The sequence below is a fragment of the Atractosteus spatula genome, chromosome 3 (genome assembly GCF_055471065.1).
Source record: "Atractosteus spatula isolate fAtrSpa1 chromosome 3, fAtrSpa1.hap1, whole genome shotgun sequence".
Lineage (NCBI taxonomy): Eukaryota > Metazoa > Chordata > Actinopteri > Semionotiformes > Lepisosteidae > Atractosteus > Atractosteus spatula.
This window is the reverse complement of record NC_142708.1, coordinates 75,398,362-75,538,030: the sequence shown is the minus strand read 5'-3', so window position 1 is coordinate 75,538,030 and position 139,669 is coordinate 75,398,362. Positions and strand designations below refer to the sequence as shown.

General features: G+C 48.7%; 5 protein-coding genes and 1 long non-coding RNA gene across 12 annotated transcripts; 4 read left to right on the top strand and 2 right to left on the bottom strand.

The window, feature by feature from the left end:
- Positions 1 to 941: 941 nt before the first annotated feature.
- On the bottom strand, positions 942 to 17,696 carry ppp1r14ab (protein phosphatase 1, regulatory (inhibitor) subunit 14Ab). Its single transcript, XM_088912040.1, has 4 exons — positions 17,438 to 17,696; positions 6,287 to 6,367; positions 5,457 to 5,489; positions 942 to 3,116 (listed from the first exon to the last, which is right to left on the bottom strand). The coding sequence occupies exons 1-4, from the start codon at positions 17,630 to 17,632 to the stop codon at positions 3,030 to 3,032; spliced, it is 396 nt and encodes a 131-aa protein (XP_088768166.1). The 5' UTR covers positions 17,633 to 17,696; the 3' UTR covers positions 942 to 3,029.
- A 4,981-nt stretch (positions 17,697 to 22,677) lies between these two features.
- Positions 22,678 to 40,011, top strand: spint2 (serine peptidase inhibitor, Kunitz type, 2). Its single transcript, XM_088912039.1, has 9 exons — positions 22,678 to 23,398; positions 28,488 to 28,658; positions 33,242 to 33,304; positions 33,683 to 33,733; positions 34,691 to 34,852; positions 35,275 to 35,331; positions 35,883 to 36,053; positions 36,653 to 36,688; positions 37,376 to 40,011. Exons 1-9 carry the CDS (start codon positions 23,014 to 23,016, stop codon positions 37,528 to 37,530), a joined length of 1,251 nt encoding a protein of 416 aa, XP_088768165.1. The 5' UTR covers positions 22,678 to 23,013; the 3' UTR covers positions 37,531 to 40,011.
- Positions 40,012 to 59,936: 19,925 nt separating this feature from the next.
- On the top strand, positions 59,937 to 105,408 carry plekhg2 (pleckstrin homology domain containing, family G (with RhoGef domain) member 2). Its single transcript, XM_088912038.1, has 15 exons — positions 59,937 to 60,015; positions 73,018 to 73,095; positions 83,598 to 84,016; positions 88,608 to 88,708; positions 96,287 to 96,353; positions 97,506 to 97,552; positions 97,857 to 98,007; positions 98,496 to 98,627; positions 99,596 to 99,778; positions 100,216 to 100,308; positions 101,341 to 101,427; positions 103,238 to 103,271; positions 104,034 to 104,135; positions 104,448 to 104,546; positions 105,265 to 105,408. Exons 2-15 carry the CDS (start codon positions 73,047 to 73,049, stop codon positions 105,345 to 105,347), a joined length of 1,647 nt encoding a protein of 548 aa, XP_088768164.1. The 5' UTR covers positions 59,937 to 60,015; positions 73,018 to 73,046; the 3' UTR covers positions 105,348 to 105,408.
- A 197-nt stretch (positions 105,409 to 105,605) lies between these two features.
- On the top strand, positions 105,606 to 114,965 carry LOC148838762 (uncharacterized). Of its 2 annotated transcripts, none has more exons than XM_088912030.1 (5): positions 105,606 to 105,674; positions 106,034 to 106,261; positions 107,142 to 108,759; positions 109,927 to 111,313; positions 111,693 to 114,965. In XM_088912030.1, the coding sequence occupies exons 2-5, from the start codon at positions 106,073 to 106,075 to the stop codon at positions 113,488 to 113,490; spliced, it is 4,992 nt and encodes a 1,663-aa protein (XP_088768156.1). In that variant the 5' UTR covers positions 105,606 to 105,674; positions 106,034 to 106,072; the 3' UTR covers positions 113,491 to 114,965. The 2 variants fall into 2 exon arrangements, with proteins under 2 accessions (XP_088768156.1, XP_088768155.1); XM_088912029.1 differs by having other exon boundaries at positions 105,622 to 105,674; positions 106,031 to 106,261.
- Positions 114,966 to 115,262: 297 nt separating this feature from the next.
- Positions 115,263 to 130,041, bottom strand: LOC148838761 (uncharacterized). Of its 6 annotated transcripts, none has more exons than XM_088912036.1 (24): positions 129,919 to 130,041; positions 128,675 to 128,847; positions 127,957 to 127,998; positions 127,292 to 127,367; positions 125,729 to 125,820; positions 125,544 to 125,597; positions 124,943 to 124,996; positions 124,303 to 124,368; positions 123,838 to 123,876; positions 123,091 to 123,141; positions 122,818 to 122,874; positions 122,539 to 122,601; positions 122,266 to 122,322; positions 121,987 to 122,049; positions 121,088 to 121,138; positions 120,809 to 120,871; positions 120,477 to 120,530; positions 120,140 to 120,197; positions 119,517 to 119,668; positions 118,424 to 118,468; positions 118,288 to 118,332; positions 117,937 to 118,005; positions 116,757 to 116,777; positions 115,263 to 116,112 (listed from the first exon to the last, which is right to left on the bottom strand). In XM_088912036.1, the coding sequence occupies exons 1-24, from the start codon at positions 129,938 to 129,940 to the stop codon at positions 115,576 to 115,578; spliced, it is 2,004 nt and encodes a 667-aa protein (XP_088768162.1). In that variant the 5' UTR covers positions 129,941 to 130,041; the 3' UTR covers positions 115,263 to 115,575. The 6 variants fall into 6 exon arrangements, with proteins under 6 accessions (XP_088768162.1, XP_088768160.1, XP_088768159.1 ...); XM_088912034.1 differs by having other exon boundaries at positions 116,757 to 116,774; positions 129,919 to 130,024; XM_088912033.1 differs by having other exon boundaries at positions 118,288 to 118,329; positions 129,919 to 130,024.
- A 2,052-nt stretch (positions 130,042 to 132,093) lies between these two features.
- LOC148838760 (uncharacterized) lies at positions 132,094 to 137,811 on the top strand. Its single transcript, XR_016090869.1, has 4 exons — positions 132,094 to 132,392; positions 133,562 to 133,732; positions 134,075 to 134,119; positions 134,727 to 137,811. It is a non-coding gene; the product is annotated as an uncharacterized LOC148838760 (long non-coding RNA).
- Positions 137,812 to 139,669: the final 1,858 nt, after the last annotated feature.

The following is a 139,669-nucleotide window of genomic DNA, read 5'->3' as shown; positions in this document are numbered from 1 at the left end:
ATGCATTTTCCTTAATAACACCGTGGGTGTCTCTGTATGAAATGCTCACGCGGCTGGTGTGCTTGTTCATTGCAGAACCTCGGCAGAAGCGATACAGCTTAGTCGCTGAAGCCCTCTTATCAAAGAGAATATCCTTCTCCTCTTTCATCCAGCTGAGGGCCCTGGCTAGCTCTGCTGGCAGAGCGTGAGACTCATAATCTCAGGGTAGTGGGTTCGTGTCCCACATCGGGCGCCAGGTCCTCCATGCTGGAGGTTGGGCACAAAGCTAACAGCCCTGTCCCGCAAAAAACTAATGTTATGGTAACAGCAACAGGATGTTGCTGCCCCTACATCCTGGAAGGCATAACGGGCAAACATCCGTCCATCATCGAGCTGAACCCACCCTTCAATCAACCCTTGAATACTTTCCACGGGGCGATTCCACACTCTAGTTCTCTGGTCCCTGAAGAGGGAAGAAACTGGGAATACAAACGAGAAGCTGCCTGGTCAAACCCTGCGCATTATCGCATCGCAAGCGCTCCTCGGGCGCCGGGCGGGGCCGCAGGTCACCTGACCTGCGTGCCGCTGTGTGGCAGCGCTCCGCTTGGGCAGGTCATGCAGGATGCTGTCAGGCATTAATCCACACTCACTGCACATATAACACAACAATAAACATAATACACAACACACAATCACGCAATGTAAAAGAATGTGCAAAACAAAGCTACTGTAAAACTTCTGTGCAATTATCTGGTGGGGATCGGGGGATGCCCTGTCCCCTAAAGAGCCAGATACTTGATGAGCTACTGTATTGACATGTGACTTTCTGCAGGAGCAGAGGGGTTAAGCTGCTGGTCTTGCCACATCCAGAAATAGTTCAAGAACACCTGGTCCATACAGGCTAATAAAAACACAGCAGCTGTGAAATCCTTTCTAACCGAACCAAGGATATGGATACATGGTGCAATAGTAACTCTCCTTTATTTCAAAGAATATACAAAAAACAAGCATTCAAATAAATCCATTTACAAATCATATCAAAACTGTTATTAGGAAAAAAACACACAGTATAAAACAATTCTGAAACGAACCAATGGGTTACATCAGGAACCAAAATGTACGCGGGACAGGCGCGGAGGTGAGAGACGGGTCAAACACAGCGTGCGATGGTTACGGGGTTAAAACGGGGAGTTGGGGAAAAGGATCTTATAACTTCCATACTCCACCGCGACACACAGAGATCACAACGCCTTGTGTAGTTACAGATGTATGTTCATAACACATTCATGATGCGTGTTTATAATGCGTGCTCCTGATGCACGATCATGACGCATGTTCCTGGTGCATGTGATGTGTATTCGTTATGCGTGTTCATGTTGCGTGTTCATGTTGCGTGTTCATGACGCATGCTGGCGATGCAGGAACAGCTGAGAGCTGTGGTGACTGAAGGGTGAGCCCGCACTGAAGGCAACTTTCGAAGACGTCCACCGCGGCGCAAACCATCGCTTCTGACACCTGGCGACACCAGGTTAGACATGAACACCCCCCCACCGCACACCTGCAACACAGGCCAGGATGTAGAAAACCCTGTGCTCCCCGGAAACTGATCTTCTTCCCGTCACTGCTGCCAGGACCGGACCACCACGTACATCGACTGTGCTTCTCTGTCAGGGGGAGTCGCCGCATCATCGCAGGCTGAGACTTTCTGGGATATTTTTGGAACACCTGGAGAGGACGGTGAAGTCTGTGCATGCAGGAATGGCGGCTGTCACCCCTCACTTCCCCCAGTTATCTCGTGTCAAGCTTGCTCCCTGCCCTCATTCCCCAGAGTGGGAGTCTGGAACATGCTGCCCAGCCATGCTGATAAACTGGACACCCTGGCTTCTATCAGGAGTCTGTGGCAGGAGATCTTTGGATCAATTAAGTACTAACTACCGAACAGGCCATGCGGGCTGAATGGTTCCTCTCGTATGATGTACCCTTCCTTATGTTCTCGTTTCCCCTGCTATCTCACGTCAAGCTCCGAGCCCAAGCCCCAGGAAAGGAGGCACATCGTTGCCGACGAAATCTGACTGTGATACTTCAAGAAGTGACTCAGTGAGGTTCACAGATCAAAGTTATACTGGCGAGGCCAAGGAAAAAAGTAGTGTCACTTCCTGTTGGATTGCTAAACTTCATATTCGTTACGTTTGTCGTCTTTCTCTGCGATTCCTTCCTGCTGCCTAGTCTAGGCTGATTGGTGCTGTGACCTGTTTTTCCTGCTAATGCGGGTTTTGAGGAAGTTCTGCTGAAACTTATTCTGGGAAATCATCTGGTGGGGAAGAAAATAATCGTGCCGAATCCACACACACCCAATTTGGAGATGCCAACCCAATTGTTTCTGGACTCTGGAAGAGGATCTGGAAGGCTGTCTGGAGCAGCACAGTGCCCAGCAGGAGAGACATCACTGCAAACCTGCAGGTCCAGGCAAATTAGTGTCACTGATGAGGTCCAAGAAGATACTGGCTGACTAATCCCAGCCCTAACCCAGTGCTGCTTATCTATTTGCGGGAATCCTGGTCACTCGGGGCCTTCCTAATACCATAGGCCTCTCAGAACTTCTAGGGATCCGGGGATCTGAAAGAGCCACGGGGCTGCCGCACACAGCTCACATCCGGATCAGAATCTTTGGCAAAACCTGCACATTCTGTTCAAACACCAGGGCGCCCCTGTGAAAGAGCAGTCCTGGGACTGAAACAAGCTTAACCCGGCATAACGAGGGAACAGCAGGTGAAACTGACCACCCCTTTAACCCTTCCAACGTTATGTAAAAACAGTGTGAGGCTGAGAAGGCAGTGGCACTGCGGCAGCACCAGGGAATACTGACTACGTGTCATGTGGCTGAAAGCGTGCGGTGTGGATTATATACAGACAAGAGGGTTACGAGTGGATCAGTTTTGCTTCCTGTTAGTAGAGTCTCTCCTGGGTGTGGCTATTCCTCCTGTCACCGCTGGCCGCTGGGGGCGCTGGGAGAGGCGGCGTAGCTCTCCCCCTGCCCCGGGCGGTGAGCCTCAGTGCGGGTGCTCGATGCCATCGTTCTGTAGCTCCTCCTGCTTCTGCAGCCCCTGCAGCCTCTCCATCAGCTCTTTCACGAAGACCTGGGGAAGGGGGAAAGGAAAGAGACCTCACTCAGCGGAACGAGACGGCTCTCCGTTACCTCCTTCCCAGCGCTCTCCGCAGAGCGTCCGTTTCCCATTCCGAGTTTCCCCCCACGGCAGCAGGACAAAGGCGTCCGCTGACAGTCTGGACCTGATCTCCTCTCTGTTGCTTTCACGCAGGGCTCATCGCAGTGTCGAGGACAGAGTTTGTCATTCGCCTGGGCCGCAAGACATCCTAGGGCTAGAAATCTAGCTGGTGTGATTTTAAAAAGGGAAACTAAGATTCCCGTCTCTTAACGGACGACATGTTTGTTTGCACTAGACAGGCTTGACCAAAAACGGCGTTCTTCCCTTCTAATGCCTGAAAACCAAAACATGTTAATCATGCTGTGGCCATGACGGCCTGAGCCGGGATTAAAAGCAGGGAGCACTTGCTCTGGCTCAGTGTCCAGGAATCCACTCTGGTCTCTGGTCGCTGCCAGCAGTGCGCAGGGCCCAGCCCCGCAGACGTCAGCGAGGCCCGTGACTGTAAGCCAGCCAGCAGCTCCTGCGCTCTGATCCTGCGCAGCTTCAGCAGGACAAAGGAGCCTGGTGGCCCCTGGTGGCCCCTGGTGGGCCCCGGTGGTCCAGATTGTTTTGATTGTTTTCTCACTGCAGATGAAATGGAGGGGATGAAAGGAGGGCAGTGTGTGTGTGCGCACGGACAAGGGACAACAGAGAGGCTTTGTGCAGCTGGCGTGATCGCGGCAGGAAGTGTCAGCTGCTGCCGCGGGTTGCGGGAGCGTTGGCGTGCACCTGCCTGAAGAAGAACAGCTCGTGCACCTCCTTGCACAACACGTGGGGGGTCCCTTTCTTTCTGTCTCTAATCTGCATGCTCATTTCGCACGTCAACAGAAGAAAAACCTCATCAACACATCACAGTTAGCCTCATTTTTACAGGATGCCTGTAAGTGATCTTGTTTTTGGTAAACTCCTTGAAGAAATCATAGAATGGAAACATCCTGTATAATTACAGCATTTAGAAGTGCACGGGATTTAAGTCCAATTCCCCTGGTTCAGCCCCTTAGCTTGTCTGAGCTTAAAAAGGGACCACAAACCTGCTAGAAGTAGCAGGTAAACGGTCAGGAGTACAGGGAACAAAGCACGGCGAAACAGATGCCACCACAATCTGGGAATATGAAGTGTGATACAAACACATGATGCCTTAAAGAGGGAAAGTCTTCGAAACAACTCCTACTGTGAGCAAGGTCTGGGGTGGGAGACCGCCAAGGAAAACCAGGCTGCTGCTGTCAGTGGTGTTGGTGGACCAGTAGGTGGCGCTCTTTCTTCCTGGCCACTATTTCCAAATCAATGCCCCCGTATGGTGATAGGGAACACTCAGATATCGGAGGTTCCATCCTTCAGATGCCTAATTAAACTGAGTCTTGATTACTTTAACTGGTGAATCAATTTCTTAATTCTTCACCCGGGAGGGCTGCTGGTGCCGAATAGCTGCTTTGTGTCACCCAGGTGAGTCCTGCACTTCAGTGGGGGGGGGAAACGCTATACAAATGCAATTCATTTTAATTGTTGGCAACTTCCAGATGGGAAACCTCGTGCTATTGCTTGACAGATCCTGGCTAATTTAGCTTCTCCTCACCGATCAGCTTTTTAAGAGTCTTGCTTTGATTCTGTGATTAAAGGGGCAAGGAATACAATTCCTACAAGAACTGTCTATTTGTGCCACTATGTATCGATACGCAGTAGGAAATATAATATGTAACGAGTCTTTAATGGCTGTTATTAAGTGGCTTCCTGGTGTGGAGTTGCCCTACCACACTGTTAATAAGTAAACCAAGTGGAGAGCTCCCTAGCAGAGTGTGACAGAAGTGATGTGTCACTGTGTGTAGAGGCCCCTACTCATAGAGAGGCTATATTTTTACCTCCTCATTCTGATTTGTGACCTGATGATGAACTGAGCGAGATTTAATACAGGTCTTTTACTGTCTGTATCTTGCTTCATATGTGTTTCCTGTGAAAATGAGCACTACTTCTCATTACGCGAAACGTCTTTTCAATTTTCTGCTCTGTCGATTTAACTCTATCTGCCTCCTAAAAAAGAGTGATTACAGAGGACGATTAACCAGTCTGTAACATCCGGGGTCCTGGAATGGTTTTATTAAACACAGGGTGCAGATCTGCTCTGACTAGATTCTAGCACACAGAGCCTGTTTAAGAGAAGTAAGCCTTTTGGCAAACACATTCACTTCTACACATAGCTAAAGGGATCATTTAAAAAGGCTCTAAACTTTCATCTTTATAATTCCTAAATGTAAGCATAAAGAGTATAAATATACTTACATCTGTGTTGTTCCGACAAGAGTGCAGAATATCCTGAAAGGATAAAGAAAAATATTTTAAACCTCAGAAGTTTAAGACACTCAATCATACAGTCAGCAGCTGTGAAGCTATAAACGTTTTACATTCAGTCTTCTTCAAATGTCTTCATTCTTTTCAAGCAAGAAAAGCAAAGACAGTACTAAGACACAAAGACGCGAGGCCAAGGTTATGCAGCAAGTGACAGAAAAGAACATCTGCTTAGGTTCTTTATCAGATCGTTCTCCCCAGAGTGGGTTTCTTCAGGATTAATACATATTTGTATTGTAACGCAACGGGGGCTCCGGCGGGCGCCCTTGCCGCATCTGGTCGGCCCCATCCCGACTGAGGCTCGAACCCGGGACTTCCGCGTCTCTCTGCAGCGACCCAGCCCCGTGAGCTAAAGAGAGATCTCTCAGCAGCCCAGTAGCTGTAGTCCTGCTATCACAGGGAAGGGCGGTGACGTCACCTGCTCTGGTACGCCGGCTCTTACACAGTGCCTGTCGGCCGTAAGCGTTACAGTATATTATTTTAATTACAGACCTTATTAAAAGTGTCTTCAGCATGTTCCTACACTTGCAGTACACATATGCAGTAATATACTCCCAATATAACTGTCTGTGAACTGCCATTCCTTTCCACAGCAAGTCTTCCTTACCCCAGTCAGTCCATTATTACACAGCAAATCCTAAGCAGCATGTAAATTAAGTTGTTTAAGAGTTAATTTAGCAATCAAGAGTCAATTAGATCATTGCCGCGTGGCTGTCCTAAGGCAGAGGACAGCAGAAGCGTTTCTGTCCGGATTCTGACAGTACCTGGAGCTTGCTCACTCGCTGCTCGTCACTGGCCAGGTCCAACAAGTCGTCTATGTTCACCTCCTCCGGCATCTCCGCCTCCTGCAAGAGCCGGACAGTCGGGATTAAACTGGGAAACATCAGCAGGAGCACAAATTCCCAGCCCTCCCACTGAGGTCTTACTGAGGCGTGGAGAGACACAGCAACTCAGAACTAAATTTATTTAAGCCAAAACTCCAGAAAGACTCTCTAAAGATGAGCAGCACACCTCTTGTAAGTTACTGTACTGTATGTAAATTACATTGACACAATGACTGTCACGGGAATTATAGATTGTTATAACACAGCCTTGAGAAAAGTTGGCGAATCAGGAGAGAAACCATGTTCAGCTGTCCTTTCTGTAGAACTATAGTCTGTTATCAGGAGCCCTGGCTACTGTAGCTGATGTCAACGGGCCTGAAATGAAATTCCTCTCCAAAGAAATGAAATCAATAAAGACACTAAAGAAAAACAAAACCCCAACTCCCTTTATCGATATTCCAAAAAAAATTACTCAGCCATCAAAGTAAGTTAGAAAGTTGTTGAATTTTTCTAGTTAGAAAGTTGTTCATTTTTCTTTGATGTCTCTGACTGAGGAGTGTGTCAGGGTGACCTGCACTGAGCAGTGAAAGACAGTGGCGTCTCTCTGTCCCTTTCCCCGTGGGAGAGAGTCTCCCAAAATAAAGCAGAAGTATAAATTACGTTTTAGTGGTGTTTGTTGGTCTTTATTAATCTATAGATCTTTTTGGCAAGATAATGAGCTGATTATTTTTAAGATAGGAAATTTATCTGTGCTACATTATATAGCTGGTCTTCAGCTATAAAAAGTCACTGATGTTGCACAACACTTTTCGTTCCGCATGATCAAGTGCTTTTTCATTGAGGTGGCCTGCTTCATCCACCACCGCTGTGCCCGCCTGGCTGATACACGACTGCCGTTCACCCCAGGAGCCTCAATGCCAGCAGATCAGGAGGAGCAGTGAGAAATTTAAACAAATTTAAGGAGGTCAATCTGTATGAGCTTAGACTAGAACTTAGCCAGTACCCAAAAGCTAACACCCTTTTTATTATGAACAATGCTGATCTTTAATGCCAAATAGTCCAAACTTTAGTATAACACCTCCTGCCACACATTGTCCCTGGACACCATACTGGGGCAGGGCTTTTGAAATTCTGGAGTAAGAAGAGCACCACCTACTGGTCCATCAGCACCACCAATAGCAGCAACATGAATTTCCATATAGGTCTCCCACCCCAGAACTGACCAGGCCCAGCCTTGCTCAGCGGCTGAAGTCAGCCTACAAGGTGATAAGGCTTTTGTCAAATCTTTAGAGTCTTTAGTGCTTTTAGTCAAATCTTTAGTCCATGCTTAACCTTCCGTCTTTCCTAGGCTTTCCTAGGCAATCATAGAGTGGTGACTGCTAGGGAGATCAAGTTTATTGACCCCTTGTATGCCCGCTCCACTCTGCCAGTCCCCTGGGCCGTCACAATGTGAGTCATCACAGGGCTCAGCTCTTCATCTGAGGTTAATGGCCCAGCTGCTGCCCTGTGCAGTACATCTGTCGTTCAGAACAAACAGCCCAAATCCGTCTCCTGCTGCAGGGATGGGGCCAGTACCTCTGTCTCAGACAGGAAAGCCCCACATCTATTTAACGACACGGCTCTTTCATCTCCTGTTTCATTAAACCTTTTAGTGGTGCACGACTCCCAGAGGAACTGGCTACAAGATCCACACAGGCAGCGGTTTCCAGATCCTTTTGCACGTGTGGAATATAGATGTTTGACAGATTCCTCTTCTGGAGGAGGGCTGGGTTTTGTAAAATAAAGTGATGTCAGGTTCTTCTGTCATGACAGTGTTTATGAGGGTGTCGCAGTGCCTGGAGAGGCAGGAGCAGGCCATGCCGTGGTTTTGGAGCAGTAGCATCAATTTTAAGATGATGAAACTCAGACCTAGAAAGCCAGCGTACCACTTTGTTGTGGGTTTGGGGAAGTCTCAGAGGAAATGCACCAGCGTGTTTGAAAGTGGTTCAGATTGTCTGGCTCGTGCTTTGTAACGCAAATTCGGATGAAAAGCATCCATTCTTATTTTGTGGTTGTAGGCAAGGGATTGCAATATGAAGAAAGATCAAATTGAAGAGTAACAGTAAACCACAACCCTAAAACTGGCCCTGTTGCAATATCATATCAGCTTCTTAGTGTGTCTGGTGCCTGTATGGAGTGGCAATTGATGCTTAATCAATAGGAATCGATTAAATGCTCTTTGCTTCTCCTTTGTATTTCCTCCTTGTATTTCCTGTCTGACAAAGGATTTAAGGAACGTTTCTTAATGCACATATGGGAAAATTGTTTATCTTGTCTTTTCTTTCTGAGCTTGATGGCTTCAGCTCCTTTTTTAATTCTTTGTCTCAATGTGGAAACTCCGGGATTATAAGCAAGGAGCTGCTGAATACGTGTTAACAGATTAAGACCTCCTGAAAGACGTTTCCTCATCCTCTGCTGCACGAGCAGAGTTTGCCTCTCAAAACCACTTTTGGAAATACTTCCATGGCTGATCAAATGCTGCTCCCAGTGATTATATCAGTGTGTTTGCATTCCAGACCAAAACTCACAAGTGCTTTTCTTTCTTGTAGAAAGCAATGATGCTAGACGTGCTGACTGATCCGTTTTGTAATTCCTACATGGAGCATAAGAAAACCGTTGGGGTGAGCGTATTACTGTTTTATAAGGGGAGGTAATTGAGCAAGACCGGTCATTTTCTAAGCAGCCAGCTGCAAAAGAAATTCACTTTTTATGAACGAACTAGTGGTTGGTGGGGCAGTTTGGTGGTGCAGTGGTCAGCATTGCTGCCTTGCAGTCCTGGAGCCCTGGGTTCAATTCTACACCTGGGGTGCTGTCTGTGTAGAGCTTGTATTTTTTTGCTGTGTGGGTTTTCCTCCAGGTGCTACGGTTTCTTCCCAAAGACATACTGGCAGGTTAATTGGCTTCTGGGAATTCAGGCCCTAGGTGCAATTGGGTTCTTGTCTGTATCTGTGTGTGCTCTGTGATGGACTGGTGGCCATTGCTTGCTGGGATCAGCTCCGGCTCCCCATGGCCCTGAATTAGAAGATGCAGTTACAAGATGGATGACACATGTATGGCTTGCTGTATTGTTCCTTGTTCAGTTTGCCAGCTGCAGTTGGCAGCGAGTGGGCATCAACGGTAGACAAAACATCACATTTGGTCTGATGGTCTTATTACTTGAAGAGGAAAGAACACAGCACCATTAGTGCTGAAAAGTCAGGCCTGTCAAGTCTACAGCCGGTCACCACAAAGTGCCCTGTGTTACTCAGCGGTCTGAGTGCAGGACCTTGACTGAGAGTTAGTACTGGAGCAGCGAAAGATCTGAGCCCAGCACTTCACGTACTGAGCAGTCTAGCTGTTTCTGTGTGTAGAGTGAGGTGTGGGTCTAGTACTGCTGTGGAATAGCAGGAGCTACAAGCCTCTTCTAAGTATTATTAGCTTTATTTTCTATACCACCCTTAAAAGCAATCATATCAAGTGTTACAGCTGTGGTAGGCAAGCTCGCCAGTTTAATTCACCAGTGTGAGTCGTGTGGAGCTTTAAAAAGACACATTCCTTTTCAGATTCCTGCTGCAGTCTGATGTCACTGTGTAAACTCTGGAAAAGGGTGTTGCTCCTAGTGTGTGTTTGTATATATATATATTCTGGTGCTAGAGACCTTGCCCGGAGTCAATTTCTGTGATGGCGTTTGATGATTGCCGTATGAATTTTTTACGATTTCCAGCTCCCAGAGGAGAGGCCGAGGGCTGTGAAGGGAGGTGTTGGGGGGGGCTCTGAAAGGTCAGTTGAAGCGGCAGTCTGACTCTCAGGCCTTTCACACCTGCATTAAATATTTCATCCAGCTGGCCTTCACTGACCTTTCTTTCAACACAAAGGCCAGAGAGAGAGGCACACGCACAGCCCTAAACATAAACACACACATACTGCATATAAACATCCATGTGTCCTTCACATGCAGGTGGAGCTGCAGCAGAGTCACCTTCACTTTGAAGACTGTATTAATAGCACATTTGTGAGGAGGGAGTGGTGTCACATCCTAATCAGAAGCACCCCCTCCAGTTTCACTGAGCAGATCTGTTTTATAAACACCTTGCACAGTCAATCCGCTCTGAGCCTATTAAACTAAAACAAGGGAACAGCCCATCACTTGCTTCAGTCCCCAGAAACAGCATCCTGTGACTCATCCAGCCCACACAGATCAGCTTCCTTATGTGTGTCAAAACATCCAGGACTGTCATGGCCAGACACACCCACCTCACCCTGACGCAGCAGGGACACCGAGGTCATGCCTGGCCAACACTTCCTTCCCCAGACACTCAGACAAGCGCGCCCAGAGAACGATAGGTACTCTGGCCTCTACTGTATACTGCACATAGACTTGACATACTGTATGATAAATAAGTTGCCTAGAACACAAAAAGGAGTCATGATCAAAGTCAAGCCACTGAAATGGGTAATGGATGCAGCAGGCAGCTTGAAGAACCGGTCATTATTGTTCAGCTGAAATACTGAACTGGATCCCAAATGACCACAAATGATCAGGAAGAAGACCTCTTGTAAGATGGCAAGATAGAGGCAGTCAGTTTGCAGTGTCTTGATGGATAAGAAGAGCTGAAGACTCAAACAGACAGAGAAACTGGACAGGCTTTCATCCAGCAGTTCGTGGAAAAAGTTGAAGATGATCATGATATACATAATAATTTGAGAGTGTGATCATCCTGCTATTCAGCATGTTGTACAAAAAACTAACTATTTACACCAGAGGCCCCAGAGGGCACACAAGGCCAAGCTGACAGATGTTGCTTGGTTTTTTAGTACAGCCTCATTAACTCCATGCCAGGGCTTCTCCTTTTAATGTGGCAGAGCTTGGTGAGTCTCAATGTCTCGTTTCCATCTTACTGTCACACTCCTCTGTGTATGCCAGCTCGGTTCTGTCCAGTCAGGAGTTGGGAGTGCATCTTAGCCTGCAGTAAAGTTTTCTTTAATCATCTCTAATTTACTTCATGTTTGTTCCAAGCCAGTGAGCTGGCAGTAATGTGGTTAGATCTGCCTACGTTCTCTGGTGGCAGTGTGTTCTGCTCCCTACTTTTTGCTTTCAGGAACTGCTGCCCTCCAATAATGCTCGTGCACAAGGTTGCTTTCTGTGAGATGCAGAGATCCAATGATCTCTTATCATTCCACATGAGCTTCGCCCTCATCTCCACTGCTGACGCCCACTGGCACGCCTGTGACACAATCAAGGGGCAAACCAGGAGCAAGCACATGATCTCAGACAGCTGGCGCTGTCAAGAGTGGAGTCAAGCTCACGATGATCCTCTTTCAGATATGCTGCTCAGCCACCTCAAGGTACGTCTGTAAGAAAGACGGGGAGGATAATATTTAAACAACTCAACTCAATCCGAATCAGTAACGCCCGCCGAGATGATAACTGCAGCTCTGATTTGCTCTGTGAGTTGGACTTGTCTGAGCTCAGCAGGGGAGCGTGGCTGGAGGACTCAGATGGGGGCTGGGAAGAGGGTATGGATCTCTCTGTTATCCAGTGACATATGGGCCTGGAAGAGAGGAATGTTCTTTCACTGTTTCTTTGATCTGGTCCCCCAACACCCCTCCTCCCAAGGGTCTTTCAGGGAGATAACTTCCCATCAATCAATGAGCAGTCCATTAGCCAGTGACACTTCCGGCCACAGCCAGGACTACGTGGACAGCCCGGCTGCAGAGAGGAGCCTGTACACAGACAGAGTGTGGGAAACCTCCCGATACATAAAGCAGGTCCATATCAGCTCAAATGGAGCTTCTTTCCTCCAGTGACTGATCTTTGCCAGCTCTTTACCACTTTGTTGGAAGGGATTGGCACACCCAGCTGTCTGTAACTCCACACAGCAGCCCTGTTTTGCCCGCTTAAGCCGGGTTTAGTGGATTTAGCGTGTCTTGGAGTTTGTGTTAATTATGCTCCCCCTTCACTGTATTTGGAGCCAGTGAGATCAATCTTTCCCAGATTGTGATCTAAACAGGGGCTCTAATGCGATGGACATGCTCTGTCTCCAGGACTGGCCAACACGTACTGTTCTGTCCTGGGTTTTAGTGACCGAGCAAGTATTCCCTGGCTTAATTATTGACCGGGATTTAAAGGGGAACTGCATTAACTTATTAAATCTCGGTAACAACATAAATTAATTGATGGTATCGCAAAATTGGACAAATTCTGAATTAAGCAAAGAAATGTTGAACTTTGTAAAAGTACTGTATGGTTGTCATGTTTTCACAAACCCCTGGTCTCGCCATTGGAGAGAGTGAAAGTTTGCTTGAATTGTGGCCCTTCCTGCTCACTAGTCACCATATTGGCTAATGTAATACGTTGTATGAGTGAATAAGTACAGGTTGTGCAGCAGACATTTCACTGTGGAAATGTGCTCTGCATGCAGAGTTAACAAGTAAGTAGTATTTGTCGGCAAAACAAATCTCGAAGTCGAGAGCAATATTTCTATTGGATTAAAAGAGATGTATTCACAAGCCTGCTTTTTTACAATGTAATAGGGCTGCTATGCCTCACAGAAAGTTTTGTTGCCTCGTTCTGAATTACAGAAAATGAGGGCAATATGGCGCTGTGCATACCTGGACATTGCGTCTGTTTTGTGATGTAAATTGGAGGTTTTACACCTTGCTGTGCACATTTTACTGTCATTGTGGTTTGAAGAGCACTCATCAGTGCCGATTTCTCCTGTCCCTGTTGCAGTTCCCCTTTAAACAGAGACTCTTCTGTTGAATGAGACTGATAGCAACTTTAACGATAGCATCTCGCCCGGCAAGATTCACTGGGGGACGAATCCTCTGGCTTGGAAACAAACAACACTCAATTCTGTCCCTACATGGTAAAAAATGTACAGTATATTAAAGTGACATTTGATCTTAAAATGTTTTGCACACACATAACCCCAATAGAAAGCCACAATTAGATGTGCATGTTTTAGCCACAACACTCTCACTGTCTTCTTGGGCACTGGAACAGTCTGCCCAATGCTGCAGAACTATCACATACCCCAGAGTTTCACCCTGAGTCATGTCAAGGAAACAGGAAATGGGAGATGCAGCCTACATCACAGAAAAACAACTCCGTCAACCTGATTATTGGTATCAAGATTGCCACACTGCTTTTTCCACGTTGACTCATGGTGCACATGAATTCCAGCCACTGTGAGTCCTAGAAAGTGACACTCCTGAGCTGCAGTCAGTGTTAAAACAAAGAAGGAGAAGGAGCCCATACTTTGGTAAAATTCATGGGGATCTATCCGGAGTTCGGAGTTTAGTGATCTTTGGGGACAGAAGGACTGAAGAGTCGGTTACTTGTTCGTTTTCCTGCTGCAAGGCTATGTAACAGCAAGAACTGACCCAACCTGAGCAAGGGCAGACTCTGGCTGAACTGACACACAGACCGCTGATGAATCAACAACCTCTGGACTTTTCCTTCTGCTAAAACATCACCTCTTACATGGGTTATGGCTCATTGTCTCAGAGACGCAGGTCTTCATATTTCTAGATGTGAACAGTTCTATATAGAAGCCTTTCCGGCTCTTTGAAAGGCTAATGGAGAGCTCCTAAGATACACACAAGGAGGTCCAGTGTGTACCTAACAGACATCTTCTCCTGGTTGGAAACCCTTAGAGACAAACTGTTTTCCTCTGACAAGGTCCTCTGACTACTTTCCCTTGGACATGTTCTGTTCATACTGCCCTGTTAAAAGACAGTCTGCAATTCCCAGAGCTATGTCTCCAGTGCTCTGTCATGTACTTAAAGGTTCCAAGGTGTGTACTGAGCATTCGTGTCAAATTACGTCTATTTTTGGTGGCAAAAATGTGCCTCAAGGCAAAGCTGAGTTTTGGCACTACCCTTGATCTGGCGAACACAACAGAAGCTGAGGAAGGAAACGGAGCTGCTGACGCACAAGGTGAGACACCTGTCAGATATGCTTCTGTGACGTCTTGGGAAGATGGGTTTACCACAGTACTGCGTATTTCAGCGACAGAGGTGGCACATCAGTCACAAATACATAAGCTGGTAGTTTATATCTTCTTCCAGATGTCTGATGTCTCATCCCATCCTGACTGACCCCCCCCCCCCCTTTTCCCCTTTAAATCTGCTCTTTGCAATTCCAACAAACGTTTCCAGATTGAACTGGGACAGTGCTTTGGGGAACGTTGTGCAAACTGGGAAACTCAAATCAGAGTTGGGGAGCTCCATTGGTGCTCCACATTCCCATTGATGTGCCCATTGAAGAAACCAGGAATTTTTGATGGAATGGTTCAGTAGAGGGGTGAAGGATGTCTCCACAAAGCCTAGCACACAGGGACCTAGTCAGTACCAAACCCCACAACGCACAACCTGACAAAACCATTGTGCTCCTGGCAGGGAGAGTCATGCAGGTCTCTTCTTGCAACTCCTACTTTGGGGTATACAGTACATGCTTGCTTTTCTGTCCCAGCAGGCTTCACAGTTTGGGTCACATTCACCACCCAGTCAGAAATAACTCCCTATCCAGCTCAGCACCAAATCTAAGCGCGGGAAGGGGTCAGGGGCATGCGCTTCAAGCTGAAAATGTTTTCTCTTTTCAGTGTGTTGATCTAAAAACTTGTTGTTTTTTTTACGTGTTGCTCAGTCCGAGCCAATTATCAGTGGTGCCCATTTAAGGCAGCATCTCTCGGAGAGTCTCTGTGGAGCAGGGAAGCAGAGTGCAGACTCAGGCCCCGCTCTCTCCCGCTCTCCACCCTGGGAACTCGGAGCCATTTCCCTTATATAGAGACGGCCCACCACTCCCCACGTGCTCTCCCAGTTCAGGGCTGCTGGAGATTTTCCCCAGATGTTTGTGCAAAAGTGTCGGAACAGCGTGCCAGCAGTGCCGGGCTGGAGAAAACATTTCCCAGAGCTGGGGCTGTCGGACTGACGGAGCAGAGGCGCACTGAACTCCCAGCCATTACTCTCCGTCTCAGAAAGCAGTCATTCCCTAATAAAGTGGGCAGCTGTGTCAGCAGGCGTAGGCTGCAAAGGAACAAGTTAAGGTTTATTCCTGCTGAAAAGAGAAGCTCGGGTGTGAAGAACCTCCACAGCCGAAACGTTGTGTTTTTTTTCTTCTCTTTCCAGCGTGGAATAAACCTTTGCCTGCCCCTAATAAAGCCTGTGGAAGGCTCTGCTCACGCCTTCCTGTCCTTGCAATTTCTGCATATAATCAGAGTATTTTCTTTTAAGAAAAAAGCTATATTGAGCTAAAAATCTCCAGTATTCTACAGTGTTTCTGCACCAGGAATTATATCTGATGCACTTAGTGGAGCAATTCAAAGCTTGCTTTGAATACAGCCCTCAAAACCTACAAAACAGTTCTCATTCCATTATTTTGATCCACAAATTAAAAGAATTCTAAAACAGGTGCCTTTAGAGATAAAAAAAAATGTTTACTGTAAAAAGCTCTTCATTGTACTTCCAGTGTAGCTGTTATTGTCCCTGATTCTTCCTAATGGGATAGACACACCCCAGATGGAATAAATCAATCATTTTATTTTATATGGCACTCTGAGGTGTCTTGACATGAAAGGCTCTATACAAAATAAGAAATATGTGTTCATTTATTTTAAGATAATTTACTGGGTATTCAATTTAATAACATTAACAGGGGATGAAACAAAGCAACAGCACATACTCAGACTATCACAGAGCATGAAACCTTATCAACTCAGTCATAGTGTCTGCTGTCACATGGTGAATATGAATAAATAAATAGAAAACAGTCTGAACAAAATAAAATGATTATGTCAGACAATGGCGATATGGCAATTAAAATGTTCTTTATTGAAATTGGAAGGCATTTTCTGAAGAAATGCTATTCAGGGCACGTATTGTTCCTGCTATGCAAAAACGTGACGATGCAGAAGAGAAGGAAGGTATTCTAACAGAATATCGGCTCAATCAGGGTTTTATATATTTTTAAAACGACTGTGAAATAAGTTTCGCAGACGCGCTAATGTGCGCCAGTGTCACCGTAGCCATTTCAAAGTACACCTGTCGATATAAGGCGTGAAAGAAAGAATCTGGAAACGTCTCCTGTCTGTTTTCATGTTCCTTATTCTTACTCCCAGGGCTGGAATCTTCCACTGAGCTGTGTTTCGGACAGGCGCAGTGTCTCACTGTGTCTCACTGTGCCGTGAGCGACTTCTGTCTCCCTGATGTCGATCTGCGCACCGCGTCTGCCGTTCAGAGATCTACCGATTGTGAAGAGCTGTCGCTCGGTATTCTGCGCAGTATTATTCCATCGCTAGAGTGTCTGGTTACAGCACGTTCCTAGTCGTGAGGTACAGTATGGAGATGAAATATTCCAGTCTGCTTTTTCAATGTTAACTAGCAGCATCCGCGTTTCTGGAAATTCTGATATTCGCCTCATTTTAAGAAAAATACAAGCCTGTCACCTGCACATTGTACTGTACCTCAAGAGTGCATAAGTGGCTGGTGCTTTCCTTCAGAACGCGCCGCTGTGTTAAGGGCAGAGACTTTAATGTTAATGACGTGCCTGCGCTCTCCTCCTGACACATTCTCACTGGCCGCAACGAGATCATTTAAATTATACGAAGGCAAGAGAGTCCTTGATACAATTTTGTGAATCAGCGAACGCAGACAGCCCGCCTCCTGTGTCTGCGAGTGTGTCTGCCTGCCTGCCCGAAGAAGATGCTGCGGTGTACCCCGGTGTACCCCCAGACTGAAAGAGCTCCTCTCCACTGCAGTGACACGCCGCTGTTTTGTCAATACGCCTGCTGTTAGACCGCTTTTTACACGACCTTGTTAAGAGCTTCTTTCCAGCAAAACCTCCGAGCCTTAGTAATCCTGAAAATCTGACATATCTCGGTTGCAAAGATGTATTTCTACAGTACCATTTAGGTCATAATGAAAGGATCGGATAAACGGGGCACCGGCGGGGAATATTTCTGATCCTCACCTGCGGCGGATGTGACTAGCAACATGAAGGAAAGATTAACGCCCTGTCCATCGAGCAGGTGAAGGACCTGGACACGGGTCACTTTCAGTCGGAGAACTCACCCTTCCCAGGTACAGCTCCGCTAGCCTGTCATCGATCCACTTCTCCACGTCCAGGCGCTTCTGGAGCTCCTTTCTGTTGTACTTCACCGTCACCCGAGCCTGCCTCTTCTGTAGATGGAGCCCAGGTTCCCTCGGCCCCCGGTTCGGCGAGTGGACCTTGTGGTTGTATCGCCTCCCGACCCGGTTGGCTGCCATGGCTTGTCCGGTACAGACGGGCTCGCGCGGCGGTAGGCACTGTCGAGGATGCGAGAGGCACGCGAGTCAGTATCTCTCCAGCTGCAGGGCGAGACGGGAGGGCGGCCGTGCTCTGGGTCCTAGTGCGCCGCGCCAGCCGGACAGTGCACGTCACGCCCTGCGCAGCCAGATCAGCTGCGGGAAAAATCTCTATCAGCGAGATCCTCTTTACTAAACAGGCGCTGAAACTGAAGCCTGGCATTATCACGGACAGCGCTACAATAAACTGTAAAATAAACAGAAATCCCGCTTCCACTGCCCCTATAAAGCGCTGTCAGAGCAATCCGGTGTGCGAGAGTTTTCGATTACATGCTACTGCATTGCAGGGGAAAAAGTCGCTTTCTTTCTGGAGACCCTTCACACCTCTTTACATGGAACACCTGAAAAACTCTGGTGTGGCTCTGTTGTGTCCACACTGGGACCACTGGACTCTGTGTTTCTTCCAGAAAATGTTTTCTCAAGATTTGCAACGTCTGTTTTTTTAGGTTACAGCACGTTCCCATCGTGCTGTTAGGACACTCACCTTCCAGTCTGTTGTTGTGTTACATAATAATAATTGCTTACATTTATAAAGCGCTTTTCTGGACACTCCACTCAAAGCGCTTTACAGGTAATGGGGATCCCCTCCACCACCACCAATGTGCAGCCCCACCTGGATGATGCGATGGCAGACATAGCGCACCAGTACACTCCCCAAACACACCAGCTCTCAGTGGGGAGGAGAGTACAGTGATGAAGCCAGTTCAGAGATGGGGAGTATTAGGAGGCCATGATTGGTAAGGGCCAATGGGAAATTTGGCCAGGACACCAGGGTTACACCCCTACTCTTTTTGAGAAACGCCCTGGGATTTTTAATGACCACAGACAGTCAGGACCTCGGTTTTACGTCTTATCCGAAGGACAGCACCTGTTTACAGTATAGTGTCCCCGTCACTATACTGGGGCATTAGGACCAGCACCCCCTGCTGGCCCCCCTAACACCTCTTGCAGTTGTTCCCAGGAGGTCTCCCATCCAGGTACTGACCAGGCCCACACCTGCTGAGCTTCAGTGGGTTAGCAGTTGTGAGTTGCAGAGTGGCTGCTGGCCATATCATCATGCTAACAAAGCAGCAGCAACATGTGTTGTGTTTTGCTCAAAAAAGCAATGCAAATATGGCAAATATTGAATGGCACATTCAGTGGCACACACAAAAACATATGCAGGACAGGAGTAAAAAGAATGAAAAACAAATCACAGCACGTTGATCCAATAAAACCCAAACTGAATTACACACTAAAAGCTATAGTGAAGTGATAGGTTATTCAGTGAGGCTCAAAAATGTTGAGTGTCACTGAGTCTCTAATGGATTTGAAGTCTGGAATCAGCAGAGTAAGACCTGAGTCAGCAAATCTCAGATTAAGAGTTGGGGTTGACTCATGCAATAAGCCCTTAAAATAACCAGGAGCTGGGACATTATACATGAACAGGAAATCCATTGTGTCTGTTTTAAATCTCACTGGGAGCCAGTGCAGTTTTCAAAGAACAGGAGTTATGATGTCCTGCTGATACAGGGTGGTGACTCCTGGAAACACTCAAGCCTATGTAGTATCTTAGTAGCTCTGCTAGTAAGTAAGGTGACACAGTAAACTCATCTTGTTATGCTCAAAACATGAGCTGCAATTGACAACACAGGATGAAAAGGTACACAAAGTCCTCTCTTATTTCCATCTAGAGTTTGAGCACCATCAACAACACACTGATGTCACCCACCTTGCAGGGTTGATGTTTGGAGCCTACGAATGTAATCTCCTTCTTGGTGGAGTTCAGTGTAAGGAAGTTCTGTCACATCCATATCAAAGACATGAGACACCTGTAATGTGCAGAGACTGCAGCAGTGGTGTCTGATTTGGTCTGAAAGTCCAGCGGTATAATCAGTGTAGCAGTGAGGTCACGCTCCTGATGCCCAGTTCAGGAGGAGAAGACTATTAACTGACTCACTGTGAGAGGCCATCAGACATCACATCACTGGTCAGCAGAGGGAGGAAGAGACTGGTTCCAATACAATACCGATGGTGAGTGAATGGTGTGTAGAAGCATCATGAACAAGGCTGGAGTAGAGAGGAGATCTGCCCATCTATACTGTACCCCTATATGGCAGCTGACATCCTCCACAAGCCTGACGTCAGGCCTACATTCTTCCACAGGTGGCATCTTGTTGTCTTCGTACCGGCAAGAATAACGAGCAGAAGGAACCAGCTTGAGTCTTTCTAGGAGCCCAGCTCCTGAAGGCCTCACGTCAGGGCGGCAATAATAAAGAGCCCCTCAGCCACAGGACACACTGATCCCCTCCGCCCAGCGAGCTGAGTTCACCAGGCGGGGTCTGTGGAAGGTCAGAGCTCACTCGTCACCGGACGCGGGGGGTAGAGGGAGGCCCAGGCCCGCCGAGACAGCCTGTTGACAGAAACACTCAGTTCAAATGCTTGTAGGCTGGAAGCAAAACCACTACAAGAATTGGTTTAGTCCACTCTGCGGATTCACTTATGTACTGGAATCTTGACGTGCTGATTAAAGCCCAAATCATCCAAAGACCTACAACATCAGCAGCAGCTGAGCAGCTGGGAGAATCCATGTGTGTAATGAAATCACACTTACAAGAAGTAAGATGCATCCTCATGTAGTGGAGCTAGTTCGGACACGGTGACGTCATTGTCCTCCCTGTGCGGAGCAGGGCTGGGGGAGGTCTCCTTTAGCTCACTCGGCTCACTGGCTCCCTGCAGCGTTACGCCGGAGACCCGGGTTCACACCGCAGGTGTTGTGGGACGAACCGGCAGGGGCACGAGCCCGCGCGGAAACGAGACGGTCACACTTAGAAGGGACAAAGCAGTTAATACCCCTGAAAGCCACTAAGTAGGTTTGGTGGCCGGTGACCAGAACTATCTATAGTGTTATTTGAAACCCGCAGCCAGTAAGCGTGTGCAAGCAACTGATGTGAACGTGCTGTATCATGAGGAGCCCAGCGCAAACAGAAAACATGCCGCGCGGCTCCCGAAGGAATTGACCGAGTCCCATGTAGGCCGGGGTGTTGCTGCCACCTTGTGGTAGCAGCACCAACTGCACGGGAGAAATAGTTCCAGTTCCAAATGGGAGTCTGTGTGAGCAGAGCATCCTGAGGCGACGTTATCGAACCACACATGACGTCACGTGAAATTAAGATATGTAAATAAGGGCTTTGGGCAGCTCGCAGAACACCGTGTTATTTCGGTTCCTACTGCTGTATTGATGTTAAAAACAAACAGTTATTCAGAGGGACATGCACCCAGCACAGGTGTGGTGGGCTATTTCTTTCATCTGCATCACTTTATATTCCTGAATTTGCACTTTATTGTTTAGTAACTGATGTTTCACCTTACAGAGTTCCTGTGAAATTCACAACTTTGTGTAAAAATATACAGCTCTTTAAATTCTTTAAAAAAATAGAGCTCTTTAAATTCTTTAAAAAAATACAATGGAAAAGAACTCTGCAAACAAAACATTCTCATGGCAACCACCACCAAAACAAAAATGATAGTTACTAGCAGTGTTACAATCCTTACCATTACATCTCAGGTTAAGCAAAGCTGGCTTTGAGGGCAGAGCTCTCAGGAAAAACAGGCAGCTGCTGTCAATGGCACATGTGGACCAGTAGGTGGCGCCTTTCCCTGTGGAACAGAACTTTCAAACCAGTGCCGTGGTTTGGTGGCAGGGGACACAGTGAAATATGTGCCTTCTTATGTGTGAAGCGTTTTGTGATTCCTTGTGATGAAACACTAATTACAAATACCACGTTACTCTTATTTCAGATTGTAAATAGTCTCCACGTACATCCATACCAAGCCTGACACTGATGTGGCTGTCTCTGTTCTCTCTAATTGCATCTCTGACATAAAAACATGGATGACTCAAACTTTCCTTCATCTTAACTGTGACAAGACTGAGGTCATGCTTATTGGCACCCCTAATCAACTTTGTAAAGCCAGTCCTGTAACCCTGTCTGTGGATGGTACTGTACTTGAGCTTCAGTCTAAATTGAAAAACCTGGGATTTGATCCAGGCTGACATTTGGCCCACATGTGCAGCATATTGTCAAAACATCTTTCTTTCACCTCAGAAACATCGCCAGACTATGCCCTATGTCATCACTGACTGGCTGAAAAATGTACAAAATTCGGCAGCCAGAATCCTGACCAGGTCAGGTGAAAGTGATCACATTACTCCTATCCTGGAGTCCTTGCACTGGCTTCCTGTCAAGTTTCGTGTCGCCTTCAAGGTCCTCATGCTCACCTATAAGGCTCTGCATAGCTTGGCACCTCAGTACCTGTCTGAACTATTATCGCCCTACTCCCCACCTCACAACCTTCGCTCTTCTAATTCTGGTCTCCTAACAGTCCCCCAAGCCCGTCTACACTCTATGGGTGACAGGGCCTTCTCCTGCTGTGCCCCAAAACTCTGGAACTCTCTCCCCAAGGATACCAGAGTTACCTTCCCTAAACGCCTTCAGATCTAGAATCAAAACCTTCTTCTTAAGAAGAGCCTTTACTGAACTGGCTCTGTTCTTTACCTGCTCCTACTGTATTCACTACCCCCTCTACTGTCTCTTCTCATCGTACTTTTTATTGTGTATATCTTGTGCATTATTATTACTACTAGTACAACAACCGTTTACAGAGACGTATGGGACTATTCCATTTCAACATACACAACTGTACCGGTATCTGATTTGAACACGAAATGTGTTTTCGCCTATTTCAAAAAGTCAGAAGAAATGTAAGTAAGAAGAAACAGATACACTAACGTTGCAGTACTGCAGTTAACACAGCCCCTGAAATGAAGTCAGTGCTTGTGTTCGTCACAGACAGTAAGGTCGCCCTGTCCCTTTAAGAGGCTCTCACCTGTGCAGGTAGGTAATTTTAAAAAGTCAAAACGAGAAGTTACGCGTGGGAATCTGTCCATCGTGCAGGGGAAAAAAATGCACTTCTCTTTTTCGCAGAACAAGCGAAAAGTCTCACCAGGACGGTCACCTCCGACACACACAGAAGAAGCAGGACAAGAGCTGGCAGTGACGTCACACGAGGAAGTGAGGCCAGGGACCGGCTGGCTCGCTCTGGTTCCTGTTGTTTATAGCAGAGACGCACCTGTCCAGGTCAGGCATTGGGAACTGTAGCGCAGCGTAACTACAGGAAGTGCTGGGAGCTCCGCAGGACTGAAACTCAAGCTCCAGTCACAAGAGACTGTTAAGTTTTTTCTTTCGGTGGCATAAAAAGTCCCCACATACAAATATAGTTCAGGGCAACGCTTGGTCTTGGCGTTTGCTCCGGAAGCGACAATGGCACAGGTGTGGTACGCGTTCGCCGCCCTCTGTCTCTTTCTGTCCGGGACCGGACTGGCTCAAGACCTGGTGGAGAAGGACGGCTGCCCCGAGGCGTTCGTGACGCTCACCGGTCAGGGTCTGGACCAGCAGTCCTTCGACAAAGGGGCCAGCTACTCCGGTCACCTGCCCGAGGTGTCGGACGAAGCGTCCTGCCAGCAAGCCTGCTGCGGCCACAAGGACTGCACCCTGGCGCTGCTGGAGAGCACGGCCGGGGGCTCCGCCGAGTGCCACCTGGTCAGCTGCCTGAGCGCCGGTCGCGACGTCTGCGTCCTGACCGCCAAGGACGGCTTCACCGCCTTCCGGGTCGCCCTGGTCAACAGAGCCGGGAGCAACAGCACAGGTAACTCCGAGCTCAGGGAGGACGGGAGGGTTCCCCTGAACTTCGCGTCAAGATATGAGGCTCGAAGTCAGTTTTGTCCGCAGTATACCCGCCCTCTTTGTTTCAGAAAGTAAAAGCAGACTTATGCCGTGTGGGTTTAGATGTCGCAGTCGGTTGGCGTTTTCGTGACGGTTTTGGCCAGCAGTCCAGAGAGCAGAGAGTCTCGGGCAGTTGCAGTCTTTCGGCCGGGCGGTTGTAATCTGGGTGCGGACTGGAGATTTCATGTTTGCATGTAAATTTAAGGACTGGCACAGATGTGAGGTGTCGGTATACCTGTTGTGCACAGCGGCTCGGGAATCTTCCGCCATTGTTTGTCTTCCTGCTAGCCAGGACTAGTTCACGTAGAAGAATATTTTCCTGTATGTAAATACCGCACCAGGTATGTGCGGTGAAGGACTGGAGAGACACAGCACACGGGGTTCTCTATAGAACATGACTGAGAAGGTTGGCCAACGGCAAGTCCATAGACAAGAGAGCCCGGACTGCGCTGTTCTGTTGTGCACTCCACCCCCACCACGTTTACAGTGGAGAAAAGAGTGCAAAAAGAGCACCAATATCGAAACGTTTCCCAGCATTTCTGCGCGCACTGTGTACTGACTAACCAGGCCGAGCTGGGCCTCTCACAGGGGTGTTTAAATTCTTATTCTCTGACTTCGTTTTGCGTCCGGCTTGCACAATATCTTTTCTTCTTCTTCTTCTAAAACCAACAGTAAAACTGGTTTGTCAACAGAGGGCAAGAGGGGGATCGGGTTTCGTGTTTTGAAGGTGGATGTGGGAGAAGGGAGGAGGAGGTGTGTCTTAAGCCGAGGTGTTGCAGAGAAAGACAATGTCAACATTTCAATAGGCTCTTTTTCCTTCTTCAACAAACATCCAAACTTGAGCAACAGTGCCTGTAGGGGGGAAAAAAATCTTGATTTACCTTGAGGTAAACATCAAAACATGCTAAGTATCATTTCTCCTCCTACAAAAAATGATCAAATCAACCCCAACTTGTTCACTGGAATACATCTGATTTTGTGATTTAACCACCAGCATGTATCAACATGGAACATGATCCTTAGTTTCCTGTTACTGAGTTCTTTGTCCTTACTTTAGAAATGTAAAACATCATAGGAGAAAAATTCTTGTTTCTTTTGTGACACAAGAACCTCTTTCAAACAGCCTATGAAGATATTTAAATCTAAAATATTTAATTGTAAAACCTCATTATCATTGTAAGGACAGATGGAACAAGTGCTGACTGTAGCATGTTGGAAACGTCTAATCTGAGTTTAGATACTTCTAGTCTTCCAGCTTCTAAAAAAACGTTTTTGGTTTCTGCTGTTGCTCACTGTCTCGCTGTGTTCCACCCTGTCATCTGATAAGAACGTGTCTCAGTGGCCGAGACGCGCTGTTTGAAATTCTGATGCTTGGACGTGTTCCACACAGATGTGTGAAAGGTATTCATATTCGTGCTCAAAAGCCATGGAGGCGCACGACTAATTAAACATGTGCTGAATGTCTCCACAAGCTGCGGTTATTTCCCCATGGCCTTCCAGAGCAAAGCTGGCACCGGCCAGTCTGCCCAAAGCCAGCTCTTCTGCTCCTTGAATCGGTGCCACTATCTGAAACCCTTTCAGTTTTTCAATATTTCTTGCAGTGAGAAATAGTCTTGACAATTGTAAGAGTAGCAGTCAAGTTTCAGGGAAAACGGGGGTCAGTTGGAATAAAAGTGAGCAAGTTTGCTATAAATTAAAAGCTGAGAGGCTGTTGGCTGAGGTTTTTGTGTTTTAAAATAGAGGAAGTTTGGTTAGCTCTTAGGACGTCAGGGCTTTGGCAGTGAAGGGTCTAGACAGATGAGGGTGTGCTCCTAATCCACCCCTGTACATGAGGCGTGAGGGTGTGACAGCACTGTCTGTAGGGATTGGTAAGAAAAACTGTATTGGATTTCCAATAGATCTGTTCAGGTCTCGCTGGTCCTTTGCTTGAACCCTGCCTCAGTTTGGTGCCCGGGGTGGGAATTTCAGGTTTCTCCATGATGGTCTGCCTCTGACCCTGGGGCAGGGCTCACGCTGGCATTCGGTTGCACACATAGCGGCCCCAGGGCCCCTCGGGGGAAACTGGGGGTAATCCTCAGGATAAAATGGGCAGTTTATCCTCATCTGAGGTAAAGAAAACAGGGACCTTTGGAAACTACTGGTAAGTGTATTTTAAACTGAGTACAGGAAGGCACAAAGGGTTGTAGGTGTCTGGGACAAGCTGCCTTGCCATGTGGTTACAGCCGATGATACCCTCGCTACTTTCAATAAGGACTGGGTGGGACTCTGGGATTATTTAGCTGCTAAAACCCAAAAGAGGTAGATGGACCAACTGGCCTCCTCCCATTTGCAAATTTATCTAGGTTAAAGCTAACTGACCAGCCTCATCGTTTCGAAGCAGGATGTGGCTCCACTGTGGCAGTGGTACCAGTCGTTGTGGGTGACCCCGTTTTGCCTAATTTATATCCCCAAGAAACTGTATTGGAACCGAACCTTTCCTGGAGCTACCGTGTACAAATTAAGGGAGACATCTTATATAGCCATCAAAAAATATTTGTAAAACGCAAGATTCTGACAAAGCCCGGTTGAGATCGGGCATCGGCAGAGATGCCACTTTGGGTGTGGAGCAGTTAGCAGCCCTGAAGCACTGGCAGAAGGCAGAAAGACATCCCAGCCCCATCCCTCAGCTAAGCCATCTCTCCCTGGGGGAGAGTGAGAGGGCGGACCAGTTTGCCCAGTAGCAGCACTGCCTCTCTGGAGTGGATTAGACCTTACAGAGTTATACTCTTGGATATGAGACTGACCAGCGTTTTGTTTCTTAATTCAGTTTAATTTGTTTTCCCCCTCTGTGGTGGGTGGCTGTCTGGCTTGGATAATTATGCGTGGTTAAAATCCCCTTTACGTTGGTGTAAGAAAAAACATTTGTGCGCTCCAGAATGTAAAATGGTTTTATAATGCATTAACACATGAAACACATTTTATTCTACCTTTGGTGGTTTGTCATCTGTCTGTTTTCTGGGACTGTGTGTAAACTGTTTGTTTAATGAATGTGATTATCTGTAATGTGTATTATAGACTTAATGATGTCTAGTGTGTTTGTCTCTTTGGGTTATAAATGGAACCCCCACATTTAGCAGAAGCGAGATCTCTCGGGAGAGGGTGGGGGTAGTGGCTGTTTCGCAAGGGGGAGAATTTGCTTAGCTTTTAAAACCACAATACAGAACAAGAACTTGGGATGAGCAGGCTTGGAAAGTGCCGCAGTCAGCTTACAGTGGGACACACCAAGAGCAGCAGGCAGCCTCAATTCAGGATAATGGAATTAAAAAGATCTTGCAGCTAGCAGCTGTAAATGAAGCACGAAGTAATGTACAGTTTTCGAGTGTTATTCCAAACCTTGTAAAGAACGAGAGTAAGATTTACATTGTGCACTTAAAAGCCATGATCTTTAACCCTAGACTTTCAGGGCCATCAGCCAGGATGCGCGACTTGTTCCTGTGTAGTTTACCATTAATTACTTTTAATTAGTTTAACGGGTACCTCTAGCTTGTAGGTAATTATTTTTCAGACACGATGTCATCTCTGGGATACAATGTATCTCTCTCTCTCTCATTGAAGTGTTTTTCACCGACGTCAGCAGCAAGGGCTTGTCTCATTCTGAAAGGCTGTGTCTCCTGCTGGCTGATACTGCTGAAGATTAAGTGGATATGAAGGTCTCAGGCCAGCAGTATGTATCATCAGTCTCCAGCAGGAGACTCCAGCCCCTGCTCCTGCAGAGCCCCAGTCCAATTAGTTTATAGGTCACCTGTTCTTAAAGGTTGACAACACCTGTAAGCTTTTGATCAATCAAGTAAGTAACCTTTCCCATTAAGAGAACTCTGGTCCTAGGGGGCTGAAGAGTACTTTGATTTAAGACGTACAGTAAATGCTCTTTAATTGACTTAATGTATTAAGTAATTTATCTTTTAATTAAAAAGAACACCCTGTTTAATAGATCACAGTGGAATTGTTTCATATCTTTAGAAACTGGTGACCTGAAAAACCATCCAGACTGGGGCTTTGCAGATTCCTGGAGATTTGAGATTCCTGACTTCCAGGGACTGGAAATAAACTGCCAGTGACCAAACAGGCATGATAAGACCTGTTATAATAAAAATTAGCTTTATTTTATATAGCGCCTTTACAAGTGGCTTCTCAAAGTGCTTTACAAAAAATGCACCCAAGTAGAGGAGACAGCAGAATTGCACAACTACAATAAGTGTATGGAATGTGGTAGGAATGTGAAAGGGCAGACACTGAACCTGTTAAAGAAAAATGCTCTTCAAAAGAAGAAGGTTTTGAGTCTGGATGTGAAAGAGCTCAGGGAAGGTGACTTCCTGATATCCTAAGGGATAGAATTCCAGAGCTTTGGGGCACAGCAGGAGAAGGCCCTGTCACCCCCAGAGTGTAGATGGGCTTAGGGGACAGACAGAAGACCAGAATTAGACTATGGAGGCTGCGAGGTGTGGAGTAGGATGATAGTAAGTTAGGTGGGTACTGAGGTGCTGAGCCACGTAGAGCCTTATAGGTGAGCATGAGGATCTTGAAGTCGACACAAAACAAGCAAGTGTTCAAAATACTTGACTCGAGGGCACTGATGAAGTCACCCCCGCAGACTGAGCAGTCTATTCAGACTGAGCAGTGAAACGCCGACCAGAGGACACAGGTGGAAACTGTGTGGAAGTGTATTTAAATGCAGAAAGCAAATGGCATCTTGTCCGTTTGCTAGCGTGTCGATCCCAGGATCTCATCCGGTCTTTTCATGCAAGAAGCCAGGGGTGTTGTCAGCTTCCACTGCTGTCTGTGGTAGCTTGTTCCACTCTCCCACCACCCTTTGGGTAAAGAAGCGCCTGGCTAGATCAGAGATGGGTGGGCTGTTCCTTGGGTAACTGTGGGGTCTTGTTCAGCATCATCATGTCCCTCTCGATTCTGTGCGAGAGCCCTGTTGGTTACGGGGTGAGACTTGACGACTGTGGTGTCTCTCTGCCCTCTCTCAGATAACTGCCTCGCCCCGGCTGTGATGGGCCCCTGCCGCGCCTCCTTCCCACGCTTCTACTACTCGGTGGCCAACCAGACCTGCCTGCCGTTCACCTACGGCGGCTGCGAGGGCAACGCCAACAACTACGAGACCATGGAGCAGTGCGAGGCAGCCTGCAGCGGGGTCAAAGGTGAGTCGGCCGGCCCTGTCCGACACCTGTGGCGACTCCCGGCCGCGGGACCCCAGTGCTTGCTCTCCTTTGCTTTAAACGCCGCCGTCGTGAGCTACTGCGCGATGCCAGTCGCACAGCAGCTGTGACCCCCTGCTCCGTTTTAAACTGCGGGTACAAGTTTGTCACATTCTGGTCCTGGAGGTTTTCCATTCCTTCTACATTTCTAAACAGCCAAAATGGTCTCGTTATTGGCTAAACTGAAGCACTTGAGCAGGCGTTCATATGCTGGTGCTTAGAGAAAACACCAGCTGTCCAGGACTGGAGATCAGCTTGCCCGATCTAGAGCGGTGCTGTGTGGTTGTACTTTATATTGTTTGTGGCTTAAGGTTATAGCATCTGTGCTTCAGCAGTATTCTTGCAAGTGTGAGGTGAGCACAGGTGCAGTGCTGGGCGTCAGGCACTAGGGGGCTCTTTCAGCGTCTTGAGTTGCAGACGGATAATTTACTTATGAGATCAGTCGTGTTAAAATGACTGCAGATAAAATGCTGAAGCACAGAACAAGCTTGCTCATGTCTTGTGTGTCCTGCTCAGCGTGGGGAAGGGAGAAACTTATCCCATTAATGTTTAACTGGACCACTCATCTATTCTTCCTGGCTTCAGCTGTTGAGAAGTTAAAACATACAGAAAACCTGCTGCAGCAAATGTTCAAGCTCATAATGCAGCTGAGTTATGTGTATCATTTATTATAGCATTAATAATCGAATTATAAATCCACAGATTGAAACCAATAATACAGAATTAATTGCAGCATATTAAGGTTCAGTGAAGACGCATTAGCTCAAATTTTTTCAGGAGGGAGGGGAATTAACAGCAGTGACAAGCAAACAGGAAACAAAGAGCCCTACACCCCAGCTTCAGCCCTTACCTCACTAGGATTTGTTTTAAAGTGGTTTACAAATAATTACCTAATTAATTGAGTGGGTTGTCAGATTCAGTGGAAGCATTTGTCATTATTCCTGGTCTTCTGCAGTTCTTGATGAAGAGTTGTATAACACATATTATATGGTTTCCTTTTGATCCATTTGGCAAACAGAGGTAGAAAAGTGTCTGGAGATGGAGCTTGTTCTGGTGTGTCCGAGAGGTGAGCGCCAGGAACTGTAACTGAAACATGCTGTAACGCTGGGAAAATCCGAAGACGGAGAATATAAGTTTCTGTGTTGATGTGCTGTTGATGTGTGTGAGTGTTGGAATTGGAGGGGAGGGTTGGGCAGTGTTACTGACAAGAACTCCAGGGCTGGAGAGGGGAGTTGTTTTTGAACAGTGGTACAGATTCTTTAAGTTTTTTTGTGGCAAATATTTTCTCTGAAAGCAGGTCCAGATTATGTAATCCTGGTATCTGCCATGAACAAAATTGGAACAGCAAAGCAAATTGGAAGGTCAAAGCATCGCTCTTTCTAGGGCTGGAAGATCAGTGGAATGTCTTTCATCTAAGCAGGAAATTGGTTCGCATCACCCTGTTCATGTAAAATGCACATTTGTGGCGCAGAGTTAACTGAATGGTTTGCTGTGTGAGTGTTTTAATCTTATGGTTTTCAGCCCAATGGCTTGGAAACTTGGAAAGCTGTTAGTGCAGATGGAGCTGTGAGTGCCTGTTCCCACTTCAAAAGTAACCTGAAGGAAACCGTTGGACACGCAAATGGTTCCTGTCGAGCTCACTTTGCAACACAGACAGCCTGCCTGCCTGGGTTTCTAATTCACCCTGCATGTCTGGGCGTGTAGAGAGAGGTTATGACAGGTTGCCCAGGAAGTGTAACCAATCAGAACTGGAATGGATCATCACGATAGATCCAGAACTCAGAAAGTCTGCCTTTCTGGCGCAGAAAGCGTGAAACTGATCTCACCCAAGTGGCCTAACGTATCAGAACTGATTAAACACAGGCAGCGAATGCAGAAGTGAAGGCTGAGGCTGATCTTGGTAGTGCAGCTGATGTAATGAAATAAGTTTACAATAGAGAGAATTTCCTGTGAGACAGGTGGCTTTGTTGCTCTTTGTTCCTGTACCATTGAAAGCTCCTGTAACTGTGAGGATTCTGGTTTTGGGTGTGGGGGGTTTAAATTAGGTGTAGAGGAATTCTTTTTAAGTTGCCTCTCTGTTACTCTGTTGCAGGTTAAGGTTCCAAAATATACCCCAGCCAACGGTATCAACCCAGTTTTTCTCAGATGCTGGAGCCACCCTGTAATCTTAGCAGTTCTTAAATAAAAAGGCTTCTGTTTCTGACAGCAAACTGGCTCGGTGCTTCATTCTTTACTTAAAGCCTTTTTGCTTCAGTGTGTAGTTGTTAAAGGATGGGTTTTCAAACTGGTGACCTTGAGCACTAGCAGTGTAGCTGTAAAATGGCAACTTGTATGCAGCTTCTTACAGTTCAGCTTAAAAAGAACCGTACGTAAACTGCACAGATCTTAATTAAAAACTCGGTATAAAGGGGTGAGTGACTCTGGCTTCTAATTTCATTTAAATTTAAACAACAGGCCTTGAGCCCTTTTCAGCTTGTCTTCTGTGGCCCAAGGAAAGGGCTATTTATTGTCTTGGTTCATGAAATAGTTCAAACAGAAACAAGCAGCTGGCAGAGAGTTTTTCAAAGATACAAAATAAGGGAGCCCCTCTGTTCTTGCATGCAGTGATGTCTGAAAACCAGTGAAAACAATCAGATGGGCTCTGGTGTTGAAAGGCCATTCTGTCCCGGTGCGTTATGCATCACCATGGTGGGGGACACGGGAACAGCTGAGTGGAGCTGGGGGAGCGACGCGGAAATCCCTCTTAAGATCCCCATCCGCAATGGATTGCAGGGAAAAAAGAACTGGAGTCAGTTATCGGTACATTGGCCCCCCCTGGGAATCGACACAGGTGGGGATGGGCCTTTCACTAGGGCAGTAGTCCTCGGTTGTTTACCACCAGACGTGACGCTGTGATGTAATCCTTTCAGGGAGTGTACAAAGGAGTCTAAGTTGTGTGCTCAGACCAGGGGGCTCTGGGAGAGCTGACAAACCTGTCTGGCCGCCTCAGCCGATGCATCAGGAGTTTTTTTCCACGTGATGGTGACTCACCTGGCACACAGGCCCAGCCCAGCCCCTGTGCAAGCAGACAAACACGCTGAACTGGATGGGACCTGAAGTTCAACACTTAACCAGCTCCTGTTCCCACCGGCCTGGCATCACCTGAGCATCTGTGTGGATTTCACCCTGGTATATCGATGGGGTGCTTTGTTAAAAATATTCTTGAATGTCATTAAGACTGTGGAATCTTTCCACCATCATCTGAAAATCTGAATTTGATGTTTTTTTTCTGTGAAAGCTTTTTTAGCACTGTGATTTATTTTATTTTTTTACAAAATCTGTTGTGCAGGATATGCTGGAATGTTATGCTAGACTTAGAAGGTTTTCTTTTTCTTGAGCTTAGCTTTGTTGACGCTTTAAATATGAGCAGGTTTACCCAGGCATAGCAGAGGGAGGATTACGAAGCAGATTAGAGAGATTAATGCTAAATAAAGGATTGCCTGGCCTATCTCGACCACCTGGTTTTCAGGAACAGTCCCAGAATCCAATCAGGGCTCATATGTGCCCCATAAGTCAGCGTCCCCTAGCATGATTCTGCATATCTTTCTAGGACAGATGTTCCAGGCTCCATTCCTCAGGGGGACCAGAATCAGTGCATTTTCTATGTCTTTTGTCGTCAGAAGCTTAAGGCTGAATACTAGAGCTGAACTGATTTGCTTTAACCCTGAAAAGGATGGGTTTCAGCAACTGTGTTTTGTATAATAGAAAAGTGTGGAATAAATTTAATATAGAAATTTTGGGTAGCCCACTAAAATGGTTTCTTATTTTTTCACGTGCTCGAAATGATTTTGATTTGTAATTCTTCTTTTGAACTCGAGTAACATTTTGTGGCCAAGCTGGTATCACTAGTTACCCGATAACTTTTTGATGCTGCAGAGATCGTAAATGATGGCATTTCAAGATTCTGTAACGCTTTTATAGAAATGTAGCATGTGGGCGCTGCTGCTCTTTGTGTGCGCCTGTCAGGTCACGCATGCCCCAGCTGTGAGCTCTGGAGTGGATGGACTCTGTGTCACCTGTGCCGTTTCAGGGAAGGCGTTATCTGATTGCTTTAACACGCACATACCTGAAGAGCTTGAGGGAGTGGAAACTGGAGGAGGCGGGAAGGTGCAGCCATCTCCTGCTCTCGTGTGTCTGTCTGTCTCCATGCCCTTTCGTGTAACCCGAGCGTAGGAGTGGAGTGGAAGGAGTGTAGTTAATGTTGACGGTGTCACTGTATTTTCCGTTGCTGCTCAGTCACACAATGCGCACAGCTCGCCCTGCCCCTGCTGACGTTCGAACCCGGTGGTTTGCGGGCTCTGAGCATGGGTAGCACCATGCCCTAGGTAAGACCACTGCATCAGAAGACCGGGTCCTCTGCTTTGGCAGAGTGTCTCGCTGCCCAGCTTGCAGGGGGTGCTGTCACTTCTGTGCCTTCCGTCCCACGCGCAGTCACAGGGGCACGGAGGGGGCGCGTCATCACTCACTGCCCCCGTTTCTCTCCCCAGCTCCTGCCCCCGCTGATGACAAGCCCTCGTTCTCCAGGAGAATGGCTCCCGTCCAGCAGAATGGTAAGTGCCCACATGGCTTGGGGGGGGGGGGGAGCCCAGCAGGCAGTCTTGTCTTGGGCAAGAGGCTGCAGCAGTGCGCCAGGGCTTCGGGCCCGGGGGGCTGTGGGGCTCGGGAGACCGGTCCCTGAGCCCCGCTTGCTCTGGGGTCAGTTCTTCACTCCCAGTGGGATGAGCAGGATTGTTTGGGCGGGCGATTTTGTTTTTGCCCAAGAGAGCTCTGCAGTCTTTGGGGTTAAATCCTGTTCACGTCGGCATGCGCTTGGGGTGCTTGGGGTCATGGTGGCAAACCCCATCCCTCGACAGTCCTGACCCCACTAGTTCCAGGTCTGCGCTGCGCGTCTAGCCGGGAGTGACGCCATTTCTTCCGTGTCTTCCCAGCCGACCTGCCCGAGGGAGATGGCAAGACGATGCCCGTGGACGAGTATGCAGGTAAATTCCTTCCCCAGCGTGCGCTCCAGGTGGTCGATCTCCAGTCACCCCTTGGCTGCCGTGACTGAGAAGAGCCGCAGGTCTGAGTCTGGCTGGGTGTCCGCGAGCCTGAACGCGGCTCCTGCCGGGGGTAGGGTGGAGTGGAGTGGGGTGGGGTGAGGTAGAGTGGGATAGGGTCAAGCTGAGTGGGTAGGGTGGAGTGGGGTGGAGTGAGATGAACTTGAGTGGGTGGAGTGGAGTGGGGTGGTGTATGGTAGAGTGGGGTAGGATGGGAGTGAGATAGGAGTGGGGTGGGATGAACTTAAATGGGAAGAGTGGAGTGGAGTGGGGTGGTGTGGTATAAGGTAGAGTGTGGTGGGGTGGAGTGAGATAGGAGTGGGGTGGGATGAACTTGAGTGGGTCGGGTGGGGTGGAGTGAGATAGGAGTGGGGTGGGATGAACTTGAGTGGGTAGGGTAGGGTGGGGTGGAGAGAGATAGGAGTGGGGTGGGATGAACTTGAGTGGGTAGGGTAGGGTGGGGTGGAGAGAGATAGGAGTGGGGTGGGATGAACTTGAGTGGGTCGGGTGGGGTGGAGTGAGATAGGAGTGGGGTGGGATGAACTTGAGTGGGTCGGGTAGGGTGGGGTGGAGAGAGATAGGAGTGGGGTGGGATGAACTTGAGTGGGTCGGGTGGGGTGGAGTGAGATAGGAGTGGGGTGGGATGAACTTGAGTGGGTAGGGTAGGGTGGGGTGGAGAGAGATAGGAGTGGGGTGGGATGAATTTGAGTGGGTAGGGGAGGGTGGGGTGGAGAGAGATAGGAGTGGGGTGGGATGAACTTGAGTGGGTAGGGTGGGGTGGGCGCTGAGCTTTCCAGCTGCAGCCGCTCTGTCCATCTCGGTCCATCTCTCGGCCTCGTCCGGTCCACACGCGCTCCCACTGCCCCTCTCAGCCCTGGTCTCCGCCTGTCCCGTCCTCAGAGAAGTGCGAGGCCCCGCTCAAGGTGGGGTTGTGCCGGGCCTCCATTCCGCGCTACTTCTACAACAAGACTACCCACACCTGCCAGATGTTCATTTACGGGGGTTGCCACGGAAACCAGAACAACTACCTCTCGGAGGAGGAGTGCCTGGCCTCCTGTCGAGGTGAGTATCTCGCCGTGCAGTTATTCACTATAATAACCCTCTCCTGACAGGACCCAGCGCGTCGGCTTCACCATGGCTGGCAGCTTGTTCCACACTCCTGCCACCCCTTGTGTAAAGACGTGCACTTTCAGAGTCCGTGCCTTTGAGGGTTTAGAATAGTATCGGGGCTTTTTTATTTCTTATATTTAAGACAAAACAATATTCAAATCCTCTCCCTTAAGTCCAGGAATATAGCTCGTTGTTTTTGAAGGAGGAGGAGGTCGCTTGTACTGTTCTGTTTGAACTGCTTATTACAGAACAGATGAGAAATGTCCTTTAAGGAAGAGACAGTGTGGTTTAAGATGGGTCCCATGTGTCAACAGAGCAGAGAAAATTCAATCCAGTTTGGGCAATACTGTTAAAAGCTGCTTGTTCTTTCACAGTTTCAGTCATCCCTGTGCCCAAGAAAACGGCCACTGACTCTTCCAAAGAGTACCATGGTATGTGTGTTCTTTCTTTTTATCATTCCCTTACACGTAAAGACTGGACTAAAGGCTGTCTGTCACTCTCCGTTCGTCTGTCTCTCTGTCAGTCTGTTCATCTGTTTTAGTATTGAAGTAAAATAAGTTTAAAAAATAATTCAGTATTTAAGGTACGTTGACTTTATAATAAAATTCAGCACTTCACATACATAAGGCTCTTGGTTTTTGGTGTTTATTACTGTCATGACTCATGCACTGAAACACTCCCAATTCCAAAACCAAGGTGCTGTGCTTTTCGCTGCTTTCTCGTCCCAGAGCTCTTTGAACGGCCTGGACACGTATTCCTTTCCCCCCCAAGCACAGTGTCTCAACTCGTTAAAGTCCATAGCCCTGCAATCACCCTGAACTCCAGAGAGCGAGGAACACGGCCCACTAAACTGGAGTCTAGTCATGATACTCAAAACGAAGAGCCCTCTGTGTGCACTAGGTGGCGCTGTTCTGCCAGAGCACAGTAATGTACAGAGACAGGAGCTGCTGCTGCGCTAAGCTTCCTCTCTCTCCCTGAACAGACTCCTGCCTGGCCTCACCCAAGGTTGGACCCTGCCGCGGCGCCTTCCCCGCCTTCTACTTCAGCCCCAGCACCCAGGACTGCCTGCCCTTCACCTACGGGGGTTGCCAGGGCAACCAGAACCGCTACAACAGCGCGGAGGAGTGCCTGGCCCACTGCCTGGGGTCACAAGGTACCGACTGGAGCGGAGCGGTCCAGACAGATAGTGAGACAGGCTGTGAAATCCAGCTGGGAGTAGCTTACAGGTTCACTTGAAGTAGCACGACCGCGAAGCAAGCGCGTGAGTTTTCCCTCCAGATCCGTTTCTTTCATGAGAGGACGGCCCAGGGCCCAGGTGCTTGGGGGGGGGGCAGGAATGTCTCGTTGCCATGACGTGGGCACCGCTATCCTCGTGCAGCAATGGCGGACGTGAGTGGGCGCGCCGGGGCACCCCCAGCTGGGGATCGGATTTGCTGGCTGGCCTGCAGCTGTGATCATTCAGATACAAGCAGGCTGATCTTGCCTGGCGAATAAGTGAAGCCACCCACAGTGCAGGAATGTCTCGCCTAATGGCAGCTTCGACACAGTGTTCACTGTATATAAGCAATAGGAAGTTGACACTTGTTGTTGTTGCAATCATTGTAGCGTAGCGGGTTTTTGGCTTGGGTATTATCGCAGGGAAATAAAACCAGACATGAAGGGAGAACCTGAGGTCCAGTTTGAAGCTGGCCGTCGGGCTCAGACGTGGGCAGCGACTGGGCAGAATCTGGCTCATATGTTTATCTTTTGCAGGCTATCACAATGGACATGGACATCGTTTCAGCCCAGGTAAGACTTTAGTAACCACTAGCATGAGCAGTGCGAATGAGATCAGCTTGTTTTCCATCTCAGAGTTACTGGGATCACTTCATGACAGATCTAGTTGGACCAGCTCGTGCGTAAGGAACTTTGAGTAAGACAGCAGAAGGGCCAAATAGTTTAAGAAGATGAAGAATTAAGAAAAACACAAGGAGGAAGAAATGATTTATACAGTTGAAGAAATAGAGTGCAATGAACTCCAAATGCAGGTGAAAAGGTGACTAGAAAGCTGAGAGTGAGAGATGGAGGCTCAAATGAAAAACAAAAGGTTTTTTTCAGTTCTGGATTGATTACTATTAGCATAGAAGAGCTGAAGGAGTTAATGGGTGGTCAACACCACTCTTCCTGCAGTCACGTAAGACAGAAGTCTTCTCATGGGAGAATTGCTAATGCTGTGCCCATTCATAAGATTGACAAAACGAAGCCAATTAATTTTAGACCAACAGCTCTGACTTCTGTTGCTGTACGGTTGTGGCAATAATAGTGAGAACTAAACTGAGCATCACCTCTCTGACAATGTGATTCTAGAGGACAGTCGGCGTGCTTAAATTATTCCCGGAGTTAAATGTTGACTGGACAATTTCCTTACTTCCGAATCCCATGCAGGATATATTGATAAAACCACAGCTTGTCTCTCGTCTCTCTTCCCTCTGGAAGCCTTCATCATGGCGACCACTCTGGCCATCATGACGGGGCTGCTGGTCCTGGCCCTGATCCTGCTGTCGCTCAGAAAGGTGCGGCGCCGCCTGCACAGCCGCCGGGACGACAAGGAGGAGCTGCTGCCCCAAGAGGACTCTTCCCAGAAGGCCTGAGGGGTGACGTGCAGTCCCGCCTCGCTTCCCAGAATTCCCCACTGTCCGCACCCTTGCCCCCTCCTGCTCACTTCTGCAACACGGGGCCTGTCGCAACTCTCCCTCTCTCTTCGAACCCTCACTCCTCTTTTGTAGCACGATGCTCTGCTGCCTGTCAGTTTCTTGCCCTTTCCCTGTAGCAGCGAATACATGCCCTCCTCAGTGCGGTGCAGAAGGGGCTGTCCCATTTTCTCCACTGGCCTGTCTCCCAAACCCACGTCTCTACTCCACCGAACAGGATGCAGCAGTGCGCTCAGTGTCAGCCGACATGGTCCATTTCGGTTGCCCAAGCAAGCAGGTGTCGTCCTGCTGATCACGATCTGCAGCTTCCCTTCCCAGCTAAGAAAAATGTCCGTAGTCTCCTGGCAGCTGCGCTCCAACTTTTTTTTCCCCGCGATCAGCATTTTTTTTGCAGCTCCCCTTTTCTTGAGTAGGAGAAGGGCCCAGAAACTCGTTCAGGGGTGTTGTCCCTCTGTCCTGGTAAAAGAAAAGGCAGCCAGGAAGAAAAAGACTTCAGTTAGAAAAATGATTTCTAAATGGAAACAACTGCAGCTCTGCTGGACGGAACGTGAGGCACGAACAGGCGAGTAATGACAGCTCCAGCTGCGCAATTTACAACAACAAAAAAAAAAGCGTTAAGGAATTTGCTTTGTGCTGGACAGGGAAAGTTTTTTTTAGAATGTCTCAATGGCTGCAAACGGCAGGAATTGATAAAATAAATTAACCTTGTATTCTGCCTGGGAGCGACTGGTCTCGTCCACCATTATTCTTAACCCGTTGGTTTGTGAACCTGAAGGTCAGTGTGTCATCACTTCCTGTGGGCATGACCTTTGACCCCCAGATTGTGTGCCAGGTTGAAGTGTCCAGTCTGTAGAGGTGGGGTCACACGCAGAGATGTGTTGCCTTAGGCTGCGATGGGAGAGGTAATTGTGGGAACAGTCTCTTCTTCCTCTGGTTTTGTTTTGAAGTTCCTTATTTTACGGTTTGACACCCAGTAAAGCTGCCAGTGAAGTTCTGTCGCAGTCGCTGTGTTCCTCGCCCACTGCTTCCCATGACACCAGTTCCACAGGAAACACAGGGGTTGGCGTGACACTGGGAGGTTCATGGAAGGATTGGAACAACCCGAATAATGGCAATTAACACAGACACTGTTAACTAGGTCTTCTGTACAAAGGATAGACAATCATAATTACCTTCCTGTAACAGCTGCTTTAAAAATCAAAGCCCAGCAGCTGACCGGCATTATCCCTTATCAATAGTCCCTCGGTAGTTTCGTTTAGAGGACCTGTTGTTTATAATTAGGCAGTAGCTGATGTGTTGGTTCTGTAATAAGCCTTTCAATCACATGTGTTGGAGCAGCTTAATTGATATCATGATGGTTTAGACCTAAACACTGCTTTTTGAGGTCCTTCTCATCCCCATTGTGAAGCTGTTCTGAGCTCTAATGCATACAAATAAAAAGGTTTCACAAGTTTTTTTTCTGCTGTATCCTTAAGCAGCCTTAAGGTTTTCTTATTTTGTGTTGTATTAGGTTTCAGTGAGTCTATCAGCGCCATGTCAGCCTGCTGTGCTTATTCTGCACAACAGTGGTGCCACTTGACTTGTGCACTGAAGGCCCTGCAGGTGAAAAGCTATTATTTCCAGGAGCACCTGGCTCTTCCCTCTCTGCGCCGAGGCTATCGGTGGCCAGACAGACAGCATCCAGCTCAGCTCCTGGCTGTCAGTCCACCCTCATCCAACAGGGGAGTTAGGTGTCAGGCGAATCCACACCAACCCGTGTCTACAGGCCCCTGGACTGCACCAAGGACAGCAGTGCATCTGTTCTGTAAGCAGTGGACAGACCTAAAAACAGCCAAAGTGCGCAAATTAATAGATTGGCTAACAAGCAAGAAACAGCAGAGCCCGTGTTCTGCTAGATCCGGATTCTGCCACACCAGGGATAGAACACTTATCCAGTCATGTCTTTCTGGCGGTTTTCCACAATGCTTTTCCATCTTCGTTTTTAAAGATAAAACTTAAGAGAAGCGTCACTTTTACGATATTCAGGGTACATTTAGATTCTCTTTGTGGTGGCGGCTTTCAGCTTTTTTATTCTAAAATACATTTTTCCAGTAGAATTTTTGCTCTAGAAGGTGCACACTAACAAAGAGAGCAGCACTGAAGCCGTTTTAAAAAGGTTTCTTTTGAGTTCATTGTTTGGTATCAATGATTGTTTCATGAGCTGACGTTCTGTCTTGTTGGATATGTGAATGTTATTTGTACTGCTCATGATTTGTTTGATGAATTTTTTCCCTTTTTTCAGTCTTTTATCACATAAATTGAAGGCAAAGTTGTTCATTGTGAACTACATTCACAAGTCAGTTTAATATTGATTTTAAATAATTTTAAGTCTGTACTGATGTTTCGGTCTCTAATCCAAATAAAAAAGTAATCTAAAGAAAACTGTATCTGAGCCTTTCATTTAGAAATTTACTTACAACGATTCTTTTCAGCTACTGTAGATTTTGATATTCTGCTTTTAAGATTTTCCATTTTTACAATCTGAAGTAAGCACAAAATTATAAACTCCAGCTGAAGACTCAAGAGTACTGAGTACTGAGACTTTAATTTCTGTGAAAAAACATATATCAAATGATGTATTCACTGTGTAGCTTCCAAAAATATCATTTGCGAGCATTCAATTATCCTTTAAAATTCCAAACGTTCAGTAACCCCTTTAAATTCCCTCAGAATTTGTCAAATTTGTAGCAGCTGTTCAAAATAATCCATTTTAAGGTTTTTTGTAAACCGAAGTGGTGATGTTAACAGGCTACAGTTCACCCTTCTAACCACAAGAGGGCACTGCTTCGAGGCGGATGACAGGCAGTCGGTAGCAGGTCAGTTCAGTCTAGACAAATTATCAAGAATCATAGCAACAACATGTTTGTGATTAATCAAATGTCAACATTGTGGATACAATGCATTTTGTTCATTGTGCTCAAGATTAAATTATAATCTTATAATAATAAAAAACATAAGGATAATTGGATCTAATGACTGAATCTTAACAGAATTTGGGGTCTAGAACAGAAATTTTAATAAAAATATTTAGGAGTTAAAATATGAGGCAGCCCTTTATTCAAGAGGGATGGAGGCTGTCTGGAGTTAACTGTGTATCCAGCTGTTTGCCATTCCCGAGGCTACGAGGTTGGATATGAATTCTGGGATAATAAACTTTATTTTATATAGCGCCTTTAAAGGCGGTTTCTCAAAGCGCTTTACAGAATGACAACAGCAGCAACAGAAATTAAAAATAAACAATAAAAATACACAAGATAAACACGATGAGAATACACAGAGGAGACAGTAGATGGTCGTACTAAGTATAGTAGGAGCAGAGGGGTGAAGAACAGAACCAGTTCAGTAAAGGCTCTTCTGAAGAAGAAGGTTTTGAGTCCAGATTTGAAGGAGTTTAGAGAAGGTGACTCTCTGATATCCTGGGGGAGGGAGTTACAGAACTTAAGGGCATAACAGGAGAAGGCCCTGTCACCCATAGAGTGTAGACGGGTTTGAGGGACAGTTAGGACAGTTAGTTATTTTAAATAAAAATGCTTCTACAAGTTCTAAAATTGGCCCCCGCGATGCTGAAATTATCTCATTTCCAGCCGGTTAAAATTCCTCCCCGTCTGCAATCGTGCCGCCCGGACTGTGCTGGAGTCCCGGCGCTGCGCTCTCTCTCATCACCGGGGGCAGAGACGCAGCACTAGCGCGACCAGCCCGGCTGGCCCGGCGCCAGGCCGGGGGCGGAGGTGCGCAGGAAGACAGAGATCGGGGAATTTGAACAGGAAGGACTGGAGCTGTTTTAGCAAAGACAATAAAGGACAGAATCCCGAAATAGCTCCGTGGGCTGGGATTCTGGTTGTCGTGGCACGCAGCTCCCCCGATCTGGCGTGGGAGGTGGCGAGTCGGACCTGTGAGCGGAGCGCGGAGCTGACTAAGTGGTTCACTTAAGTCATTATGAGCTCGAAATGAAAGCCAGACCGCTCACCCCTGTGGTTCAACAGGACCAGGTCTGGAGATGGAGCGTATAAAAATATTGGGGGTTCTAATGGACTGGCCTCATCTTCGGGTTTCATGTAGTTATTCAGTGGCCTGCATAAAGCCTCTATATTCATTTACTGTGGTGATCATCTAGCGGGTGAACGTCCAAAAGGTTTGTTTTGCATTGGAAGCTTCCCTGTAAAGTATTGAAGGAGTAGAAGTTACCGATGACATATTCAGACAGACAGGACCAAAGGTCTTTATTTCTTGACAGTTCTGTGCGCCGCCGGGTGGCTGTGGTTTCTGCAGAGCTCTGCACTGCTCGGGTCCTGCCGTTCCTTCTACCTTTCAGCCTTTCCTCATTGTCTCTGCCCGGAAACAGAGCTCGGCGAGGACCGGGGGAGATTTTATCGTGTTTCTTGTATTTCACTGAATTGTGTTTTTAGAGAAATTACACAAATGAGAATATGTTCTCAAAAATCTTTCCCTGTTCTCTCTTCGGCGTATTCAAGTTTCATTGAACTAACAGTCCGCGGTGAGAAAGCTGCGGACGCACCACGACAGTTCTTCTAGTTTTACAACTGCAAGTGTCCGAGATCTGGCCAGTGAAGGATTTCCGTGCGGGACCTCTGAATCATCTTGCGTTAAGTTCTTACCGGCTGTGTAACAGCGCTCCGTTTCATCAGAATAAACCCAGCAGCTTGTCGGTGGTGCTGCTGTCCCACAGGCGCGCACTAACGAGTGAGCGTCGAAACGCACAAGGGCTTTACGAATTGGTCACGCCGCGTGTGTGCTCGTCATCGACTCGTCTTACTGCTGCAACAAACGCGGAGCCAGAGAAAACCCAGGGTCCGAGCTGACCCGGGTACGAGCTGGCCTTTGATCTGAAGCCGTGCTTGACCAGTCACATCGCAAATCAGAGCGCTGGAGTCCGGCCTGACTTTTTCAGCAACGCGAACTTAAGTTTTGCTTGTCGGCCTACAGTAGTATCGGGCCAACGTGAGACGTCGGTGACATTACCAGTACAGAATTTTATATATACAGTATGAGAGCATGGACACAAACCGTCTGTCCAAGGCTTCGTTTTTAACTGTATTTTTTTTTCTCTAAATCATCCTGTTTAATTCTTTCTCCTAGATGCTATTCTCAGCATGAGTAGGGATAAACAGAAACAGGGGACCGCCGCTGTCGCTGGAAACAGGCTGTTCCCAGAGCCCAAACCTAGTGAGTCTGGTCAGCAGTGAACCGTCGCGTCGTGCAGTGGCCAGGACCCGTCCAGACAGCTCGCCCGGCGCCACAGCCCCAGTGCTCGCTGGTTATCTGGGAGTTGACGGTTTTATTAGGGGTGATGGCTCACCGATTACATTATTTGGGACGTGCGATTTCAGCCAAGACCGATCCTAAACAGCACCCACTCAGCCCTGGCCCGCTGGAACAGGGCGGTTTCGCAGCTGTCCCTGCCCCCAGCCGAGCACACACAGCGCCCCCGCCTGGACGGAGGACAGCTCGTTCCTAGTGGAAGACCAGGTCTTCTGCCGCGGCAGAGTTTCACACTGTGTGGGCTTCAGAGGGGGATGACGTCGCGCTGAGCCCTGGTTCCTGGCTCCCAGAGTCGCAAGGACAGGGCGTGAGGAGGCTCCAGGGAGAGGAGGCTTAGCAGAGCCCAAGACTGCAGCCGGAGACTCCTTCAGTGGGGGGGCGCTGGGGGTGGAGGAGCCCTGATCTGTGAGTTCGTTCTTGTATGTCATTGTGCATGTCGGTCAGCTGTGGCTCATTATTTATAACCGGTTTGTAATGCGCTCTGCATGTTGCGTGATGGTGGTGTGTATTGTACAGGTCCTGAGAGAGCAGCGTGATCAAGAATCCCAGTGTCATGTCATGTCGTTTGCCAAACCGCTTTATACCACACGGTGTCGCGGGAAGCCGGAGCCTACCCTGCCAGCAGCGAGAGCAAGGCAGGGTACACCCTGGACAGGACGCCAGTCCATCGCAGGGCCAGTGCAAGCCATTCACACATGGGGACAATTTGGAGGCCATGGTAAAGGGCGAGGGGGGAAATTTGGCCCGGACACCAGGATAACTCCCTACTCTTAACGAAAAATGCCCGGGGATCTTTAATGACCACTGAGAGTCAGGCCCACTGTATAACGTCTCATCCAAAAGACGGCACCCACTACAGTATAGTGTCCCCGCCACTATACTGGGGCATTAGGACCCGCACAGACCACAGGGTGAGCGCCCCCTGCTGGTCCCACTAACAGCACTTCCAGCAGCAACCTCAGTTTTCCCAGGAGTCTCCCCTCCAGGTAGGGACCAGGGTCACACTGCTGGGCTTCAGTGGGCGGCCAGCTGGGAGCTGCAGGGTGATAGGGCTGCTGGCTTTATAGCAGACAAACTCCTCTCCCTCTGACGGGAGCTGCAGTCTCGCCCCGTGATGCAGGGGCAGAGCCGGGCTCCTTGAAGGCGAGTGAGGCGATGGGGCGGGTGAGCGTGAGGCGGAGCACCAGCGCCACAGCTTGCGCGGGATCGTGGGTACAGTGGCCAGGGGGGCAGCGGCCGCCCGGTGGGCCTGCTCGGGTCAGCCCCAAGCCAGAGCAGCTCGGGTCGCCGTGTGGCGTGCCGAGCTCCTCCCAGACGTGCTCGGCCAGGGCAGGCCAGGTAAACCCGTCTTGCAGCTGATCTGCGTGTCCTCAGTAGTTGCATCCCCTCTCCCCTCTCTCACCGAATAGACTTTAACAGCTCCCTCCCCCTGGCAGCCCCACCTGGGGACAGAGGGAAAGGAGCCTGTGAACACGGCTGGAATGCCGAGTGACCGCAGAGTTGGTTACAGCTTGATTTACAGAAAGCGGGAGCGAGATTTTCCTCGGAGTATGATGTCATGGCTTTGGCCCGAGCAGATGGAGGGGGAGGTGGTGGTAGCAGTGGTGGGGGGGTCTAGGATTTTAGCGGAAAGGGGGGGGGGGGGCTGTAATTTGAGTGACCTCGGCTAAAATTGAAAGCAGTTGGGAATTCTCCAGAGGGGCGAAGCTGAGCAGCCTGGACTCTGCTCACAGTTCCCACGACACCAGACGACCTCCACCTTTCTTTTTCTTCTGCCAGTATCATTTTTCTCCCCCTCTCCCTCCTTCCCTCTTCCTCTCTTCAGGCCCAGTCGGCCTGGATTCCTATAAATGGCAAGTCTGATGGCTGCTCCTCCACCACAGCACCGCCGGGCGCGCTGGAAAACGACAAAGCCGGCCCGGAGTCACACTTCCGCAAAAAGAGACCTTGAGAATCGGACGATGTTTAGGAAATGGAAAATAGTTGAACTGGATCATGTGAGGCACGAGCAGCTGACCGGAGCCCCCCAAGCCCTGTCCCCCAGCTCCCCTGCCCCCCTCGCTTGTGTCTGTCTGGGACTGTCTTGCCCTGCCGGTACTGTTTCTCCTGGGGGTGCGAAGCCGCCTCGTTTCCTGGCACTTTGCAGGCAGGTTTGAGAGAGACAGTAGAATACATGAAAATCGGCAGACCTGTTCCCACAAGCTGGGATTGCGGGATGTCATCCCCGAGATCGGACAGGGAATTTCCTGGAGGATTTAGCCGTATTCACCTCAGAAACAAGTAAAACTGGGGTAGTTGTCCACTACACTCTGCATGGGGTAGTTGTCCACTATACCCCACCAGGGGCAGTTGTGCACTATACCCCACAAGGGGCAGTTGTCTACTACACTCTGCCTGGGCCAGCTGGCTTGAGCCTGTGTGATCTGATACCCTGCATTAATTGGCTGAACGCAACGAGTCTTGGAGATTGGGAGTCTGTGGCTCGAACCCCAGGCAGGGGGGCCAGGCGGGGTCGCGGGCGGAGCGTGGGACTGGAGTCGGGGTGTGGAAACTGTGAAGCCTGTCCGGGTCTTTTCCTTTCAAGGATAGACACGCGTCACTTGGCAGCCCCTTATGTCAAAGTTATTGTTAGTACTAGATAACACTTTCGACAGACCGACGGTTTTAATACGACTGCTACTAAAATCGTGAAAAGTGATAGTTTCATGGCTGTCGGTAGGAGCTAATCAGCGCCTCCTCAGACGTGGATCGGACCTTTCCATCCGGGGAGCTAGATGGGGGCTGAGGAGGGCTGGGTGAGGGGTGACGCGCACACCCGCTGGATTCAGACCGGCACCTGCTCCCCTGTCCGTCCCCCGGCCCACTTCGCTCGGCTCGGCTTGGCCACCCAGGTGTCACCCAGGCGCGAGCCTGTCGGGCGTGGGAGAGCGATTAGCCACGCCCGGAGAGGAGCGGGCCGGCTCTGCAGCAGCGAGACCTTCTCGGGACGCCCAACAGCTAGAGGAAGAGAGGGGGAAAGGCGCTCCGCTGGATTGTTTTAAGATGCAATCAGGCATCAGGAATGTTTGACGCCGATTCAAAAATGTAATGAATCTTTGGAGGCAGCAGTGTGTTGTAACAGGGAAGTGCGGACAGAGAGGGGTTTTAAGAGCAGCCCCTTTGGGTCACACATTTTCACTGCGCTGGAATAATAAACCAGGTGAAGCGATGTGCCCTGTTGCCGCACACGCGTGTGCTTGATGCCCAGGAGTCACACGCTCGAGTCATGTTAGTGCCGGGGCTCCTGTTTCTCACATCTAACTGCTTATTCTCTCCTGCTGTGGGAGGGGGGGCGGGCAGCCCACCAGCCCTGCGCCCCCACAACTGCGTCTCCTATCCAAGGACGTGCAAAGGATAGGATGAACAAAAAAAACAACAACTTTCCGTAAACCCGATCTGCTCCCTGGATTGGCAAACGAAAGCATGCCATGAAAATTAGAAAGAAAATCATATAAAAACGCTGCTTAAAAATTCACAGTTCACCCCCTGGTCCAGGATGGGCCGAAGACCGGAACGGAGATCTGGGAGGCACGGGATCGCTCCTGCGTGTAGGTTCAGACAAAGATTGAATTCAGATTTTATTCCGCTGACCCTCGACATCGTGGACATGAGCGTGAGACCTTCGTAGAAGGGGTGTCCAGAAAGTGTCAAACATAGCCCAACAGAGGAAGTCTCAAGCTCCTCGAATTACATTTGATTGCGTAAATGTTTTGTTTAATAATTCTCTGAAACAGCATGTTCTTCTTTGCTCTGACTCTCAAGTTTCCAGGAAGGGCTGCTGGAGCTCTGGACGGACAAGATCGTGTCGCTGCAGTGCCAGGGTGGCGTCCTTTCAGAGTCCCTGAAGAGCTGAGGCAATGCGCGTTGTTCGTTTGTCCGAACGGGAGGAAGAGGCAGTGAAAAAACGAGTTTATTTTCATAAGGAGTCCCCTCAGGTCCAGATTCCTTGTTCAGAGGAATTCTCCCAGCTGAAGGAAGCCAGGGTCAAAAGATTGTTACAGACTCCCACCACTCTTTGTGTAAAGAAGTGCCTCCTGTTCTCCATCCTAAATCCATCACACACCTCCCCCCCCTGGTGAAAGGGCACAGACCCCAGAGAAGAATATTAAGACCACGTGCACCTCGCAGGAAGGAGCAGTACAGGGAGAGAAGGGTCAGGCCAAGAGATGAGGGTGTGCTGGGGTCTGTTCCTCTCTGGGCTAGTTAACTGCGTTGTGTACACGTGCATTGGAATTCTTCATCACGCTGATCTCTCGGGACACACACAGTACAACAGACAGCACCACACAGTGTAGACGACAGGAACCATAAATATGCTGTGGAAAAATAAATATGTAGTAGTGAGACCAAAAACAAAAAAAAATACATGGTAGACCATGCAAGACGTGTGCAGTGCAGATGTGTGTTTGGGCCCTGCCGTTAGCTGTTGAGGATGCGGACTGCGGTGGGATAGAAGCTGTTCTTGAGTCCGGTGGTTCTTGCCCTGGTGGTGCGGTAGTGTCAGAGGTGTCTCTGTGGTGGCAGGGGCGGTGTGCAGGGACTGTGGCTCTGTGGTCCAGCACACATTCCTGTTGTAATGAGCGGGAGGTGACCAAGGCCTGAGGAATGACAGGCGCCGGTACTTCTGTATTCAAGGCCCTCTAATGCTCTTTCATTCCTCTCTGTGAATTGCACAGCCTTCTGTGTTCAATTAGAGGACGTTTAGGGCTTCTGACTGTATTACGTCAAGCTCTTGTCTTTTGTCTCTCTTTTTTTCAATGTAATTTCTGGTTGGAGGATTTTGCAACACAGCAAAGTTTGTCTCACAGTTCCTCTCCATACAGTACCTTTTAACCTTTAAACTGCCTCTGAAGCAAACGTGGGTTTTGAAGGATGAACAGAACAAAAAGCTGTAGATTCTGGCTGCTGGTTGAAGTAAAAGTAAAATGAATTTAAATGTCTTGTTCCCAATGCGTTTCTTCCATGACTGTGTCCCCACCTCTGGTAGAGGAAGCATAAATATTTGTGTAGATTACACTTGGAAATGGTTACTATATTACAATGGTTAAGGCACAGTAAAGGGTAGAGAAGCCCGGGGAAGCCCCAGGAAAGCACGTGCTCACTGTGCTCAAACCACTGAGGATAAGCAGAATAAATAGGCTATAAGACCTGCACAGCACAGCACTATAACTGAGATGACCATCACAGTACAGACCCCTAGAACCCTAGACTGACCACTGAGCTGACCACTATAGCACTGACCATTACAGCACAGACTCCTATAACCCAAGACTTTAACAGTTCAGCCTGACCACTGAGCTGAACATTAGTGTGCTGAACCCTAGAACCCAAGACTTTAACAGCACTGCTTGACCACTGAGCTGACCATTATAGCACTGACCATTACAGCACAGACTCCTAGAACCCAAGACTTTAGCAGCACAGCCTGACCACTGAGCTGACCGTTACAGCACTGACCCGTGTAGCCCATTCCTTTAACCATGCAGCCCCATCACTGCACTGACCATTAGAGCACAACCTGCACAATTCAGTAGCGGACTGACCACGGCACTCCTGTCTTTCGGGCAGTGTTTCTGGAGATCTGCTCTCCACGCCGACGAGCTGTAGGTCTTCCTGCTGCCGCTCAGCGCTGTGACATGAAACAGCCTGATTACAAACGGCGCTGCTGACAGATTTACAAGTCCGCTTGACGTGAGAGGATGGCAGAAGCTGCAAAGTTAGATAAAAGAGACCATTTTCAAGAAGCGATGCATGGTCTTTGAACTGCCTGCCATTGTCTGGAGGGCTGCAGTGTGTTTAAACACTGAAAGGACCATAGAAGGATATACTAAGGAACTGCCAAGTGGAAACATAGCGCGCGCGCGCGTGTGTGTATGTGTGTGTGCTATTAGAGATAAGAGCTGCTCTCTCCCAGTGCGCTGTGACTCACCCCCCCCCCCACTGACTGTGGAGCACAGGAATTTGGAACCGTGGTGGAGTCACTGTATAGCAAGCGATTCCTCACTGTGTGGCTCCAAACATCTGTCTGCCGTCTTGATCTATTCTAGCTTGAGTTTACACTCATCTGATGATCTATCTAGACAGTCTTTTCTACCCATACTGTGTCTGTCTAGCTATGTGTCTATCTGTTTATCTGTTCTCTCAGTTTGTTCTTGCCTGATTTTTTATCCTGTATATGTCTGTCTTCATGCAGCTCTGTGGGTGTCTGTGTGTATCTCTCAGAGTAAGTGTGCCTATGTCTCTTTTATGAGCTGTGTGGTCCTCTGTCTGTCTTTCTCTCTCTGTGTGTGTCTCACTCTCTGTTGTCTCTGTGGCTGTGAACTTGTCTGTCTGTGTCTTATCTTGTAGAGTTGTTGTAGATACTACTACTAATAATAAAATGTATTTATAAAGCACCTTTCCAAACCCAAGGACACTGTACATAGTATAAAGGAAAAGACAAAAAATTGCAATAAAACTTGATCGTGGTAAAAAGGTGAATTTTGAGTTTGGGTCTGAGAATCAAAGAGAGTCAAAGAGTTCGTCTCTTGAGAAGTCTGAGGAAGGGCATTCCATAACCCTGGAGCAGGACAGGAAAAGCACGGTCAACCAATATTCCGAGATTCAGTCCTGGGTGGAGTGAGAGGAGCCTACAGGCGGGAGTGTGGACATGGAGGAGTTCAGGGATGTGTGATGGAGCCAGACTACTTACAGCCTGAATCAAATCAGTAACAGGATCTTACATTGAATATGTGACTTTATAGGCGAGCAGTGTAGAGTTCAATGTAGGAGTGATATGTTGCCAGTCTGGTGTCTGTGCATGTCTGCAGTTCGTGAAGAGAAGTGTCCCTCCACATTATTTTTGGGGAGCAAATAGATCTGTGGGTGCAGAATAAGAGGATGGATGGGACTCCCCTGTGCAGCCCGCCATACTTCAGCTTCAAACCCAGCGTTTGCGCCCTGGGAAACAGAGTGACACTGGTGTGCCCACAGGCTGCAGCCACACTGTTTGTCTTACTCATGGTCTGATGGGCCCCGAGCCTCGAGGAGCTGTGGTATCACTGTGGTCTCACTCACCCGGCCAGGTTTCCAGAAACCACAGATGACGTTAAGATTAATGATGATTGGTTCCCTTGTAAGTATGACTAAGATTCTGGTTTAGTTATCCTTGGTGAATTCCAAGGATCTGACTCGCCTGATTTTCTGTACCCCAACAGGCTGGTGAACTCAGCCCAATTAAACTGGTCTGCAAAGTGCTAAATTAATCAACACGCCGTACTGTAACCCTTCAATGACAAGGGACAGGTTCTGCACTAATAAATCACCGTGGCAACTTCTTCATAAGTAAAATAGCTGACTTATTGATTTTCCAATGCATTAATCGATTGATTAACGAGAAGAGCCCGTTCAGACCCTCAGCTTTATTTCTCTGTTTCTCTTTTTGTTTTTAATCCTGCTGTTGATTCTATAGAAATGTGTTGGATTTGCTTTCTCAAAGCCTTCAAGGGTTGTGAATTCTTGTAAGGGGTCGCTCTTATTCTTCTCTTGTCTCGTCTAAAACGTTCAGTTATGTTAGCCTGCCACTGCTGGACAGGGCTGTCCAGTCCTGGTGCTGGAGGGCTGGTGGCTCTGTAGGGTTTCTAGGTCTCTTCAAGGCAGCCACCTCTGAAGAGCTACAGGGAACCTGTTAATCTGCTCCAGTTAAACCAGTAACCTGCTGGTTTAGCTTAATAAGAGCTGAGTTGGAATGAAAATTCACGGACGCACCAGGCCTCCAGATGCAGGATAGGACACTCCTGGTGTAGGACATTCCTTTAGCTCCGGGAACTTACCTGGGCACTCTCCTCTGGACTAACTCCAGTGCAGCAGTATCTCTGTTTAAAGATAAACTGCTGCTGAGACATGTCAGGCAGGGTCAGACAGACTGTGGCCACAAGATAAACTCTGATTCCCCAAATATTCATCTGCTGGGGCCAGCCTACAGAGGTGAAAGGTCAGCATGTGTGAGGCTACTGGGAGTTTCACTGTTGTGTGGGGCAGTGATGCTTGTTAGACAGCATGGTCGGGTTTACTGGTGACGAAGGACGAAGCATTCTCAATCACACGGCTGCCTTTCTGCCCTGTGAGCTGGCCGCAGTCTGGGAGACCAACTCCTGGTCCAAACTGGAGCTCAGACATCGCCTTGCGCTCCGGCTGATTGAGTTCCGTGTGTCTTCAGTGTCCAGTGAAACTGAATCTCCAGGAATACGAAGCGCTGAAATACATTTCCTTGAAATTGTCATTATGCCCACGTTTTGTTTGTTAATTTTTCGGACTGAAAAATTGTTTTGCGGTAACAAATTGTTTGCGCTTACGAAACCAAAAGTCAAATGAAGTGCAGATACTGGGGTTTGTTGGCTGTTTCTTTTTCTGGGGGGGAGGGGGGAGGAGAGAAAGTAGATTTCTGAAATCTATTTCTCCCGTGAAGTCTGCGCCTTAGCCGTGCAAAATGCCCATTTCTGCAAACTTGTGTGGCATATAATTATGATTTCACGATGATAACATGTTAAGCAAGAAATCATCTGAATCATAATAATCTAAAAGCCAGATACATTTTCTGCAGGGCCTGGGTCAAGGCTTGAGAGCTCCTGAGTGTCGTGAATCCGTGATCCTACAGTAATCATTCAATCATTCATCCCTGCCTTCACAACCTTATGGCTGAAAATACTGGGGTGCCTGCACCTACACAGCACCCACAGAGCTGGCTCCCTTTGTGTCAGCTGTAGGTGGGGACTTGCCCTGACCCTCACCGCGGCTGTTTGTGGCTTAATCCATCAAGAAAGTGCAGACGAGAGTCTTCTTTAGCGCCCTCTGCAGGTTGCCTCCTACTCTCAGGGTTCGATAAGGGGCGAATCAGAGCTGGCTTTTCCCTCGAACCCAGGGGTGGTCACAGTCTGGCAGGTTACCTGGCTTGGCCCTGGGACCAGTTTCATTGAGACCGCTTAAGAAGGTGTTTTGTTGAATTTTAACTCGTTTCCCATTCACTGGATATGAAAACACCAGGACCTGTGGCTCTGGGGACCACAGGGGGCCACAGGGGGTCACACTTGACTCCACTAAACCAGGGAAGGTTGAAAACTCACATTGGATCCAGCTCACTGGTGATCCTTGCAGAGTGACCCAAAAGACTGACTGGATTGTGGGTCTTCAGAACCAGGGCTGGCCGGCCCGGTTTTAAACAGTTCTTTCAGCATCGACTAGTACAGTGTCGAACAGAAACCGTCTTCTTGAAATGTTTCAATCGCCAGATAAGATCAGCTGTCGCTTCAGCGAGCTTCAGTTCACACATTTTGCTCTCGAAGGCGTTGCCGAGGAGTTTGCGTTGTGATTATGTCTGATTACGTTGCCGAACGATTTCATCACGCCCGTCTGGCGATCAAGTTGTGCGGAAAGTGGTTTATTGTTCATTGTGTGAGGCAGTGGCTGGTAATCACAGTGGGAAATTGTTCGTATTTATGGGATTAAATCAGGTTGTGCTGCTCTGTGAAGCAAGTATGGTTCCTTAGGGAGCCAGTAACCCTTAAAAAATCCTAATAATGTACCACGAAGCCCTGTGATATTAAAACGTATTACTATGGGAAAGTTTGGAAAAAGCCACAGTTAGCACAGTGACCATCGAGCCCTGAGTCATGTATCGCTGACGCCCTCTGGACCCTGGTGCTTGTGCTCAGCTCCTGGTTAGGGCCTGGGGGGCTTGTCTGTCCTTTTTAGGGTTTTGAACATGCAGACCGAGTCTCGTCCCGGAGTTTCCTGCTCAAGGTTACCCTCCTAAATCCCTGCAGGAATGAGTGTGTACGAGGAGAGCTGTCCTACAGCAGAAGAAGGGTTTATGGGTGAAGGACCCGTGCCCAGCCTGCACCTCTCTGCCCCCCGGGAGACCCCAAGAGCATTCCCACAGACCCCCACTCCTGGACCCCGGTGCCCCGAGGAGAAACGCAAACACTGTAACCGCCGCCAGCTGTGGTAACAAGCTGCCAAAGTGCTTCCTGTTCACCATGTTACCAAGGCAACGGCTTTGGGGAGAGGGCTGGGGGCCGCGTCTGTGCCTGACTGGCTAGGGGCTCTTTTGTGTGCCCTGCCAGGGGACCGGAGAGCATGAACGCCAACTTTACTCGGGCTCCTGGGGGCCGTGTGTGTGTGTGTGTGTGTGTGTGTGCACGCACACGCGTCAGGCCAGGGAGCTGCTGTCTTGGAGACTGCGTCAATCTCCTCCTGCCCTGTCAGTGCCAGCCTCAGTCCAGCCCAGTCCAGTTGGTCACCATGAACTTCCTTTTATAAACCTGCTTTAAATGTGCTCCTCAAAGCGCTTTACAGTAAGAAAGAAAACACACATGAGAGGAGACAGCAGCATGACACAACTGCAATAAGGGTTTGGAGTACAGTAGGAAAGCAAAGGAGCAGATAGGACTAGTTCTCAAGAAGAAGGTTTTGACTCTGGATTTGAAAGAGCTCAGGGATGTTGACTCTCTAATATGCTTGGGGATAGAGCTCCAGAGCTTTGGGGTGCAGCAGGAGAAGGCCCTGTCACCCCCAGAGTGTAGACGGGCTTGGGGTTCAAACAGGAGACCGGGGTCTGATGAATGAAGGCTGTGAGGTGGGGAGCAGGACAATAGGAAGCCAGACAGGTACTGAGGTCTGAAGTTCTCCTGACAGAATGTACTGTAGTAGGCGGCACCTTTATCAAGGTCTTGCCATACCTGTGCCATGAGTTCTGGTGGTCCTGATATGGGAGCATCATGATAAACTGTAATAGATGCCTCTCACAGGACACCACATCATTCCCATGGCCCAGTGCAGCAAAACACAGCAAAAGGACAGGAAACCACAGCAGAGGGGTCAAAGTGCTGTAATACTATGGTAAACGTTCTAAGGCTTAGGTAAAGTTTATTAGGGATATTCTGAGAAAATCCCCAGAACACTGAAGAAGAGGGTGTCTTTTGAAGGTGGCCCATAAACGCTGTGCCATGATGCTTCCAAAGGAGCAAATAAAATGATGGTGAACGTGCCTGTGTCTCGGCCACTTCCTCCTGCTCAAGAAGCCTCACCTTCAACCGCCGCTGAGCCGGGTGCAAAAGAACAGGAAGTTCGCCTTTCATGTAGGTAGGGCAGGATGCCAGACAGTCCGCTGAAACAGGGGTTTACAAGCGTGACAACATGGAGGTGAACCCCTGTGTACGAAACAGCTGGCCCGGGTCGAAGCCCGCGTCCCCCAGCGGTCCTGAGCCCAGTCCTGGTCCCTGCCGGCCTCTTCTGCACAAGCAGCTCCCTTGTGGGGCGGGGGGCTGGTGGGCCATCCTTGTGTCGCAGTTCCAGACCGAAACTGCTGGGCCTTTTGCGGACAGAATCCTCCCCACGAAAATATCGGCTGTGGGGCTGGAACTGTGTCACCCCTCCCCAGAGCAACAGGCAGCATGAAAGGGAAATGACACAGTTCCCTCTGCTGACCCTGTGCTTTACAATGCTTAAAATACCGGGTTAACTGTAATGTACATCTGAGGCCTATAATTTCTCTACCAGCAGAATTTCTGTGCTCCAGGCAGTGGCTATCATTTTGGTCACTATACTGTAGGTCACTGCTGCAAGTCAGAGAGGCTTTGACTGATTTAATCCCACATATTGTGTCAGGGTTCCCAAGACCCAGCACGAAGGGATTGACCCCGGTGTCCCACAAGGTGGATTCTTAATCTTCCCCTGATCATCTTGATCCCACAGGCTTCTTCAGCAGAGGCAGTCTGGGCATCAGGTCACTTTCGTTTCAACAGGGCTGTTTCTGTTGCCTTCTGAGCCGGACGAGCCAGGGACAAACAGAGCCACCGTTCTTCAGCCATTTTCACACTCCTGGTCAGTATCTGCAGGATCCGTCATTGGCTGTTATTACAGTCAACCCTCATTTTAACAGCCTAATAAGGTGGAAGACGTGTCCGTTAAATCACAAGTTAAGTGTGTTAAATCACAAGTAAAACACAATACTGTATGAGAATAAAATATATACTGTATACTATATATATGCTTTCTGATCTGACTTTTTTTAAACAATTAAAATCAATACAGCCAATGGAAATTGTCCCTGTGCCTTTTTATCAATACTATAGGAGCTCTTTATTTCACGTGTTGTAAATATATTGTATAAAATTTCCTAAACCATATGAAACACAAACTCCCATTGTAAAGAAACTGACCTACCCGTGTAGGGCACCGTTGACATTCCCGAACTTGAAACATTTGTTTTAAAAAAATGTATATATTACTTTGTTTTTTTATGTATGCATTTCCCTGTTACTGTGGGGAAAGTCCTGCATTTCTGATTATTTCTGATTTCACAGACAAAATTCCCCTTCAGAAGCTTTCGTCATGATAAAACAATGTGCACCACACTTCTGTACGCAGGACTGGGTTTTTACTGGACACTACTTCAGCAGTTCAGACAAACCCGCTGCTACGAGGCGTGGCCGAGGGGTGATTTGTCCGAACTGGGGCTTCGACACTCCCCCACCACGAGGCGGAGCTGCGGCAGACAAGCGAAGTGCACAGGCAGCAAGGACACGACATTCCTGCTGACGGAAGAGCGTGGGATTAGGGCTCGATCTTTCATGCAAACCTTCATTAAAGATGCTTTAAAATGTCGTGTGAGTGAATTAAAGAGCAGCCACAGACAGAGCACAAGCCGATACCTCCCTCAGCAGCTTGCTGTTCCAGCCATTGTCCTGGAAGCACCGAGCAGGCCCGGGGTTAGACCTGGCTGTTTCCACACACTGACTGACAGGACCCGCTTCTGTTCGTGCTGCACCAGCGCGGCGGGGGGAGCTGAAGTGAAAGGCACAGCTCAGTGTCTTCGCCTCCGCCGGGAGTCTGGAGTTACAGTTACACGGTTACTAATGCTCCTCGCAAGACACAACAAACGTGCTGTGAACCTGGCTTTGCTCCGGCTCTGCGGCGAAAAAGATTCCACTCCTCCCTCTGCTGCCTTTCCCCCAGCCCGTCCGAAGGCTTCCTAATGCCGCTGCTTGTTTGTGTTAGGATTAGACGCAGGCCTGGAATGCACCCCCCCTCCCTCTGTCCCTCCTCTCTTCCTTCCTCTGTTCCTCTTTTTTTTCCTCCTTGTGTCTCTCCCCCTCTCTTTGCCTTCTTCCTTCCCTCCAGTTCCTTCACCCCTTCGTTCTCTGCCTCTCTCTGCCTCTCCCTGATGTCGTAAATCTGGTGCTGACACGGCCGGCCCTCACGCACTGGGTGACCGGCCCTGAGCACACGGCAGGGCAGGCCGCAGGGTCAAAGGTCAACGGCCCCTCTGGTACCCAGAGAACAGAAGGGCCTGTTTGCTGAGCAGTAAGAGCACGATAAAAACGAGGAGCCAAATTCCTGAAGCAGTGAGGCTTCAGTCTGCAACCAAAAACAACAAATACCGAAGTGTTCGAAGAATAATGGAAAGGGCCGCCCTGCCCGTCGAGAGCCTTTAGTGTCGCGTTCTGTCCGAAAGAAAAGAACAAAGTATAGTTTTGATGTGCAGTGGATGTGTCTCACATAACCTGTTCCTGGCACTTCGGAGTAAAGTTGCCTTCCGTGTAGAAAAGGAAGAATATTCCTTTGCAGCGAAGGGCTAACAGGGAGGGTTTGCTGGACTGTGCTGCCAAAGAAAAACTATTTGCAAGGTTCAAATTAGTTGAAAGACAGGAAAGTGCTGTCAGATATTTCCCCGATTCTTTGGCGACTGCTGGGGAAGATGAGCTTGGCGCTGGACACTCAGGAAGAAGGATCCCTGCCTCACCGTGAAAAACAAAAATGCTCCACATTTCCTGAAAGTAAACGAGAAACCGCTCCATAGCACACCGACAACAATGAGCGAAGTCAGACTTCAGACAGCCCAGGAGAGACTGGGACTCTATTTTTAGTTGTTTTGTGTGCGTTTTTGTTTTATCAGAAACATGTCACAGCTGACTGTTACTGGAATGAAAAACTATGTGTGGAGAAAAAAGTACCCGTTGAAGCACAGCTATTTTGAGAACAGCTGGACTGACATCACGGTTATGTCAGGACGGTGGCATTCTTTAACTGGGCTCAAGTCTGTAGGATTGCTGGTTAAACAGACCAGGAATAAATGTTGCAGGAAATGATTTGTGTCGTTTCAAAGATTTTATCAGCATGGATCAAGAATATTCCCTTTCTTGTCTTTGGTGAACAAGCCTGGTATCAATCCGGGGGGAAATCAGCATCCGTACTCTGACTCCGAACACCCCCGGCCTCTGTAGGTTTCCTGACTAGAAGTCCTACATGTTCTCATTCCCCCCAGCGCAAAGCCTTCGGGATCAGCCTCTCCGTTCTGCGGGGATTCCGGCTGTTTGTTCTCTTGTGGCTGGCGATCGTAAATCTGGCTGTCTTCCTTCGCTGAAGGGCTTGGGGTAAACCAGATGTTCAGCAGAGCCTTGCCTGGCTCGAGTCCGACCGCGGTCCTTCGGTTTGCATCAGCCTGTCTGCTCTGGGTCTGACTAAGCCCCCCCAGCGAGCGTGTCCAGTGAAGAAACACTTTTTATCACACAGAGAGCTGGGCACAGGCTTGACAGACCGGTATAAAATACTGAGTGGGAGTAACACAGCTACCCCCAGCAGCTATACGAGACCCCCTACCCTTCACTTGAGAACACAGAGAGGGACCGACAGTCCCTTAGTCAAAAGGATGTGTGGAAAGAAACCAAGCTGCCAGTCCAGGCTGCAATTCATGGGGGCAGTAAAGACTTCAGATTTCTGCTGTTATAATATAATAATATCCTTACACTTATATAGCGCTTTTCTGGAAACTCCACTCAAAGCTCTTTACAGGTAATGGGGATCCCCTCCACCACCACCAATGTGCAGCCCCACCTGGGTGATGCACCAGTCTGCTCCCCACACACCAGCTCTCAGTGGGAGGAGAGCAGAGTGATGAAACCAGTTCAGAGATGGGGATTATTAGGAGGCCATGATGGGTAATGGCCAGGGGGAAATTTGACCAGGACACTGTGGTTACACCCCTACTCTTTTCATGCCCTGGGATTTTTAATGACCACAGAGTGTCAGGACCTCAGTGTTATGTCTCATCTGAAGGACGGCGCCTTTTTACAGTATAGAGTCCCCATCACTACACTGGGGCATTAGGACCCAGACAGACTGCAGGGTGAGCACCCCCTACTGGTCCCACTAACACCTCTTCCAACAGCAACCTCAGCTTTCCCAGGAGGTCTCCCTTCCAGGTACTGGCCAGGCTCGTGCCTGCTGGCTGCCAGTTGCAGTCAGTTGACCAGGACAGATGGAAATGAGCCAGCCACACCGGCTAGCAACTGTTCTCTCATGCTTATTTTTGATCAAGCCCAAACCTCCATGTGGAATGTATGTGCCTCCTACAATTTGTCTGTTCCTCCGCAGAGACTTTCTAAGCAGATTCAGATTAAGAAAGGAGAGGTCCCCTCCAGCGCATCTGAGACGTTGTTAATACCGTAGAGGCCAGGGCTGACGTTGAGCTTGCTCAGGCAGAGATGTGCTGGCAGTCTTGTACACTTTGTCTTACAGGGGCGCCCGATAGAGAGTAGGCTTCTGCTCAAAGGGCAGAGGGACTGAAGGGGCTCTTCAGCTTCCTTGTACACACTGGCTGGGGACAGACAGCGCTGCATTTACATGTGGAAACTTTAAGCCTGGAACCTGTGTTTCCACACCCCTGGATGGAGCCGGTGCTTGGCTCTCCATGCTGGTAGCTGTAAATGTATTGGTGTTAGGGAGCTGGTCCCCTGTCCACAAGGCTCTTCCAGCTCAAACCACTGGTCCTCTTCATTAGACCAGTCAGGCTTCCAGAGCTAAAAAAAAAAAACACCACCTGGTTGAAATCTACAATTAATGTTAACCTACTTGTTATTTAATGTCATCCCCCCCAGATACAGACTGGAACCCTTTTAAATATTGACCCGTGCATACAGGCTTCTCTTAGGTCGTAACCTTTGCCCCCGTCTGGAGACTGATGGGCAGAGAGAACAGGATGAGAAAACGGCACTAAAACGGTGGAATTCCTGCTTTTCTGTTCTCAAGTACAGACAGCCGGGGGGGGGTGTCGGGTCTTTCAAAATAACGAGGGATGTTACGGCTTCGTGGGTCGTTCGCGGAGCAGAGCCCAGCGCCAGAAGGGTTAACTCTCCGCCGAGCCCCACTGCAGGAAGTTAGCGGAGCAGTCTCGTGCCGGGGGCGACACGCAGCGTTCTTCCACTCGCGGTAGGACCTTGCTGTTGGTAACCGAGCTCTGCCGAGGTCCGACCTCGGTTTAGCTCACTGGAGAGCGGCTCCGGGCAGATTCCGCCTCTCTGCACGGAGAGAGCACTCGTTTTCCTTTGAATAAAAACCGCTTGTTGAAACGACACATTAAGGGGCATTTTGTTTTTCTTTGAAGTCCTGTCAAAAGACATTTTTTTTTTTATCACCAGAATAAAGACAATGAGACGTCGCTTGTTTCAAGACGTGAAACGACTGCTTTGATGATGAATCCTGCTGGATCTAGAAAAAAGGAAAGCGTCTTCTTTTCTCGGCGCATTTTGCAGTTTCCGAAGCTGATGTTGGAGTGGCATTAAAAAAAAAAACTTGCTTTGTCTACAATATTGTGTGGGAGTGGGTAGTTAAACAGCTATGCACGACTTCATCGTGGGCATTTGAGCGCTTTGCACTTCAAACCAACTCTGGAAATCGAAAACAAGCCAATAATTAACGATAATATGACAGAAAGGTATCTCTACGCTGCAACAAGTCAAACAAAAGCGATGTGAATCCAGGAACTGGGGGGGAAAAGGGGGCTTCATCTGTCGTCAGCGGAGAATGTTCTTGTGAGGAGGACAAAACGCCCAGACCGCTGAACTCGGTGCGCCTGCCTGCGGGAGAATGTGCGCTCTTTCCGTCCGATGCGATCGCACTGGCAGATAATCGATTGCGTGAAGTGTCAAGCCCGTTTGTCATCAAAGGATTTTGCCGGAGAGGCGGAGGTGAGGACCGCAGAGCGCCCGGGGACAGTGTTTGATGCCTCAGCTGAGCGCGCCCGCGAACAAGGTACGTGAGGTTTCTGTGCGCTTTCCGGGCGCTCGGGCTGGTCACGCACAAGTTCAAACGCACTTCCCCGAGTAAGTAAGTGTACAGTAGGTGTGCCCAGTGCCCGGTGGCGGGCCGTGCGTTGTAACGTAGTTTGCCATCGCTAAAGTTTATAAATCATCGTTATTTTCCGAAAGCACGGCCAAACCCGTCACACAGCGTGGTTTCGCAACTGGTCGATGAGTTCGACGAAGAAGATAAATCCGTTCTTTAAGATGATGCTGACGTTTACCCTATTCAAACATCAAAAACATTGAACCAGACCAAAGACGTGGTTTAGATTTCACGACACGATAGCCTGTCTGTTGATCATAATCGCTTAAGGCGGAGGCAGGTCCGAGTTTCACAGCTGATCGGCAAGTTTGTCTTCTGAAACAGCGCCTCGGGCTGAGAAAAACTATTCGGCGGTAGACTTTGCTCTGGCAAAGTGTAGTAACGCACAGTGAAGCGTACAAGTGGTTAAAAAGCACCGGGTCTAGCGCTAGCAAACGATGGCAAAATAACTGCGTGCATCAACGGAGACAACAGGGGAAAATATCGTGCTGTTTGGGCACAGGACGCTGTTAAGCGCCGTTAAGTGCGAGCGCCGGACATTCAGAGTAATTGGATATTTACAATAAAACTGAGATGTAGCTCAGTTTAGGGGATGGGTTGCAGCTCTAGCAGTGGTCTGTAACTCGCACCTATTGACCGGAGGTCACCCGTGTTATGTTGCTGGCAGGCAAACAGTTCAATGCCTATAAGCGCGGTACAGGGGTCTCTTTCAATAGATCGAATATCCTGGGGGATTTAACTAGACCTTCGATTCGGTGCAACCGAAAAAAAACCACCCTGAATGAAATTATTTCATTTGAAAGTACGCCCATACTCGGAGGAACCGGGGCTCCAGAGAGTTTGAGCGGTGCTGCAATCTGGAAAGGTGTCTGCGGCTCCGACTAGTCTTTGCCCACTAAGACTAATACAGACCCCGCAGACGGTGGAGGACGGTTCTCAGATTCCACTGGCGGCTGACGTCACCGTGCTGAATCGGTCCACGGGAGTGCGCAGGGTCTGGGTGACCGCGGGACTCGCCGAAACCCCAGCTCGGTCAGGAGCTGAGCGCGGTGCACCTGGGCTTTCCTGCGCTCGTCCAGTGAGATCGATCCTATTAGCTGTCCTGCACCCGGCAGCATCAGAGACGAATCGCGTCTTGCCACATCTTCATTGTGCTTTTAAGTCTTACGGTGGGATGAAGGGAGCGATGGTTACTGACTGAACAGAAACAGTGTGAAGTAGTCTTTTTCACTTGGATTCCCAAGAATTGCAGTTATCATAAGGCAGATTCATGTGCTTTTTGTATGTACAGAAAAAACTGACTCTTTCCTTCCTCTTCGCCGCAAGCAGCGAAGAAAGTAAATTCGTGATGATAAAAAGGAGGAGAAAGGGGTCCGATGTGGATTTCAGGATATTAGTCACAGGCAGAAACAGGCGGAACAATGAGGTCTTTGCAGGCACGGTCGCCCCGGAGGGCTGGTGTTGCGCTGCAGATGTTGTGTTTTTCCTCAGCATAGCAGGAATACCGGCGAGTCAGGGAGGCACATCAAACATCCCAGTGGACTTCGCCTGCTCCCGCTGGGCTCCGCTGTGTAAACCGGCGCTCGGGTTGAGCGACTGTAAAGGAAGGCTGCTGTTCGCGGTGGAGGGTGGAGGGCGGGGTGGGGGGGTCCTTGTTCTGAACTCATTCGTAACCTAACCTGCTCTGCGACCTTCAGTGTCAGTGCTGGGAGCTTGGCCATTCCCCACTAGACACCTCTTCTCCTTTACTGCCAATGCACCTTTAAAATTTAAAAGTGTATGCATGTATTCTTACAGTATAGTGATTGCTTTGAATACAAAAGGCCGCTATGGGAAAAAGATGAATAATTCTATCTGACTGTTCAGGGTTTGTGTCCGTGTCCCTGCTACAGTACAGTCTGTTTTTCATCGGTCCACCTTTCCATCTGCAGAGGAGAGCTTCAGTACTGATCAGACAGGCCTGTGCAAAGCGGTGCTGTTCTCTTCCAGCACAGTGCCAGTCCGGCTACACTGTCTGAGCCGTGGCAGGGAAGCACAGGGACTGGTTCTGGCCCGGGAAGACAAGACTGCCGGGTTTATCACAGAAACCTGCAGGAGTATCCTGACTGCTGAGCGCAGCTGGTGTTCAACAGGATCGATGTTAGTTAGGAGAGTGGGGTTAGGCTGTATTGATGTCAGTGTAGGGGAGTGGGGTTCAGGCTGTATTGATGTTAGTGTAGGGGAATTGGGGTTCAGGCTGTATTGATGTCAGTGTAGGGGAGTGGGGTTCAGGCTGTATTGGTGTTAGTGTAGGGGAGTGGGGTTCAGGCTGTATTGATGTCAGTGTAGGGGAGTGGGGTTCAGGCTGTATTGGTGTTAGTGTAGGGGAGTGGGGTTCAGGCTGTATTGATTCGTTACAGTCCTGGCCTACAGAATCAGAAAGCTGCATGAGGGAGTTCATTTTGGGAGTTGTGGAACGGGGAACAGAGGGAGAAATATAATGTGTTAAAAGAGTTTTTTTCTTTTTAGTTCCTTCATTTTGTAAAGTGACACAAAAAGTTATGTTAATTGACGGTAAAACTGAGAACCTATCGCAGAAATTCACCTCAGTAAACCTTTCAGAAAGAGGGGGTTGGTTTCTGACGATTTCAAGTAACAGAAAGAGCCAGAACGTCTTCTAATCTAAAGAGCTTTCCGTTGGATGTTGGAAGTATATGGAATTGATTTCGGGCCCATGTGCACAGCATTTATTTTAATTCTGAAAAATCCTGCTTTACATGCTCAGTGCTGCACAGGGGCGGCTTAAAGGGGGAGGAGAGGAACTGGCTGACAGACTGACACTTGTGTTAGCTCTTATTTCACTCTTTTTTGTCTCTCCTTTCCTCTCTCTAATTTCTTTTTCTCCTTTCCAGCTCCTCTGCTTTCTTTGCCTGCAAGCCTCAGCGGTCTGCGTGTACAGTATGTGTGCTCACAGGCGTCTCTCTCCTCTTGAGCTCAGTTCAGGAGACACGGGGGTTGTAAGTGAAAGAGTCAGGCCAGGAGAGGTGCAGGTGAGAAGAGCTCAGACACGCACAGTGTCAGGAGCAGCTCCCAAGGAGAACTGGAGGAACTCGAGCCCTCTCTCTGCTTTGGAGTCCAGCTGGAGGGCAGCTTGCAGCCTTCATGCTCCAGATCTCCAGATGATGTGAAAACGCTGGTTTTTAAATATTAGTGCTGCACTCTGTACACAAGCTGAATACCAGTCAGCAGAGGTCATGTTGAAACTGTGCAGCGACCCATTGAATCCCCAATTAAGAGCAATTCCATATGAGTCTTTCTAAAGGTGAATAAGCAGGAATGGAGCTGTTCAGCCCTCATAAAAGTTTGCTTGTCGTATACTGTGCTAAAAGTAAAGAGTACTTAAGCACACCGAATGAACCGTGTGCCATACAGGCCCATGGCAAGCTGAGCCACAACCTGTGTGAAACAATGGCACAGCTGAGTAAATTCACAGGACCTCCCAGTTCAGTTCAGTTCCCTGGTACATTGCTGGGGGAGGCTGCAGAAAGGATCTGCGAATACGGCACAGTGAGATTTCCGCAAGGGCAATGGAGAGGCCTGACAGAGGAGCAAGGCAGGAAACACAAGCTCAAGACAGGGGAGTAAAAAGCCCATCTGTATCTGTTGGCTCAGCCTGCCTATGCCCCAGAAGCACCAACGCACTGTGGGGACATTGAAGTGGGGAAAATGTTATTGTAGGGTTTCGTGGGTTCCAGGGTTACTAAGATACTAGGCTTACCCAAAGGGACTCATTACTCTGAGATTTACACATTCACCTTTTCAGATGCCGTTTTTGGTGGAACAGTTTGCTGGCACTCCAGAAGCAGGAGTCCATTTTCACACTTCGATCATCCAAGAACACCTGGGAGTGTGAAGCAGTAATTGCACTTAGGAAGGCTATTTTCCACATGTGCTAAAGAAGGGGTAATGCTCAGAGAGGCCTGCCAAGCGGTGGCGCGGAATGGAAGGGGCTGGGGTTGTTCTCACGCAAGCCCGATCAGCTGGTGTTCTCGGGTCTCGGATGGATGCAAAGGGCCTGTGGAGATGCTCTGTACCTCCTTGCGGAATCCTGGTCCTGCTGGGCCCCAGGGTCTCTGGGGTGTGATTCTGCCAGAGCCCCAGTTGAAGGCATCATGCAGGTTAATAAAGCCCATCTCCCACGTTTAGACTGTTGATGATGTGCAGAGGGCTATAAACCCTGCTGGACCGCAACCCTCCTCCAGGATAGGAGCTGCCCTGCTTTAGGCCACTCTCATGTACTCCCATATCTCACTCCCGTCTCTCACCCGGGAGCAACGATCCGCTTATCCATCTCAGCCAAGAATGTCCAGCAGCAGAAGGAATATCTATAATCTCCAGTTACCCCCCTGCTATTTATAATGGGTTTCCCAGACCCTTTGCTGAATCCCTCTGCTTCTTGATTCAGGCCACAGTGTTTTTAGGGAAGGTTTAACTGCCGTGGTATTCAAGCCTGTGCCGGAGAAATCAAAGGGCTCCATTCTGGAAGAAAGGAGGACAGCAGAGGTCTGCCATTTCTACCCTCGGAGTTCTCTCTGCGAAAAGCATTAGCGCTTATGGGATTGTGCATCTTTATCATCTGGATTCCGGCACTACAGCCACATGTTTTCACCTGGTATTACACTCCCCATCTTTGATTCTACATGGGATTATGACACAAAAGTCCAGAACAGAAGAGACCATTTGACCCATGATGCTCGTTGGGTGCCAGTAGCGAATCGAGCTTAGGTTCACATCCAGCTGTTTTTTAAAAAAATCCCAGGAAATCTGTTTCAACAATGTAACAAAAACCCTCTGTGTAAGAGCTTGCTGTCCTTGATCTTAGATGCACTTTCCTTTACTTTTAAAAAGCACAGTCTCTGCCTCTCTCCTCAAAGGCCCTTGCAATGCCCACGCAAATGATGGTGCTCTCATTGCCGAGCGAGACAGCACAGTGCAAGTGTCGTAAAGTGTCGAGACTGCGGTGCAGACCAGAATAGAATGTGGAGGGAAAACAGACCAGTCTGGGTGAAAACATCGCCAGTTTCTGAAATTGTTCAGAAGCGAACATTTTCCTAAAACAAAGAGTTCCTAGGCACCTTACCATGCATCATTCGGAGAGCATGGACTCCTGTGACTCTCTGTGACCATGCTTACATCATAGCCCTGCTTTGATGCACTGTGACCATGCTTACGTCATAGCTGTGCTGTGATGCACTGTGACCATGCTTACATCATAGCTGTGCTGTGACTCTCTGTGACTATACTTACATCACAGTTGTGCTGTGATACACTGTGGCCCTGCTTACATCTCAGCCCAGATGTGACACCTGCATTTAGCAGTGCTGACCAAACACTGACCTTCTGCAGAATCTGAACTGATTAAAGTGTGACGAATCAACAACTTTTATCTGGGCTCTGCAAAATCCTGCTTACTCATGTCAGGTCTGTGTGTTTGTGCTTTGTGTTTCACCCTTCCCCCAACCACACGCACACAGAAGAGCACCAGGGATCGGGTCCATAAAGAAAGGGTGAGAAAAGCACTACATAGAGAGACGGACCTGTCTCTGCCTCGTCTCTCTTCGCTCTCACTCACAGACGGCATGCTGGGACCTCACAGCAGCTTCCCGTCTTCCCAGCTTCCCTGCCGGTGTGCCGGCTGAGCCCTGCTGTGGCTAGGAGAGCTGTGGCTGGAATTCCCCCTGGAAGTTCTCTGCTCTCTCCTTTCCCCCTGTGTCTCATCTCGTGTAGCAGTCCCTCCAGACGGGCTTCAAAGCCTTTTTCTGTTGGAAAAAAAATGTGTTCTTCATTTTGTCTGAAAAAAAATGTAAATGTAGCAAGTAACCACATTGGATGTGAAAGCAGATGAAATAAATTTGGTGCTTTTCTCCCTGCAAGGAGCTGCTGCTCGGAGGGAGCTGGGAGAAGCAGAGCCTGTGTCTGCTGGGGAGCAGCTCTGACAGCTGTGCACTGAGACATGTCCTTACTGTCCCCAGCCTCTCCCTGGCTACACGGCTCCCCTCTCCTCTCTTCAGGCCACACTGCCTCCCTCTGCCTCACCTCCTCTCCTCTCTTCACACTGCCTCCCTCTGCCTCACTCCCTCTCCTCTCTTCACACTGCCTCTCTCTGCCTCACCTCCTCTCCTCTCTTCACACTGCCTCCCTCTGCCTCAATCCCTCTCCTCTCCTGAGGCCATACTGCCTCCCTCTGCCTCACCTCCTCTCCTCTCTTCACACTGTCTCCATCTGCCTCACCTCCTCTCCTCTCTTCACACTGCCTCTCTCTGCCTCACCTCCTCTCCTCTCTACACACTGCCTCCCTCTGCCTCAATCCCTCTCCTCTCCTGAGGCCACACTGCCTCCCTCTGCCTCACCTCCTCTTCTCTCTTCACACTTGTCCCTCTGCCTCACCCCCTCTCTTCTCTTCACACTGCCTCCCTCTGCCTCACCTCCTCTCCTCTCTTCACACTGCCTCCCTCTGCCTCACCTCCTCTCCTCTCTTCACACTGCCTCCCTCTGCCTCACCTCCTCTCCTCTCTTCACACTGCCTCCCTCTGCCTCACTCCCTCTCCTCTCTTCACACTGCCTCTCTCTGCCTCACCTCCTCTCCTCTCTACACACTGCCTCCCTCTGCCTCACCTCCTCTCCTCTCTACACACTGCCTCCCTCTGCCTCACTCCCTCTCCTCTCCTGAGGCCACACTGCCTCCCTCTGCCTCACCTCCTCTCCTCTCTTCACACTGCCTCTCTCTGCCTCACCTCCTCTCCTCTCTTCACACTGTCTCCCTCTGCCTCACCTCCTCTCCTCTCTTCACACTGCCTCTCTCTGCCTCACCTCCTCTCCTCTCTTCACACTGCCTCTCTCTGCCTCACCCCCTCTCCTCTCCTTAGGCCACACTGCCTCCCTCTGCCTCACCTCCTCTCCTCTCTTCACACTGTCTCCCTCTGCCTCACCTCCTCTCCTCTCTACACACTGCCTCCCTCTGCCTCACTCCCTCTCCTCTCCTTAGGCCACACTGCCTCGGCCCCTCTCCTAGTCTTTCAGCCTTGCCCACAAAGCCACACTGCCTCCCTCCTGGAGCCTCATTATGTCTGTAGTATTTTTTTCACTCTCTGTTGCTCCTGATGACAGGTAATCATCAACACTATAATTAGAGAGCGAAGCTCTGTGATAAATATAGTTATGACCTGGGCCTGCTCTCTTTTTATGGCTCCATTCTTTGCAGGTCTCGGAGACGTATTTATGTTGACTCCGTTGAGCAAAAGGGCGTCGCAGCCTTCCTGCCATTTTTTCTGACTGGCTTTAGGGATTTTTTTTCTTTTGTGGAAATGTAACAGCATCCTGGTACAAACCGTAACTGTGAAACACACTTCCTTTACATTGGCACTGTTCCTCTTTCAGTAGCTCTCTCCGTGAGCGCCAGCCTCCTGATCTCTGGGCACGACTGGCAGAGCGCCACTGGGAATGGGTGCGCTTTAGTTGGCCAGAGCTCCCTTGACTTTCAGAGCAACAGCAAGCTCTGCTCTTGGGCCCCTGCAGGGCACCCGCAAGCTTTTGATGAAGCCATTGAGAGATGCACCACTCAAGTTCAAGTCCAAGTTTATCGTCATGTGTACCTGAGTACAGTGAACTGCTTTCTTGTGTGTTTTCTTTCCATGACAAATGACATGACAGATGACAGATGATGTAACACTGACATAGAAAATTATATCACAATTCTTGAAGACAAGAAAAGGGGAGCAGCTATAATTCTAATGAGCATTTAGATAACAGCTGTGTGCAAAATTCAGCAGTGGCAGTGTTTTGAGGTCAGTGCAAGAACAGAGGGGTGAAAGTGGGGTTAGACCATTTAATTAATACCCAATTAAAAGTGTAGCTCGTTAATTAGGGACCGCTGTACCTTCTCCTGTGCAGCTTAAAGATGTCTCCAGTTCCCAAATGCCTGGATCATGTGCCAGGCCAGTCTGAACCATTCAATCCCAGCTACTATGAAAGGTTTTGTTGTGCTCCAGCAGCCCCAGGATGAACAGGCCCTGCAGTGAGCCTGCTTCACGTTATGCCTTTATCTTCTAAACACTGGCACATGTCAGCTGGCTGGAAGGCCAAAGCTCTGCTCTTCTTCTAGAGCTGTTGGAAGGGCCAACAGCCCTGCTGCAGCGCCGGGTTCGATCAAGGGAGGTGCTCCTCCCTCCCAGGAAGCCAGAGCAGCTTGTCTTAAGGACTGTCGATGGATCGCTCTTCCCTCTTGGTTTTCAGACAGGAGTGCAAGCTCTCTCCCTGTCCCGCCCTGCTTATGTCGCTGCTTCCTGTAATGGCCTTTCCTTTACCTGCCACAGACCGACTTCCCCTCCATCCCTGTCCTCTTGGAGCCCTGTTAATCATCCTGGTTCATTTATTTGCCTGACGTTTATTTCCAAAGCGGCTTAGTCGTGTATCCCTTTATACAGCTGGGCGTTCTGCTGGAACCCAGTGAGCAGAGCCTCCTTCCAGCTACCTGAGCGCTGCTCCTCACTGTTCCAGCTCCCATGTGCTCAAGCCCATCACGGCCCCAGCAGTCCCAGCCGCTAATCTTCACCCCTGCACCCAGCAGGCCGCTGAGCCCTGGTTTTCCTTCCTTCCACCCTGGACTCCCATGTTGACTTCGTTTGGACTTCACTGCCCTTGCTTCCAGGTTGTGATGGATGATGGTAAGTTACCTACGAAGCCCGGAGTATCCCCGCCTTCCAGGAGCAGGAGTGAATATCTCTGTCCCAGGCTCCTCAGGAGCCCAGATGGCCGCACGTTCACTGTCACGCCCTGGAGGGGCGTCGGCCCCGCTCTCCTTGGCCTGTCAGCACCAGCTCCAGCGAGAGAGCTGCTGGTCGAGCCTTGCCGCTGCAGCTCCACACACAATGAGACGCCGAGGAACAAGCAAGGCCAAGCAGGAAGAGAAACAAAAGCTCTTCTCCGTTTTCAGGAGCGAATGAGCATTTGGTCGCCACCCAGAGGAAGTGAAAGTTACAATAGGAACAATGCAGGCCTTTTGAATTTGGACTCTCGTCTCTGTGAGGGTGAGGCCTGCCCTGCTGTCCCTGCCCTGCAGCGTCGTGTTTGGGAGGGTTGTTGCCCTCGCGATTGTCATCAGGCCTGTTTGTTCTTCGACGGTTCACACACTGGCACGCAGACAGCGCTGCCCAAAACCTGCTTTGTTCCTGTTCCACAGGAAGTGAAATGCAAGAGAGGCCAACGGGCTGGAAGCAATTAAAAAAAATAGTTTGTATTTACTTTCTTTAAACAATCGCAGTGAAGCAAAGATCACCGCCTTGGGCAGAAAAGCCTGACCCGTCCAAACAGCAGCTAGAGTCGAGGACAAGGGCTTCTTTCTGGAGTCGTGTGGCTTTCAGGCACATGAGGCAAAATGGTGTCCTGGAAATCTGGAGAAATTCCTTTGGTGTGGCGAGAGCTCACTTCAGTACAGAACCTTCGCACCTTCTTCTCCTACTTCCACTTAACTACAGAGACCAATTGCTTTTCCTTGTCTCCTGGGTCTTTTCCCTTTGAGAGACTCTCCTCCCCTCCACCTTTTCCTGATGCTAGAAGTTCTTCCTCACTCGAAGGGCCCTGGGTCTGCCCGGGCTCCCTCTCTCTGGGATTGTGAGATTCACCCTCGAGCTCAAACAAAGGCTTTTCCATAAGAGCAGTATTCAGGAGCCAGGGTCACAGTTCCAAAAACTGAGAGGAAAACGTGTCATCATCGTTGTGCACATGTTGCAACATGTTCTGCTGGCTGCACTGAGATCCATCTGCATCCTTGAACGCCAGTAAGACAAGTCTCCAGATATCTGTCTGTGGATCTACTCCTCTTTTACAAGGGTAAGAGCTGCTCAGCTGTATCTTGGAAGGTAAGGCTGTAAGTAACCCATAAAATCTTTAAAAAAACATCCTGGGATTTCCAGCAGCATTTATCTTAATGAGATGGTTATCAAATCTTTGAAAATCGGGGGTCTACTGCCTTTGGGAGGATAACCGGAATACTTGCAAAGGAAAACACAAAAAAAGTCCTGGTGACCTCAGTTTCACCTCTGGATTTCCTTGCCAGATGTTGCACTATTCCTTTTCTCCTGAAACCCCCCTGCTACCAGCATCTTTTTGGACAGAGGGGGCTGAAACGAAGGAATTATTGAGAAAGCGCCAGCCACAATTCCCAATCCAGAACTTCCCAGAAATTGGCTGTGGAGCCAGAGAGGCACATGTGGGATGGAGCGGCCGGGACATGACTGGTGTTTTCGCAATAAGACTGAGAGAGGAGACACTTTCTGTAACCATGACAAACTGGAAGCAGATCTTGTTTGCAGTCTGTTTTTGGGAGCGAGCAGGAGAAAACTCCCACTCCAGAGAAGCAGTGGGGATTTGCTCCGGGATAGCGGATTCGCGTTCCGTCACAGGGAATAAAATATGGGTCTGAGACCCAGCGCAGCTCGGAACAGCAGGTCCGCCGTGAAGCCAAACTTCAAAACACATCTCAGGAGAGATGGAGCTGTCTTGTAAAGATCTGCGCTGTTCGCAGCCCGAGCATGAAGGCTGAAGCACAATAACGCAAGGTGCTACGATGTCCCCCTCTCGCACCGCAGGAAGACGGGGTGCCATCGATCTGACTCCCACTTCGACACCCTGGAGGTCTCGATGCAGCCGGTCACATGGCCGTGCTTTCTCAGAATGGAATCTGCTGCCCTGCCAAGTTCTCCTCTTCCCATGACTCTCTGCAAGGTGATAAATGAGGTTCTCAGGTCCTGGCACACAGGAATGGAGGCTCTCGGGAGGTTGAGATCTGTCCCTCGGCGGCCTCGCTCAGGCCTGAGCCGGGACAGGCGCAGTCTCCAGCAAGCTCGGGACTGAGGGTCGTCAGGAGGGGGGCAGAGAGTTATTCTAAACAATAACTTCCACTTCCCACATTCTTTGTTTTTTTTAGAGGTTCATAATAAAGCACAAAATTCCAGAGTGTTTTTTTTTCATCTTGCTCAGAGCGAAAGCAATGAGGGAATGATTGGGAGAATGGCATGAAAGTGCACTTTGCTGAGGCCGAGCCAAATATGACATATGTAACCCCCCCCGCCCCCCACTCTCTTTGGTGGTGTGCTGGCTTCCAAACACGGCATTCAGAGCTCGGGCTTTTAACTGCATCGCCTGCGCACCACTAGAACGGACAGCTTTGCACTTCCTGAAGGCAAGAAGGCATTCCCGAGCTGATCAGACCAGGCTCTGCTCTTGCAGTTGTCTTTGAGTTATTTCCACCATCTCTGACCGTTATGGGCAGTGTGTATGTGCCAGATTCAGGCATTGGCTCAGGATTGGCAAAGTCCTGCCAACAATATTTTACCATAAAGCCCTCAAGTATAGCTTGTGAACACTCTGACTCTGTGCACGACCTTAACGGACTCACAGATTGAACACTGTTGGATTGAGTGACGCGTGTGAACGTCCTCCCGGATGTGGTGAGATCATTGTTGTGCTTAACAACCCACATTTTAAGATGCTTTTATGGAGGTTTGTTGTGAAACATTTTGACTGGTTTTCATCTCTTGCCATCCACTGAGCATGTTTTCTTCTTTTCAGCATTGGCATCGGCAGTAAGCGCTAAACTCGCAACAGAATCTGTGTGGCCAAGACTGATTCAGACAGAAACACTAACACTTCGCTGTGAGCAGTCTTGTTGAGTTAGTCTGATGATCTGATAATAATCTGTATCTGCCTTTTCTGCCAGTAAATTAACACAAAGGCAGAAAATGAAAACTGAGCATCAGTATTGTTCATCATTGTACTGAACCGAGGTTTTCAGGATTTAAACTCTATTTATTTTGTTTATTTTTTTTATACCATCTATGGAGTGCCTCCAACAGATACATAAGGGGTGTTAACTGAGAAGCCATTCCACTCAGAACGATTCTAAAATCTGAGTTAAGAGAATCTTACCCTGAAAAGCCCATCAATGAGCACCCATCATGCACTTCTTTCCTACAACCTAGGACCTTAGTTAGCTACCCACATTTCCTTTTGATCCTGTCTGCAGGTCTTCAAGTGGTTTGCACGCCTTGTCTTACACAGGTAATCAAACTATGGGTTTGAGGAATTAATTGAGCTCTGCTCTCAGGACAGCTGAACAGCACTGCCACAGGGCTAGCTCAGGATGCAGCCTTGCTTACTGTATTTGTTCATGTGGGCTGATTATCCTGAACTTTAGTCTTTTGTCGCTATTGTCCTGAGAAGAATTCCTTTGTGCCAGGATTCCAGGACTGTGCAGACCGCTCTCCTGCTCTGCTCTAACTCAGGGCCTGGGACCTGGGATGTCAGGCAGCTGCCTGTCAGAGTTTCAGAGTTGGTTATGTATGTAGTAATAGTGAATAAAATGTTATGAATTACAGTAAATTGTAACAAATTATATTACTTTTAATTTAAGATTGTGTCAATTGACTGATGGTGCCAGCACAAAATAACTCTTCTTTCCCCTTTATGTTATTTCCTTTGTGGTTGTCTCCTTTCTCTTTCAAACGAAACTCATCAATAGCAATGTAAGAGTCTAAGCAGAAGGATCAGGACTGGTCCTTCATCTGGGTGTTGTGAGATTGCTAAGGATAAGTTACAGGGCTGTTAAAATACATCTTTTTGTGGTAATCAAGTCTGTGTAATGAAGTGATCACATACAAATTTAGCAATGAACTATCAAGGAATATCTGATTAGGTACTGTAATCAGCTTCCTAAATAAAGACGGGTTAGGACTGTTGTCCTGTAGAGGAACTGATCCCAAGTGCTCGGTTTCCCTGATGTGAAAGCAGTGTACCTAAATCTGTTGTCCATCGATGTTTCGGGATTTGTTTCCTTTTGCGTCTTCTTTACCTGCTTGTCTTCCTGGTCCGCAGGCTTCCTCCTCCTGTGATCGCGCCACACCATGCCTGAGGGGGCGAGCCGCGGTGGACAGAAGAAGCCCAGCCACCAAGGTCAGAGGTCGCAGTCCGCCCATACGCCAGCCCCGGTGGCCAGTGTGTGAGTGTGAGGTGTGTGAGTGTGAGTGTGTGAGTGTGTGAGTGTGTGAGTGTGAGGTGTGTGAGTGTGTGAGTGTGTGAGTGTGAGGTGTGTGAGTGTGTGAGTGTGAGGTGTGTGAGTGTGTGAGTGTGTGAGTGTGAGTGTGTGAGTGTGTGAGTGTGAGGTGTGTGAGTGTGTGAGGTGTGTGAGTGTGAGGTGTGTGAGTGTGTGAGTGTGAGGTGTGTGAGTGTGTGAGTGTGTGAGTGTGAGGTGTGTGAGTGTGAGTGTGTGAGTATGAGGTGTGTGAGTGTGAGTGTGAGGTGTGTGAGTGTGTGAGTGTGAGGTTTGTGAGTGTGTGAGTGTGTGAGTGTGAGTGTGTGAGTATGAGGTGTGTGAGTGTGTGAGTGTGAGGTGTGTGAGTGTGTGAGTGTGAGGTGTGTGAGTGTGAGTGTGTGAGTGTGTGAGTATGAGGGGTGTGAGTGTGTGAGTGTGAGGTGTGTGAGTGTGTGAGTGTGAGTGTGAGGTGTGTGAGTGTGAGGTGTGCAGAGGGGCGTGTCCCTCCGCTGTTGCTTTTCACTCCCCTGCTGCGAGCCGTGTTTCTGTGAGGAAGAAGCGCAGCAAGCTTCAAGCTTCAAAACATTAAAACCCACCCGTTCTTGGGCTGCCTTGGGACTATGAAGGAAAAGATTTTAAAAAGATCACTTTTTTAGGCCCTATTACAATTTCTTGCATTAGGAATTTGTCTTTTCACATACCCCAGCTTGCTCTCCATGAGACACACAGACAGGGAGAGAAGCTGGGGGTCAGAGCTCAGGGTCAGCCGTTTATATGGCACCCCTGGAGCAGTTGGGGTTAAGGGCCTTGCTCAGGGGTCCAATAGAGTAGGATTCCTCTGCTGGCCACGGGATAGGAACCAGCAACCTTCCAGGCACAGGCACAGATCCTTAGCTACAGAGCCACCGCTCTGTCCACTGCTAAAGGAGTGGTACTTAAGAAGAGTTCAGTTCACAGAGACCTTTCAGGGGTTCTCCACATGGCTCAGGCAATCAGACCAATGCTCATCAGGGTCTGGAAGCCAGGGTCAGCTGTGTGTGACCCTTCTCCTGAGCCCGAGTTAGACTGTGGGCACTGCAGAGCTCCAGGAGTGAGACAGAACCAAGGTGAAAAGAAAAACAAATGGTATGTGTGAGTCCCCCAGCTCCTCTTCCCCCCCAAAAGGAACATTTCAGTGAACCCCCTCATCAACCCCACTGTTTGGGAGAAGTCTGTTTAAGAGAGTCTATTTACTTGGTCCTACACCATGACTCATCAAATCAAAACACGTACGCACCCAAAGCCTGCTTATTTGCTTAGGTTGAGCCAAGGTCCTGAGCTGAAGTCTTGAGCTGGGGTCTGCATTCATTTTTCACAAGTACCGCTTTGATCCGAGTAAGAGCTCACTAATAAGGAGCTATGAGCTACGGTTTGCCAATGTTAATATAACCACACAGAGGCCTTGTTTTTTTTTTGTTTTTGTTTTTTCATGCATGCAAACAGACAGAGGCCTGGTTATTTTGGGGGAAAAAATGTGTATTTGAAAGAGAGAAGACAGATACAGAGACAAGAAAGCTCCTGTGTTCGTCACTGTACTATTTCTGGGCAGGAGTTGCTGTTTGGTTCATGTTTCTTTGCCTGTGAGTGCTTTATTATTTTGATATGTCTTCAAAGGCCCTTAAAGAGGCCAGCCTACTGTATGGGACAACATAGCAACTCAGCACGGCCTACTGCCTGCGCTTTCATCCTGTTGCCTAGCAACCCCAAGGTAGCCTTTTTAGCTGAGTGTGGAGGAGTTTCAAGGTTAACCACATCCTACTGGCGTTCCTCAGGTACAGACCCATTCATACAGAGAGTCAGCTGCACAGCTTGAGCAGCGAGAGAACTGCACTGGCTGTATCTTAAAACAGCTATGTTTCAACATTGTTGCATTCAAGCATTTACTCAATCAATAGCACGCGAAAAGCCTTTGAAGAGCAGGGTTTGAAACAGATTCCCTGCGCAGCCCAGATGTTGCAACTGGTCTTGTTTTTCTCTCGTCCTTGCGATTCGACATGAAAAGGGCTCTTGCCAGCTCACACCTCTCCCCGACACCCGATTTCAAGAAAAACAAGCAGCCGCGCGGCTGTCGCTGACAAAAAAAAAGAGCTAAAACAGGAAACTGTGTTTAGAAAAAAAAGGGCAGGTTCTAAGGTAGGCTAGTTCTCTCTCCCCTTCGCGATCTGTCACTCTGGGTAGCACTCCTCAGCCTCTCACCCTCTCACCGGCAAGAAGGAGCCCGTTTTGTGTTCAAGATGAGCCGGACACGAGCGCCGGACAGCACCGGGGCATCAGGTCAAGGCTGTTCCGAATGAACAGAGGTAAACTGCAAACAACAAAGACGGCTATTTTCATTTCTCTTCAGTGCAGGCAGGCTCGCCCGTGGTTCCGTCCAGAATAAAAGCTTGGCGAGGATAGAGCAGGTGGCTTTGGGCTGGGTTTGAAGTCAGTTTGTACAAGACAGCGCTTGGGAGAGATCAGAGGACCGCTTGAGTGAGCTGAGTGGTTACTGGCTGAAGAAGCTGTAATCTTCAGAGGCTCAGACTGAGCCAGCGCACTGCCGAGCTGGTCTGTACCGTCAGTCCTGGAGCACGGGGGAAACTTACGTGCAGGTAGGCAGGTGCTCGACAGATGGCCTGTCTCAGTTCCAAGACAAACTGATAAAAAGAAAGACATCCAAATAACAGAGTGCTGTTTATTTGGTATTTTTTTATCTCACATGACACAATGTATTCAAGCAAAAATGCACTGGAATTTTTTTAATAATAGTTGGATATGATGAGAAATTCTTGTGACAGGTCTGAAATGCTGATGTCCAGGGATTTCCAAAATGAAGATCTGATCCTGGACATACAGAGGTCTCTGTAACTTCTTCTCCTCACGCTTTGTTCATCAATTAACCATTTGTTTGCCTTAATAATTGTACGTATTATGCTACTCCTCCAATGACACTTTGGTACTGCTGGGTGAGCCTAATTATATTTCTATTGATAAGAATTCAGTAAATCAAGTCAGTCAATTAAACTCATTAAATGCAAGCTTTACTTCAGAGAAGAGCTCTTTCAGGACATCCCTTTCACAGTGTTTGTGAAAGACCAAAGACCAAAAATGTTTTAAAAAAGTCTTTACAGTTGTCTAGAAATTCTTCTGTCATTTTTGGTTTCCTCCTGTGTATCTTCTGAGTGTTTGAGTGTGTGTGTGTGTTTGTGTGCATGTTCATGTGAGTGAGGGTGTCTTTGTGTCTGAGTGAGTATGTGTTAGTGTGACTGTGTGTGTGAATGAGTGTGTGAGTGTGGGTGACTATGACTGTGAGTGAGTGTGTGTGTAAGTGTGTGAGAGTATGTGAGAGTGAGTGTGTGAGTGTGAGTTTGAATTAACAAGTGTGAGTGTGTACAAGTGAGTGTGAGTGTGTACGAGTGAGTGTGTGTGTGTAAGAGTGAGTGTGTGTGTGTTTTGTGAGTGTGTTTGTGTGAGTGTGAGTGTGTGTGAGTGTGAGTGTGTGTGTGAGTGTGAGTGAGTGTGTGTGTGTGTGAGTGTGTGAGTGTGAGTGTATGTTTGTGTGAGAGTGTGAGTGTATGTTTGTGTGAGCATGTGAGTGTGTGAGTGTGAGTGAGTGAGTGTGTGTAAGTGTGTGAGTGTGTTTGAGTGTGTGAGTGTGAGTGAGTGTGTGTGTGTTTGTGAGTGTGTGAGTGTGAGTGAGTTTGAGTGAGTGTGAGTGTATGTTTGTGTAAGTGTGTGAGTGTGTGAGTGTGAGTGTGTGAGTGAGTGTGAGTGTGTACGAGTGAGTGTGTGTGTGTAAGAGTGAGTGTGTGTGTTTTGTGAGTGTGTTTGTGTGAGTGTGAGTGTGTGTGAGTGTGAGTGTGTGTGTGTGTGAGTGTGAGTGAGTGTGTGAGTGTGTGAGTGTGTGAGTGTGAGTGTATGTTTGTGTAAGTGTGTGAGTGTGAGTGTATGTTTGTGTGAGAGTGTGAGTGTATGTTTGTGTGAGCATGTGAGTGTGTGAGTGTGTGTAAGTGTGTGAGTGTGAGTGTATGTTTGTGTGAGAGTGTGAGTGTATGTTTGTGTGAGCATGTGAGTGTGTGAGTGTGAGTGAGTGTGTGTAAGTGTGTGAGTGTGTGTGAGTGTGAGTGAGTGTGTGAGTGTGAGTGAGTGTGTGTGTGTTTGTGAGTGTGTGAGTGTGAGTGTGTGTGAGTGAGTGTGAGTGTATGTTTGTGTAAGTGTGTGAGTGTGTGAGTGTGTGAGTGAGTGTGAGTGTGTACGAGTGAGTGTGTATGAGTAAGTGTGTGTATGTAAGAGTGTGTGTGTATTTTGTGAGTGTGAGTGTGTGTGAGTGTGAGTGTGTGTGAGTGTGAGTGTGTGTGTGAGTGTGAGTGAGTGTGTGAGTGTGAGTGTATGTTTGTGTAAGTGTGTGAGTGTGTGAGTGTGAGTGTATGTTTGTGTGAGAGTGTGAGTGTATGTTTGTGTGAGCATGTGAGTGTGTGTGAGTGAGTGAGTGTGTGTAAGTGTGTGAGTGTGTGTGAGTGTGAGTGAGTGTGTGTGTGTTTGTGAGTGTGTGAGTGTGTGTGAGTGTGTGTGAGTGAGTGTGAGTGTATGTTTGTGTAAGTGTGTGAGTGTGTGAGTGTGTGAGTGTGAGTGTGTGAGTGAGTGTGAGTGTGAGTGTGTGCGTGTGTGAGTGTATGTTTGTGTAAGTGTGTGAGTGTGGGTGTCTGTGCACACTCCACTGTCGTGACAGCACCTCTGTTAAATAGACCACCTGGCACTGTTTCATGAATGCTGCCCCGCTTTTTGTCATACAGGAACTGGCTGTGAAAATAAATAAGCAAAAAGTGTTAACAGAAACACAGTGTGAGATAGAGGAATAAGACACTCTATTAAAAAAAGCTTTTCTAACTTACACCCTATGGAAAATTGTCTCTGTTTTCCACCCTGCACTGCTGGAGCCCAGGAGGTACAGACAGCACAGCAGGTCAAGGGGCAATATTAGTAGATATGCATAAGGAACCGCTGATATTCTCTGGCTCACATGCCAAAGGGTGAGGAACGGGACACTAGGGAATCTACAAAGAGGGACAACGGCTCATCCGTAGTGTGAAGTGAGCCCAGGGTCATGAGATGGATTAGGGTCAGGCATGACCATCAGCCAAGGCCAGGGCTAGTGACCGTATTTCTTACCAGCCATGGAGGTAGGTCAGTGGGCTACGAAGTGCTGGTACAGCTCCATCATCTCGAGCGCTTGTGTCAGGTGATAGCGCCTTGCACCTTGTCTAAATTTGGCGCTGTTGTTTTGCACTGTAGCAGCGAAGAACGGCTCAGTGAGCAGATGCACAGAGGCACAGGAAGTCGGTTTCAAAGGAAGCAGCTGACTGCTCACTCAACCTGGCCGCCCATCTCCCCGTCTCTCCACGCCGCTTTTGCGACTTGCTTGCATTTCCTACCTGTCTTCACGTTGAGGGAGACAAGAGGGTGGCTGCCCCTGATTGGCTGGGAGCCACAGCATCTGCCGCTGCGGCAGGTGGCACTGCGCTTCTTACCGTCAGTCGAGGTTTTGCTCTGAGTGTGAATTTTCCAAAGAGAAAGTGGGAGGTTTTGTTTTACCATATACATGCCTAGCAGACACCCTTACATACGTGGGCAGAAAATGTGCCCATGAAAAACAGATCAGTGCATCAGTATGACAGTCACACCAATTAAATACAGATCAGTGCACTAATAGTACAGTTGTGCTAATTAAGTGTTTGGAAAGTATAAGATATGGTAGAGCAAGAATGATATAACTTTAATGCACAACAAATACAATCTGAATAAAACGTGTGATTTAATTGCACCGCTGTATCCTAGGCAGTAGAAAGCATCTGAAAGCTGGGTCAGGAGTACAGTATATATTGGCCCATTATGAAAAGGTTTTTCAGAACAAAGGAGTCAGGCCAGACCTCCGCTCCGCTCGCAGGAACAGGAAAGCAAGCACCACTGCCTGGCTGAAAAATGAGGTGTTGAGGCATCAGCACAGACTGACAGCAGAGAGGGAAAGAGGAGTCATTTCGCTGGAATCTTCACTGGCACTTCAACACAAGGAAAACAGACGTTATCGCCAACATTTATCTCCAGAAGCCGAGCTTGTCTTTCTGACCAGTCTTTTGGCCAAATGAGTCCAAACGTATTTAGTGTGAGGCTCCGATGGGAGAGAGACATTGTCTGGAAAGTCTTGGGGAGAATTTCCAGAGGCGTCCTGCAGTCTGCCATGACTTGTGGACGAAGTTACGGTAGTGTCTGGGGGAGCAGGGCAGCAGGGCGCATTAAAGAATGAGTTCTAGTAGAAAGCACCGCTGACACGACACTTAAGAGTCCAATCTTGAAGAGTTAACTAGGATTTAGCTCATGAGAACATAAGAATGCTGGCAAGAGGCCATTCTGCCCCTCTTGCCCATTTGGAATTCAGCAGTTAATTGGTTAATTGAAACCAGGATCTCAATCAGCTATTTCTTTAAAGAAAGCCAAAATATCGCCTTCAGCTACATGGGTGAGTAGCTTGTTCCACCCTCTCACACCCTTTATATAAAAATGTTTTTTTTTTCCTTTTTGTGTGATGAAAGTCTATTCTTTCTTTTAAATGGATTTCCACGTGGTTTCCAAGAAACTCTCTTGAGAATTCTGTTTCACTGAGGAAGAGATGTCAAACACACGTCTTGTGTTCTGTCAGCCTCACCAGCTGTTTGATACCATCTTACCGTGCTGGCCACACCTCTATTTACCTGTCAGTCAGGGCTGGTTGCCGTGGATATGCAGGAAGCCAGGAAGCTTGTTTCACCTGTGGGTCCTCTTCCTTCTCAGGTGCATCAGACTGCTTGAGGTCAGATCTGGCAGTGCTCTGGGCTCTGTGATAGTCTTTACTCTGAGCCTCTCAAGTTGTACACTCCTCTAAATCCCCAGTTCCCTGTCTTGTGCGTCACTTGGGTTCTTGACCCTGCTTTGTTTTGACCTTCTCTCCCGGATATACCCTGTGTGCCTTTGAACTGCGTTTTACTGGGTAACGAACTTTTCTTGCTTGCCTCAACCCTGTTCGTAGATCTCCCTTTGTGCTTCTGCTCTGTGTCACCTGGCTTTGGGCTCTGCTTGCTATGACTATGAATCTGGTCTGTGCTTTGCCTGTTTCCCCTGTCTGTTTACTACATTCGCCTGCTGCTTGCCTGTTTCCCCCGCCTCCTCCTGGGTTTATCTTACAACCTACAGATCACTGCTTCAGTCCAACATAAGCCGCACTCAATATATATCTGGTGCAAAATCTGGAGAGAAAGTGTTTGAATTGTTTTTCTTGCATTTCTGGCTGAGTGTGCACTGAATGCCAAAGAAGCATTCGATTTTTCTTTACAGTCCTCTGATTGGATCAAGGATTAAAAAAATAATTTTTCAGCACTGCTGCAAGGCGTGTGGTTTAGGCTATATATATATATTCGTATGAGCTTAACATGCAGAGGTTACATAGTTATATTGTCACAGTCAGGTGCCTCAGCCAGTCGTGGCTGGCATCATCCAAATCAATAAAGTTGCCGGGGTATCTGAAGCGAGGGCAGGAGTATAGGATGTGGTCGGCCGTCTGCTCCTTGCCATCGCCGCATTCACAAGTTGGGTCATCAGTGAGACCCCACTTGTGTAGGGTGGCCCGGAAACGGCCATGTCCGGTTCTTAGTCGGTTCGGCTTGACCCAGGCTTGTCTGGGTAGGTCATTTCCAGCGGGTTTGTTGGATACTTTGTCAATAAATTGTTTCAGTCTGTGGTTGTTATTATTCCTCGTGTCTTGCCAGTTTTTGTTAGCCCAATTAGTGCCTTTGTCGTTGTTTGCTTCTTTCATAAGGCGCCTCATTGTGTTAGAAGGTGAGTGCCGGTTTTCTAATCGGAGGATTGTGGTGTTCCGGTTGCAGATGGCATCGTGCAGCAGGTGGTTGGAGTCATCCGAGGCTTTCAGTGCAAGGTTGATGCAACTTGCTTCTCTGCGAAGGTTAGGTGGAGAGATGCCGCTGAGAATCGGTAGCAATTCAGTGGGCGTAGATCTAATGCACCCGGTTATAATGCGCATGCTGTTGCTCAGGGCTGTGTCTACCTTCTTCGTGTGGCTGCTGTTGTGCCAGGCAGGAGAGCAGTACTCAGCTACCGAGAAGGCTAGAGAAAGCACAGAGGTGCGTAAGACGGTGAAATTTGCACCCCAGCTAGTGCCAGCTAGTCTTCACAGGAGGTTGTTCCTGCGAAGGAAGGAGTTTTTTTTTAATTCAGCTGTGATCAGCCCAAGCTGATAAATACAAAAAACAGTTTTCTCTTCAAATTCCTGGTTTAGGCTGAGGAATTTGAAGAGAAAACTGTTTGTTGTGTTTATTAGCTTGGGCTGATCACAGCTGAATTTAAAAACTCCTTCCCGTTCAGATCATCACATGGGTCCAATTCTAGTGCCTGGTTTTCGAAGAGCTCAGTCATGGTAGACTACAAGTTCGGTTTCACTGTGGTCAACACGCTTGGAGAAAACAAATTTCACTGGTGGTTTTGAAAGGGATGGGCTCTGACCTGCCAGCAAGAACTGTCCAGCCCCTCTGCCCGGCAGCTGGTCCATAGATTGCAAAGGTCTTCCTGATCCATAACAAGGCATTACTTCTGTTCAGCTTGCCAGACATGATTTGCCAGACTCAAGTGAACTGCCTTTTCACACTGTCTGGCAAGAAACTAGACAGAGCTCCCTTCTATCATTGCTTTAGAGGGAGAGAGACCCCTGTACTGTGCCCAGCCTCGAAATCTACAAATTCCACTTCATTTTAGCAGTATTTGAAATGGGCGTCTTGGCCTGTTTGGATAATAGTTATGGTAATTCTGCAAGTACCCACTCACTGTCAAGGGTTACAGGTCCCGTGCCTTGATGCTGTGTCCAGAAGGGTTTTTTAGTCAGATTTAAATTAAATTGCGCAGAGGGATGACTCCAGAACTGGGTCAGTTTCACCCACTTCCTCTGGTCTCCCATTGCAATGGCTTGCCTTTACACTTCCAGCGGATTCACCTCAGTGAGATTCAAACTTGCCTCCAGCAGGCTTTACTGCACGAGATCCCATCATTGGTCCTGTCAAGGGCCCTTGGCCCAGCGCAGAGAAAACACCTTGCGACTGTTTCAGTCAAGCAGCTTGTTTGTTTAATTGAGGCTTTAAAGTTGGCAATGCAGTAACAGTGTGAGAATGCTGTACTAGTGCACTTGCCAAGGGCAGCCCTTGCAAGAGTTAAGCTGTTGATTTCCAGAGACCTGGAGAACCTGCAGGACTGAGGCCCTTGGAGCCCTTGATCTATAGGATGCCTGTCACATGCCGCAGCACAGAGGAATCCTGCCTGGAGAGTTGTGGGTTCAAGCTTAAGCTGAGGACACGAGCTCTGTACTCATTGTAAATAGGATTTTGTATATAAAGCAAAACAGCAGTGATCATAATCGCTGTTCATTTGGGTAAGGGAAACTGAAATAGTGAAAACACAGAGGGTGCAGACCGAGGCAGAAGTGTCAGTGGTAGCTTTTCATGTCTCCTGTCACAGAGCGTCGTGTGTCAGGATGTCTCATCATGGTCTGTGTGCTTCCTTCTTCACGAAGTGGGCAGACTGCTCGAGAGATGTTGAGTGGAAAAGTGGGCTGAAACGGCGCGCCTCTCCTGAGACCGTCTGCGATGTACCCCACTTTTCACCCCGAGTCCCCCATGTCAGGCCCATCCAGCCCCTGCTGGCTGCTGATCTCTACCGCTGTTTCAGTGGGATTGATTGCGAAAGAGAAACTGAAACACCGCGCCAGGCCGCTTCGGGGCTCCGCTGAGCTTCCTGCAGCGAAGTGCCAACGTGCCCTCTCAGTGCCCACAGACAGGGCATCTGTGCCCAGGAGGAAGACATTTCCACTTGCTGCAGGCTGAACAGCATCGTTTTTAAACGTTTGCAAGAGAGAAGCAAAGAAGGGACAGCCTTAATTAAGACACTCGGTTTGCAGCTGGATCGGTCCCAGTCCTGTAGTGCTGCTTTTGTTTCAGGTTTTGTGCCCTCTCAGAATTCAATGACCTAATACAACTGATGAGGTGGATAAGAAGTTAAATCAGGTGTTGATCAAGTGCGAAACTGAAAGATACAGTATGTCTAAGAACCCTGCAGACACACATGCAAAGTCTCAAAACACTTGATGTGCGCAGACGTAGCTGTTAGACCATTCTGCTCACTAACAATGAGGCAGCAGTGTGGCGCAGTGGTCGGGGTTCAGGATTCTGGATGTAGATCCCCGCTCGAACCCCTCGAGATGATGCCGTGCTCTATAAAATTCTTGTGATCCAGATCCAGAGTAATGAATTCTTGCGATGAGTCCGCTCTGCTCGGTGCGTGGCCTGACCGGGCTTCCTGTCCCCTCTGCCCGCAGCTGCCCAGCGGCCCTCCTCCGTCTCGTCTCTGAGCAGCATCGTGGGCAGGATGGCGTCCACAGAGCCTGCCTGCCGCGGCAGCTGCACCTCCGTCAACACCGTGTGCTCGGACAGCGACCGCGCCGCCAGCCTCAGCTCCTCCGCCTCCTCCGCCTCCCTGCAGGACGGGCCCGGCGGCGGCGGCGGGTCCCTGCCGTACGCCCCGCCCCAGCGCAACGGCAGCGACATCAGCCTGGACCTCACGCCACTCTCCCAGCTGGAGGAGCGGGGCTGCGCGGGCCACGCCCTGCCGCCCGCGCCCGCCCTGGCCGCCCTGGGCGACGCGGGCCGTGCCAAGCTGTCCCGCCTGGACCGCGTGGTCCTGGAGATCGTGGAGACGGAGCAGGCCTACGTGCGGGACCTGAAGAGCATCGTGGAGGTAAGCCTGGAATTCATCGCGGACGCTGGGGAAGGGCAGGGCACAGGGCCTGGAATAGGAGAAAAACACCTTTATATCAGGTGCCAGCAGCCATATCACGATGCAGCTCCCAGCTGGCAGCCCACTGGAGCCCAGCAGGTGTGAGTCTGGCCAGTACCTGGATGGGAGACCTCCTGGGAAATCTGAGGTTGCTGTTGGAAGTGGTGTAATTGGGGCCAGCAGGGGGCGCTCACCCTCCAGGCTGTGTGGGTCCTAATGCTCCAGTATAGTGACAGGGACACTATACTGTAAATGAGAGCTGTCCTTTGGATAAAACATAACACCTTGGTCCTGACTCTCCGTGGTCATTAAAAATCCCAGGGTGTTTCTCGAAAAGAGTAGAGCAAAACTAAACAGTGAAAGAAACAGCCGGCAGTATGATCCGCACAGCTCCGCGATCAGACACTCCCTCGTCTTGTAGAGCTGAAATGAGAATCTCACGCAGATCATATCCAGCTCTTTTCCAGGATTAATGTTCTTTTCCTGCTCTTTGTTTTTGTAATAAACACATTGGTGGGGGAGGGGGACCGGGAACTGCAGCTGTCCAGAATTCGCAAGCCGCTTCACGGCCACAGCGCGGTGAAACGCGACAGCGGGTTCGGGCAGGATGCGCACCGGAGCCAGAGCCATTAGTTCAATTAGGAGTAATTGAGCCAGGGCCGGGGAGATGGAGAAAGGAGGCTGTGTTTTTCAACACGTTTATTCGATTTAGAAAGGAGGCGAGACTCCTGGAGGGACCCTGGTGGGTCAGGGGTCAAAGGTCAATGTTTGGGGAGTAGAATTTGTACTAGTGGGGCATTTTCAACGAGCCCTGAAATTGCGGGCCCGAACACAGAATTCACAAGAATTCACACTGCTTCCGTTTTACTGCTGGAATGCGATCTAGGAAGTCTGAGCCGCAGTTTTAACATGCTTACCCAAGATGACCCTGTCATATGAGAATAGGGCCAGATGAGATGCATCCCGTCCAAGGTATATATACCCAGACCCGTTCTGAGAGGCTCTGAGGCTGGCCACTCCAGGACAAGATCAGAACCTGACCTGAAAAAGAGCCGTCTGCTCCAGAACTTAATTTCCCACCCCCCACCCCACACGCTCCAGCGAGGAATAACTTCGTGTTTGCACGCAGATCTCGCCCAGCAGAATAGCGACACAGCCGAAACCCCCATTTCAGTGGCTTTCAGAGCCCCCTGCGGAGCTTGAGCAGTCCAGTCAAGTGCACACAGCTGGCGCCCGTGGGCACCTCATGCTTGGGGTTTTTTGTGCACAGCTATGTGTGCCACAAACGGCACAATCGTTTTTTCTGAACAGCGTGCGATGGAAATAAAAGGAGACCTCCAGTGTTAACGAGCTGTAAAAATAAATAGGAGGAGCAGAGAAGGAACTGATCTTTAGGGGCTGAAAACTTTGGGTGGGACCCAGAGAGGGGCTGTTTCTGAGGAGTGAGGCCTGGGGGGCACAGAGGGGGACCATCGGCCAGCAATGTGTGCCCGTGGCCGGGCTGGGTCGGGCCAAGCTGGATCAGCTGGGGGAGTCTGGTTTTAATCGGGGGCCAAGCAGTGGGGTGATGTCAACGGCGACAGTAATGAAAACCAACCGTGACGGCAGCCTGTTTGGGGGAGGAGGTCGTAAAGGGAGAGAAGCCCCCTTTCGCCTGAAGCTCGGCCAGATCGGACAGGAAAAGGAGGGGGGTGAGGCGAGGGTTTTTGGCTGTAGCCCCCGTTAGAAAGCTCCTGGGACCAGGGAAGAAGGAGGAAGGGGGGGACTGAGAGGCCCTTGTATCTCGTGTTAGGGGGGATCTGAGCGAAGGAGGGGCATCTCTTCTGCTGTTCCTAAAACCTCCGACCTTTTCTCTGAATTCCAACGTGCAAAAATTTAAACGAGCTGCACGAGACAGTGTTTTTTTTTCTTTCTTCCTTTCCTCCTTGGTTTCTTTCTGATTCATGTTCTCTGTGGCTTGTCTTTTCCTCGTCAGACCTCAGACATGTTTTTTTTTCTCAAAGGCACCTCTGTCTTTGGCGTGTTAGGCTTGTGTCTTATCGCAGATTGGGCTCTCCTGACAGCTTCCAGAATGTGATTACCCTTTCCCCTCCCTGCCACGGTTTCTCTCTGGAGTCTGCTGGGACGGTGTCTGTTTGACTCGCCCAGTTTGCTTTTGAAAGAAATGTTCGTTTGAAATGTTCTGGTAGGTGGGAGCACAGAAAGCCCAGTCTCACCGTGCCTGTTTGGAACTGGTTGGTGCCCATACTCCTTTGCTTTTTTCATGTTTGTTTACCCAGAATCATTTGAAAAGGGCACAGCTGGGATCAGCCCCACAAACCGGTTTGTTTTGCTTTCAGAGTCAGCTGCATCTGGAGCCAGACTCCCAAGGGGAAGCAGTCTGACCCACCTCACCCTCTCAGTGCACTGTCGTTGTTGGGCCTTCGGAAATAGCCTTCTGTCTGGGCCAAAAATGGCTTATCAGACTAACGAGCTAGGCACTTGGAAATCGCGTCGAAGTCCAACAATTTGGTATAAATGGGGCTGAAACATCTGAGATAAGTGCTGAGCGACTTGAAATTAGTTTTTTGTGTGTGTGTGTACAGAGACTGGAGAGTTCCGGCTCTTTAACGTTGCCATTCAAACTAAATTACTGTGTCGTTCTTAGCGAGATCATGAGGCAGAGTGAAATCATGGTCCTCCTGGCAGGGCTTGAATTCCTGCCAACTCCCAAACATTGCCTTAAAAGACAAAGCATGCTCTGTGATCCTGTAAAAATAACCTGAGGTTAGAGCGTTTGAGTTTTCCAAGCGGCGACATAATTGCCCGCACTCTCATGCCTCCATACAGAACCGTTAGGTTACAGAAACGCCTGGTCATTTTCTGCTCGTAAATCTTGCAGTTTGAATTAGCACTTCTCGCTCTGTCTGCAGTCTTGTTTTTTTTTGTGCATAGGAGAATCCAGTCCTCTGAGAGAGCTGAGAGATCTGTCTGAAATCATAAAAATGGTCAATTTTGACTTCATGAGCAGAGGACTGCATCGATCTAAAACTGCGAGAGAAGCAGAACCCGCAGTTCCTCCTGCAGAAGCTGCTCGGAGCGTTTCAGGGGTTCGGTGTTGTTCGTCTTTACGCAGCCAGTGGGATAGAGGATCTGCAGCAGGAGCGTGTGAAGGGATCATGGTCACACATTCACCCTTCCCCATCTGAGGAAACCTTCATTATTTCACTGACACCAGAAACTCGAATCTAGCCAATCTGATACCTCTAATAATGCTTTATTAGGTATGAATGCCACTCACAGAACATCTAACTACATAAAATGATTTCTTCATGTGTGCTCTCTATGTTCAAGTTCTGCACGTGAATTGTGAGGTGTGCACTAGATGAATGTATAGGTATAAATGCATAAATAATTTATTTCTTCTTCACCAGGTTTTCAGTAGCTGTTTAATGTGTAAAGAAATCTCACAAAGCCATCTATCAAACTGAAGGCCCGGCTGAAACATTAGCTCATAACATTACTTAATATTTGTGGGTTTAGCACTTACGTCATGTGATCAGCCACTTTAAGAGGAAATAGCAGAGCCCACAATGCAGCTGGCTTTGGAAAGCCTGACATTGACAAGTCAAATGCTGTGAGGCTCTGAATGCGCAAATGTTTAACTGTATTTTGTACAGTTCAGTTGAGTTTTGTCCTGGTTTCCCACTGTGCATTATGCAGTTTCCCACAATGCAACATGCTTTAACATACTTCTCCACCCTTTATCACTGTTTTCCCACAATGCCACAGCACTTGGTCACACACTGCCCTGGTTTCATAATGGTGGTCCACAAGGAAGATGTATTAAAGAAATCAGTTTTAACCTGCAAAATGTACACATTTCAACTCAGCTGTTGGATAAAATATGCACAGCTCTGAGTATTGCGGTCAGATCCCTTGTGCCTAACACAAGCTGTTCCCAAAAGGTTCTGACACTTTTGATTTGGCTCTGACCAACGCCCAGATGTTTTGGCCTGTGAATAACAAGTGATGTCTGAAAGCTTCCCACTTTCCTAAAGCTGCTACCCCGGCGAGAAGCCCTGTCGTGGGAGAGTGCGTCAACCTTGGCCGGTGGTTACGAAAAAATAGATAAGCCACAAAAATCTGTTTTCTCACCACTGAACATGGAGCTACATTTCCCAAGAGAAGGGAGAAGAAAATACAGAGCAAAGTTCTGCAGAAGGGGGAGCCTTTTTTCTCTTGTCAGTGTCAGTTGCTGAGGCCGCAGAGAGCTTCTACAGTACATCACAGATCCGAGTGAAGTTCAGCTCCATGTCCTTCTCTTGAGGAGAGCTGGGAAGCAAGGGGAGTGAGCTGCAGTGCCTCTCAGACACTCGCAGGGCACTGTTCCTGCCTTCTCACTGCCCCTGCACTGAGATTGCAAGAGTTAACTGGGTGGGGGTGAAGAGAAGGGCATTTTGAATGAATTTCAAGCCTGTGTGGGAGCAAACACATGTCCCAGACCCTGCTTTGCCAGGTGTCTTGCTGTGGCGCTGAAGTGCTCATGTCTGTTTTCTCCTTCCCTGGCCAGGATTATTTGGGATGTATCATAGACTGCGGAGACCTGCCACTCAAGCCAGAGGAGGTCAGCACTCTCTTCTGCAACATAGAGGACATATACGAGTTCAACAGGTACGTGGGAATGCTCCTCTCTTGGAACTCTGAAAACCCCTCCCAGCGTCTCGGTACGGTACAGTTCTGTCTCTTCCATTCCTGCTCGGCTCACAGGCTGCTGAGCAGAGAAATTTGGGCCCCCTGCTGTCATGCAAGGTCGTTGTAAGGCAGCAGTGGAATTTAGTCCACAGCCAAGCGGAACCACAAGGCGGCCTTCAGCACAGTGCACCACTGACCCGTTCTTCTGTTGCAGTGTTTGTATGTTTTTGCTCATGCTGTGCTTTCTCTCGCCCTTACAATGACCCTAGCGCACAGAACCGAGGACAGTCTACAGTGAGTAGAAGCAGCAGAAATGTGATTTCAGCGGGTCTTGACAGCACACGCTGTCGAGTTAAGGAGTCTAGCTGTTGTAGGTGCTAGCTGGCGGTTGAGCAGAGGATCTCTGCCAGCAGTTTCTTGAAAGAAACCAGGATATCTTCTTCAGCAGTGGTCTGGGTGGCATCTTTCTGAGTCTCCCCTGTCTGCTGCATGTTTGTGTTAACAGCTGACATGGGGGGCTGTGAGGGCAGGGTCAGTGGGAGTCATATGCCCACAGGAGACACAGACCAGCAGGACGGCTGAGACCAGGTTAGACAGCCTGAAGCAGGGCAGTGCCATTGCGAGTTAATTTTTTTCATCAAGGTGGAATTTCTTCATGAAAGATGGATGAACTATTACAGCACAGCAACTTCCAGCACTGCCACGTGATGAAAGAAAAGGAGGCTGCCTTCTACAGAAGACAATCACCACCTAACCACCAAGTCCCAGAGTGAACAGAGCGAGGGTCCCAGTCAGAGCAGGGAGAAGAGGTCCGTCTCCTGTGGATTGGAAGGGAGACATGTGCTGCCTGGACCTGGAACAGCACTGTCACTTTCTAGACAAGAGGCTGCTTTAAGAAGGACGAGAGGAAAACTCTCTATTATCCAGCTCATTTTGGTAGTTAGTAGCTTCCAGGGTCTCACCCAGCCATTTCTTCAAAGAAACCAGGGGATCATCTGCAACAAGCTTGTTCCCCACTCCCACAGCCCTTTGTGTAGAGAGCTGCCTCCTGTTCTCACTTGTAAACGCTCTTACAAAAAGCATTCAGAAACCTTGACAAAGGGGGCAGAGAGGAATGTCCCAGGAAGGACCATAGTGGCAGCAGTGGTCTCCTCTTGTCAGAAAAACGACTTCCCTGCTTAATGTCGAGCTGGGCAATCTTTCCCCAATCCGAGAGGCAGGCTCATTCAAAGGGAGCTCCTTGAAAGAGGCCTGGCAGTGCTGTGGACTCCAAGCATCCCACTGCCACCTGCCCTCCGCACCGGCTCCGGGGCAGAAAATCCCTCGCTCTCTCCAGCAGACACACAGACTGGGAAGAGTGGCTGGGCTGGGAAAAGACCAGCACCGTATAGAAAGACTTCAGGATATGATCACAGGTGGTCTCAGCACCTCCCTAAAACTCGCTGTGCCCACACGTTCCTGGCAGGCGGTGTTCTCTAGAGGAAAGCAGTGCTTTCCTGTTAGACATTGGTGTGTTATAATAACCGGTTCTCTGTTACCTTATTATATGGTCCCTTCTTGGAATACAGCTCGTGCCCTTTCCTGGGTGTGAGGCCAGCTAATTAGTACTGCTGGAAATGGAAGACGAATTTGAAATCTTTTGGACGGCTTGTTTTGAGGCATGTAAGAGCAGAATCCAGATGTTCAGAATCCGTGTTTTTACACCCTGTCCCCTAGCTGCCGGAGTTCATGTTTTCCTCGGAATTCATGGTGTTATCAAGTCCTGTGCTGTTCCTGGTCGGTGCTGGCAGTCTCGGGAGCAGTGCGCGGATGCCATTTTACTGACCGCTCCAGCCTGGCCCTGAAGTAGTTCCTTCTCGTGCTGCATGTGCGTTCCGCTCGGCCTGTAGAAAGGGCTGGGCCTCGCTGGCAGATTTGTCTTGTCCTGGCGCTCATCAGCCTTGGATTAACAGAGCAGGAGATCAGTGTTGAGGCTGTCTTCCTGTTCTGCTTCCTGCTTCTGTGTGCTTGTCTGCGATCCCTTCGGCCACAGAGGGCCTGGACTCTGGTCTGTGGGACCCAGGGCTTGTTGTACTGTAGTTCATTCCACTCAAATATACAACGCAAGCCTGATCTCCGTAGCGGAGCCCCTCAGTCTGCAGAATGGTTTCCCATGTGTGATTTCTGCCTGCCCAGCTGTAGCTGGGGGCCCCTGATGCAGCACATACTGTAGCCTGGCCCCCCTGGGCTTGACAGATTTTGCAGGACTGGCCAGTTTCCAAGAAGAGCAGATCAAGTCCTTTCTCTATGAAAAACACATCTGTTGGCATTTCTGCGGCTCCGGTGCAAGGACCTCATTCATTTCACTTCAGTGAAGTCCTGCAAAGTTTCCAATCTAACAGCCCCCCGTGTTTGCGCCTCCTCCGTTTTGTCTTTGCCATTGTGCTGGCGATATACTGCCTCTCCTGCGGTAGAGCTGTGTGGGACGTTGTCTCATTGTCACATGTGCAGTGACACATTGACAGATCGGCCAGTTTGTGTCAGGACGCCGGCTTTCCAGATCTTTTCCACGTACCGCAGTGTTAAACACTCTCTCAGAGTGATGGATTATTGTTTTGCTCTTGGAGTCTGAGCCATGCTTCCTGTAACATAAATTCTGGCGGAAGATCCCAGTTCACACAGTTTCTTGGTGCAGAACAATTTGTATGAATGGTATCGGGGACGAGTGATGAGGCTGTTTGTGCCCCCAGTCTTTTGGGCATCATCTAGGGTCTGACCTTACAAGACATGGAGTGAAATCTGTCCAGCTTGCCCACTGCTCCACAGCCTCAAACAATAGAGATGTTCAAATTCAGGGCAAGATATTTGGAAGACAACCGCAAGCACAGCTGAAATTTATCTAGCTGTGCTTTATTGCAGCAAGGGAATTCTGTGCACCTCGCATTAAAAATGAACCACAACCCCCAAAAAAACACACAAGGTATGTGAATGAGACCCAGTTACAGCCAGAGATCCAGGAGCTGTTGATCTTGGAAGTGCCCGTCTCTTTTTCCTGGACCGGAGCGCAGAGAGAAACACACGCACACCCACACAGGAGAACATGGTTAAAACCTGTTACATTGTGACGTCGCCCTCCCCTCCTCCTCTTCCAGACGTTTTGTGCTTGTCTAAGGGCAGTAGAGCTGGCTGCAGAGGCCATGAAGATAGAAGTGATCGCCTGTCTTCTCAATCTCCCATCAGACCAGAATCATATACAGAAATCCAGAACACTTTTAGTCGGAGGAGCTGAGATTCATGGATCATCCCTGTGGTCCAGTCGGAGGGTGGGAAGGCAGGAGCGCCAGTCCTCCTTTGGGCAGGGAGTGACCAATGGGAATTGAACCCTAGACCCTGGCCCTTTCATTGGCACCACCTAGTGGTTACTGAAAAGAAAATTCCCAGCCTGACATTGAAAGGAGGAGGAGACCAACAACAATTTCCACAGAACACTTCAAGCCAAACAAGGCAGAGCTTCGTTTCCAAACCCCCTCGGATTGTCTTTCTCCGTTTTATAAGTGTAAGGAATTTTGGGATCGTGGCTGAAGCGCGTCACACGCCAGACCCCGGCTCGGTTCAGGGAGGTCACACGTGAGCTGGCTGGGGTTCTCCGGTTAGTCGTTTTTGGGAGACACCCAGGCATGTGCGACCTCCTCTGCCGGGCCGCCAGAGAGACCCCTCCGGTGAGTGGGAGGAGGGCCGAGGAGCGGAGGCCCTGATCTGTATCGCCGATCTGGGGTTTGAAGAGTCTCGGCTGCGTACGTGGGCGTGTTATCATTCAAGTTTAATTCTCTCAAAACTCCCTGCCTTCCTTTGCACTGCGCGTGCAGGAGAAAACTCAGAACACATCTGTACATTACTGCTGCACATCCGCCCGGTACCGAAGGCATTTATTAGACTTGATATGTGAATTGATACAGCCCATTGCTAGTCAGTGTTCTCTGCCATTGTGGCTTGGATAAAGCGGTTTGTTTTTTTAACATTCTGTTTTTACAGGCCTCTTTAAAGATGACCAAAGTGGTTCTTTTATTCCTGTAATAATAATTCCAGCTGACACTTCAAGTGCTGAAGGCTGTATCGCTGGTTATGGTTAATAATAATTGGAAGATGGGCTTCAGCAATTTGACATGTGGTTTGTTAAAGTCTATCATAAGACCACTGAGCTCCAGCTTTACGTTTTATTCAAGGACTCAAATCCAGAATCAAAACCTCTTAAAAACAAGCCCCCTTTAAATTCTCTGCTTTCCAGCACAGACTAGCACACCCTTCCACAATTACTGTACTTCTGTCACCTCGTTCAGAGGAAGAACTTGCAATGCGAAAAATTCCCTCTTCCCCTTCCTTACTGTGCCCCTCTGTCCTCTTTTCTGCCCCTGTCCTCTCCTTCTGCTCCTCTCTCCCTCTCTCCTCCTCTGCCCCTCTCCTCCTCTCTGTGCCCAGCTCTCCTCTGTCCTCATCTCCCCTCCTTTCTACTCCTCTCTCCTCCTGTCTCTGCCCCTCTCCCCTCCTCTCTCCTCCTCTCACCTCCTGTCTTTGCCCCTCTCCCCTCCTCTCTTCTCCTGTCTCTGCCCCTCTCCCCTCCTCTCTTCTCCTGTCTCTGCCTCTCTCCCCTCCTCTCTTCTCCTGTCTCTGCCCCTCTCCCCTCCTCTCTCCTCCTCTCACCTCCTGTCTTTGCCCCTCTCCCCTCCTCTCTTCTCCTGTCTCTGCCCCTCTCCCCTCCTCTCTTCTCCTGTCTCTGCCCCTCTCCCCTCCTCTCTTCTCCTGTCTCTGCCCCTCTCCTCTCCTCTCTCCTCCTCTCTCCTCCTGTCCCGGCCCTTCTCCTCTCTGCCCTCTTTCCCTTTCTCTGTACAGACTAATCCAAAACAAACCAATTGAATTCATTTGCATTCTGCAACAAAATCCCCCCAGATCTCTGCCTGGAGGGGGGCTCAGGTCACTGCACTGGTGATTATTTGACAGACAGACTCCCTGTTTCGGCAGCAGTTGAGGGGGTGGGGGTGAGCACTCCAGGATGGGATGGGAATGGGGGGGGAGAGGGGAATGGTGGGAGGGTTGATGATGAGCCAAACGCAGATGAATCCCATCTGCGCTCGTTTAAGGGGCTGCTAGGATGGATCGGAGGGAGAGTAACAAACAAGGGCTTTGTGGAAGTTGTGTTCAGAATTATTGCTCTGCTATCTGATCCATCTGTCCTCTGCCTTTCCATCTGATGCTGTTCTGAGCAGGATTCCTACATTTAGGCACTTTCCTTTCCCCTTGCAACATTTGCACTCTTGGGCTTCCCCCTGGCACAGCTTCCGGCTGTGTGGCTGTCCGAGGTGGGCAGCAAGCTGCGTGTGAGGATGCGAGTGCTGGGAGTCTCTGGCCGAGAAGGGTGCTGGTTTAGTGTGCTCCTGCTGTACTGTCACTGCAGCTCCGCTCTGGGCTCTCAAGCACAGAGAGGTCTTGGAATTGCCTGCTGGGCTGCAGACTTCATTTGGCAGCTCTGTGGCATTACGCAGAGCTGGAAATTCAAGGCTCTTCCTGCCATTCTTATAACAAACGCTTACTGGAGCCACTGCAGAGTCTTTGGCAGCGTCTGCAGCAGGGATGACCAACAGGGATGAAGATAGCTGCAGGGTTTTCTGGTTTTGATTTCATTCAAGGCCTAAATGCATGAATACACTTGGCTTTTGGGCTTAATTGGTCAAAACTGCAATTTGTTCCAGGTGCTTAGAGACCGTTTAGAGAGACCTATAAACCCTGCAGGATGGTGTCTGTACAGGAGCTGAGCTGGTGTTCGGAAGCATTTGGCTGGGACAGCAATTTTCATCCCTACAACAGTCAAAATATTGGAAACAGCCAGCACTTAATCACCGCTTTTTAAAAACTTTGTTAAAACATGCATCCCAGATTAAGGTAAAAACAAGAGTCATGTCCTTGTTGATTTTATACCTTACAGTAACAAGCAAGATTTTCAAGCTTAGCTCTGTAGCTGTGCACGGAGCTCTGCTGCCAGCTTGGCATTTTAATCTCGGTAAACGCTGTCAAAACCTAGTAACTGATACGTTTTCAATTAGTCCAGAGAGCATCTGCAACTCCTTAGCGATGTTTGCAGAGGAGAGTTTCTCACGATCCCATTTTTGGCGTAGAGTTTCCATGCGACAGACTGGCGCGTTTCTCCAGGTTTTAGGAATTGTTGGCGGCTCCTGGAGTCATGCAGCTCCTGTTCTGTGGTCCCTCGCTGGCAGTGATTGCCCTCTGAGCCCACGGATACTGTGTAACCAACGAGTCAGATGTCCCCGTAGGAATTAACAGCGGCGAGACCAGTACCCCGGCTGACCAGCCACTGGTCCACATCCGGTCACTCTCTTCTCTGGGTCTCATTCATGTGGGCGATGCACCACCACTGTCAGCTTAATCTAAGCTTTCTTATCCTCTGCAGGAAATTAGTTTTATGGCACCATCTAATACAACAAAACAATGGTACAGTAGTGTTACAGAATTTACATTATTTCAGAGTGAGATTGCGGGGGGGTGAAAGATTTCCTGAGTGTGTTACTGTTACACCTGGGGACACAGAGGAGTCTCCCAGATGCGAGTAGTGTAAATTCACAATGGAGGGGGTGAGACAGTCCATGATGCATAAGGCCTTCATTACAGCACTGTTTGTAGAGGATATTTAAGTTGATTAAGTCAACTTCACATGATGCAGATGGCCAGCAACATAGGCACAACCTCAGAGCAGCATGTTGTGACTGTCTTTTTGTGCAAAGCACCCTGTTGTTATGCATTGGTTTGCGAACTGATTACTGCAACTCCTTGCACACTTGGGTTTCTTAACACACGCTGCACAAACTTCAATATGTGAAGAATTCAGCAATCAGAATCCTGACCAGGTCTTGTACAAGTGATCACATTACTCCTGTCACAGAGTCCTTGCACTGGCTTCCTGTCAGGTGTTGAGTCGACTTCAAGATCCTCATCCTATAAGGCTCTACATGGCTCGGTATCTCAGTACCTGTCTGACATACTATCATCCTGCTCCCCTCCTTGCAACCTTCATTCTTCTGACTGGTCTCCTGTCTGTCCCCCAAGCCCGGCTACACTCTGGGGGTGACAGGGCCTTCTCCTGCTGTGCCCCAAAACTCTGGAGCTCTATCCCCAAGGATATCAGAGATTCAACATACCTGAGCTCTTTCAAATCAAGACTCAAAACCATCTTGTTTAGAAGGGCTTTTATGTAATTGGTGTCTGTCTCTACTCATTTGCATCTTCTGCTGCATTTCTAATCTCTTGTGTTTATTTGTACTAATTTATTTATCTCCTGTTTTATTCAGTTTTAGCTTTTGTTCCTGTAAATTGCTTTGAGAAGCAACTTCTGAAGACGCTATATAAACACGATGATGATGATCATTACTGTTGTTATTATTATTATTAAAAACAAATTGTCAGATTGCTAGAACAATAGGATCTGTATGGGAAGCTGTTTTTTCTTGCCTGGAAGTGTGCTCACAGCTCCAGCCTGGAGCTCTGACCTGTCCTGCTGGCTTGGTTTGACAGCGAGCTGCTGGAAGACCTGGAGAGATGCAGTCAGGCAGCTGCCATCGCCGAGTGTTTCGTGGAAAGGGTGAGTGTCCTGGGGTGAGAGGGAGAAGATTCAAACTGCACAAAACAGTCCACACAGAAGGTTGCCTGGTCAAGTCATTTCAAAGCATACTCAGGTAATCGCAACAGCACGTGGTTTTATTTCTTTGCAAAAGTAACACATCTGGTGACTTTAATAGCTTGAGGTTTAATAAGTGTTTAAACTGCACTGCACCTGAATCTGCCATCTGCCTTTTCCAAACCTTTCAAACCTCCCTGTGATGTGGCAGGAGGTGGCTTTGTGAGGAAGCCACCATCTTGGCTCAAGGCCACCTCCTGTCAGGCCTGGGTTTTGAGCCAAGATGGTGGTTACCTCACAGAGTCACTGCTCAGTACACCACTGCACCGCACCCCCTCGGTACCTCCCCCACTCCCTCCAGAAAGAAAAAAGTAAGACACAAACGAAAAATTCAAGCCCTTTGGCAAGGAAACAGCTCATGCCAGATGCTTTCAGACAGGCGATCTCTCACGCTGCAGTGTGGTGAGCCATTCGGTCACAGCTGGCCGTCAGCGCGGAGGTGGCTGCACAGATTTCGGCACGCAGGCTGAACCCCTCATTGTGGTCTTTTTTTACTGCTTCCTCTCCTTCAGGCAAGACCTGGGAAGCACCCTGGTATCCTCAGGCTCCCGCTGTGTGCTTTCAGTGAATGTGCCAGAGTTACTGCAAATGAGAAAATGGGAGTGGAAATGAGCTACCAAGAAGTACAGTAGATTCAATTAAGCAATTACTGGGTGTATTTTTAGCTGAGGTACAGTCTGACCTGCTCACCCGGGGAAGTCGAACTGATCTGAGCCCAGAATGTGCTTCTACACCAAGGAGCAGCTGGACTGCACGCCTGCAGGTCTGGGTAATAAATCATCGGTGTACGCAGACTGGGAGCAGCGTGCTTCAATGCAGCCAGTTATTTTGTCCAATTCAGAGAGGACTGAACAGATCTGGCTCTGGAAGCCGCTGCAGTCGGGTAAACCAGCTTTTCTGCAGGGCAGGTCCTTCTGGCCGACACGCTGCCTGGTGCCAGCCCACTCGGCCAGACCCCTCTGAGAACCACTTTGTGTCCCGTGAAAAAAGAAAGCTGTGTTTGGCCCCTGTTTACAGATGCTGATGTCTGCCTCTCCCTCTGGTCTCCTTTTGCAGAGCGAAGCCTTCGACATTTACACCCTCTACTGCATGAACTACCCCAAGTAAGTCTCTCGTGCTCTCTGCTTCCTGGTGGACCTGAAACGTTGTGGGCTGTTCCCTTCAATTCTCAGCTGTGAGCAGGCTGCTGTTACTCCTAATGGACTGAGCTTTCCCACAGTTCTAAATCCGACCATGCTCGCTCTCCGAGCCGCAGTGCGAATGTCTAGGATGGGCTCTAGAAAGTGGGAACGCCAGGGTAGTGGATTGCTGTGCTGGCAGATGGTGAAGTGGCACCAGCACCTGTGGGCTTGTGGGCTCAGCTAACCCCTCTCCTCTTCTCTCTGCCCCCCTCCCCACCTCGCTCAGCTCCGTGGCTGTTCTGCGGGACTGCATGAAGAACGACAGCCTGGTGCGTTTCTTCCAGGAGCGCCAGACCACCCTCTCTCACTCCCTGCCTCTGGAGACGTACCTGCTGAAGCCCGTGCAGAGGATCCTCAAGTATCACCTTCTGCTGCAGGTCAGGAGAGGCAGGTCTCAATGGACAAAAAGCACAGGGGTCACGGGGGAAGGCTTAGAAGTTATTTGTGGGCCCCCCCTGGAAAAATTTGCCATTGGCAAAGCCAGTCTCCCAGACTGCATGGCATGAGGTGCCACTTCCAAAGACAAGAGACGGCCGGCAGATGATATATGACCTTGTATATTTAAGGCACGCACACACAGGAATGAAACCACAGTGAGGGACGCAGATGGTTGAAATCTGCTCACTGAGCGCTGAAGGAGATCTTTCTCTCCGAGTTTGGCTGGAGCCTTGTGCAGATGTGATGTGACAGGGGGTGGGCGTTAAATAACCATCAAGAGGCACAGCTGGCACCGCTCTCCGTTTGCCAGCCTGAAGAGCTCCTCTGCTTTTCCTTGTTAAAAACTGCGTCTGATGTTCCGGACCACAGCCAGAGCCTTGATCAGAGTGTGAGGAAGGGCCAACAGATGTGTCCTCTTTGTGTACAGGAGCTCTCCAAACACTTCGACAAGAGCGAGCCCGGGTACGAGGTGGTGGAGGAGGCCATCATCACCATGACAGCTGTGGCCTGGTACATCAACGACATGAAGCGGAAGCAGGAGCACGCCGTCAGGCTGCAGGTGACACGTCGAGAGGGGCTGAGCTCTCGGCTTCGCGGGTCTCGGATCGCTGCACACATATCCGGACAGCAGGGGGCGTGTCGAGAGGGGCTGAGCTCTCGGCTTCGCGGGTATCGGATCGCTGCACACATATCCAGCCAGAAGGGGGCGTGTCGAGAGGGGCTGAGCTCTCGGCTTCGCGGGTATCGGATCGCTGCACACATATCCGGACAGCAGGGGGCGTGTCGAGAGGGGCTGAGCTCTCGGCTTCGCGGGTATCGGATCGCTGCACACATATCCGGACAGCAGGGGGCGTGTCGAGAGGGGCTGAGCTCTCGGCTTCGCGGGTATCGGATCGCTGCACACATATCCGGACAGCAGGGGGCGTGTCGAGAGGGGCTGAGCTCTCGGCTTCGCGGGTCTCGGATCGCTGCACACATATCCGGACAGCAGGGGGCGTGTCGAGAGGGGCTGAGCTCTCGGCTTCGCGGGTCTCGGATCGCTGCACACATATCCGGACAGCAGGGGGCGTGTCGAGAGGGGCTGAGCTCTCGGCTTCGCGGGTATCGGATCGCTGCACACATATCCGGACAGCAGGGGGCGTGTCGAGAGGGGCTGAGCTCTCGGCTTCGCGGGTCTCAGATCGCTGCACACATATCCGGACAGCAGGGGGCGTGTCGAGAGGGGCTGAGCTCTCGGCTTCGCGGGTCTCGGATCGCTGCACACATATCCGGACAGCAGGGGGCGTGTCGAGAGGGGCTGAGCTCTCGGCTTCGCGGGTCTCAGATCGCTGCATGTGCATCATTGCAGTGATCGCTGGAACTGTGATAGAAATAATGTTCTCCTCTCCGGTCAGTAGAGATTGCTGTCTAGTGTTTATATTTTCTTTATAATACCTCTGTGAAGTTGTGGTTCTGTGGGTTTGTGAAACGCTGAAGCTAAAGTGTGGAGTCTGAGAGGCTGAACCTGCCGCTGGTCCCTGTTCGCAGGAGATCGAGAGCCTGCTGCTGAACTGGAACGGGCCGGACCTGAGCGGCTTTGGGGAACTGGTTCTGGAGGGTTCTTTCCGGGTCCAGCGGGTCAAGAAGGAGAGAGCCTTCTTCCTTTTTGACAAGATGCTACTCATCGCCAAGAAGAGGAATGAGAACTTTGTCTACAGCACCCACATTTTCGTAAGCACCCTCTCAACACACGCAGCTGCACCCTCCCTCCAGCTGGACACCCACCATGTGCACAGGGGAGCACGTCCTACTGCGGCCTGAAGAAAAGGGCAGCTCCTGGTTTTCACACCGCTGCAGTACTTTAGACTGTCCGCAGCTCAGATTCATGTCTTCTCCAGCGCATGAGCAGATCAACATATCAACACAGTACAAACAGGGCTTTTGCCTGGCTTGCAGATTGTAGATTGTTTTAGTTTTCCTGTATTTTTGTCGTTTCTATCCAGCTGCGACAACAATAAATAACACCCCCAGAACCGGGCAATGGTGTGCCATTAGAAAGCACGTGGTATTTACCTGTTACGGGCTGTCGGCGGTGTCTCTCTGTGGAGCGTGTGGGCTGACCTCCCCGCTGTGGTCCTGTGATTCTCACCCCTGCCTCTCTCTCCCAGTGCTGTAACCTGCTGCTGGCGGAGAACCTGAAGGACCCTCTGAGCTTCAAGGTGTCGGACCAGACCATCCCCAAGCAGCAGCACATTGTGCAGGTGGGGTCTGCTGGAGTGCCAGTGCGGGACTTCCGTAAGCAGGGGGCGGTCCCTCCACGGAAACTCCATCTGCCCATTCCCTCCATTTTCTGACCGCGTGCAGAGAGGCCAGAGCTCCCTTTCCCCAGCAACAGTCTCCAGCTGCTTCCCAGGCACCCCCGAGGCCAGCAGAGAGATAAACAAAAACTCTTTTTCGGATACACCAAAATCTCATCGCCTTTCAAGTCCTGAAGTGCCAGAACCGTTTGCTTCGGGTCAGCTTGCTCCCAGCGTGAAGCTCCCCCGCAGGGCGAGGAGAGATGAGTTAGTAAGACCTGCACTCGGCCCGTCTGGCTCAGGCGGTCATTAGCAGCTAATCGATCTAATTGATCAGCCATTTCTTGAAAGAAGCCGGACAATCGGCTTCAACCACATGGCTGAGTGGCTTGTTCCTCACTCCCACAAGCCGACAAAGAATCCATCCCCTAAACCGGACCCAAATTAGTCCCCCACTTAAATCATGATAATCCTGAAATCCATTTGTTTCTTTCTTTCACAAGCTGCCAGTCAGCAAAGACAGCAGTACGCTAACATGAAAATGTGTAGTTTGATGTGTACATACTTTGCAGACAAAATAAGATACAATAAACTGACACTTAAAAGATGCAAATCGTTCAGGCACTACAAACTATTTCTGCTGGGTAATGTAATGTCCCTTATGAAATCTTCCTTTGGTGAATTTATCGTGGTGGTTTATCAGTTCCACTGCGGTTTTATCAATCTGTACTGCTGTGGTTTCCTGTGAGTTTAACCACTTGTTTACTGTTTACTCTTCCTGTCCTGCATCATGTCAGCCTGGAACAGCATGCCATGGTGCTCCTGCGATAACCTGTAGTTGGGCACAGTGGAAGCAGACTGAAATATGTATATATATATATCCATAAGAAAGCCCTGCAGAACTACCATGTAACCAAGACAGAAGTACCAAAAATCATCGTGCAGAATCTACGAAGGTGTCATTTGATGAGTGGTGTTACGGCGATCTTTCTGCAGGCCAAGAACCAGGAGGAGAAGAGGCTGTGGCTGCACTACCTCAAGAGGTTGATTGTGGAGAATCACCCAGCCTCCCTGCCACAGAAGGTCAGTGTGCTCAGGCAGATACAGGCACGATCGCGACACAGCAGCACCACTCTCTACTAGACCGACCCTCTTATCCAACATATCTTACGTTACTAGCCATTTATACCGGAGCGATTTAGGTGAAGTAGTTTGGTCAAAGCTGCAACAGCAGTGTCTCACCTGGGACTAGAACCCGCAACCTCTCAGTTTCCGAAGCCTGGATCTTCAGTGCTGTGCCATGCATGTTTAACTGCTACAGGCTGAGGCTACGGTTGAGTCGCCCATTCGGGGAGTGTTAATACAGGCATCAAGCAGTGACGTGTGGGGAACATGGACAAGGCATGCCCCTGGCATTGCTGTGTGACAGCACTTGATTGCCTTTAAACCCAACAGGCACCATTTAACAACGGCGATGCTTGACCACAGGAGATCAATCCGCTGTTGCTTCATTGTCAATCACCCGGTCTTTCAGTCCTTCTCCAGGCCCTGGCAATTGGCTGCCTGGGTTTATCAGATTGAACACATTAACTTTTTAAATATAAGAGGGATTAATTTCAGTAGTAGACCCCAGTCTACAGATGCATTCAATTAGGAACTGAGTTTTAACTACTGTCAGGAACACGTGACAGCATTTCTACTAGTTGAAAAAACACAGTGGAGTCCTACTTTGCAATTAGTGCGATTATTATTGGTCATTAATGTATAAATTATTATTAATGCAATTATTGTTTCCTCTTTCTCATCTAAATGACGAGTGCAGAACCTTATGAAGAATCTCTGCACACCACTCGTATTAATACACATGGACAAACATTGCATAGATAAATGTGCATACTGTATATACATTATTATAGGATTTGTTTTTAACACTATCCACTGTCTCAGTGCTGTGAAATGTCAGACAGACTTCAGAAAGAATCACTTTGGGAGAAACAGCATGGTAAAAGCAGAGTACAGTGCAGTAAAGTGATGTGACATCATGGTAAAACATGTTTAGTTTTTGAAAATGGTATAAACTATTGATAGGAAACATGCAGCCTGGGGAGACATACTGTATGGAGGTCATGAAAGTATTCTTGGAATAAATCCATTTTATTAACACCAGCTTCATCCTTCATAAGACTGGTACACTTTTTGGGTGATTGGCGTCTTTGGGCTTCTCACTACCGCAGTGTCCTGGAATAACCCTGTTTAAATTCTGGTTGCCCATCACTGGTTTACGAGTGAGAAGTCACTGAGACACAGAGCACACGCATGGTGCCAGTGATGCAAAACCATGGGAAATATACAAAAACAGGGCACAGAGCTATCTGTAGGAAATGTTTTCGTGAGGCGTGAGATAGTAGTGTGCTTGAAGACCGGGCATTCCTTCCATGAAGCGTAAGAATGCAGGAACTTTTTCTGGTTCTCATGGTAAATTATAATCCATGCCAAGACAGGAGGCAAGCCTGTCAAGTGCACAAATACCACGCTGTTGAGGAAGCGAAGTAGGAAATTTAAGGCAGGTTAAAAAAATGTAGGAATGGGTGTCTTAATCCTGTCCCCTCCTCAGCCATTCTGTATTCCCCAAAAACTTGTCCTGTCCAGGCATCTTGACGCTGTGCTGCCTCCTAATGGCCAAACACTCTCACTGCACGGTTTTCACCATTCTGGTTGCGCACTGCGCAGACGAATGAAAGACAGAGTTATCTCTTTTTCTAAATTCCCAGCATTTTCTGATACAAGGAGCAAGATCCCTTTTACTTTGCATCGCTGCAGAAGCTGTGCTGTCGAGCTGGCTGTAACTCTGTATTGGCCTCACTTGTGTCTTTCCCTTTGTTGTCTTTTGCAGGCCAGACAGGTGCTTGGTGACAGCTGTTGCCCATGTGAGTATTGCTGTTGTTCATTTGTAATCTGTTGTCTTCTTCTGATTCTACCTGAAGACCTTTTCCCACATTCTCTCCACTTATCCGTTAGCTGTCCTCAGAAAGATGCATTTTCCTGGCAAGGCTCATGGCAACCCAGAGCTCAGCCCAGAAACCCAGGGGTGCTGGATGCCAGTTGTGCTAAGGGCACACTCATGCACAGAGACGCCAGTTCCCTCAGCCGCAATGTCTGTGAGAGGTGGGAGGAAGTCAGAGAACTGTGAGCGCAGGCAGACCATGTAAACACCACACAGAAGGTGTCCTAGTCTGTAACTGAACACAGGATCCAGGACAAGAGCATATGTTACTCCCCTACCTTTTTCACTCCAGCCGTGAGGTCCTATGGCCATCAGTCACTTGCTGAACGTCTCCATTACCAATGCAAGTATTTAAAATCCTCAAGGGCATCGACAAAAACAGCTGGGTTAGCGTCTTAAAAATCAACAGTGAAAACTCAATGAACTCAACAGGAAAGTCAGTGTTCATCAATTTAAAACTGAGAACAGGAAGCACTTCTTTACACAAAGGGTTGTGGGAGTGAGGAACTGGTTGCCCAGCCATGCTGTCGAAGCTGATACCCTGGATCCTTCAAGAAAGGGCTGGATGAGATCCTGGGGTCAGTTCACTGCTGACTAACAAATGGACCAGCTTGGTTGAATGGCATGCTCTCGTTCGTCAACTTTCTAGTGTTCTCATGTCTTTATTTTGTGTTTTGATGGACAGTTCCCCCTGCTCTCCAGTTTGATCACGAGCCCAGTAAGAAGCCGGCCGCCTCCCCTCGCCTGGATGATTCGAGGGGCTACCACCGGGGGAGGCGCCAGTCAGGTCTGTCCTGCTGCCTCTGTCCCCCCCGTCACCCCTGTGTTTCAGCCCTGTGTTTACCAGCCATGGCACAGTGCTTGTGAGGGACACACATGGTGTACGTCCACAGCCAGTACGGTTGCTCTTCACTGTGCTTTACCTTCAGTTTCCTTTTGGCACTGTTTTCCACTTCGCCGACTATGACCTGACGATGCCACTAATCTTCCACTGCAGGAGCTACACGGGTTTGTTAGGGAGAGCGATGATGTTAGTGTGGAGAATTAACAGCGACTGCTTCTGCCCCTTCCGTCTTAACCCCTTGCGTCTCGTCCGCAGAGCCCCCGGAGTTTATATACACCCCCGAAAAGGCCAAAAAAAGCTTCCCTCTGCTCCTGGAGGGCAACATGCCGTATAGACGAGGCCGGAGGCAGTCTGGTGAGTCCTAGCGAGACCATCCTCATTCCTGGTCTGTGTGCTTTCCACACAATTTTCGTAGATTGGCTCTTACATGCAGAAGATGTCAGCACCGGAGTGATTATGTCCCAGTGGTTCTGATTACTATATGTGGTTGAGTCTTCTATCAGAAATTCCTGCAAATACAGGGCGCTGTGTATCTGAACTACACAAAACACCGGTCCTGTTTTGTGCTACTCATATTGTGCATATCCGGGTTTCTAATATTATGGCACTTGAGTATAATTCTGACTTAAAACACAAGCCAGACCTGGGAGAACTCAGACAGAATGCAATCGAAAGTATTGTTCAGGAGCAGGAAGAAGGACATACTCCCTTCTTAAAAATGGACAAACATCTCAGGCAAGGAGTGCAGTCCTGGTGAGTCTGCAGGCTTCTTAGAGAGCGGTCAAGTAAATTGGTCCAGCTGGTTTAGGCTGATTTAGCTGAGCTGGAATTAAAACCTGCAGACACACACCTGCCCCTCAGAACTCGGATTGAACCTCCCCGGTCTGTCACATAGCCATGCTGTGCACATTTATGTGAAAGATTCCTTCAAGAAACGTCTTTCTCTTAAAAAGACAAGTCTAAAAATATGTGTAAGGACTGGCCTGAGCCCTCTTGACTCTCCACGGCTTTCAGGGCTAAAGACCAGAAATTACGGCTCATTGTGAATCTCAGGGACTTTGTTGTTTTGCAGCTCCTGCAAAAGACATTGAGACAGCCTATCAGCAGAGCTGTAAGTCTGTTTGCTGTTATCGTTTTCTAGTGTTGAATATTTGAGAGTTTGAGTATTATTGCATATTACTGTAGTCCAGCATCCAGCAGCTTTTCTAGGTCTCTTTAAATCATCACTATCTGGAGACCTGGTCCAGCTAATCTCATGATCTCCTCAATCAGGGCATTAAGGTTTAGTGACCATGTGGGCCTCCCTGGCTGGAACTTGGTACCCCTGCTGTAGTAAAATGTGACACTGTTGTATAGAATGTGCTAAATGTCAATTATATTGACCCCTTGCTCCATAAAAAGCTGACCTCTGACCTTTCTTCTGTTCCTCCTCCCGTCCTGTGTGCTGTTGGTGGGGCGATCCGACTTCCAGTGAGGCTGAAGGTGAGCTCACTCGTACTTCTGAAGGGGCGGTGCAGGAGCTGAGATTGGGAAAGCCCACGCTGACAGCTTTACTGTCAGTTCTGATATGTTTCCACTGCAGAGAATCGATAGAATAAGCGTTTTCTACTGTAATTCTCTAAGGTGCTTGTTGTCGCCTGGGAAGATAATTTTTTTTATACTGACGTGCTGCACAGGTTTATGTCAGATTTCACAAGAAACACTCTGGGGACACGATCTTGACTGGGATGTCGGTAGCTGAGGCTGAACTTGAAGAGGGGAAACGTGAACGTTACACATCTCTGACGGCAGTCCAGCCGTTCAGTTGGCCCTGATCTCTCTGTCTGTGTCACGCGCAGCAGGCTGGCAGCGAGGGGGAGCTGTGCCCGGGCGCGGATGGCATGGGCTCCTCGGGCAGCGCCAGCACGCTGGCCTCCTCCGTCATCGAGGTGGAGGCCGGGCGCGACGACCTCGGACTGGGCCCGGAAGGGGACATCACTCCGCCCACCCTGTCCATCACCGAGGAGATCCTGCAGTTCATCAGCCAGAGCCGGGCCCGGGAGGGCATGACGGACTGCCAGCTGGAGAGGGTGAGTCGCACACCAGCGAGTTTACTTTCCTTCACGCCCCTGTGCCACTTGTCTGTCTACAAGGCATGATGTATAGAAGAAAAACACAGTCACATAAATCAGAACAGGAGAATACAGAGATGAGGCCAATAGCCCCTTGTTGTGTGTTTTGTTTTGAGTAGCTAGTTTATTTTAGAATCCCTTTGAAGGATGCCAAGGCAAACAAAACGGCATTTGGGTGAGCTTTGGGATTTTGAATAGTTGAGTTGGTCTCAATTCAAGACCAACATGCTTTGTGTTTCCTTTTAAATAGGACCTGTTCATCGAAGCCATTCTTCTTGTCATTGAAGGCCATTCAATCCAATTCAATTTATTTTTTTAACTAAAAATAAAGGCCATTCTAATACATTGTTCAGTTTTGCATAAGTACCACAAATGTGCAGAGCAACTTCTGCCTGGAATGATGTCTCCTCAAACATTTTGTAATATCTCTGGAAGTATAGAGGGTAGAGGCCTAGTTTAGTGGTTAAAGTCAAGCTAATGTATACTGTAAGTAACATAGTACAGGGGTGCTCATGGTTGTATTATGTTCTTTTCCACTTGATTTATCCTGCCCCTGTATTTTACCCTATGCTACATAAATTACAAGGGAGCACAATAATAGGCTCCACATGTACCATGCCAAGGAACAATGCAGTGCAGTCAAGATGGTGCAGGCAAAGGAGTCTGGAGAATGTGACAGGGATTGGGGAAACAGAACTCAGTCTTGGGAGTCCATGGCCTCCACCACAGTGGAGAAAATTGAAAAAAAGAAGGTTGTGGAGTGAGGTGTAGGTGCAACAAGACAGCCAGGCTCTTTGATCAGTGTAATCAAGAAGACCTTCTATTTTGAATTTGGCAGGATCAGACGCAAATGGAGCCAGTGAATGAAAACTCAGCTGCTGAAGAACTGTATGCCGCAGAGCAGGAAGAGCATGAGGAAGAGCTCTGTCTCTCTCTAGAGACTGTCGGGGCCGAGGAAGAGGATGGCCAGGAAGAGCTAAAAGCTGTGCTCCCGCTGACAGATGAAGAAGTTCAGGTCGAGGAAGGAGAGCCTCCTGCTGCAGTCAGCGAGTCTTCAGAAGAGGAGGACCCGAGGAAAGGGGAGTCTGTGCCTTCCCCTTTGCACATGCTGGATGAGATGGGGACCGAGGAAGAGCCTTCAGCTGTGACAGCGAACCCAGGAAGCTCTACAGAGCCTGAGAAGGAGGAGGAGGCTGCTGAGTCCACGCTTGAGGCTGAGCTGGAGCCGCAGCAGGAAGGGGTCGCCCCACACCCCACCCTCCCTGGCAGCGCCAGCTCCTACCCAGCCTGCGACGAGGATGAACCCGAGAGCCAGCGCCCAGCAGAAGGCGTGCCAGGCCACAAGCCGCTGAATTATGCAGAGGCATTGGTAGGAAGTGGGCCAATGCCTAAAAAGGAAGCCATGTTGACCAAAAACGACCGGATGATCATCGAGAAGATAAGAAACTACTATGAGACGGCGGAGGTTAGCGGTGGCACCCTGCAGAGGAGAGATAGCATATCCTTCATTCCCACTGGACTGGTCAAAGACTCTGTTTCCCGATTCGACATCTTTGGGCAGCAGGACAGCCTCTGTGAGTCGGAAAGCAGCCGGTCGGAGGTGAGCGAGATGGATCTCTCCTCTCCACTCACCCCTCTTCTCCTGCCAGCCACCGAAGACTCGGAGCTGGAGCTGAGCGGGTCTCTCAGTCTTAGTGACTGCGCTTTTGTGGAACAGGAAGGGACAGGCAAGGAGTCCTGGGACATCGGAGAGGAAGACGGCAGCTCTGTCACAAAGCCTGAGCCAGAGCTGGCGTTCCAGTCCTGCATGGAGCTGATGAAAGTGTGGAAGGAGAAAGAGAAGAGGCTGAGTGGTAGCTGCAGCGAGGGAGGAAGGCGATTCGGTTTCAGAGTCAAGCGAGCCACAGATGGAGGAGCCCCCAGCAATCAAACAGCAGCCCCTGCAAACGGGCCGCTGGTGCTCGTAGAGAATGTGGAAACGGGAAAAGAGGACGTAGTTGTCCCCAGGCAGGACAGCGAAGACAGCGAAGACCGAGACGGGAAGGACCTGAGGGAACTGGACACGTCGAAGAACAAAATCGTTCACAAATCCACGCCTTGCGGGGATTCGGAAAGCACTCCGAGCCAGGACCCCCCCAGAGCAAAAGATGAGCCCTACTCTAAGCACGCAGGGGTAACCCTTTGTGGGGCGCTCGAGAGGCCTCTCTACAGCGTGCCCCCGGACGTCACCGGGATCAGCCTGCACGAGGGAGGAGACGTGTGCCTGCCGGAGAACTCGGAGAAGATCCTGAGCAGGGTGCAGGTACTCGCCCGCATGTACAGTGCCAAGATTGGACGCATGAAGACGCCGCTCCACAAGAAGGCGTGGGAGGGCAGGGGGCCAGGGAGGCGAGAGGAGCTCGGAGAGGCCAGGGCTGACACAGCCTGGAGGAGGCCAGCAGCCCAAACCACCGCGGGTAAGCAGCCTGTCGCCGTCAGCTCCCAAACACGCTCCAGCTCGGCTCGCTCAAGGCCTGCAGCCAGGCGCTGCTCCTGCAGGCACCTTCCCCACACACAGGGCCACCCGCAAACTTAACATCTCAGCAGACGCTCAGGGGGTTTCGTTTCACTGCGAATAAACTGAACACATTCATCTGAAGTGGTGGCGTTTGTTTTTGACGGAATGGCTTTGCTTTGTTCTGAGTACGTTAAAGAAAGATCAGGATAGGCAATAAAAACTGTCTGATCGTTGATTTAAAGTCGGACTAGAGTGTGTCCACCCCCATATAGTCCACACTGACCCCATTTGTTAATGTGTCAATCAATTACATTTTTAATATACATTGAAGCACTTAAATGGAGTTTATTTAACTAAAGTTCGGGAGGGATGACAACAACCACGCTCAATCATTCCCAGCCGTCAGCGATTAGCAATCACTCCCTTCGTTCTTCCTCCACCGAACGCTATAAATACCGAATGCGATATCTGCCTCTCCCTCGCGTGCGACTTCTGCACCCCAACTCCACCTCTGCAGCTGCCCCTTGGTCACCTTGCGGGGGGGTCCTGGCCTCCTCGTCCTCTGGCCAGGAGGTCGGCCCTCAGCCAAGCGGGTTAAGCCAAATATCCACTCCACAATAGTTCGCCACGCTTTAATTTTGGGGCGTTGTCACAAACGCCCTCGTGAAATGAAAGAACCACAAAAAAAGAGTGTTTATGCCATTGTATAGGCTTGATGAAGCCTTCATTGAAACTGGGGTCTACAGTTATGGCAAGGGATGCGGGAGACTGTTGACACTGACAAGAACAGGGCATGATGGGAAATACCCAAAGACAGGAGTCACTGCATGCTGACAAGTCATCGATAAGTGTGTGCAGTGTGGGCGATCACAAGTGCCCATCCAAATGCCAGATAAGGGAGGGATGGGGTTTGGGCGTAACTAAAAACCTTGTGTGGAAGGTTTCCACTGGGCTTTCCTTTGATCTTTTATCTTAATATACTCTGAATTTTCTAATGTTCCACCTGTGCCAACTCATCGACTTTATCATTCTGATTCCCTCAGACAAGTCACAAAGAAGACTCAGGTCACACGAATCGCTTACTTTGTCTAAAAAGCATGTTCTCCTGCCCTCTTTTCTCCATCAGGACGTCCCATGGTGCCCAGAGAGCCGCAGCTGTATGGGCACGTCATCATCCGAGAGCAGCTGTCCCCCACCTACCTGCAGGAGAGCAGGTGCATCGTCTCCGCACCCCGGAGCAGCGCCTCGGCTCTGGAGCCCTCCAAGACTTTGTTGCATCCTCTTCCATCTCCTTTTGAACCACCTGAAGGAGATGCAGAGATCCAGGAAACGCCCACCTTGGATTGCAGTCCTGAGACAGGTCTACCCAGCTCTGAGCAAGTACCACCATCCAACTGCACGGACTCCTCCCCAGACACTCCTCCTCCAGGAGCTCCATGCTCCGGAGCTTCGGAAGTTAACCAGGCCTCTGAGATCAACTTAAAAGACAAGATCGAGGTTCTTCAGGACGTAACTCTGACAGATCAGTTTGGTTCAGGATCTTGGCTGTCATCGGCTGAAGCTGACAGTCCGGCATGTGCTCCAGGAAATTCATCGGAAGCCAGTCCAGTGCCCTTGAAAGAGACTTTTGATAGTCCAGTGGCCTCTGGAAGTGGAGACCCCACTTTGGCGTGCCCTCTTCCTCTGGTGTGTGAAGGAGTGAACAAATCAATATCCAGCACAACAGTCCTAGAAGGCTCTCTAGCTTCCTCTTCGGATCAGGTCCAGGCCCAGGATGAGTTTCATACTCTGCGAGAGGAGGATGATCTGCCCTACCAGAGTGCTGAAGGGGAAGGATGTAAACTCAGTTCAGAAGATAAAGACAGTTGCCAGTCATGTTTAGGTGCACCAGAGTGGGAGAGCGACATCACAATAAGCGTATCAAATAGCAGGGAACAGCACGCCAACAACAGGGGTGTGTTGGCATCATGTCAGGTGGTGCAGAACCATACTGATGTTCCTGAAGATGCAGCGGAGTGTGTCAAACAGCCGTCCCCTGCTACTTCCTTGTCATCATCCCTTCCATCTGTCCCCAAGGACTCCGACGTTTTCACTTTGACATTCGCATTGGGTGATGGAGCTTGTGATGACCATCAGGCCGGTCAGAATGATGAGTCCTCAATATCTCCACAACACACTCTGCCTCTGGAGGATGCTGGAGAACGGACTCCGTTGGCATCTCCGATAGTACTGTTGCCTGCAACGTGTGCAGTGAAGGAGATTTTGGGGTCTGACCTTCAAGGCACTACAAGATCTGACCCACTCCAAGAAAAGGACGGGCTTTGTCAAAACCAAAGCTTATCAGCTCAGACAACTGATGAGGACTTGTCAGATACACAGCCCTCAGATTCGTCATCTTCAGAGCATCTGCCAAAGTTCACCAGCCAAAGACCCCTTAACTTACCCACCACACGAGGCAGAAGAAACCTGCCTCTGAGTCTGGAAAGACAGGGGTTGTCTGTCCCTAACCCAAGGTGTGTTCCTCCACTTTCTGACTTCGCAGTTGAGATAAAAGGACATTCTAAAGATGTGGATAGATGGCCCACTTTAAAGGAGTTCTAATATTCAGATATTAATATTCAGGAAATGTAGTAGCACAGTGTTGCACTTGCGGTTTTGAGCGCATGTTACATTTTCCGTTCAACATGTTTGAGTCTGAGGTTTTGCCTGATACCTAGATCGTTTTGTTCTGTTCATTTTTGTAGTGTGTGGTGAATGACTGCAAAATGACAAAGTACCAAGAAGGCTAAAGCTTTGTGTATCTTAAACTTAAAACCTGTGCTTTTGCATGATTGACAGTACAGTCGGATTCCCAATGGGTTAACTAGACTTTTTCCTTTCCTCTCATTCCAGGTACCCTGAAAGCATCAGAGATGATGTTTTTCCCGATACATCCCTGAGAGTTACAGGACACTCCCAGACTAGAAAACTAAATTCCCAACACTTACAGACCCCCTCAGAGAATACAATAAATACCCCATCTGCCAATAGCCACGCAAGCGTGCCATCTGCATTTATCCCTGGAGTTCGTCTTCGGTCACCCTCTCCAATGAGAAACATCCATCCTCCATCTGCTTCATCCAGCTCCAGTGCTCTGGCCAAGTCGTTGGCAGCTTCCTGCATCAGCCAGACTTTAAGTCAGACCCTTGCTAGAAGGAGTGCCAGACTGCAGTCTGTTCTTCCAGGAAGCTCAAATACAAAGAACCCTTCTGCGTCTCTACCTCCTGCTTCTGGATCGGGTCTGAGGTTTAGATCCCCTTCACCCAAACCAAGCTCCGCTTTGGGATCTCCACAGAGCCCCAGTACTCCAGGTACACCCAAGACTGAATGTTCCTTCCCAGGAGACCCTTCCACAACAAGGAGTGGAAGCTCCCATCCTTCATTGTCCAGGACAAGCCCATCTCCCATGCTGTCTCCTCCACCCTACCGGAGCCAGAGGTCCATATCACCTGTAGCATCAGTTAGTCTCCAGCAGGTTCTTACCCCACCACAGTCAAGATCCCTTGCCTTAGAGCTTTTAAGTCACAGTAATTCAAACAATAACAACAATAAGGCATCCTCAGCAAGCATAGGACAGGGAGTGTGCTCCCCAAATTCGGCAAGAGCTTCCATTTCTTCCCACAATCGAGCAGCCAGACCATTCTCTTCTGCCTCAGAGCCCAGTTCCCGGGTCCAGTCTCCTTCCCCATCCTGCGCCAGAATCTGCTCGCCGCCTCCCGCCCTGCTGCCACAGGCACAGACACGAGACTGCTCCACCTTGAAAGCCAAGCCCCCCCACCCCTCCCACCCTAGAGGGCCTCGCTCCTTCGCCCCTCTGTCCCTCTCTCAAAACCGCTCAGGGTCCTCCTCCATCTGCTCCTCGCCTCCTTGCACCAGCCCCCGAGTAACCTCCCCGTCCCCCCTAGGGGTCCCTCCGAACACAGGTGTGCAGCCTCAGACCATCCGAAGACCACGAGGGAACAGCCTGCCCTTCATCGGCCGGACGGATGGGCCTCCCAGCCCTTCGCAGATCTCCGGGAAGTCTTGGGGAGATGGCGGTCCTGGTGCTCGGAGGTCCCTGAGTGTTGATCACGATCCAGGGCCCGTTAGCCCCAGGAGAGCCTGTAGCAGTCCCCCTTATTGTCTCAGCCCGGTTTCCCTGTCTCCAACAAGGCAGGGCCCTCACAAGAGCAGCGCCAGCATACAGGATTACACCAGCATTGCCTGGCCGGACGTCCAGGAACTGTTGACCAAATATGATGTGTCCGATTTGGGAGATTGCCCTCAAAGACCCAGTGAAGACTCGCTGTCGTCGGGCTGCCCTGAGACCAGTTCGGAAGACCCGGATCTCTGTGACACCAGTTTCAGGAGCAGCATCATCTGCGCCTACGTGAACAGCAAGCCCCTCTCCCGAAGGGGCTCGTCCGAAACACCCGATCCGTGCACGGATGGCGAAGACGGAGACTCTGGTCAGGCCCGTGGCAGAGGCTCAGTAAAAACAAGCTACGCCACCACGGTTAACCTCCAGATCGCGGGCAGTGGAAGGATCACGTCCTTCAGCAACGCACAGGTCAGCCTGACCCAAACCCTGGCGCCGGCGTCGGACAGCCAGAGCATGAGACGGGTCAACGGATGTAATGTTGTTGCGTCTCCGAACTGCAAAAGACTCTGATGGGTGATGATGCAGGCTGAAGCTTCCTTCTTATTTCAGTACAGAAGTGACGTCCCTCGTTTAATACTGTCTTTTGATGATGTTTTTTTGACCACCCCTAATGACGTGAAAGAAATGGATTTTACGTTTTACGTCCAGTTGAAGGGGTGCAGTACATTCCCATTCCAGCTTTTAGAGTAAATCTTATACCGGCTCTTATTTATGAAGTGGTTTTGTTTTCCCTGTCTGGCACTTATTGCTGTTTCCTCATCTGGCACAAGGTCTTTAGGCTGAGAGTGGGTCTGACGTGCCTGTGATATGAACTCGTATTTCAGGCTAAACTGAGATGTTAATGTTTTGTGTATTAGAAATGAAACTGGGCATAAAATGGCGGAAAGGGGAACTTCTCTACAAACTGAACAAAACTAATGCAAGAGGTGAAACACGGAGAAAGGGGCCCATGTCTGCTTTGAAGAAAGTGAGAAAAAAGCAATCCTTTCTTTCCTCTGGGTATAGGCATCATCAATTTCCACAGGGTTCCCTGAAAGTCATTTTCCAAACTTACTCTGCACAGTGAGACAGACAAAGGTGTCTCATACTGTAGGTACTCTCCCAGACACATTGTTGAATCCGCTACATGGGGACCACTGGAGATTCAACAGCTCTTGGTATGCCTGGGCCAGCTCAGGTGGGGTGCCTCGGGTCTTTTATTTACCCCTGCTGTTGCTGTGTCACCCATTTAATTTCATGACTGTGGCCATTGCTGATGTGTCTTGTGAGGCTCAGGAAAGTTTCCTAACTTTTTATTTCCAAAAACCAGACACCTAAAGTGATTTGAAGGGACCGCCTGTTTACTTATGAAATCTGGGGCATTTTTGGTTGCGGTGGCCCTGGTCATTCGCCACGACTTCTTCTGAAATTCCAAAACTCTTTTCAGGGATGATACCAATATCCAGAGGCACGAGCAGCCAGCACAGAGCCAGCCAGCAGCGTAGGGTCTGTGTTTTGCATTCATTTGCACAGGGTGGCAGTTTAAGCCTTCCCATTGGCTCTGGCTTCCTGCTTGCCCTGTACCTTCTCCCTGATAACAAGCCATCACATTCCTCACTGCCCACCTCCTATTTTGCACCATCTGCAAGTTAGCAGAGTTTGTTAGTATTGGGTTTGAATGTTCAGTATTGTCTGTTTTTCATTTTTGTCGCTTTGACTGCCTCACTCATGTTGTGTTGTGTGTTTATCGTGAAGTGGATAATACTGTAAGAAAGGGAACAATTAAAAAGCCTAGGAATTCATTCTTAATGTTATCGACTCGTGGTTTCATGTGGCGTTTGTGTACGTCTGCTGGCGATGAATGAGAGGAAGAGCTGTTTCTCCCTGCGACGTCAGCACACACCCAGTCAACAATTCAAATCCAGCATCAAAACAAAGCTATTTGCACCAATTCATTATGAGCGCAATATTTTTCTTCTTTGTGAAATAAAAACTGTTCTATCCAACTTTATCCCGCGATCTCTTGGTTTTCTGCATCAGACAATGATTTAGAGTCTCAGCCAAAGCCATGGTGCAACAAGAGCTGCTCATTTCTTTTCTAGGAGGGGTTTGGTTTTACACCAGCCTGCAGAGGACTTCAGAGAAGTAGCTGCATGTCTGTGTTTCAGCAAGGAGAGAGGAGTTATTTGTTCAGCAAGTACTGAAAGCCCTGAAATTAGTTTTAGAGGACCAAGTAGAGGGCTTTTCGACTCTCCATACGATTCCAACAGGACAGAGGGAGAGCACGAGAGGTATCAGACACATTTATGATCAATCATATTTTATTTTAAATCCAGACAAGACGTTGCACATTGAAAATCATGTTGTTGTTACACTGTGTTTAAATTCAATCAGGCAAAACAAGGAAAACTTTTTGGCATGAAAAGCTCTATATAGAGTACGACACTCTATAGATTGTGAGAATTGCTATACAGCTGTTTTGCTAGACACAGTGCGCCCACTACCCACTCTGCTGATGGGGGACTCATCCATGACGATTTCCAATGTTTCTTGTGCTGGGAAGCCCATCGTTCTACACTTGATTTCTGTGTTTCATTGACAATGGGGTTTGGGGTGTCACTCAGAGGGGTACGGCCTGGGGCCCTTCAGCAGTTCCGAGGACCTCCCTGTTCCTCTGTACGGGACCGAGAGAACAGTGCCCCCTGCAGTCACCCTCTCCTGGGACCTGACTGTGTCCCTCTCTCGGGCCGTCGGGCCCCCCATGAGCAATTCGATGGGGCTCATGGGGATTCCGCTTGGCCGGGCTGACTTCCCTGACATGAGCGATTCGTACGGGGTCAGAGTGTGCTCTCCGGCCCGCAGGCTGACTGGGATGGCCTGCTTCTCGGGGGCCGGCGCACCGCACGCGTCCGGCAGCTTTTCCGGCCTCCCTGACGTAACTGTCTCCCCCGACAGCGACGTCCCCTCCCACCTGAAGAACAAATGCCTTCCGCCTCCCAGCTCTGCCTCGCCTCGTGTCCAGGAGTCCGTCACCTCCCCGGGTGGCGCGCCCCCCCCCTTCTGCGATTCCGAGTCCTTGGATTCGGGTGTCTCCTCGGCCTTCCCCTGCTTCGCCTCCCCAGGGCCCCTCTGCTCCTCTCCCTGCTTCTGGTCCTGAAGGACAGTGAGAGAGCGAGAGCGCCTAAGACCCCCTCCCACCCCATCAGCATGGTCCCGGAGTTCCGGGGGGAGGGGGGGCCGCATGCCTGCAGCACCGACCTCAAGCTCTGCTAATATAAAAGGGCAGCTCCAGTGCCGCCTTCTTCAAGAGGTACAGTGAGCAGCAGGTTTGTGAGAAACAAGACTGTGGTAACGTGAGAGATTGTGTGTATGTGGAAAAAAAACCACAAAAACTTTATACCTGAAACTGCTCATCCTGCTGAAGCACTGGCTGTCGTTCTTACTCCTGCCCATTTCTACAGTGTGTACTTTCAGGAGCTCAAGACCCAGGTTTCAAATATCCTACTTGTTTGCAGCTTATTGATCTGATGATATACCCCTGCGTTTTCATGAAAATGAAAGTGCTTTTACAGTGTGAGAATGAGCAGCCTGTTCCAGACACCCACAACCCTTTGTGTAACAGAAACATGTTATTTTTACTTGCATCTACATGAAAGACAAACTGATTTACTTTCTCTTTGTCTTCTCACATCTGCATAACATCAAGTATAAGAGACCTTTGTACAAACCTCATTGAGGCCACTCTGGCAGATAAAAAAGTTGCCTTTTATCAGTATGATTATGATGGATTTACTCACCTTCTTGGTCTTCTTTTTCTTCTAAAAGAGAGAGAGAGATATTAGAGACAGCAGCACATCTGTCTTGATGAGCACCACAGATAGTGTGCTCTTAGGACACATCAGAGAAAGCACTCTCACTGGATGCATTAGAGTTTGGTATGGCAGATGCTCAGCTTGTGACCATAGAAAATGACACCGGGTGGTGGAGACAGCCTAGTACCATCACCGGTACAGAACTCCCCACCACGCACTGCCTCAGAACGGCAAATAATACAATCAAGGATCAAAAGCACCCTGCTCATGCACTTTTCTCTCTTCTTCCTTCTGGTAGAAGATTTAGGAGTATTAAAGCCCGGACCTCTAGGTTCAAAGAAAGCTGATTTCCCACAGCCATAAGACTCCTAAAACGCACCTCTTCAATCCTCCTCAGGTTTTGCACTAAACTTTTGCATTGAAGTGAAACTTCTGCCACTACTCGAATTTCGCACACGTCTGCTGTCTGAATGCCACTTAAGACCGTAGCTGCTACCATGTTCCTGTCTCCAAGAATCTGTAATGTAATTTATTAAATGGCAGAGGAATCCTACTCCGTTGGGCCCCTGAGCAAGGCCCTTAACCCCAGCTGCTCCAGGGGCGCTGTACAATGTCTGACCCTGCGCTCTGACCCCCAGCTTCTCTCCCTGTCTGTGTGTCTCATGGAGAACGAGCTGGGGTATGTGAAAGGACGAATTCCTAATGCAAGACATTGTATAGGGCTAATAAAGTGATCTGATCTGAAACATGCAAGTAAGCATTTGATTGTACTCAGGTACACATGGCAATAAACTTGAAACTTGAAACGTGAGTGGACAGAGCAGGACAGTGTGGTCAGCTCCTTGCAGGCCACAGAGTTCCCTGAGATTCACTCTAATTGAACTAATTATTCCCCTCCCCCCCAGATTTGTTCATTGTTTTCCTACATCTTGGAGAACCTACAGACGCTGCAGGAAATACATTCTTATGAAGACATCAGTCTTTGTTTTGGACGCAGAGCTCTACTGCGCTGTCAAGTCACAAAGTGTTGATGCAGGAACATTCTCGTGACTGCGAATGTGTTGCCTGTGCCAGCGCAGGGGTGTACTGGCCGGCTGATTGTAGGGCAGGTCAGAGATTCTGAACAGGGAACAAATAACTGCAAAACACAAGAGCAGCGAGATACCTTTTCATCGTCCTCGCTGTCTGAGGAAGAGGAGGAGCTGGATGAGGAGGAAGAGCTCGAGCTGCAGCACTGTGGGAGAGAGCAGGTTAGTGCCCTTTCTCTTCTGACAGCAGAAAAAACAGATCTCCTCAAGACGGACACTCTGAACGCGAGAAGACCTTTGAAAGGTCACAAAAAACAGCAAATATCTGCACCACCTGACAGCCACAAGAGAGACTGTAATTGCAGTCAGTGATGCACCAAAACTCAGTACCATACCAGTTACCTGCATGGTCGCAGATTCTATGTTTTGAGTGGATAAACTCAGAAAATACTGTAGCTTGTTAAAAGTTTATTTCTGACTCTCCTTACCTTCTTCTTTTTCTTCTTCTTCTTCTTCATCTTCTTCTTCTTCTTCTAGAGACAGGGAGAGAGAGACATGAGGGACTGCAGGACACACAGACATTGAAAAAGGGTCCAGATATCTGTCAAGCTGAAAAGACGGCACCTTTTTATCACACTCGCTGTCCGAGGAAGACGAGGAGCTGGAGTCCTAGAAGAGAGGAAGGCAACAGGTTAGATTTTTATCGAACAGTTTGACCTCTCCATATTTCCACACTTTAGCTGTCTTTCAACACTATAGGTGTTTTTTTATTACCATCCAATATTTTCCATATAATTAAGGTAGTAAAAGGAAATATACACCCACAAAAAACATCCTCTTACACCCCTTCACCTCCCAGAAAAACAGTTTACATATCCAATAATACATCATCAGTTCATGGGAAAAAATATAGTCATATTTCTATGATTTCATATTCACATTTATAAGAATATACTATATTTTGAATAATTAAGCAATTTACATTCATAAAATAGTCATTCAATTGAAAAATGATTACCTTTATTTTCATTATTTCACATATTATTCCTTCTCATTTTTTCCCATCTATCTTCAAAACGTTTATTCTGATTCCTTATTCAAAGTGATATCCATTCCATTTCATTAACTTCACTAGCTGATTTGAGGTGCTTGTGGTTTAAGTCAGAACCACCTGCTGAACTTAAAGACATTCTCAGTCTTACTGCTGCAATGCTGTGATTGCAATTATCAGAAATGAACCAGGAGAAGGTGGGCCTGTGTGTGACAGGGGAATGATTGAGCATTGCTGTGTAGGGCTGTACTCCAACTTCCCCTTGAGCTGAGGTGGCCTGGATTGTTAGACACTTAGATGCTTAAAACCACAGCAGCCCTTCACGGAGATCGCCTGTGCTCAGTGTTTTACTTGGTCCTATTTTGTGCTGTCATCCTGGGATTCAGACTTCATCACGAAGACACGAGAGGAGCTGTGAGGTACCTTTTTAGAATCTGTGCTGCTGGAGTTCGAGGAGCTAGAAGTCTTTGAAAGGGAGGCACAGGATTAAGATCCTAATATTGGGAAAATCACAAAAAGTCCATCGTGTCAAAAGCTGTTGAAAGTTCCTTGACGTCCTTTGCTTGCCATCTTGAGGGGTCATTCTGCTTTCTTGGTTTTTATCTCAATCATACTTTCAATCTCTAGAGGAGAGCAGCAACAAGTGCCTCTTCACCCACTGCTTACCTTCTTCTTGCCTTTCTTCTTCTTGTCCTTCTTGTCTTTCTTCTTTTCCTTCTTCTTGTCTTTCTTGTCCTTCTTCTTGTCCTTCTTGTCTGTCTTCTTCTTGTCCTCATCACCACTCAGGACGGCTGGGTCTCTCTGCTCTTGCACCCCCCCTGCAGGAGGAAATGGGTAAAGCAGAGAGAGAGTGTGTGTGTAAGTACAGTATACCCATGAGGACAACAGCTCAGAAGCTGGTCAAGGGAAAGTCACCACAAGTACAGGAATTCAGGGCACTGCAGCCTCAAGCTTGGGTTTCTCAGTTCTGTGAGGATAAATGGTTGCAATCAGGGGGAAAAATTGCTGTTCAGAATTGTTTTTAGCACATCATGCAAAACTTAATTGAAAAACTGTAAACATTTAAGGGTGACCGTTGCATGTGGTTTAACACCGTTGCTTCACAGCTCTCGGTCCACAGTTTGATTCTGGACAGGAACACTCTGTGTGGAGTTTGCATGTTCTTTCAGAGACCCACTAGCTAGGTCTTGTCCCCCTCCATTCTGGGAAAGGCTCTAGTTTCTTCCATCCCACACCAAAAGAACTGGCTTTCTGCAGAAGCGCCTGCGACCACACACAGGTTTACTCACCGCTCTCACAGATGGCACCAACACGTTCATCAGCAGCCCCCTTCTCGTCCTGGCCACCCTGGCAGACAGGAGAGGAGTGAGCGGAGGTGTCGTCCAGCAGCACAGCTGGCCAGCTGCTCTCCACATGCACGTGAGATGTCTGTGAGAAGCTCATGCGTGGGAGACACTGCCTCGCACTGAGTCCCACCTGACTGCGCGGAACCGGCTTTTTTATTTTAACAGCGGCACAAACAGCAGAACCAGCTCATCGCCGACTCTGAGCTCAGAGGCGTCTGTCTCTCTACAGGGCTTATAGGAAACACGGGGCCTGGAGGTAGTGTAATTGTCACTGACTCACCTTCTCCCCCTTCTCCTCCTCCTTCTTTTTCTTCTTTTTCTTCTTCTTCTCCTTCTAGCAGACAGAGAAAGGCATTAACATAGCAAGGTTCTGAAACAAGACGAGCCACAGGCCCGGTCCACTCGTGGGACATCACGGTCACCTGCTCGCAGCGTCACCCACTTGAAGCCACGCTGGCGACCTGGTCAAATAAGAGCCGGGGCACCTCAATCAGGGCTCCCCGATCCTGGGCCCCCAGGGGCCCCAAGCAGCTGCTGAATCTGTGCATCTAAAAAAGGGACCAACAGCTCTCGATCCCGAACCGTAAAGCACACAAGAAGAGCAGTGCGTACCTTTCTATCGTCCTCGCTGTCGGAGGAGGAGGAGGAGCTGGATGAAGAGGAGGAGCTGGAGTCCTGTGGGAGGGGAGCAGGAGACAGCAGGTTAGTGCTTCAGCCTCAGACAGCCCAGACGCCCTGAAGCCTCCTGGGTCTGGCTGGTCCTGGCAGACACCCAGCTGGGCTCCCCTGCCTCACCCCTGCCCTTGGCCTACACCTGCTCGTCTCCTCTGCCAGCTGCTGTCCTGCTGCGGAACGTGGAGATTAGGGGACTCTTCGTCAACAACAGCTCACCTTCTTCTTCTTCAACTTCTTCTTCTTCAACTTCTTCTTCCTCCTCTTCTTCTAAAGACAGGAACAGAGCAGCATGAGGAACAGAAAGTGCTGTCGGCTGGGAGGAACGTCCAGCTCCTGTGTGTCTTAGCGAGAGGATACAGTTCCGACCCGGTTCAATGGGACAGGAAACTTTAAAGAGTTACTAAAACCAGTCAGAAATGAAAATGAAATCTAAAATTCATCTTTCTTGCGAAGACTAAGAGTGTCTGGGGTTCGACAGGAAATAATGCTACTCTTTTACCACACTGTAATTGCGCGCATTATCAGATATGGTATAACAGTGTGGCTTGGTCATTTATCAGCTCAATTGAGATCGCAAATTGCCCGTCTCATCCAAACAGCCCTGAAGGCCATGGGAGTGAAACAGCCCCCCTCCCTGCAGACAACCTGTGAAAAATCCCTCATCAAACAGACAGGGAAAATTAGATCAGATCCTTCCCACATCCTCAGTTCTGAATACCAACTTCTTTCTTCTGGCAAACGTTTTAGGGTTCCCAAATGTAAGTCAAACAGATACAAACATTCCTGTGTTCCACTATCCATTAAAGCTGTCGATGCAGATGGCAAGGATGAACACAATTTTTACCTTTAAAATCCACTTGTGTGCAATATGTTTTGTAAATGTTATAAATGTTATATGTGTTATGTGTTATACATGTGCAATGAGTGATGTGCAATGTTTTTTCTGTTGTTTTTTGGGGTGGGGGGTGTGTGCATTATATTTAAATGTACAGAAGTGCTGTGTGTCCACAAAAAATGTCCCTCAGTGGACAATAAATCTTATCTTATCTTAAAAAATGAGGACCAACCACCCATCAATTGTAAACCGTAAAGCACACAAGAAGAGCAGTGCGTACCTTTTTATCGTCCTCGCTGTCGGAGGAGGAGGAGGAGCTGGATGAAGAGGAGGAGCTGGAGTCCTGTGGGAGGGGAGCAGGAGACAGCAGGTTAGTGCTTCAGCCTCAGACAGCCCAGACGCCCTGAAGCCTCCTGGGTCTGGCTGGTCCTGGCAGACACCCAGCTGGGCTCCCCTGCCTCACCCCTGCCCTTGGCCTACACCTGCTCGTCTCCTCTGCCAGCTGCTGTCCTGCTGCGGAACGTGGAGATTAGGGGACTCTTCGTCAACAACAGCTCACCTTCTTCTTCTTCAACTTCTTCTTCTTCTTCTTCAACTTCTTCTTCCTCCTCTTCTTCTAAAGACAGGAACAGAGCAGCATGAGGAACAGAAAGTGCTGTCGGCTGGGAGGAACGTCCAGCTCCTGTGTGTCTTAGCGAGAGGATACAGTTCCGACCCGGTTCAATGGGACAGGAAACTTTAAAGAGTTACTAAAACCGGTTAGAAATGAAAATTAAAAAAGGAGGACCCCTCAATTGTAAACCACAAAGCACACAAGAAGAGCAGTGCGTACCTTTTTATCGTCCTCGCTGTCGGAGGAGGAGGAGGAGCTGGATGAAGAGGAGGAGCTGGAGTCCTGTGGGAGGGGAGCAGGAGACAGCAGGTTAGTGCTTCAGCCTCAGACAGCCCAGACGCCCTGAAGCCTCCTGGGTCTGGCTGGTCCTGGCAGACACCCAGCTGGGCTCCCCTGCCTCACCCCTGCCCTTGGCCTACACCTGCTCGTCTCCTCTGCCAGCTGCTGTCCTGCTGCGGAACGTGGAGATTAGGGGACTCTTCGTCAACAACAGCTCACCTTCTTCTTCTTCAACTTCTTCTTCTTCTTCTTCAACTTCTTCTTCCTCCTCTTCTTCTAAAGACAGGAACAGAGCAGCATGAGGAACAGAAAGTGCTGTCGGCTGGGAGGAACGTCCAGCTCCTGTGTGTCTTAGCGAGAGGATACAGTTCCGACCCGGTTCAATGGGACAGGAAACTTTAAAGAGTTACTAAAACCGGTTAGAAATGAAAATTAAAAAAGGAGGACCCCTCAATTGTAAACCACAAAGCACACAAGAAGAGCAGTGCGTACCTTTTTATCGTCCTCGCTGTCGGAGGAGGAGGAGGAGGAGGAACTGGAGTCCTGTGGGAGGGGAGCAGGAGACAGCAGTTATTCTCTTCAGAGTGTGTCACAGCTCTGCAGGGTGCCAGCTCTCAATTCCACTGGCCAGGCTCAACCAGTGCCGCAGCAGAACTGTCCAGCACCAGATCGCAACCGGAGCAGAGCTGTCTGGCACCAGACCGACCCGGAGCACACTTGGATCACCTGCAATTACCTCCTGCTTGAGTCTGCTCTCCCAGCGGGACTCTTATTTCTTTTATCTTTCTGTGGAATTTTAGCTGCCCAAAGCAAAACCATAAAGCCCGTTACCTCCTTTGCTTCCCATACTTCCCACTTTCATGCTCAGTTGTGAGCGATGTGCAAACTGAGAATTGTGCCCGGCTCTGAGGGCTGCTGTTCCGGGCTGGGTCAGTGTCAGTGGACACCAGTCCGGCTCTCTGGCCAGCGTGTCCAGATATCGTGTCAGCTGTGGCCTGCGCTCAAGTGGCCTGTAGAGCACAGTGGAATGAGGTCCCTCCAGGACCGGCGCTGCTGCTGTCCAGGAACTAGCCCCCTTTCTGTTTTGTGTTCATATTCTAAAGAGCATTGATCTCCTTGGCACAATACAAAACGAGCTCAGCTACACTAACAAAAGAGACCCGAAGGTGAGTTGTGGTGCATGCTGGGTTAAGTAGTGCCGTAGTGACTGGACAGTGAGTTATCCAGGAGTCCGCCCACCTTTTTCTTCTTCTTCTTCCTCTTCTTTTTCTTCTTCTTCTGTTAGAGACAGGGAGAGAGAGACATGAGGGACTGCAGGACACACTGACTCCGAGCAGTGGACACAGCAGTGCCGACTCTGCGTGTCGTTCACTGAGCGAAGAGACTCCCGGCCCTTTTTGCATTCACCTGAGTCGTCCCCTTCAAATCTGCATTTGAAAGGTCTTTGTACATGTTTAGCACATGCATAAGCTTGGCTTAATCACAGGTTCGAGCTTGACTACACCTCTGTGTGCTAGCTGCTTGTTTCTCTGCTGTTGTAGCAGACAGCAATACAGTCTTGGAAGGGTGTATGGGGGCGCCCAGCTGCCGTGTTAGTGAAGGGATGTGGGGGTGCAGTGTTCTGAGATAAACAGCGTATTGGAATCTGAAGCTGCGTCTAAAAAAGGAGTAACTATGGAAAACACAGGCAGTGCTTTGTCTTACCTTTTTATCATCCTCGCTGTCCGAGGAAGAGGAGGAGCTGTCCGACGAGGAGGAGGAGCTGGAGTCCTGCGGGGGAGACAGGAGAGAGCAGGTCAGACTCTCCAGGTGTGTATGTGTGTCTACATCACTCTCTACGTATATATGTGTGTCTTCGTCACTTTTTAGGTGTGTCAGTGTGTGTGTGTGTGCATCACTCACAGGGTGAATTTAAGCATCACGCTCAATGGGAGTGTATGTGTGGGCTCATCAATATCGTTGTGTATATATATGTACAGATACTCTGACATGTACAGATACCCTGATATGTACAGATACCCTGACAGAGAAAGAGTCCTGTTAAGTGCCGTCATACCTGGGGCATTTAGCCAATACACTCCAGTCCAGAAGGTTGACAACACTACACCTCTCAGCTCATGTTGAAAGCTTGTTTTGCTCACGCCTAGGGGCTCATCTCTCACTATGGGATCTTTCTCATTTTCCAGCTGTACAGCATGGCTAGGGTGCAAAGGCACTGCGTCTTTGTAAACTGCGCTGTGCTGAAGTCTGAAGTGTCACACGGTTACAGTGCTCTGATAGACTCTGCTGCTCTGGACAGACTCAAGAATTCCCACTCAATTCAATCATCACTAGCTCTTCTCACCTTCTTTTTCTGCTTCTTCTGCTTCTTCTTCTTCTTCTTCCGTTTCTTCTTCTCCTAGAGACAGGAAGAGAGGTGTGAGGAGAGCAGCACAGACAGAGCTTTGGACGCAGTGCTGAGGACAGGGCCCAGACAGCTGCGTCTCCCTCGTGATCACCCCCACTGCCACAGCGAAGGCTTTCCTCCATCTGGCAGGACTACGAGAACAACTTCATTCTAGTTATACTGTATCGAAGAAGACACTAGTGGAAGTGTTCGGGCTTTATTATAATGTAATAAAAAGCTAGCGAAGTGCTTTCTAAATGACCTCTTAACACTGTTTAGATCACTACTAAATTCTAAAGTTCACCAATTGATATTTCTTAAGCTCATAACCACTTCACTCAGCTGAGCAATATTGCTTTCAAGAAGGAGCTGGTTACTGTAATGCATCGTTCATGCTGCAGCCTTGGCTGCCGTCCTCGACTGTGCAGTGCCGTCTCTGTATCTGCGGGCAGGAGGGAGGCGCGCTACCAGCACACGCATGGTGGCCTGCAGGCTCTACGAAGGGGGTGACTGATTGTCGATCTGGGGCTGTGCCGGTGCAGGAGGAGTCAAATCGCACCTTGTCATCATCCTCGCTGTCTGAGGAGGAGGAGGAGGAGGAGGATCCGGAGTCCTGCAGGGGAGAGCGAGTGAGCGCTCATCAGGCAGTGCTGACACACAGGGGAGCTACACAACTGGATTCACAGCAAGTACAGACTCCCAGAGGCCTGAACGACAATAGTGTTAACCGCTGACTCTGCTTACCTTCTTCTTCTTCTTCTTCTTCTTCTTCTTCTTCTTCTCCTCCTCCTTCTCCTCCAACTCATCGTCACTCAGATCTCCAGGGTCTCTCAGCTCTGAGGACACAGTTGGAAACAAGAACTGCTGGAGTCAGTGTGAATCACTCTCCAGGTGTGTGTGTGTGTGTGTGTGTCTACATCACTCTCCAGGTGTGTATGTGTGTGTCTTCATCACTCTCCAGGTGTGTATGTGTCTACATCACTCTCCAGGTGTGTATGTGTGTGTCTACATCACTCTCCAGGTGTGTATGTGTCTACATCACTCTCCAGGTGTGCATGTGTGTGTGTCTACATCACTCTCCAGGTGTGTATGTGTGCATCTACATCACTCTCCAGGTGTGTATGTGTGCGTCTTCATTACTCTCCAGGTGTGTGTGTGTGTCTACATCATTCTCCAGGTGTGTGTGTCTAAATCATTTCTCTACCTGTATGTGTATGTGTATGTGTACATCCCTCTCCAGGTGTATGTGTCTACATCATTCTCCAGGTGTGTGTGTGTCTACATCACTCTCCCTGTGTGTGTGTACATGACTCTCCAGGTGTGTATGTGTGTCTACATCACTCTCTACGTATATATGTGTGTCTTCGTCACTTTTTAGGTGTTTCAGTGTGTGTGTGTGTGTGCATCACTCACAGGGTGAATTTAAGCATCACGCTCAATGGGAGTGTATGTGTGGGCTCATCAATATCGTTGTGTATATATATGTGTATATATATCACTCCCAAAGTGTGTGTATGTGCATTACCATCAGTGTGTATATGCAGACTCACATCAAATGCCAGCCAGCAGCCATATCACCCTGCAACTCACAACTGGCAACCCACTGAAGCTAAGCAGGTGTTGCTGTTGGAAGAGGTGTTAGTGGGGCCAGCAGGGGGCGCTCACCCTGTGGTCCAGGTGGGTCCTGGACCCCGGTGTCCTGGCCAAATTCCCCATTGGCCCTTACCAATCATGGCCTCCTAATAATCCCTGTCTATGAATTGTCTTCATCACTCTGCTCTCCTCCCCACTGAGAGCTGGTGTGTGGGGAGCGTTCTGGCGCACTATGGCTGCCGTTGCATCATCCAGGTGGATGCTGCACATTGGTGGTGGTGGAGGGGATCCCCATTACCTGTATAGTTGAGTGGAGTGTCCAGAAAAGCGCTATATAAGTGTAAGCAATTATTAATTATTATTATTAAATGCAAAGTGTGTGCATGCAGTTGTGTATAATTTACATTCCTTTAACTATTCAGTTGATCCTTGTTTTCCAAATTTGTGCATTACAATAAAAAGTGAGAAGTTAATTTACAGTGGATTCTTCTTACTGATGTCAATTGAACCCTTGTAAAATTTGTTGATAGACATTTGATTTTTAAAGGCACGGCCACAAGGAGAAGTCCAAATATAGGAGAAATAGCTATCTGTGGCTGCTTGCCTTGATTTAATGGGAGACATCTAATTCTACATCACATATAAAATGAAGTAGTCATAGCTAAGTGCTATTCATGCTGTATATTCCACAATACACAGACAGGAGTGGCTCACCTCCTCTTTCAGTGACACCGCCCTTATCTTTCTTTTTTTTCTTCTTTTTCTCCTTCTTCTTCTCCTTCTCTCCATCCTGGCAGACAGGGAGAGAGTAAGAGGCGATGGCACTGGGAAGGTCAGGGGATTATGTGTCTCTAAGGAATATTGAACAGAAGCTCTGGCTGCCAAGGAATGGACTGCACACGACCTGGGCGCAGGAATGTGGCTTTTCAACATCTGAGAAACTGACCTAACAGGACCTGGAGTTTGTGTCAGCAGCTGAACGCTAACTCTTTATCTAAAGGCTTGGAGTTCTTGTTGAGGTGTGGCAGAAGTTGCTTGCTCTTCAAGTTTCACATTTGTTGGCAAACTTAAAAGCCACTGCGAGCATTTACTCTAATTTAACAAATTACCTCTCTGTCACAGTTCTCTCCTCTGATTGGCCCCATGCAAGGAGACCTTAACAGTTTAACCAGCTGATCAGTTGATCAAGTTAACATATGAAAGTGGTAAGATTGCAAGTCACCAAATCGTGTCAGAATTTGAGGAATTGTACACAGAATTTGGCACAGAAGCTTGCCAGAGCACTGTGGAGGTGGGGGTGGGGGGGTGGAAAAAATACGCTCAAGGTGTTTGTGCTTCTGGGAAAGACGTGTCAGGGAAAACTGCAGGCAGCCAAATACCTCTTCATCATCCTCGCTGTCAGAGGAAGAGGAGGTGGATGCCTGTAAAAGAGCAAATGACAGCAGGTTAATATTCTTCACAGAATTCCCTATGTACAGCCACTGCCACTAGAAATCCGCTGCTGACGTCACTGAATGTCAGTATCTATTTGTGTCATATCATATCTGTGTATATTTGATAAAGGAGTTCCATTCCAGAAGCACCTCCCCTACTGCTGAATGACGTTCTCAGTTCTATTTTACAAAGCAGTCCCGCAGGCTCTTGGAGCTGTGATTTTACTTTCTGGGTGGGGTCTTTCGTGTGATAGAAGGGATATCCACCACATGTCTCTAGGTCCCTTGTTAGGGTGTCTCTCAGAACTGCAGCTCATGCCCTGACATTTGGTAAAAATTTGGTAAAACTACTATATATAGAGATCTGTTTTAGATGCATCATCCTATCAGATTACAATAAGCAATGAAATGGTCCGTATCCTAATGTACAGTGACACAACACCAAGCACAAAGAGGAACAGGCACAAACACACTAGAATTTGACTTTGAGCACCTTGCAGGGCCTGTGACAGCCATGAAGAAGGCTGATACACTATAGGTCCGGAGATATTGCAAAGGACCTGGTAAATTCCAAGTTGTTCACTCTGCATTTGGAGACGGGTGTGCTAATTTGGCAGAGCACCACAGGTTTACATCAGCAGCCGTTCCCACCCCACCAGCTCACCTGATGCTCCTCTTTCCTCTGCTTGTCACAGCTCTGCAGCTCTTTGGAGGGATCCCGATCCCGATCCCGATCCGCGTGGGAGCTCAGGCTCGCTGGTGCAGCCCCCCACGTCTCTCCCCTCCATCCCTCCTCCCAGAGGTCCTGCCTTGTCTTCACCTCCATTCTCTCCACTGCTGGGACAGCGCACAGGGACTATCAGCCTAGAGACACTCCTCCTTTTGGTACACTCCAGGGTACAGGGTACAGTTCATGGGGTTTCGACATTATTCCTGCAGGACTTTTTATAGACGTCATTTCTGAGACGGTGTTTCTGGGAGCGCTCCTCCTCACCCAGTCTATGGCTAATGTCCAGGGTTAGTGCAAACAGGGCGATGGAGATATGGTTGAGAAATCTCTTTTTAAAAGTTCGCGTTATGCTTATGCGGCACCTGAGCCGTCATTCACCAAGATGTACACGCGGGGCGGGTGATGTCGGATAAGCGTGATTAACGCGGAAAAGAGGTCCAGTCACCGGGTGTGGGTTTTGAGCCGGAGTGTCTGATACTACAGCCCTTCACGCACACGGTGTTATTAACGTGTGGGCGTGAGCGATAACCAGCGGTTATCGCCTGTAGAGATTTTTTTTCCGAATGTTTTTCAGATTATCTTTTTAATCTTCTCATAGATCTAAAATGATAGACAATAATAATTATAATAATCAACTACTTGCTAAAAAAGACCTGGTTACATGCACGGATATAAACACAGATAACGTGATTATCTCATCGTTCAGGTCACTTTTTTTCGGCCACTGAAAAGATCTTGCTTTGCCGTGGCTAGAAACCGCTAGAACGCGAAAACAGGGCCGGCTAACCTCTTACCCAGTGCGTGGACAAGATAAATCGACACGCTGAAATTCTGCCAAGAAGAGCTTAGTTTCACAGCATGGCCGTGACAGAGATACTCCAAATAAATTTGACTGCTCCCACTACTGTTCTGCGCCTAGCGAGCGCATACATGGCAATGAGTTCAGGGGAGCTGTGTCAGCATGAGTAGGCTGCAAAGGAAGAGGTAAAGGTTTGTTCCGTGCAGAAAAGAGAAGCCTTCTTCACCTGAAGAAGGCTCCACAGCCGAAACGTTGTGTCGCTTTTCTTTTCAACATGGAATAAACCTCAGCCTGTTCCTTTGCACGACAGTATGAGAGCCCTTGTCCAGTTTGTTGGGCACTCTTATGAGATTTAGAGAATAAAAATGGCCAAACCAACCTTTCGGTCTGCTGGAATCCATTCTGCCGGAGGAGAGCCCTGTCCGGCTGGATCCTCGTGTCTGTAACAGATTCACCTGTTCTGTGCGCTGCAGGTCCGGCCAGTTCTGCAAGGTTCGGTATTTATACACAGAAGGAGGTGTGCAGAGTGGGCGTGGTCTCTATTCACAGGCGAATACAGGGCAAAACCTGTTTTACAGTCAAGAATGCAGTTGGGCGTGAAGAGGGACAATTTAAATACACCTCTGCAATCCCAGCCATTCGTTTTCTGACCACTTCTTCCACATCTGGGTCCCGGGGAGCCGGAGCCGATCCCCAGCAAGCAACGGGCGCCAGGTGGGGTACACCCTGGATGGGTCACCAGCCCGTCGCAGGCGAGACAGACACAAACAAGCACACACTCACATCAGGGTCAGTTAACCTACCAGCACGTGTTTTGGACTGTGGGGGCGAAACCCAGGAAAACACGAGGAGAACATACAAAGTCCACGCAGACAGCTCCCCCGGTCCAGAATTGAACCCAGGCCCCCTGTGCTGTGAAGGCCACCCTGCCCCCCAACACTTCTGTAAATAAATGATCAGTTCCATAACACTGGCTGGATAAGCTTTAGGGACGTTCAGTCTGTACTTTTCCATTTCAGTCTCTGCATAGCTCTGTTTCATATCCGGGGCGGAGTTAGGTCAACTGAGTGCCAGCCTCTTTCTTCCTCGCTTGTTTTCCTGCTGGGTTTAAGATCCCTGAATTCCTTTATGAACCCCCCATTCAGTCTCTCTTATTAATACAGTACGTGTAGCATAGAAGGTACTTCACCAGTCAACTCTCTGTATAAACCTTCTTAATAATTTAGACGACATCCTTTATATTGTAATGCTACGGGGTTCACGTGGGCCTCCCACCGTCGGGGACTCGAACCCGGGCCTCCGGCATCACTCAACAGGGCCCCAGCCTGGTGAGCTAAAGAGAGATCTCCCCCCAGCCCAGCGGCTGTGGTCCTGCTATTACAGGGAAGGGCGGTGACGTCACCGCTCTGGTAAGCCGGCTCTTACACACTCACCGGTGGCCGTATGCGTTACAATATCTTCAGTTTTATTTAAAATCCTTTCACAAAACAAAAACATTTCTTTTCAGGCATGAAATGCTTCCTAGTTGCAGTGGATCAGGAGTGCGACCTTTATAAACCACTTGCATTAACAGATGGAATAGGCCTATATTAGGATGACGCCAGTATCAGATCACGTTCACTGGAAATTTAAATGAGATAATTCTGTGATTCTCCAAGTTTTAAATCCATTTCACATCTCTTACTGGAACAGTTTCCAGGATATTTTCACAGCTTGCAGGTGTTACCTCGCTAACCACACCTTGCAATGACTGCTTGTGCTTTGGTCAAACCTACGCAAAACCGAAAAAAGTTGCAACAGGGACTTTAGTATTAGACTGTTTCTGTTACTCGTCCTGTTCAACAGTTTATCAATTAGATAATGCCGAATTATAATCTATCCTTCTACTCCTAATCTCCCATCTCTCTCATCTGACTCTGGTCTCCTGTCTGTCCCCCAAACTTGTCTACACTCTGGGGGTGACAGGGCCTTCTCCTGCTGTGCCCCAAAACTCTGGAATTCAATCCCTTTGGATATCATATATCACACATCATATATGATTTGGTGATCATAAGTCACCTTCCCTGATCACTTTCAAATCAAGACTCAAAACCTTCCTCTTCTTTAGACAGGCTTTTATTTAATTGGAGCCTGTGTCTGCCCCTTGGCATCTTCTAATACACTAAAAACTCAACCTAACCTAAAACCTTCTATTTTTCTGTGCTAATCTTTTTATCTCCTATATTTGCTGCTGTTTTCATTGTTTTTTTTTTACTTTTTCCTGTAAAGCGCTTTGAGAATGTGCTTTTAAAGTGTATACAAGTGTGGTGTATAAATGAAGTTTGTTATTACTAGTGAAGTTCTGAAACAATTAAAATGATTAAATTGAGTAATATATAATTTTGGACCCTAGAGGACGAGACTCCTTATTAACTCAAATTAAGATATTTTCTGAATAGTCCGATGACATACAGGTGTTCCTAAACTTAAAAAAAAAGGATTGTTCAGGGTGACCCGTACAACTACCTGAAACGAGGGGTCTCTCCAATACCGTTTATGTTTTTTCTAGTTTTTCAGTAGGCGTGTAGTTAAAGTCACTCGCTTCCTGTTGACGGAGCGAGAGGGCTTTCTGGACGACTGTTAAATACAGGGGTTTCTGTTTGATGTTTCTTGCTAGTTTGTATTTGTCCTATTTTTTTGTCTTATTCATTTGTGCGCAGACTATTTTTCTTTTACTTAATCTCCCAGATTTATACCCGATGAATTACCAGACGAAAGCGCCTTTGTTTTCGAGAAGGCCCCGGGACATCCACGGGCTGAAGTAGAGCCCAATTCCCGACAGCAAGGCGCGGGAGAGGCGGCGGTAAGACTCGGGTGAGTCGGGTGCCCGGTTTTCTGATGAAACGTGAAGGTTTTGTTAGGGATTTAAACGAAATAAATGTAAATTGCAAGTGTAAAAATGATTAGAGGATAATATATATATTTAAAATGGAGCGAAGGGGGTTATTTTTGGCCCTTGAGTGTATGGGTACGAAGCTTGAAGTAAATTGGATTATTAGTAATTGACTGTAGTGTTGGCATGGTACAGTTGCAACGTAGGTGCTTTTCAACGTTGCGTAGGAGAAAATGCACTGTGGTGGATGATATTATTATTGTGGTTATATTTGAAACGCCACAGTGCCGTAATAAGATACGTTATAACGAACTTTCGAGTATTTGTGAAGGAAATTGCCCCTTTGTGCAATTTCATTTTCTATGGAGCGGATAGTTTCCTTACTGTGGGTAGCCTACGTTCTAACGCGTAAAGTTTAAACTCCTCTGCAGAGATGTCTAACCTTAGCACCACCCCCCCCCAATGCTCCAGTCCAGTACATGTCACTATTCACTAGTTGCGAAAAGCGATTTCCTTGTGATCGGTTTAGCAGGTCATTTAAGTACTTAAGTGGTCATTTTGGGGAGCGGGATCTGAGTGATATTAATCCGCCATGGTCTGGATCTCAGTTAAGTAAGCAAATTAGGTGCTTAATTTCTCAAACTAAGTTGAAACAGGGCCCCCAGCCCCAGTCTGTATGCTCATGGACAGCCTTTGCATGGGTGGTTTGAAATTTGATATCCGAGAGGAAGATTGAAAAATGTTCCTAGAGGAGCCCCGACCGATTCATGTTCCTCTGGACTGATTTCCTTTTATTTGGAAAAGGCTGAAAATAAACCGACACAGAGACAGACAGACTGATCCCCAGTAGCAGTAAGATGGAATGTGTTGTGTACCTTGGTATGTGACGGGGGGACCATTATGAGTTACCCGTGCCAATGAGGGTGGAAAAGAGTTTAAAGGATACAGGATGAAGAGGGGCTCTAGAAACAGAATGTCAATCCCCCTTCTTAATGAAGAGCCCCCACCCCCGCCCCCCCTTGTGAAGGATGTGCCATATGTCTGCTGCCTTCATGGAAGAGTGGTGAAGATGCTCTTTAAAACCCATAACCGGATGCCGGGGTGTAAGCTCAGGTGTGCCCACCCACTCTCTCCCTCTCTTCATTTCAAGGGCGCACAGAGCACGAGCTCCCCTCACCCCTGGTGCCAGCATGGTGTGCGAACTCTTCCTGTTATCGTCCGTCTGGTTCCTCTTCGTGATCTTCTGGATGGAGACCATCAGCGTCTGGCTGTTCCTCTGCAATTTTTACCAGGATAGGGCCTTCTATCACGTGGGCGTGGGGTGAGTGGGCAGGGCCTTGCGTTAATGATTGATTAGTTGTCGGCAGTAATATAAAAAATGTAATTGGTACTTCAGTCGGAGACATTCCTGTAGTTCTCAGGCTATGAAAGTAATCTAAAAATCATTAAAGGGCTGGAGTTTTCTTGTGCTGTTTTGATCACAGCAGAATGTGTACCAATGTCAGAAGCACGCTGGGAGACATATAGGCTTGCCTATTGCTCCAGCTTCATAAGTGATGTGGCCTTAATCTTTTGTGCATAGCACACAGCCACGGGGCTTGTGAGGTGTGCTTGTTGGGTTGGTTGTGTAGCCCTAATGTCCGTCTCTGTGCTCTTCCTGCAGGGTGTTTGCAGATGACCCCGGGCACATGCTGTACGTGCTGGGCAGGTGAGGGAGTGTCTAGGGCGCCATGCCTTCCGCTGGTCGTGAAGTTGAACAACAGGGTGATCAGCACAGGATCTGTCCTGGTGAATTCTGACTGCAGACTTGTTATGCAGGGGAAATAACAAACCTTTGTGTTTTTTTAAAGACAAAACTAAGAATAAACGGCAAAATATGAACCAGAGGGCACAAGTGGAAACTGTCCAAGTGCATTTTAAAACTAGGACTAGGAGGCACTTCTGTACACAGAGATTTATGGGAGCATGCAGCTACTCAGCCAACTGGTTGAAGCCGATACCCTGGTAGCTGGATGAGACCCTGGGATCGAGTAGCTACTGACTACCAAACAGGTTAGATGGGCTGAATGGCCTCTCATTTGTAAACTTTGTGCTCTTAAGAGCCAAACGGGTTGCCAACAAGAACACAGCAGAACAATAATAATAACAAGAATGAGGCCTCAGTTCCAGCTGTGTACTGGTTTGTGGTAGATTACCCTTGCGCCCTCCCTTGCATCTCTTGTGGCGTTACGCAGGTACCAAGATGAGAACACCCTTTTCTGTTTGCGCCCTGCTTCAGGAGCCCCGATTTCCATCTGTTTTCTGTTTCCTGCTAGGGTGGAGGGATCAGGACAAACGCCAACATGAAGAGGAGGAGAGAGAGGAGGACGAGGGAGCACGCGTCTGCTTTGTACATAAACCGAACCCCTCCTGCTGCCTGCATCACACCGCCCAGGCTGCCCCGTCACTGGGGGCTTCACCCTTGTCGAAGGAGTTGGGAGATGCTGTTTTAGAGGGGCGAATGTGCTGGAAATTTTCAACTAGTCGGGGATGTTGTGTGAGCCATAGCATCAGCAGTATCCATGTCTGGCCATCTCTCTCTCTGTTCCACCACTGGTCTTGCAGGTGTTGTTCCAGCTGTTCGGTTTTGCCCCTTGGTGGGGAGGGTGGGAGCCCTTAACAACCCTTCTTGTCTGATGTGTTTGGATGAGATGCGTGCAAGATCGATTCACCTCTGGTTTGGCACGCTGTAGGCTCCACCGTTACTTTTGAGGCACGTTACTGACTTTTTTAATGAACTTGATTGGAAAAATATGAAATGAACTTGTGCCTCAGCAGGACAATGTGGTGAAGAACCTGCAGCCTGTTCCATCCTAAATGAATTGTTCTGCTTGCCGAGAGTCTGGTTTTCCTGACATTTATAGTTAATGCACATCTTGCATCTCTCCTACAAATGTTTTCAGTCGAAACTTTCCTGCCACAATCCTTTTAAGCACGTGGGAGAATTTGTTTATGCCTTGAAAGCTTTCCCGTGTTGTTTGGCAGTAGATGAAGATAAACCGAACAATGCAAAAAAATATATATACTTTAAGTTTTCTTAGAATCTACTCTTTATTCTCCATGTCAAAGGGTTTAGACTGATGCTCCAACATTGATTTGAGTGATCAGACCAGAACAGTGTTGTTACTGAGCCTGTTTTCATAAGGCTCCCTGACCCGAGGAAGTGGGGCTTCATTCATTAATTGGCACCTCGTAAAGGGTCTTCTTTCGCCCTGTGTTTTTATGTGGGATCTGTGCTTTTTGACTAAAAATTGAAACGGCCAAGCTCCTGACCTTATCCATATTGTAAAACTGATGTATTTGGAAGAGGAGCATTTTGGACAATTTACAATTACGGTTTTCCCATAAAGATTTTAGATGAGAAATGTAAGACCCCGATTGGTATCCTTAAGATGGTGAGACATATGTACCAGGGGTCTCCAACTCTGGGCTTGGAAAGCCCTGGCTCACAGATGTTATATGGAACCTCTAAGGTGTCTATTTCTGATGATCTGGGACACTTTAACTGTGATCGTTAAAAGAATGCTTTGTTAGATTACCTAATTTGGAGGTAGTTTTGGGACAATTTGCAACACCCTGTGAAATCAGAGTTCAAAAACTGGTGGCCTATAATGTTTGATTGGGGATCCAGGCCAAGAGCTGGAAACATGCTATACAGTGTGTCTCTCCATAAACATCTGTCTTCTCTGTGATGCCTTCCTCATGTCTTTTTTTTTTTTTTGCTTTGAACTGCTTTGTATCACAATTAAATTGTTGAGCTGCATAACTTGCTCTCCGTCAAGTCAGAAGAATACCAAAGCTGGAGCGCTCTAGTTAGGAGGATTGACATATTCCAGTTGTTTTCTGATTTTTTTTTTTTCCTTTATACTCGCGCAACATTTTGACTCATTCGCGGTGACTGACGGCTTGGGTGCAGGCGCTGACACGTCCACCCCAGTCCTTGGGTAAGCAGCAGCAGCAGCAGCTTCTGAGACACGGAGCTGTGACGGAGAGGTTGTGCTGGATGCTTTGCAGAAAGTGGACCTCCTCGATCTTGGCAGGGGTGCACAGTGAGCTGGAAGTGGTTTTTTCCTTTTCGAAGTGTGGATGAAGTACGGGTGAAAGTGCTCTTTTACAGTGAATTTGAAGTAGGTGTTTAGAATTTTGGATTGCCATTTTTTTTCCCCCGTCACATCTGTGTTTCCATCTCATTGAAGATAAAAGGATTTGGCGGTTATGAATAAAGGTGGAGGGATTTTTGTCATGGTTGGTGCTGCTGTATGTGAGGTGGTCAGGCAGGGTCTTGCTGCGGCAACACATACGGTGTCAGGTTTTGCTTCTTTCTGGGATTGCTGGACAGATTCCAGTGTGTGTCTGCAGGTTTTCACCTCTGCTTGTAATAACCCAGCCGAGCTGGTCGTTGGCGAAACTGGACCAGTTGAACGCTTTTCAAGGGTTTTGCAGCTGTTGATGATTTAAAGAGACTTAGAAAACCATTGGATGCTAGCTGTCACGGACTGGAGTTGTGCTCCGAAGGAATAGGACAGGGTAGTCCGCTCCTAGTCCCGGCTACTGTCATTCCCATGTTTTCAGTCTTCTGCTGGCTACTGGCTCATTTGGTCCAATTCCCCAGCATCTCTCTGCTTTTCAGGTGCTGCTAGTGTGAAGAAATCTGCAGATGGAGCGCCCCCTATAGGACCAAGGCTGGCCAGGCCTATCCTAGTGCAACCAAATGAGATGTCCTACTTGGCCACCAGGTGGAGACAAGGCAGTAGACTGGAGAACTCAATGGCGTGCTTGAAAAGTAATCTGTTTCAAGGGCTTTGTGATAAAGTGCTATATGAATGCAAGGAATTATAAGGTTGTTTTGAGGCTTTAAAATTACTAAATTGTTTTGAGGCTTTAAACTTGATGAGCTGTATAGTTACAGTTCATTTCACTACAATGCGTGGGACTGTGTAGTTATATTTTTTTTTAGTACGGACAGATTCCTGAAGGTATCATGCAGAATAAAATTTGAAATGCAACTTGGGTATAATCAAAAAGATAAAGCAAAGCTGAAGTATTGCAGTACCTTGCCAATTTCTGAACTAGTACTTTTGTAAGTACATGATCGAACACTAGAGGGCAGAGCAGATCTCAAGACCTAGGCTAGGGACAGTCACTGGTGCTTACTTTATGTTCTTGGGTAACTGAATGTTTTGTTACTTAATCCGTTTCAATTCCACTTTGAAATGTTATGGATGATTTAATGAAACGACAGAGGTTGCAAAACAACCCACGTGCCCTGTAATCTTATTTTTGACTGTTCTGTATTTACTATTGTTTCAACTGGCGAGCATTTTACCCTCTTCAAAAATAAAGTATAGTTGTACTGTAAAATGAATTGATTGTGTACAACATCAATATGAATTATTAATATTGCAGGGTGTCGGGGCGCTGAACTGGAATGGCAGGCTTTTGTACTGTAGACCAATTTTTTACTGAATACTCCAAGGAATTATTCAAATTAAATTGAAATGCTTTATTTTGTATAGTACAATTTTTCCTGTTGGTGACCTAACAATTCTTTTTAATAATTTGGCTAAATCTTTAAAAGCAAATATTGCCTTAAGTGGACTATTGGTAGTACAGTATTTTGCCCTGTATGATTTAAGTATTTTAACTGTTATAGTTCAGGTGGGTAGCTGCGTCGGAATGCGTAGTCTGCAGAGGAACAAGTAATAGGTTTATTCCATGCTGAAAAGAGAAGGAAGAAAACGCAACGTTTCAGCTGTGGAGCCTTCTCACACACCTGAAGAAGGCTCCACAGCTGAAACGTTGAGTTTTCTTCCTTCTCTTTTCACCATGGAATAAACCTATTACTTGTTCCTTCATAACTGTTATTCTTATGAAATATCTTAATTCCACAGAGAGGAAAGGCTTAGGCTTAACAGTTAAGCAGAGCTCACTATAGACAAATGTTGAACTGTTGTTATTGTGTATCTTTTATCAAGAGAACAACTCCAGTGGCTTTGCTCAAATTCCCAAATGTATGAATTTCATTTTAATTTCTCAGAACAGTTACTGTACCTGCTTTTGTGTAGTGAAGAATAGCAAGCCATTCTGTTTTAACATTGTTCGTATTTCTGTGTGCAGGTTTGCTGTGGTAGAGCATGTTTTTTTGTTGTGAAGGCTGCAGCTTGATCTGAGAGTACTCTCTCAGGCATGGTTGCTCACAAGCTGTGTGAGGGATCTTACGAGCTCAGAGAGCAAGACTAGACATTTGGAGCACAGAAAGCACTATGAATTTAAAATGTTGTGTTTTTTTTTTACTTTTCCTGCACACTGACCTATGGATCCCATCCTCAACACCTGAGGCTTCTGGTAGGAACAAACAGCAGTTTTTCTAGGCTGCCAATTAACGGGTATTTCCAAGTTGTCTGACTGTGTAAGACGGGACAGTCAGACTCTCATTAAGGCTAAAGTGCTACAGCACAGACTGTAACATGAACTAAATACCACCACCCTAAAACTGAGATATCTTATCCATTTGTTTAAAAAAAGATATTCATTGTTTAACAAGCCCAGCCAAGTAAAAAAAAAACCTTAAGCTTTATAAAGTTTAAAAAGCCCAGCCAAGTGCAAAACGAAACCTTCTTCTGGTTTGGATTTGTTAGTCTGCTGAATACCACAACCCCACTTGTACACACAGATATATACACCATGCAGGACTGCTGAGAGATGATGCCAAGTCAGCAGTTTGTACTGTAACCTCTGTGAAAGAGTTGTGTGATTCCAGGCATACCGATGTCTGCACTGGCAGTTTGGTCAGTCTCCGGTCACGTTCACCCAAGGACTCGGGAAAGACGCAAACCCAGACCGCACTGAAATAGCTCGGCAATGTGAAAAGAAAAAGAGGAGCAAGTGCTTTCGTGGCGTGGGCCCAGCCCACAAGCTCGGACCCAAGGGGGTGCTGGGAGCCATCTGTTGCTCGGAGAATGAGCCTGCTCTTGAGTTGAAGTGGGAGAAGAGAAATAGAGACAGTGAGAGGCTGGAGGTTAAGGTAGCAGGAGTGTGGCAGGGAGATACGATGAAGGTGAGGGGTATTATCCTGAAGGGACAGTGTAACCAGGGGTAAAGCCAGGTTTGTAAGAGCCCAGAAGTGGGAAGCTCACCTAAAAATCCATTTCTAAGGTCTGAAGTTGAGCTCCAAATAGCATGACTAATAAACTACTTCTAATGTAAATAGAAAATTAAA

Bases quoted from the DNA above. Each gene is read 5' to 3' on its own strand.
- ppp1r14ab (XM_088912040.1), bottom strand. From the start codon at position 17,632: ATGGCAGCCAACCGGGTCGGGAGGCGATACAACCACAAGGTCCACTCG. The intron at 5,490-6,286 runs GTACTGTCAGAA...TTATCCTTTCAG, and splicing joins AGCGAGTGAGCAAGCTCCAG to GATATTCTGCACTCTTGTCG. The intron at 3,117-5,456 runs GTAAGTATATTT...CCCCTTCCCCAG, and splicing joins CTTGTCGGAACAACACAGAT to GTCTTCGTGAAAGAGCTGAT.
- spint2 (XM_088912039.1), top strand. From the start codon at position 23,014: ATGGCACAGGTGTGGTACGCGTTCGCCGCCCTCTGTCTCTTTCTGTCC. The intron at 28,659-33,241 runs GTGAGTCGGCCG...TTCTCTCCCCAG, and splicing joins AGCCTGCAGCGGGGTCAAAG to CTCCTGCCCCCGCTGATGAC. The intron at 36,054-36,652 runs GTACCGACTGGA...TATCTTTTGCAG, and splicing joins CCACTGCCTGGGGTCACAAG to GCTATCACAATGGACATGGA.
- plekhg2 (XM_088912038.1), top strand. From the start codon at position 73,047: ATGCCTGAGGGGGCGAGCCGCGGTGGACAGAAGAAGCCCAGCCACCAA. The intron at 96,354-97,505 runs GTGAGTGTCCTG...CTCCTTTTGCAG, and splicing joins CCGAGTGTTTCGTGGAAAGG to AGCGAAGCCTTCGACATTTA. The intron at 101,428-103,237 runs GTCAGTGTGCTC...TGTCTTTTGCAG, and splicing joins CAGCCTCCCTGCCACAGAAG to GCCAGACAGGTGCTTGGTGA.
- LOC148838762 (XM_088912030.1), top strand. From the start codon at position 106,073: ATGGGCTCCTCGGGCAGCGCCAGCACGCTGGCCTCCTCCGTCATCGAG. The intron at 108,760-109,926 runs GTAAGCAGCCTG...TTTCTCCATCAG, and splicing joins AGCAGCCCAAACCACCGCGG to GACGTCCCATGGTGCCCAGA. The intron at 111,314-111,692 runs GTGTGTTCCTCC...CTCTCATTCCAG, and splicing joins TTGTCTGTCCCTAACCCAAG to GTACCCTGAAAGCATCAGAG.
- LOC148838761 (XM_088912036.1), bottom strand. From the start codon at position 129,940: ATGGATTCCAGCAGACCGAAAG. The intron at 127,368-127,956 runs GTATTTGGCTGC...CCTGTCTGCCAG, and splicing joins ACAGCGAGGATGATGAAGAG to GATGGAGAGAAGGAGAAGAA. The intron at 122,323-122,538 runs GTACGCACTGCT...TCCTGTCTTTAG, and splicing joins ACAGCGAGGACGATAAAAAG to AAGAAGAGGAGGAAGAAGAA.